This window comes from Lampetra planeri, chromosome 28, assembly GCF_965212315.1.
Source record: "Lampetra planeri chromosome 28, kcLamPlan1.2.h2, whole genome shotgun sequence".
Classification (NCBI taxonomy): Eukaryota; Metazoa; Chordata; class Hyperoartia; order Petromyzontiformes; family Petromyzontidae; genus Lampetra; species Lampetra planeri.
Genome location: NC_136134.1, coordinates 8,678,517 through 8,821,319, shown reverse-complemented (window position 1 = coordinate 8,821,319; position 142,803 = coordinate 8,678,517). Strand labels below are relative to the sequence as shown.

Sequence of the window (142,803 nt, the reverse complement as noted above, 5' to 3'; positions counted from 1 at the left end):
TCAGAGTTATGTTTTTTGTTTGCATTCCGACTGCAGGTATTGTGGTCAATGCAAACATGACTCCTTGTAAAAAAGGTTTCAGTTTTGTTGGCAGATAAAAGTGTAAAAAACAATTATCATATTTTCTACTGGCAAATGAGGTTCCAATGGTGTAAATCTATCCTCTGTCAACAAACATATTCATAATCATCTAAACGGCGCTGCGTGTGTAGTATGATCGTCTGCGCGATGCGCGTGTCGCCGTTTTACGCGGCGTCTTGAGTCGTGGTTGTATTTCGCGGCAGGATATGAAGTCGAATTGTGCTGTGAGCCCATCGAGGGTCCCTTTCGCTCTTCGTTAATGCCAGTGGCAACCCGAAAGAGGTCTCCCCTGCCGAGGCGGTAACGAATGTCAACGGGGGGGGCGGGCTATGATGGTTAAATGCAGGGTCACTCGCTGCTGAGCAGCTTTCCGTGATTCTGTTTGTGGCACAGGCCCAGACGGAGGACAGCGGATTCCAAGAGAAGGCGATTATCACCCCCCTCCACTCTCCCTCGCGTCTTGTAGCCAACAATCCACCCGCTGCTACCACCATCACCACTGCCCGCATCATAATCACCATCACCACTGCCCGCATCATAATCACCATCACCACCGCCCCGTCATAATCACCATCACCACCGCCCCCATCATAATCACCATCACCACCGCCCCCATCATAATCACCATCACCACCGCCCCCATCATAATCACCATCACCACCGCCCCCATCATAATCACCATCACCACCGCCCCCATCATAATCACCATCAACACCGCCCCCATCATAATCATCAACACCGCCCCCATCATAATCACCATCAACACCGCCCCCATCATAATCACCATCAACACCGCCCCATCATAATCACCATCAACACCGCCCCCATCATAATCACCATCAACACCGCCCCCATCATAATCACCATCAACACCGCCCCCATCATAATCACCATCAACACCGCCCCATCATAATCACCATCAACACCGCCCCCGTCATAATCACCATCAACACCGCCCCCGTCATAATCACCATCAACACCGCCCCCATCATAATCACCATCACCACCGCCCCCATCATAATCACCATCAACACCGCCCCATCATAATCACCATCACCACCGCCCCCATCATAATCACCATCAACACCGCCCCCATCATAATCACCATCACCACCGCCCCATCATAATCACCATCACCACCGCCCCCGTCATAATCACCATCAACACCGCCCCCATCATAATCACCATCACCACCGCCCCCATCATAATCACCATCAACACCGCCCCCATCATAATCACCATCAACACCGCCCCATCATAATCACCATCAACACCGCTCCCATCATAATCACCATCACCACCGCCCCATCATAATCACCATCACCACCGCCCCCATCATAATCACCATCACCACCGCCCCCATCATAATCACCATCAACACCGCCCCCATCATAATCACCATCAACACCGCTCCCATCATAATCACCATCAACACCGCCCCATCATAATCACCATCACCACCGCCCCCATCATAATCACCATCACCACCGCCCCCATCATAATCACCATCACCACCGCCCCCGTCATAATCACCATCACCACCGCCCCAGTCATAATCACCATCAACACCGCCCCCATCATAATCACCATCACCACCGCCCCCATCATAATCACCATCACCACCGCCCCCATCATAATCACCATCACCACCGCCCCCATCATAATCACCATCACCACCGCCCCCGTCATAATCACCATCACCACCGCCCCAGTCATAATCACCATCAACACCGCCCCCGTCATAATCACCATCAACACCGCCCCCATCATAATCACCATCACCACCGCCCCCGTCATAATCACCATCAACACCGCCCCCGTCATAATCACCATCAACACCGCCCCCATCATAATCACCATCAACACCGCCCCCATCATAATCACCATCACCACCGCCCCCATCATAATCACCATCAACACCGCCCCCATCATAATCACCATCACCACCGCCCCCGTCATAATCACCATCACCACCGCTCCCGTCATAATCACCATCACCACCGCCCCCATCATAATCACCATCAACACCGCCCCCGTCATAATCACCATCACCACCGCCCCCGTCATAATCACCATCACCACCGCCCCCATCATAATCACCATCAACACCGCCCCCATCATAATCACCATCACCACCGCCCCCGTCATAATCACCATCAACACCGCCCCCGTCATAATCACCATCACCACCGCTCCCGTCATAATCACCATCACCACCGCCCCCATCATAATCACCATCAACACCGCCCCCTGTCAGCACCCGTGGCCATTCGCACTCGAGACCCATCCGTGCGCACCTTGGGCATTGACGAGGTCGTCTTGTCGCGTCGTCGTTCAGGGCAGTAGCGCGCCGTTGACGCCTCGCGGTGTCTCTCCGTGCGTCTCTCTTCATCGGAATCTTCATTTAGACCGCGGGTGGAAATCCGATGAGCCGAGAAGCACTTTTTGCACAGCTGTCCAGCAGAGACATCTGTGAAAAACGACCGCATGTTTCAACTGATTGACTGGAGGCTTTCTGTCTAAATCATGAGTTAGTGTTGGGCTGCCTTTGACTGCTCGTGTTATGACCTGTGAAAGATAGCTGGCTGGCTGGCTGTCTAACTTGATTTCTTTGGAGCCGTGTGTCCATCTGATCGCCTGTCGCACCGGCTGTTCGCTGGCTCTTCGCAATCGAACGCCGGCGATCAATTGCCACTGACGCTATTGGCAGATACCGATGTGCCACCAACATATCTTATCGCAACGTCTGCCAAGTCCATTTACCCATTCACGTTCGCTCCGCCGCTGAAAGCTTTTTTTGTTTTTAGTTTATTTTTGTGAGCGGTTCAAGCGCTTCTTAGATGTCGGAGACGATCTCACCGTAACGAAGAAACGAAGCGACGGACCCGTCTCTTTCCCGACGCCAGACGGAGAGTTTTCTGTAAAGGTAAGTGTTGCTGTTGTTGCTGTTGTTGTTGTTTTACAGGATCTGTGGATATTCGTTGTGTCTGGTGGTATGACGTCCTTCATTTAACCACGCGAAGTCCCCGTTGAAATGCATCATCTCTCTCGTGATTCACGTCATATGTTTAACCACATTAGACCCCCATTGAGATTCAGGGCACCGCAGTGGCTAGGAGATGTTAACTATCTCGCCTCGTATACAGGAGGTCGTGGGTTCGATCCCGACCCTGACGCCTGCTGTTCATTTGGAGTTTGCGTGTCTCTCTCTCTCCCCGTGGTGAGATGTTAACTACTTCGCCTGGTATACAGGAGGTCGTGGGTTCGATCCCGACCCTGACGCCTGCTGTACATTTGGAGTTTGTGTGTGTCTCTCTCTCCCCGTGGTGAGATGTTAACTACTTCGCCTGGTATACAGGAGGTCGTGGGTTCGATCCCGACCCTGTCGCCTGCTGTACATTTGGAGTTTGCGTGTCTCTCTCTCTCCCCGTGGTGAGATGTTAACTACCTCGCCTCGTATACAGGAGGTCGTGGGTTCGATCCCGACCTTGACGCCTGCTGTACAATTTTTAGTTTGCGTGTCTCTCTCTCAACGCGGTCGCGTAGACTTTTCTCCGGGTCCTCCGGGATTTTCCTCTCCACATTTTAGAATCGACATCACGCGTTTAGAGTATTTGGCTGCTATACATTTCCACGTGATATGCCAATTCGTTGGGCTGTTATTTGTGGCCAGGTCGCTTCTGGAAAATATCCATTTCGCTCAGTGGGCCTTACCTGGTAAAATCAATGGTTTAGTTTAAAAAAAAAAAATTATATCTCGTGATGGGCGTCCTTGATTTGACCGCGTGTGATTTCCCAGTCGACGACAAAGATCTTGCACGGGTTGTAATTTGCTGATTGTTGCATGGTCCTCCGTGCCATGAATAAAAGCGGAAGCTCAAAGTAGAAGTTGTAACGGCGACGCCATTGGGGACACGGGATGAGTTTGTCTGCGTCCGTAGTCGTCGCTGTGCGTGGGACAACATTGTCTGTGTACTGTGCACTGCGTGTGTGAACTGTGTACTGCGTGTGTACTGTATTGTGTATGTATTGCGTGTACTGTGTGTGTACTGTATTGTGTGTGCAGTGTGTACTGTGTGTACTGTGTTTGTACTGTGTGTCTACTGTGTATACCGTGTGTGTACTGTCTGCATATACTCTGTGTGTACTGTGTGTTTGTGTACTGTATGTGTACTGTGTGTGTGTGTACTGTGTACACGTACACACAGTTTTTTTTGGAACGCATCTACGTCAGATCTTTCCCCCCTCACCTCCGATTAGAACGGTTGGCTACGTACGGGGAAGAAGTTGAACACACATAGCAGCCAGATGAGCTCACCGAGTTCGAAGGTCGATTGGAGGAGTTCTTTGCCCGCTGTGGGAAGCTACAAGCTGACAACAACAACAACGTTAAGCCACGTGAGAGCTAATGAACGGTTAATTGACTCGAGTGATTGACGGCCTATTTTTAGCCTCGAGTCTCTATCGGCAATGAAGATTATGACCAAGTCGGCCAGTACGCGCCCGATCTCGTTAGGATCTCGGAAGCTAAGCAGGTAGACACTTGGTTAGCATCATCATCAAGTTATCCGCATCTGCCGCTGCCATGGTTTGTGTGCGGATAGCGGCTTAGTGGTTCTTGTGGCCCCATAAATCTCGGGGAAGATCGAAGGCAGGGATCTTCTCCGTCGAGTCTTGCACGAGGAGGTGGCTTCTTGGTGAACCTAGCCTGGCACACGCGCCGTGGTGACGTCTCCGCCACTTAGTGGCGAACGGCGGTTGTTGTTGTTGTTGTGTGAACTCCCATTTGGCTTTCCAAGCATCTTCAACCATCAGGGTGTCGGGGTGACGTCTTGGTCAAAAACATGACCCCTCTCTCAAAATGACCACTGTTTCATTGCTTTTATGGCTTTATTTTTGGTTATTTTCGAAAAAATGTTGGTTTGGCCATGTTTGTTTGTTGTAGTACAGAGCTAGACTGATGGCCTTAATCTAAGTTGTCTTGTGGTTGTTGTTGTTGTTGTTTGACTTGCATCCCACTGGGATATTTGCACAGGGTTGGTGTACGGTGATTTTCCTGCAATATTTTGCTGTCTTTTCTTGGATTTTCTGTTTGCACATAGTCACTTTAAGATGTTTTCTTGTTCATGTTTTTTGTTTGTTGCAGTTGCACCCGATTCAAGAGCCGAATGGCTCACAGGGCTGTGTGGGTGTCTGCACTGTGGGGGTTAGCGCAATGCGCTACGAACCCGGCGACCTGAGTTCGATTCCCGCTCACGGCCAACACCGGTGGCGATTGTCTGAACGGCTCCTGTGCAATACCGGATGAATCTCGTGCGGGGCCTTGTAGCGATATGTTACAAAAACACGTAAATATTAAAATATTATTTTTTTTACTTGCGTAGTAAAGTAATTGTATGTTTCCATTTGCTATACAGCCGGAAAATATGACAAATCGCTAACCTTAAACACCCAGTCGTTCGGAAAAATTGAAGGCGGTATAGTACTATAGTAATGGAGCAAGTGCAGAACCACTGAATCGGAATTGATAGCTTGAAAGCGTTTAGCGCGGGGCCCTTGAAAGTGCGAGGCCCGTAGCTACAACATGTGTAGCTACTACATGTGTAGCTACTACATGTGTAGCTACTACATGTGTAGCTACTACATGTGTAGCTACTACATGTGTAGCTACTACATGTGTAGCTACTACATGTGTAGCTACTACATGTGTAGCTACTACATGTGTAGCTACGATAATCCGGCACTGCTCCTCAGCCTCAAAACGAGTACCCGGTGCGCTGCGTAAAACATCGCCGCTGGGCAGACAAAGGCGGCCGGGCGTGGTGCTGCCCCCCCCCCCCCCATGCACCGTGTGCCGGCCTTCATAGCTTGCTGCTACTCGCGAACCGGCACTGACCCCCAACAATCAGTAAAGGCTACACGGGCCGGTGTGGGTTGGTGTGGGGGGTGTCTTCGTTTTTTCTCGGCAGGCCGCGCTCATGTTTGAGGTGGGGGTCCGCGTGGTGCGTGGCCGTGACTGGCGCTGGGCCGAGCAGGACGGCGGCGAGGGCCACGCGGGCACCGTGGCGCTGGTGGCTCGACGCGGCGAGCGGGCGGCGAGGGAGGCGCGCACCGTGGTGGTGCAGTGGGACACGGGAGAGCGCGCAGACTACCGAGCCGGCTACCAGGGCGCACACGACCTGCTGCTGTTGGACAACGCGCAGATCGGTGGGGGTGGCCCTGCGAGCGGGGGTGTGGGGGGAGGGGGGTGTGTGGGGGTGTGTGGGTGTGTGTGGGGGTTTGTGTGTGGGTGCGTGGGGGTTTGTGTGTGGGTGTGTGTGGGGGTTTGTGTGTGGGTGCGTGGGGGGGTTTGTGTGTGGGTGTGTGTGGGGGTTTGTGTGTGGGTGCCCTGCGCACGTGTGTGTGGGTGCGTGGGGGGTTGTGTGTGGGTGTGTGTGGGTGTGTGGGGAGGGTTGTGTGTGGGTGTGTGTGGGTGCGTGTGGTGTCTGTGCTGTATAGATACTCGTTAGCAGCACTTGCCCCAAGAGTCTGTTAAGGCTACAAGGGTGATGATGAAGACGACGATGACAATAAGATTATGTCAACGATATTTACGACGACGAAGATGATGACAATGATGTCAATGATAACTGGAATGATGATCACGACGACGATGATGATGACAATGCTGATGACAATGATGTCAATGATGATCACGATGATGATGACAATGACCGCGACGATGCTTAACGATAACGATGTCAATGAATGAACCAGTGCCTCCTCCCCTAACGTTGACCCCCCCCCCCCCGCCCCCCCAGGCGTACGGCACCCGAACATCGCGTGTGACGCCTGCGGCACGCGCGGCCTGGCGGGGCTGCGTTGGCGCTGCGTCTCGTGCCGCGACTTCGACCTCTGCACGCGCTGCTACGCGGGCGGCCGACACGAGCTGACGCACGCGTTCCAGCGCTACGAGCACGCTCGCGCCGTGCCGTGCGTGGCGCGCTCTCGTCCACGCGCTCGCTCGCTTGCTCAATCGACCACCCACTCACTCACACACTCGCTCAATCAACCACCCACTCACTCACTCGCTCGCTCAATCAACCACCCGCTCGCTCACTCACTCGTCCACTCACTCGCTCGCTCAATCAACCACCTGCTCGCTCGCTTTCTCACTCACTCGTCCACTCACTCACTCGCTCGCTCAATCAGCCACCCACTCGCTCGCTCACTCGTCCACTCACTCACTCGCTCAATCAACCACCCACTCACTCACACACTCGCTCAATCAACCACCCGCTCGCTCGTCCACTCACTCACTCGCTCGCTCGCTCAATCAACCACCCGCTCGTTTGCTCGCTCACTCGTCCACTCACTCACTCGCTCGCTCAATCAACCACCCGCTCACTCGCTTGCTCGTCCACTCACTCACTTGCTTGCTCAATCAACCACCCACTCACTCACTCGCTCGCTCAATCAACCACCCGCTCGCTCGCTCACTCGTCCACTCACTCACTCAATCAACCACCCGCTCGCTCACTCGCTCACTCACTCACTCGCTCGCTCAATCAACCACCCACTCGCTCACTCGCTCACTCGTCCACTCACTCACTCGCTCGCTCAATCAACCACCCGCTCGCTTGCTCGCTCACTCGTCTACTCACTCGCTCGCTCAATCAACCACCCGCTCGCTCTCTCGTCCACTCACTCACCACACTCGCTCACTCATCCACTCACTCCACCACTCACTCCCTCACTTACTCTCCCACTCATGCACTCACTCACCAAATCAGTCAACCATCCACTCACCCACTCACCCACCCACTCTCCCACTCATCCACTCACTCACCAACTCAGTCAACCATCCACTCACCCACCGATCCACCCCTTCAGCTCCCCAACTCAACTGAAATTCAGTTTTTTCAGGACCCATCTTGAGAGAGCGAGGCTATCCAGCATAACCAAAATTCCAATCATTATAATTACACGACGTCTAATAAACGTTAGCGTGCACGTGGTGGCAACGGAGCTTGCTGTGATCCCTGCGAGGGATGAGCTGAGATTAGCGCGGAGACGCGGGCAAGGGCACTCGGAGGCCGATGCCGCGTGCCCACGCTCCAGTGATCATCGATAATCCAGCTGTGCGGGGAGTGGGGGGTTGGTGGGCCACGGAGTGATGGAGAACATCGAGTGTGGGTTGTGTGTGGGGAGCCTTCGCAGGTGCTCGCTAACAGCGCTTGCCTCTGCAGCCTGTTAAAAGGCTATACCGTGCGGGGGATCTTTTGCCTTTGGGGAGCGGTGGCGCAGTGGTTAGCGCGCTGAGAACCAATGGAAACCATGGTTACAGCAAATAACAAAACGCTTGTGAAGGCCGCGGCAATGGTGAGCGCACTGCGCTAAGAACCCGGCGACCCGAGTTCGATTCCCGCTCACGGCCACCAACACCGGCAACAATCATGTGAACGGGTCCTGAGCCTCCCCTAAGTCCACTCAGCCCGAAATGTGAACCTGGTGCGGCGCGTAAACCATCACCACGAGGGAGACAAAGGCGGCCGGGCGTGGTGCTGGCCACTCACCCACTGGTGTGCCGTACCGGTCTTCATAGGTGCTACTCGCTAACAGCACTTGGCCGCTACAGTCAGTTAAAGACTACATGGGGCAGCTTTGTCTTTGACGGGCGGTAGTGCATCAGGAACCGTCTATTGTGCATATTACACAATCGTATTTGGCTGCTGGAGCATTTGGCTACCGCTATAGATTTCCACACGACGATAAGCCACTTCGTAGAGCTACATAGCTCAGTGGGCCTTACCTGGTAAAATAAAAATGTAGTTTATATTATCTCCCGTGATTGGCGTCCATGATTTGACCGCGTGCGATTTCCCAATCGACGATAAGCATCTTGTACGGGTTGTTATTGCCCTCTTTGCCATGAATAAAAAATAGTTTAGTTTTAGATTTAAAGCTTTCGTGACTGCAGGGATTCATCTTTTTGGTTCTTTCGGTAAAGTCACGTAGAATGGAAATAATAAAATAATAAAAATGAAACATAATACAATAATTATTTTAATTTGTTTTATTTTTATTATTAAAATAAAACATAATAAAATAATTATTTTATTGTATTATGTTTTATTTTTATTATTTTATTATTTCCATTCTACGTGACTTTACCGAAAGAACCAAGAAGATAGTTTTTTTTATTTTGCACGTTCCTCCATTGTGCACATTCCTGCCAACGCTGTCCAACCCACAGACACGGCAATTTCACCACCTCCACACTCTCACTCACGACTGGCGCCGAGTCTAACCGCGTGTCCTGTTGCTCCGTAGGGTGGCCGTGGGCTGCCGCATGGGCCTGCAGAGGGTGCCACTCATGGGGATATTCCCGGGGGCAAAGGTCGTGCGAGGGGTGGACTGGGAGTGGGGCGATCAGGACGGTAAGGCGACACGGACCACTGACAATCCAACATTAACTTGATATATGTTCCACCATTGGAACCTCAGTGCTCCTTTTGGCGTCATCTGGTCCAACCCATGTGAGACTAGGCTCTAAGGAAAGCTGTCCAATCAACTTCAAGGACAGTGCACATTATCAGAGTTATGTTTTTTGTTTGAATTATGACTGCAGGTATTGTGGTCTATGTAAACATAACTCTTTGTAAAAAAAGGTGTCAGTTTTGTTGTCAGATAGAAGGGTAAAAAAACAATTATCATTGATATATGTTCTGCGATGGGACCCCCCCTCCCCCCGACTCTGGCGGAGGAGGCGGTGCCGGTGGCGTGGGCCGCGTGACGGAGCTCCGCGGTTGGGACGGCGACGAGCGGAGCGGCGTGGCCTGCGTGCTCTGGGAGGCGAGCGGCAGCCGCAGCGTGTACCGCGTCGGGCACCAGGGCCGCGTCGACCTGCGCTGCGTCAGCCCGGCCCTGGGTGGCCACTACTTCCGGGAGCACCTGCCCAGCCTGGGTAAGTCCCGACTGGGGCTTCACTGATAAGCCCGTCCCCCCCCCCTCCTCCTCAAACTCCCACCCCCATTTTTTTTTCCACTGCCACATCCGAGCCGAGCCGGCGCGAGGCCCCTCTCGACTCTTTGTGTGTGCGGGGAGCGGTGGTGGAGCGGTTAGCGCGCTGCGCTACGAACCCGGCGACCCGAGTTTGTTTCCCGCTCACGGCGAACACCGGTGACGATTATCTGAATCGGTCCTGGGCCCCCCCCTAAGTCGACTCAACCTCAAATGAGTACCTGGTGTTGTGTGTAAAACATCACCGATGGGGAGACAAAGGCGGCCAGGTGTGGTGTTGGCCACTCACCCCCTCGTGTGCTGTGCCGGCCTTCATAGGTGACAGTCGCTAACCGCACTTGCCCCAACAGTCTGTTACAGGCTATACGGGGGATCTTTGGTATTTGTGACCAGAATCGTGTCAATTAATTGATGAAGCGGCCACAGGTTCGCGTGGTTGCTTCTTACTTTCCCGGAGCGACTCAAACAATCCGGAGAGAAAACTTGAAGCCGTCAACAAAGAGGGGCGACATCTGTGACGGGTCGGTTATGGAACCCTGGCGTCTCTCCCACCACCACCACCACACAGGGCAGGCAGCGGCGCTGTGCGGGTCGGAGCGCGTCTCCTCGGCCTCACCGCTGCCCGCGTCTCCGTTCCGCCCGCGTGACGCGCGGCCCGGCACGCTGCGTGTCCTGCAGCGGGGCCACGGCGGCTGGAACAGCGAGATGACCCAGGTGGAGCGCACAGCGGCGGTACGCGCGGGGGGGGGGGGGGGGTCACGGCGCGAGCACGAGGCTCGAGTGTGGCTGCAACGCAAACCCTGACCTCGTACACAAAATTTGACCCCACCCCCCCAACGCAAACCCTGACCTACACCCCAACTCAAACCCTGACCCCCCCCAATTCAAACCCTGACCCCCTCCCAACTCAAACCCTGACCCCCAACGCAAACCCTGACCTACCCCCCCGAAGCAAACCCTGACCCCCCAACTCAAACCCTGACCTCCCCCAACTCAAACTTTGACCCCCAAAGCAAACCCTGACCCCCCCCCCCCAACTCAAACCCTGACCCCCAACTCAAATCCTGACCTCAAACACAAACAGCACTTGCCCCAACAGTCTGTTCAGGCTTTACGGGGGGTCTTTGTCTCTGGGGAGTGGTAGTGTAGTAGCCAGCGCACAAGCCTGGTCACCCGAGTTCGATTCCCGCTCACAGCCAACGTCGGTAACGGACATTCGGACCAGCCCTGGGCCTCACCCTACGTTGACTCAACCTTGAAAGCGTACCCGGTGCGGTGTGTTAACATCAGCATTGGGGAGACAAAGGCGGCCGGGCGTGGTGCTGGCCACCACCACCACACCCTTGTTCGTGTGCCGTGCCGTCCTTAATAGGCGCTCACTAACAGCACTTGCCCCAACCGTCAATGTCAACGCGGGGCGATCTTCGTCTCTTGTGTGGAGCAGCAGCGGCGGCGGCGGGGCAGCATATCGGTTGTCAAAGCCGCTGCAACAAACCATGAACCCTGACCCCAACTCTGACCCTGACCGCTGACCCCTCCAGTACATGGGGCGTCTCGGACGGGTGAACCGCGTGACGGAGAGCGGGCACGTGCACGTGGCCCACCCCAGCGGCACGCGCTCGACCCACAACCCGCACGCGCTCACCAAGGTGGGCGCGCGAGGGGGTAGCGCTCTGTCCGGTGCAGATGGAATAGATGGAGATTAGTCCGCACTTGCTGTACCGCCTCGACGCGCACGGGGGATGGGAGTTTCGCAGCGTTTGCGCGATCCACGAACCCTCGCTGCCTCTGCTGGATTCGAAACATGCATGGCCAACAGGCGTTGTCTCTGCAGACACGCGCACGCAGTTCAATCGACTTGCGTCTCACTGCCCTCTACACATGACAGATGATGAGGAGGATGATGTGAAGTCTCTGCAAGGAGATGATGTTGATGATGGGGGGGGCGGGGCGGGGGAGGGGGGTTACGATGATGGTGATGTCGATGATGATGATGGTGATGATGTTGATGGTAATGGTGTTGATGATGCTGATGTCGATGATCGTGATGATCGTGATGATGTTGATGATGTTGATGATGATGCCGATGATGATATTGATGGTTATTATGTTGATGTTGGTGATGATGATGATAATGATGTTGATAATATCGATGATGGTGACTTCTATTGATGATGTTGATGACGGTGATGTTGGTGATGACGGTGATGGTGTTGATGATGGTGATCGTGTTGATGATGGTGTTGTTTATGATAATTGCGTTGATGATGTTGATGACAGTTTTTAAAATTGACGGTGATGATGGTGATGGTCTAGACGATGTCAATGATGGTGACGATGATGGTGACGATGGTGATGTTGATGATGAGTAACGATGTTGATGATTAGTTTTCGGTGATGGCGATGACGTTTAATGTCTTGATGTGTTGACGCCGATGGCCCTGCAGGCGGAGGGCTTCACTGCAGGCGACTCGGTGAGGGTCACGTCACTCACTCACCTCGTCACATCACCCAGACACCTCGTCACCCACCTCGCCACTCACTCACCTCGCCACTCACTCACCTCGTAACTCACTCACTCACCCACCTTGTCACTCACTCACGTCGTAACTCACTCACCTCGTCACATCACCCAGACACCTCGTCACCCACCTCGCCACTCACTCACCTCGTCACTCACTCACTCACTCACTCACTCACTCACTCACTCACCTCGTCACATCACCCAGACACCTCGTCACCCACCTCGTCACTCACTCACCTCGTCACTCACTCGCTCACTCACCTCGTCACATCACCCAGACACCTCGTCACCCACCTCGTCACTCACTCACTTCGTCACTCACTCGCTCACTCACCTCGTCACATCACCCAGACACCTCGTCACCCACCTCGTCACTCACTCACCTCGTCACTCACTCGCTCACTCACCTCGTCACATCACCCAGACACCTCGTCACCCACCTCGTCACTCACTCACCTCGTCACTCACTCGCTCACTCACCTCGTCACATCACCCAGACACCTCGTCACCCACCTCGTCACTCACTCACCTCGTCACTCACTCGCTCACTCACCTCGTCACATCACCCAGACACCTCGTCACCCACCTCGTCACTCACTCACCTCGTCACTCACTCACTCACCTCGTCACATCACCCAGACACCTCGTCACCCACCTCGTCACTCACTCACCTCGTCACTCACTCACTCACTCACCTCGTCACATCACCCAGACACCTCGTCACCCACCTCGTCACTCACTCACCTCGTCACTCACTCGCTCACTCACCTCGTCACGTCACCCAGACACCTCGTCACCCACCTCGCCACTCACTCACCTTGTCACTCACTAACTCACTCACCTCGTCACCCAGGAATCTCGCCACTCACCCACCTCGTCACGTCACCCAGGAATCTCGCAACTCACCTCGTAACTCGCTCACCTCTTTACTCAAATATCCCCCGTATATCTTCTTGGTTCTTTCGGTAAAGTCACGTAGAAGGGAAATAATAAAATAATAAAAATAAAACATTATAAAATACAATTCTCACGACGTTTCGGCCACAACGCAAGCAGCCGTCCTCAGGTGAAGAACGGGTTCTGTCGGAAAGACAGCGTCTGAATGACAGACCTGTTCTTCACTTGAGGACATGGCTTAACCATTTGTTTTCGAAATCACCAAAATAAAGCTTTTAAGACAATCCCTTCCCATGTCTCCCAGTATCCTCCCATACCTCGCAGGTTCCTTCTTGTGCACCACGACTCTTTCTCTCCATCACCTCGTGCATTGCATGCCCCCCTCCCTCTCACCTCATCACCCCCCTCCCCCTGGCCACCCCCTCGCACTCACCCCCCCCCCCTCCCCCGTGGCTCACCAGGTCCTGGGAGCGGCGTCACTCGTAGACGACTCCACGTGCGTCTCGGCGGCCGCCCCCGAAGATCCCGCTCGGCCCAAGACTCGCGGGGCAAGTGAGCGGCACGCACGCACAAAGACAAAGGTCCCGCCACAACCACCCCTCCCCGGTGTAGCCTTAACAGACTGTTGGGGCAAGTGGGGGGGTGGTGCGGCCGTCCGCATTTTGTCTCCCGAGCGGCGATGTTTTTACTCTCCGTACCACGTGTGCTCAATTTGAGGCTGGGTCGACCTAGGGGAGGCACGGGACGGGTTCAGAAAAAAATCGTCGCTGGGTTGTTGGCCAGCGAGGAGCGGGAATCGAGCCCCGGGTGGCCGGGTTTGTCGCGCAGTGCACTGCCCGCCGTCATCGGTGGCATGTTTATTTGCTGTCGCCACGTGTCCATTGTGGAGCCAGGTCCCTATCGACAGCTTGCATTATTGTCCGATGGGTTGTTTACCTGTGCCGACAAAATCAAACAGACACACTCACAGCGGCGTCCTAGGCGAGGTTGGCATCGGCCCTGGTGCAAGGAATTAAATGCCACCCTCCTCCCACCCCCTGCTCCTCCAACTCCGTATCCCTCCCCGTGTAGTCATAAGACCCTCCACCACCCGACGGAGCCAAACAAACGATAATCTGCCAACGTGTGCAAGCGTATGACGCGTCAGCGTCGTCGTCGTTATCGTCATCGTCGTCATCATCGTCGTTACCATCATCGTCGTCATCATCGTCGTCACCATCATCGTCGTCATCATCGTCATCATCGTCGTCACCATCATCGTCGTCATCGTCATCATCGTCGTCACCATCATCATCGTCATCATCGTCGTCACTGTCATCGGCATCCTTGTCGTCACCATCATCGTCATTGTCGTCGTCAACGTCGTCATCGTCGTCATTCCGGCCCACTCACCTGGTAAGGTTGAAGAGCAAATCGTCACAGCGTTATCGACGCGCACGCCCGCGCGGTGCGGTGTGACGCGCGCGGTCACGTGTGGCGCGCGCGGTGCGGTGTGGCGCACGCGGTCACGTGTGGCGCGCGCGGTCACGTGTGGTGCGCGCGGTGCGGTGTGGCGCGCGCGGTCACGTGTGGCGCGCGCGGTGCGGTGTGGCGCGCGCGGTCACGTGTGGCGCGCGCGGTGCGGTGTGGCGCGCGCGGTCACGTGTGGCGCGCGCGATGCGGTGTGACGCGCGCGGTCACGTGTGGCGCGCGCGATGCGGTGTGCCGCGCGCAGGCTCGCTGGGCTCTCTGCTCGAGGTGGTGCTGCGTGGGGGACCGCCGCCGTCCTCGCCCCGCCCCTCGAGCGCCCGCGGAGACCCCCCGGGGGTGCTGCTCGTCACGCACGCGGCGCTCGGACACGTGCGGGAGATGCGCGCGCTGCTCGACGCGTTCCCGCACGAGGTGCGGACGTCGCTCGCTCGGTATCCGCTCGCTGTCGTAGAGAGAGAGAGAGGGGAGAGAGGACGACTCAGAGGCACGAGATGTTAACTACCTCGCCTGGTGTGCAGGAGGTCGTGGGTTTCGATCCAGACCCCGACGCCTGCTGTATATGTGGAGTTTGCGTATCTCTCCCCCGTGGCCGCGTGGATCTTTCTCCGGGTCCTCCGGTTTTTCCCTCCACATTTAGAAGCAACGCGCGTGGGTTGCGTGGGTTGCGTGGGTGGGTGAGTGCGTGGATGGGTGAGTGCGTGGATGGGTGAGTGCGTGGGTGGGTGGGTGAGTGCATGGGTGGGTGAGTGCGTGGGTGGGTGAGGGCGTGGGTGGTTGAGGGCGTGGGTGGGTGAGGTCGTGGGTGGGTGAGTGGGTGAGTGCGTGGGTGAGTAAGTGCGTGGGTGAGTAAGTGCGTGGGTAGGTGAGTGCATGCGTGGGTGGGTGAGTGCGTGGGTGGGTGAGTGAGTGAGTGGGTGGGTGGGTGAGTGAGTGGGTGGTTGAGTGCGTGGGTGGGTGAGTGCGTGAGTGGGTGAGTGCGTGGGTGAGTGCGTGGGTGAGTAAGTGCGTGGGTGTGTGAGTGCGTGGGTAGGTGAGTGCATGCGTGGGTGGGTGAGTGCATGCGTGGGTGGGTGAGTGAGTGGGTGAGTGAGTGCGTGGGTGAGTGAATGCGTGCGTGGGTGGGTGGGTGCTTGCGTGCTGGTAGGTGGACGCGCAGGTGGAGGGCAAGACGGCGCTGCAGGTAAGCGCGCACCTGGGCCACGGCGCGGCCGTGTCGTTGCTGCTGGAGCGAGGGGCCGACGCGGCATGCCGGGACCCCGACGGAGACACGGCCCTGCACTACGCGGCCTACGGGTATGCAGAAAGCCCAGGCCTTGGGGGGCCGGCCCCCCACGGGGCCCCCCTCCCCCCTCCCCCACCCACCCAGGCAGTCCGGGCCGATTGAGCCACAAGAACCGTAACTGGGTGATCCATCATGGGACCTCCTTTGCCAGTACCAAAATATACTAATAGGGTTTTTCCCCTTTTTTTCTGGCAACAAAACTGACACCTTTTGCAATTAATCATGCTTACATTAACCACAATACTTGCAGTAAAATGCAAACAAAAAACAATACTCTGATAATTTATGCATTGTCTTTGAAACTGATTGGTCCACACCAGAGACAGCTTTCTTTGGAGCCTAGTCTCATATGGTGTTCGACCAGATGACGCCAAAAGGCGCACAGTTCAAAGACAACGCACTACCAGAGTAACTGGACGATCCATCGTTGATAGGTCATCGCTGCCCTTGGGGGTCAACGTCACCGTGAAGGCATTCTGGAAGCAGCTCTGTGGCCCAAGACGAGCTTTGGTTTTGCGACGTCGCTGCTGCGTTCAGGTCAGGGCTCGGTTTGAGATGACTCGTAAAAACGGCCTCAGACGGAGTCCCTGCGGCCTAGGGCGGTCCATCTCGCGGCCAGCCCCGCGAATCGAGGGAGGCCAGAAACGGAAGAGATTTCGGAAGCGGTTCTACGGCATCTACTTTCCACGGGCCGTCCGCGAGCACACGGCGGTGACGCTGTTGCGCCTGCCAGTTTTTTTTTTTGCTCCACAATTTTAGAATCGCGTTTTCAAAAAATTGCATTTGGCTGCTGCTGCTGCTGTCAATTTGCGTTTCTCGAGTTGTCGGTAGCTTACGACCACCCCCCTCTGTCTCAGGAGCCGCGAGGCGGTGTGCGAGCTGCTGCTGCTGCAGGACGGCGTCGACCCAGACGCCGTGAACTCCTCCGGCTCATCGGCGCTGCACGTGGCGGCCAACCGCGGCTACGCGGAGGTCGCGCGCGTCCTCTGTGAGCACGCCTGTGACGTCAACGTGCAGGTGGGCGGGGCGTCGCCGCATGTGTGAGTGTGTGTGTGAGTGTGTGTGTGGTGAGTGAGTGTGTGTGAAGAGTGTGTGTGTGTGTGAGTGTGTGTGTGTGGTGAGTGAGTGTGTGTCAAGTGTGTGTGTGAGTGTGTGTGTGGTGAGTGTGTGTGTACGTGTGTGTGTGTGAGTGAGTGAGTGTGAGGAGTGAGTGTGAGGAGTGAGTGTGTGTGTACGTGAGTGTGTGTGAGTGTGTGTGAGTGTGTGTGAGTGTGTGTGTGTGAGTGTGTGTGAGTGTGTGTGAGTGAGGAGTGTGTGTGAGGAGTGTGTGTGGCGAGGAGTGTGTGTGGTGAGGAGTGTGTGTGTGTACGTACGTGTGAGGTGTGTGTGAGGAGTGTGTGTGTGAGGAGTGTGTGAGTGTGTACGTGAGTGTGAAGAGTGTGTGTGTGAGTCTGTTAGGAGTGTATGAGTGTGTATGTGTGCGTGAGTGTGTGTGTGAGGAGTATGTGTGTGTGTCATGTGCCGTGCCGGCCTTCGTAGGGTGCTCGCCAGAGGTGTGGACTCGAGTCATGTGACTTGGACTCGAGTCAGACTCGAGTCATGAATTTGATGACTTGCGACTCGACTTGGACTTGCATAACAATGACTTTGTCCTACCTATGAGATGTGGACTCGAGTCATGTGACTTGGACTCGAGTCAGACTCGAGTCATGAATTTGATGACTTGCGACTCGACTTGGACTTGCATAACAATGACTTTGTCCCACCTCTGGTGCTCGCTAACGCCACTTGCCCCAACGATCCGCTGAAGGCTATACGGTGTGGGGGGGGGCTTTATCTTTGTGCGGTCAGGACGCGTGTGGGGACACGGCTCTGCACGACGCGTTGGCGAAGGAGGCCCGCGGGGTCGCTGCGCTGCTACTCGCCGCGCCATCCGCCGACTTCTCGCTCCGAAACCGCCGCGGCTTCAACATCCTGCACCAGGCTGCGCTCAAAGGGAACCAGCTGTGAGCGAGCGACTGCGGTGACCCACGTCTCAACCGAGATGTTAACTGCCTCGCCTGGGCGACAGGAGGTCGTGGGTTCGAAGCCGACCCTGACGATGCCTGCTGCTGTATATTTGGAGTTTGCGTGTCTCTCTCTTTTTCTCCCAGTGGTTAATGTGGATTTAAATGGTAGGAACCTCCTGGTTACACCAGCCCACAGGGGATTATTGTATCCGTCGTGCAGGGAGGGGCTGGGTGGGGAGGGAGCGGCTGGGTGGGGAGGGGAGGGTGGGGAGTGGCTGTGTGGGGAGGGTGGGGAGGGGCAGGGTGGATGGGGAGGGTGAGGCTGGGTGGGGAGGGGAGGGGCTGGGTGGGGAGGGTGGGGAGGGGCTAGGTGGGGGGTGGGAGGGGTGGGGCTGGGTGGGGAGGGGCTGGTCATCCCGTGGTGCCCTTATAAAACTCAACGTTTAACCTACTCACGCCGGCTTGTGCCCGCCCTCACAGTCGGCCATATTTGCGGAATACACCACGCTGCCGTTGACCCTGGACATTGACCGAGCAACCCAACGTTCCTACCAGCTCCCTCGGCAGGAATGTGTTTCTCCGGGTCCTCCGGTTTTTCCCCTCCCACAATTAGAAGCTGATAGTGATACTGCTGCTGATGGCGATGATGCAGCTACTGCTGATGCTTCAGTCGCTGCTGCTGAAGTTGATAATGATGCAGCTGCTTCTGCCAATGATGCTGCTGCTGATGATGATGCAGCAGCTACTGCTGATGCTTCTGCCGCTGCTGCTTCTGCTGCTGCTACACCTGGTGATGATGACAAGATAGAGATAATAATTATGCTGCTGAAGCTGATAATTATGATGCAACTGCTTCTGCCAATTATGCTACTGATGGTGATGATGATGCCCCAGCAGCTACTGCTGATGCTTTTGTCACTGCTGTTGCTGCTTCTGCTGATACTGCTGCTGCTACACCTGGTGACGCTCATCATTATCCCCACTTCACCTTTCAACCACCCGGGCACCCACCCACCCTCTCTCTCTCCCATCCCGTCCCCGTGACCTGACCCCGACTTTGACGCTCCCCATGACCCTGACCCCCGACTCTGACCCCCCCCCCCGGCACAGAGCGACCTCCGTGGTGCTGGAGCGAGCGCGCCAGCTGGTGGACGTGGCCAAGGAGGACGGCTACCGCCCCGTCCACCTCGCCGCCCTCAACAACCACGCGGCCGTGGTGCGCGTGCTCCTCCGCCAGGTGAGCGCACGGCAGCTCGGGCGAGGATTTGCCGGTGGTCGTTGTGGTTGTAGTCGTCGTTGTTGTAGTTGTTGCTGAAGTCGTTGTTGTAGTCGTTGTCGTAGTCTTCGTTGTCGTTGTTGTCATAATCGTCGTCGTTGTTTTTGTAGTCGTCGTCGACATAGTCGTTGTTGTTGTTGTAGTCGCTGTTGTTGTAGTCGTTGTTGTCGCCGTTATTGTTGTTGTTGTCATAGTCGTTGTTGGTGACGTTCTCCTAGTCGTTGTCATCATTGTTGTCGGTGAGAACACGCACAACTCCAGGGTTCGGGATCGAACCCACGACCTCCTGCACACCAGGCGAGGCAATCAACATCTCCTAGCCACCGCGGCGCCCGTCTCTGCGCGGCCCGACGACGCCTCGACTCCCCCCCCCCCCTGCCGTCCATCGAGTCGCTCTCCCCCCCCCTGCCGCAGGGCCGCTGCGACGCGGACGCGGCGACGGGGCGGCTGCAGACGGCGCTGGCTCTGGCGGTGGGGCAGGGTCACGCCGGGGTGGTGCTGGTGCTCGTGCGCGACGGCGCCTGCTCCACCAACGCCCGCGACGCCGAGGGGCGCACCGCGCTGCACGCCGCACTGGGGGCGCGCCGGCTCCACGCCGCGCCCTGGCGGCCCCAGCCGGCGTGCGGGGACGAGGCCGAGATGCTCGCAGAGGTGAGGAGGGGACGGTGATGGGCCCCCCCACCCGGGCCCCCCCACCCCCCACCCCCCCAGGCTTATGAACGCGGTGACGCTCGGGGTCGTCGGCTCTTGACGCTCGCTCTGACCGCTCTCCTGACGCGCAGCTGCGAGCGTCGGGCTTCTTCCCGGAGGCGGCGCCGGTCGGAGTGGCCATCGCGTGCTTCCTCGCTCAGTGCGGGGGGGACCTCTTCGTCCGCGACCACGCCGGCCGCTCGCCGCTCGGCCTGGAGCCCGACCCCGGCGTGCGCCAGCTGCTCGGGCACTTCGCGCAGAGGCACAGGTTCGCTCCGCCCGCCCCTGGACGCTCGCGCGTGTGAGAGCGCGTGTCCGTGATGCGCGTGTGAGAGTGCGTGTGACTAGCGTGGCCACGGCAGTCTGTTGAGGCTATGGGGGGGGGGGGGGGGTGTAGTGTGGAGCGGTGAGCGCGCTGCGCTACGAACCTGGTAACCCGAGTGCGATTCCCACTCACGGCCATCACCGGTGACGATTATCTGAACCGGTCCTGGGCCTCCGCTTGGTCGACTCGGCCTCAAATGAGTACCTGGTGCGGTGTGTAAACATCGCCGCTAGGGAGACAAAGGCGGCCGGGCGTGGTGCTGGACACCCACCTCCTCGTGTGCCGTGCCGCCCTTCATAGGTGCTCGCTAACAGCACTTGCCCCAACAGTCTGCTCAAGCAATACGGGGGATCTTTGTCCCTGTGTGTGCGTGCCAGCGCACTCTCCATCATCAGTGGTGCCACAAAACTAACGGGCACCCTGAAACTCCCACCCCCTCCTCCTCCACCCCCACCCCTCCACTGTGCCCCCCCCCCCGCCGCTCCCCCACGCAGGAGATGGGAGTCCGGCTCCGTGGCGGGTCCCGTCGCCCTGCGCAGGGTGCACACGACGCCGCTCATGACGGTGACCAACCTGGGCGGCGTGGAGCAGCTGGGAGGCAGCGAGTGCTTGGTCTGCTCCGAGCCGTGCTCGCCCTCGCTCCTCCTGCCCTGCCAACACCGCCTCGCCTGCGAGGGTGCGTGCGTGCGAGCGCGTTGGTGCGTGCGTGCGTGTGTTTCTGCGAGGGTGCGTGCATGCGTGGGAGGCGGATCGCTCATTGAAATATCGTTAATCGATGGCAACGTAAACCTCGACCACGTTCAAATGGACAGCCTTAATAGTCGCTCGCTAACAACGCAACCGGCGTCTCTCGCGCGCGTGTCCTGAACGCAGGGTGCAGCCTGCGGATGAAGAGGTGTTTCAAGTGTCAGGTGACCATCACCAAAAAGCTCAGGGAAGGTAAGAAAAGGGGCCTTTGTAAACAACAACAAAAAACCAAGAGGTTTAGTGGGCAGATGGAGTCTGAGCTGGAAACATTGAGGACCTTGGTTCCTGGTTTCCTGGTTTCAGCCACCTGTAGTGAAACCGGGTTTTCGAGTGAGGCCTAGGCCCGATCACCAATGACTGAACACGGAAAATAAATCAAACATCAAATTTAGGTGTGAACTTAATTTGGGCCAGTTCGACGATCACGTGATCAACAATACCCCCAGTGGAAAGAAGGGGACGTGGGACGGGGCTTACCTCGACGAATGTGTGGACCAGACTTGAATTGATCTCAGGAATACCTCTGTGGTGTCCACTTCCGCGGGACATTCTTCCACACGAAGGCTCGCACTGCTCTGCTAAGCGAGGCGAGTGGACACTTCAACTCGTGACGTGACACCGGTAGCGGAGTCGGGGTGGACATTTTTGAGGGGGAAAAGGCAAATCAAAAAGTTGAAAAACGCACGCTCAAAACCAATTATGATTGTGTTATGATGTCAATATTTCCTCAAGAATAACTAAAAAACTAAACTATATTTTTTATTTTACGAGGTAAGGCCCACTCAGCTGCTACGTAGCTCTTTTCCAGAAACGACCTGGCCACATATGATAGCTCAACGAAGTGGCTTATCACGTGGAAATTAATTGCAGCCAAAGACTCGAAATGCATGTTTATAAATGTGGAGGGAACACCGGGAGGACCCGGAGAAAAATCCACGCGATCACAGGGAGAGAGAGAGAGACACGCAAACTCCAAATATACAGCAGGCGTCAGGGTCGGGATCGAACCCACGACCTCCTGTATACCAGGTGAGGTAGTGAACATATCATAGCCACCGTGGCGCCCAGAAAGAAAGAAAGCCTCTTTTGAGTCTCCTGACCGTCTAAAGGATCCCGTTTGAGGTGTTTTGCAATTTGTTTTTACGAACTTCCATTCAGCATGAGAAGAAAGCCCCGTGCACATAGGGGGGAGTGACACATTCTACAGGGTTCACCACATTACATTCTCCCTGTGGCAAAGTCAACAGAAGTTGGTAGTGCTTGTCATCCCGTGAAGATGCGTGGAGGCCGACCACAGAAATCATAACCTCCTCCACAATGATGTTAGGGGCCGTCCATAAATGACGTCACGCACCTAGGAGGGGGGGGGGGGGGTCAGACAGTCAGACATTTGTGACGAGGGGGGGGGGTGAGAAATGTGACGTCACATCAAAATGCGCAACTTTAAATAAATATAGACAACACGTTTTACTTAATTAAATAGACTTTTTAATAAATGTTTTCTCCTACAACATCAGAGTGCAGCGCCACATTAAATACGCACTACAATGACAATAGTTTAAAGCGATTTGAAGCATGTTTAATTTTTTTTGGGGGGGGGGGGGCAGAGCTTTGTGACGTCATTTTTGAGGGGGGGGGTCTGACTTTTTGTGACGCCGTGTGACGAGGGGGGGGGGGGCAAAATTGTCCAAAATCGCGTGACGTCATTTATGGACGGCCCCTTATGTACAATTGTATAATTATTGTAAAGTAGCTTGGATTAAGGTGCAACATAAATCTAAGATTTTGGAAAAGTATTTTTTTTCATGTACATGTCTCCTTGGTCTATTGTATGTAACGGGTATATTTCTATCGCACCGTACGTAGCCAACCGCGCGGATCGGAGGTGCGGGGGAAAGGCAACAAACTAAACACAAAAAGACGTTCTAAAGAAATTAGTTTTCACTCCAGATCACTTAAAAGTGCAGAGCTCCCCGTGGCTTCCTCATATCGGAAGGAAGAGCGTTCCAGACGGCCGCAGAAGCGCCATCTGTAAGCGCGCGATGCGGTGACCCATTTTTGCTCATCCGAGCGCGAAGCTTCGTCCTCGAGTGATCGTCAGGACGACGGGCAAAATCCTTTCAGCGAAATCTATTTGGGTTTAGCCGCTCGCGCCTCGTTCGTATGTTGGAACTTTTTTCGCACCGTACGTAGCCAACCGTGCCAATGTGAGGTGCGGGGGTGGTGGGGGGGGATGGTGAAACTTGCCTCGCTCTCGCTGACGCCCGCCCCCCCCCCGACACCGCAGACGGAAGCGTCATCGAGTGCCCGACGCGCTCGTCGGGCTTCCCGCTGCCGGGCGGCGGCCGCGACGACTGCGCCGGCAACGTCAAGGACCCCTTCCCGGGCACCAGCGGCGGAGACGGCGCCGGAACCTCTGGCAGCAACAGCGGCGGCGACGAAAACGATCCCGGCAGCGACGACGATGACGACGACGCGGCGGCGGCGGTGGCGGAAGAGGAGGCCGAGGGATTGTCCGAGAATGGCCCGGCCCTGCGCGTGCGGTGCCGCAACATGGAGGCGCGGCTGACGTGCGCCGTGTGCATGGAGCGGCCGCTGGGCCTCGTTTTCTCATGCGGCCACGCGGCCTGCAGCCAGTGCGGCCTCATGCTGCGCGCGTGCCCGCTGTGCCGCAGGGACGTGACGGAGCGCACGCACATCTACGTGTGACGTGGCCCCCCCCTTGCATCCGCGTGTCAATGACCGTTGCGATGCCCCCCTACCACACACACCCCACTCCCTCCTGGAATCCATCCGTGCGGCATCTCGGGGTCGCAATCGACGGCGGCGCCCTCAGCTGCACGCTGCCGCCGTGTCTTTCCCCCGCACCTCCGGTGTGCACGGTTGGCTGCGTACGGTGCGGAAAGAGTTCAACCTACAAACATACTTGTAGATTTGAAGCTTTCGTGACTGCAAGGATTCATGCTCTTAGTTCTTTCGGTAAAGTCACGTAGGTAAAAAATGAAATTAAAATTAATAAAAATAAAATAAAAATCGCGACGTTTCGGAGGCAACACGGAGACTTGTGTTGCCTCCGAAACGTCGTGATTTTTATTTTATTTTTTATTAATTTTATTTTCATTTTTTACCTACGTGACTTTACCGAAAGAACTAAGACTACAAACATACATCCCGTGTCTCGGCCTCCTTGCTTCACCCTTATCCCTGTTTTATCCCCCCGGCTGCCACCTCCAACGGCTTTAGCGGCCGTTCAACATTTAGACGCTTTATTAAAATACCATACTTCACCACGCCGCTCAGTGCAGGTTCCGTAGGTGTGGAAGCATAGAAGTACAGTGCAACAGTAGACGCTTTTGCGACGCTGCCCTATGCCACCTGTCTGCGTGTGATGGTCACCCATACGAGCACTATCCAGGCTCAAGCATGCTTAGCTTCCGAGATAAGAGGTGATTGAGCAGATGACGGGGTTCAATTTATTGATCTCTATTGACTCCAGATACAGTGGTATTTTTATATTTTGATGATGATCGTATATGAGGTGCAATTGATGCTTCCGCTGCTACTACTGCGGTTGTGGCTATTGCTGATGACGATTATAGAAAGAGTCAAATCGACTGAAAATTATAATTTTTATTTCAATCAGGTAAGTGCCCACTGAGATGATAATTCTTTTTTTTTTATCAAGGGGCACCCAGTCCATGGAAAATCCGGGGTGGGTGAGATGGGATCTTCGTGAACATAAGGCAGATCTGACACACGGTCGGACCAATAACTCGGCCATGGTTTGATCATTGTTTTAACGCGATGGGCTCACACGAAATTGATTTCTCTAAGACGAAGGTACTTTGCAAACGCATTAGCTATCAACAAAGATTCGTTCATGAAGCCATCCACATATACAGACACAACTTCAATCGAGAAGATGGGTATGAACTGAGCAATCATTGGAAGGACGTTATCAACCAGATTAAGTCGTAACTTGCTGTGATGTTCCCACCCTACCACCTTCCGATGTTGTTATTTTCGGCCCTCTGATTTTACATTAACAGGTTCAATTTCCCACACTAACACAGCCACCGAGCTCGCCGTTGCTGCTCTGCGATCTCACATTAACATGCTCATCTCTCACATTAACACGCTAATCTCTCACAGTAACATCCTAATCTCTCACATTAACATGCTAATCTCTCACATTAACATGCTAATCTCTCACATTAACACGCTAATCTCTCACATTAACACGCTAATCTCTCACATTAACTTGCTAATCTCTCACATTAACATGCTAATTTCTCACATTAACATGCTAATATCTCACATTAACATGCTAATATCTCACATTAACACGCTAATCTCTCACATTAACATGCTAATCTCTCACATTAACACGCTAATCTCTCACATTAACATGCTAATCTCTTACATTAACACGCTAATCTCTTACATTAACATGCTAATCTCTCACATTAACACGCTAATCTCTCACATTAACATCACTAGCCCCGCCAACTTCGCTTATGACCCTTGGGCTACACCCATTTAACCTTTAAAAGAGTCTGCATCAGCAGCTTTCCTCCTGATGACGATTGCTTGTGTTGCGATCGAAACGTCGTAGTTTTTTGTTATTTTTGTTATTTTCGTTGAACCTATCTACGTGACTTTACCGAAAGACCCAAAGAATACTATACACTACACTACTATACACTACTACACTATACACACCACTTTAAACTACACTACTACACTATACACTACACTACTACACCCAGCACTATACACTACACTACTACACTATACACTCCACTACTAAACACAACACTATACACTACACTACTATACTCTACTACACTATACACAACACTTTAAACTACACTATACACTACATTACTACACCCAACACTATACACTTACACTATTATACACTATACACTGCACTAATACACACTACACTATACACTACACTACTATACACTACACTACTATACACTCCAACACTACGATGAATTATACACTACTATACATTATACACTACACTATACACAGACTTTAGCTCTTCCTGGGAACTCCCCAGGCGTTCCCAGGCCAGCCAAGCGACGTCCCACCACCACCGTGGTGCTGTGGTGACAGCGAGGGTCTTCGCCCAGAACGCGCACATCGGTGGAGCGTGAACTCAAATAAACGTAGAGTGCTTTACTTGTATCGCGTTCTGTCACTATAATTTGTCATACATCAACCACCACCACCGCCTGCGCCACGAAGATTTTGACGTTGCAGCCAAATACAAAATATATTCTACTCTATGAGACCTCCTTTACCAGTGGCAAAATACAGTAGGTTTTTACCCTTTAAACTGGTACAAAACTGACACCTTTATACAAGGCATCATGTTTGCAATAACCACAACACAAGCAGTCAAAATGCAAACAAAAAGAAAAGAAAAAACTCTGATAATGATATGCACTGTCCTTGAAGTTGATTGGTCCACACCCGAGTCAGCTTTCCTTAGAGCCTAGTCTCCATTGGTGTTTGACTGCTTGTGTTGTGGTTATTGCAAACATGATGCCTTGTATAAAGGTGTCAGTTTTTGTACCAGTTGAAAGGGTAAAAACCTACTACTACAAAATATATTCTTATTAAACTAAAAGATCCCCCCCCCCCCTCTTTTTATCGGCCTTTATTATGGACCGACTTTTGTGGCAAGGGCAGTTAGCGAGCACCTGTTAAAGTTGGCACGGTGCACGAGTGGGTGGTGTGGTCACCACCACTCCCGGCCGCCTTTGTCTCCCCAGTGCTGGTATTCACGCACCGCACCAGGTACTCATTCAGGCTGAGTCGACCTAGGGGGTGGGGGGTGGCTTAGGAACTGATTTAGATATTACTCTTAGCCGGCGAATGCTTTAGCCGCGGCCAAAAATCGAACTCGGGCCGTCCGGATTATGAGCGCAGTGTGCTAACCACGGCACCACCGCTCTTCACAAAGACAAAGGTCCCACATTTAGCCTAAACAGACTGTAGGGGCAAGTGCTGTTAGCGAGCACCTATGAAGGTCGGCACGGCATACGAGGGGGTGGGTGGCCAACACCAGGCCCGGCCGCCTTTGTCTCCCCAGTGGCAATGTTTACACATCGCACCAGGTACTCATTTGAGGCTGAGTCGACCTAGGGGAGGCCCGGGATCGGTTCAGATAATCGTCACTGTTGGTGTTGGTCGTGAGCGGGAATCGAACCCGGGTGGCCAGGTTCATAGCGCAGCGTAGCGCTAACCACGGTACCACCGCTCCCCATACACACACAAACATCATCATCGTCAGTCATGGTCCACTGCTGGATGAAGGCTTCCCTTAGCCTCCGCCCGTCACTCAACGATCCTGCGATGAAACGAATCCACCTGCATCGCTCCGGCACGGGCTCCGTCTCCCCCGCTGTGCCTCCTCTCGGCAACACACGCGGGAGCTGACGAACACGACGTGTCCGTGGGTCTGCGAGTGGAGAATGTGAGAGGGAGTGAGAGCGGTTTGGGGGGCAAGCGGTGGCTGAGATTGTGCAATCATCAACATCGCTCGCTCGCTGCTGCTGCTTGGCAACGAGTGAACACACGAGGGTGGCCAAACAGACGCTACACAGCACCAGGGAATACGTGATACGTGCAGCAACTACACAACATCAGTGAGTACGTGATACATGCAGCAAATACAACGAACCAGAGGGTACGTGATAAGTGCAGTCACTACACAGCACCAGGGAGTACATGATAAGTGCAACCACTACACATCAACGGGGGGTACGTGATACGCATTAAATGTACACACGCCCGTACAGACACATCATCCATAATAATAAGTGGGGTCATTCTGGAAAGAAATAATGAACTAAATGATTATGGTGGTCACAAAACATCTGGACCGCCCTGTAATTTTTTTTTGTTTTACATCCCATCAGCAGCGTCGAATCAGGATAAGACAATTTAATTCTGGACCGGTCTCGCCACACAAGCGGCTCAAGGCCGGTGAGCTGCTCGATTTGAAGAGGCAAGGACCCCCCCACCTCTTCCTTGACGATATGGGTCACAGTTGGGGCTAATGTAATTATTATTATGGGTTGTGTAAGAAATACTTAATTTTGTTCATGTGGGGAGATATGATATCCGTATAAAGGAAACGTTTGAGTTTAACACTGTAGGCTTTCGTGACCAATGTCATTCATTTTTCGATTTAAAGCTTTCGTGACTGCAGGGATTCATCTTCTTTGTTCTTTCGGTAAAGTCACGTAGAAGGGAACTAATAAAATAATAAAAATAAACATGATAAAATACAATTCTCACGACATTTCGGCCACAACGCAAGCAGCCGTCCTCAGGTGAAGAACAGGTCTGTCAGAAAGACAGCATCTGAATGAACACCCCCAGGCTTGGCAGCGTATATTTAAGCTGGGTTAGAGGGGGAAGAGCGCCTTGACAAAATAATTATTATTTCCCTTCTACGTGACTTCACCGAAAGAACCAAGAAGATGAATCCCTGCAGTCAAGAAAGCTTTAAATCGAAATTTAATGTCCGAGTGTTCACGCGTGGTGTCACACAGGGTTGATAATTATTTTTTTATCCTTCTATCTGGCAACAAAACTGACACCTTTTTTTTAAATGAGTCATGTTTGCATAGACCACAATACCTGCAGTCGTAATGCAAACAAAAAACATAACTCTGATAATGTATACACTGTCCCTGAAGTTGAGTTATGTTTTTTGTTTGCATTATGACTGCAGGTATTGTGATCTATGCAAACATGACTCCTTGTAAAAAAAGGTGTCAGTTTTGCTGCCAGAAGGGTAAAAAAACTATTATCATATTTTTTACTGGCAAATGAGGTTCCAATGGTGTAAATGCTTACCCCGAGCTCTCATACTCTGATGGTGCTTTGTCTTTGAATTGTGCGCCTTTTGGCGTCATCTGGTCCAACCCATGTGAGACTAGGCTCTAAGGAAAGCTGTCTCGGGTGTGGACCAATCAACTTCAAGGACAATGCATACATTATCAGAGTTATGTTTTTGTTTGCATTATGACTGCAGGTATTGTGCTCTATGCAAACATGACTCCTTGTAAAAAAGGTGTCAGTTTTGTTGCCAGATAGAAGGGTAAAAAACAATGATCATATTTTATACTGGCAAATGAGGTTCCAATGGTGTAAATGCTCACACAGGGTTGCCATGTACGAAGCAGGGCTGTGCGAGACCCTGTGTCGCGTCTGCGAAGAATCTGGACTCAGCCCAAACCCCAGAGTTCGGGACTCCCTCCGTTGCCTGGACCGGGACCAGATCACGTGACACACTCTTTCTTATTCTTCTGCATCGCCATCGACGGAATAATCATCAACACTGTCTTTTTTTACGATCGTAGATCGTTAAACACATCATCAATGAGTTTTGAATCGGTATTTTTTTCACCATCAGATCGTCAACCGTAGACCATTCCTGTGTCGCACATTGTTAATCATCATCATCATCATTATCAAATAGTGTGTCGTCAATCGTCCATCAAGTTATTTTTGTGAATTAAATGTTCATTGGTTGGAACCACCACATCCAAAAATTAATCGCTCATTTATCATCCACATCATAATAGCCGCCATCATCTTTTCCATCTCCACGACATCATCACCGTAACCCCCGATCATTGTTACTTCCATTATAATCATAGTTACCATAATTATATCCACATCATCATCATCATCGATACTATAAGCACTATCATCATGACCACCACCATCATCAGCATTATCATAACCACCCATACCACCACCGAATTTACTTAATCTTTTTCATAACCATTATCATAACTGTTACCACCACCCTCACCACCAACACCACTTCACCATCACTACAATCATCATTATCGTAATCACTTAAATGTATTCCATCATCATCATGTGGGTTGCCACCTCTTCCACAGACTAAACGCAGACATATTTCTCAGTCGGTCTAGGTCAAACATAACCTTGCAGAATATAGTTTTTTAGGTTAGATCGCATAAATATGAATGTGTCGCTAACCCCACCACCACCCGACACAGCCAATTAGCAAGGTTTGTCACGTAAACGGAACATGCCAATTCGTGACTAGTACAGCACACCGGTGTGTTGAGAAGAGAATCCACAACATTTACAATGTGAGTACGACGTTTCGCCAGTAATTTACAACTAGCATCATCAGGCAAACAGCCAGATAAACGTGCAAGTTGCACTGCAACAAAGTTCAACACAATAGCAGCACCAGATCCAGGTACAAATAAAATACTGTCACCCCAACATAGATGCCAATTCCCCGACTGGGTGGCAACCCTCATCGTCATCATAATTTCCATGATCATAACCAATATCGTGATCTTTACCAACATAACCATGACTCCATAATAGAGGTTTTCCGGTTAGATCACAAGATCTAACCCAAACACCTCTATTATGTAAATTGGTCGTATTTCTATTTAAAGCTTTCGTGACTGCAGGGATTCATCTTCTTGGTTCTTTCGGTAAAGTCACGTAGAAGGGAAATAATAAAATAATAAAAATAAAACATTATAAAATATGTTTTATTTTTATTATAATGTGTTATTTTTATTATTTTATTATTTCCCTTCTACGTGACTTTTCCGAAAGAACCAAGAAAATAAATTGGTCGTGTTAAAATAACCACGGCTACCACCGCCGCCACCGCCACCATCATCCTAACAACCAACCACCGCGATCATCGCCATCATTACGAAACTCTCCCTCGACTCGAAAACCCGCTCCGTGCCCTCCCCGTAGGGGAAGGAGCTCGCCCTCGGGGCTGCTGGATCTCAGCGGCGGTTTCCGCCCGGACGGGCTGGAGGTGTCTGTGCCGACGCGCGTCTCTGATGGGGACGTCCTCGCCTTGTGCCGCGTGCTCGCTTGCCTGCCGGGTCGCATTGACGGTCAGCGCCTGTTTGTTGCGGTTGCACCCGATTCAAGAGCCGAATGGCTCACAGGGCTATACCTAATAAATGAACTTGAACTTGAACCTCTTCGCGACGACACCGGGCACAGTGCCGGATTATCCTCGTAGCAAAAGTAGCTGCATATGTTACGGGTGCCGCACTTTCAAGGTTCAGTGATTCTGCACTTGCTCTGTTAATATAGTACTATACCACCTTCAACTTTTACGAACGACTGGGTGTTTAAGGTTAGCGATTTGTCGCATTATTTGGCTGTATAGCAATTGAAAAAATACAATAACTTTACTATGCAAGTACAAATTTTGTGTTTTAATATTTTTTATTTTATTTAGGGCCCTTTATAACAATTGTAAATGTTGTGGTTTCACGCTTCAACACACCGGTGGGCTAAAGCAGTGAACTATTTGTCTTTTGTCAACGTGACACTTTTTTTGCTGATTGGCCGTGTCGGGTGGTGGAGGGTTACGACACATTTATAAATAACGCAATCTAAACCCAAAAACGTTGGTTATGAATATGCTACAGGCCCTGCACTAGCTTAATCTGGCACTGACCGGGCAACACAATCGTCACCGCGAATTGTTCTCATTCTTGTTGTTGGCTCAAAACCCCTTTTTCTGGCAAGGACACGGGCAGTCGAGGTGTTCAAAGAAGAAATAGATACCTTCCGATTAGCACGGTTGGCTACGTGCAGTGCGAAAGAAGTTCAACATACTGGTACATACATACAGTATGTAATAACGACTTGACACATCTCTTGAGATGGCACTTTATTGAAGACGCGTTCACTTGACATCGGCGGAGACCCCCATCGCAACAGCCCTGAGTCTCCCGCGCATCTGCCCCTTATATAGCGACCGAGGCCACGCCCCCCTTCTCGATCATTCTCGCTGGCTCTGGACGCTCGCTCCACCGGCAGACTCCACCGTCCTCTTCCGTCTCCTGACCACGCTCCCTTCTCGATCCTTCCCGTAGCCACCGGTCCCTTCGCACTCACAACTGACACCCCTGTCATTACCTCCCGTTAATTCTAGATTACCTCCCGTGGCCACTAGTCCATTCGCACTGCAGGCTGACTCCCCTTTCATTACCTCCCGTGGCCACTAGTCCACCGAGGCGGGCACGAGGAGTGGCGCCCAAAGGTCAATGGCCCAACTGGAAGACCTCGAGCCAGACGGTGCATTATCATTCATCAAAGTTTGTGGCGTGTGCGCGACGATGGTGATGACGACGACGTAGGCTTGAACTTGCGCTGTGATCTCATCGCGGACGATGGAGCCGAGGCGATAGCATCGCTCCTGCAGGTACCGCTGCCTCGTCTCTCCATACCGTCGGTAAATTCTTCCCTTCTCCCTGTCCGCTCGCCGACAACACCGGGCAGAGGCACCGGGGGGGCTGAAACACGGCAAGCTGGCACAGTGGGGTGCACAGGTGTCTCTTGCTCGTCATCTCAGCCAGTTAAAGCTTTGGTGCCTGGGTCTGTCCATGGCTCACATCGGCATCAAGTAGTGTTTGAACCTGTCCTGGGCCCTCCACTAGTTTGAGTGAATAACAAAACTATAACAACAGTGGGGAGACAAAGGCTGCCAGGTGTGGTGCCGGCCACGCCACTCCTTCGAGTGCTGTGCCATCCTGAATAGGTGCTCGCTCAGAGCACCTGCCCCAACGGTTTGTACGGCCACATAAGGGATCTGCGTATGTATACTCTTAGTTTTTTCGGTAAAGTCACGTAGGTAAAAAAAATAAAATTTATAAAAATAAAATAATAATTATTAATTTTAATTTCATTTTTTATCTACGTGACTTCACCGAAAAAACTAAGAGTATGAATCCTTGCAGTCACAAAAGCTTCAAATCTAGAATCTTCGTATGTGTGTGTGGGCTCAGGAGGGATCATGTTGGCTCACATCGCTGGATCTGTCTCTCAATGACATCGGACCACGTGGGGCCAAAGCCCTTGGACAAGTTCTGCAGGTGAGTTCACAGCTCCATCGAGAGTGTCACGTGTCTGCCTGACTGAGTTGACACCTGCCTATCTGTCTGAACATACTTCCGTGCGTTTTTAATGTACAACTGTGTGATCATATACCTGATTGAACACGCACCTGCCTGGAATATACATCTGTATGTCTTTATATATGAACATACACCGTGACGTTTGCCTATTTACTGACTGAACATGCAGCTATGTGTCTGTACACCTGTCCGATTGAACTTATAGCTGTCTCGCTACCAGCCTGTACACGTGCACACGCACCCGTCTGTTTAAACACCTGTTTGTCAATGTATCTCTACACCTGTAGTCCTGTACGTCTGAATATACTGTTGGTTAATGTATCCAAATATACAACTGCTTTGTCCAATTACCCTCTGCCTGGTTGCCACACAAGACAAGACAGATATCCCCCGTATAGCCTTAACAGACTGTTGGGGCAAGTGCTGTTAGCGAACACCTATGAAGGCCGGATCGGCACACGAAGGGATGGGTGGCCAGCACCACGCCCGCCCGACCGCCTTTGTCTCCCCAGTGGCGATGTTTACATCCCGCACCAAGTACTAATTTGAGGCTGAGTTGACCTAGAGGAGGCCCAGGATCGGTTCCCATAATCGTTACCGGCGTTGGCCGTCAGTAGGCAGTCATTCAGACGCTGTCTTTCCGACAGACCTGTTCTTCACCTGAGGACGGCTGCTTGCGTTGTGGCCGAAACGTCGTGAGAATTGTATTTTATAATGTTTTATTTTTATTTTTTATTTCCCTTCTACGTGACTTTACCGAAATAACCAAGAAGAAGAATCCCTGCATGTCACGAAAGCTTTAAATCGAAATTTAGGCAATCAAACTCGGGTCGCCGTGGTCGTAGCGCAGCGCGCTAACCACTGCGCCACCGCTCCCTCCCTCTCTTTCTCACACACGCACACAGACGAACCGTTCACTCAGGAGCCTGAACCTCGCTGGGAACAAGGTGGGGGAGGAGGGCGGCGTGAGCCTGGCCACTGCCCTGCAGACCAACGTGAGCCTGCGGTCACTGGACCTGCATCACTGCGACCTGGTACGGATTTGGCGACGCCGCACGGCCGATATTTTGTGGTTCACCGCATTTGTTTTCGGCGCGTGTTCATTCTGCCCACGTGGATGGTCGCGTTTTGTGTCGTCAGCACCCCCCCTCCACCACCCGACTTACCCACGCGCGTGAACGATTGTCGATGAGCTGCTGAAGGACAATCCTCGCAGCCGCATCGAGTAACGACGGCCCATACCCGTCAACCCCTTATCAGTTGCAGTGCCGGATTATCCCAGGAGCACAAGTAGCTGCACATGCTACGGGCCCCGCGCTTTCAAGGGCCCCGCGCTAAATGCTTTCAAGCTATCAATTCCGGTTGAGTGATTCTGCACTTGCTCTATTACTATAGTACTATACTGCCTTCAACTTTTACGAATGACTGGGTGTTTAAGGTTAGCGATTTGTCGTATTATCTGGCTGTATAGCAAATGAAAAAATACAATGACTTTACTGTGCAAGTAAACATTTTTGTGTTTTAATATTTATGTGTGTTTTTAAAAATGTAGGGCCCCTTTATAATATATGCGACAGGCCCCGCAGTAGCTTAATCCGGCACTGATCAGTTGTCTACCTTATTGCAGACCGTATTGGTCACCACGTGCCCCTCATAAATCTCAACGTTCATCCGACAAAGTCCCATCACAAGGGGAGAAACACAGACAGACAAAATATATTATTTTGCCCGTATTGAAACAGCTGTACGCCGGATGGACCTGAAAACTCAATTGTCCTGTACAAGAATATGGGGTAAACCGTGTAGGTTGCAGCCTATGACAATCCCACGTTTCGCTTGGAACTACGTCAGGCACCGGCAGGAAAATCCAGGGAAGCCAGAATAAACCGAAGGTCAGTGGGTCTTACCTGGTCAAATTAAACAAATAACAGTTTACCATGGTGAATTGAATCATGTCATGTACCAGAGCATACTAGCGCCATCTATTGGCCCAAATAAAAAAAATATTAAGTAAGAATTCAAGCGGATTTTTATTTGACATCAGCCGTAACGAGAATTGTGTGCTTATCAAGTTCTGAGTTGTTCTGAGATCAAAAACAAATCTTCTGCGATACAACCACGGATCACGATCCACGTATTGGCCACCACTAACCCGAACCTCTGTGATACTCTAAAGGGGGCATCTTTGTCTTTGTTGACCTGCTGCTCAGGGTACGGACAGCATCATCGCCTTCTCAACGGCACTCAGCTATAACAGCAGCGTGGAGGAGCTCGATTTAAGCCGGCCGCTACTTTTCAGCTTGCAGGTGAGGGTTTGTACCCCGGTTCTGACCCCGAGCCAACGATTTTTGACCCCACCCCCTCTCGTCACACGGCGTCAGAAAAAGTTTGACCCCCCCTCAAATATGATGTCACAAAGCTCTGCCCCCCCACCGCAAAACCATAAACATGCTTCAAATCGCTTTCAACTATTGTCATTGTAGTGCGTATTTAATGTGGCGCTGCACTCTGATGTTGTAGGAGAAAACATTTATTAAAACGTCTATTTAATTAAGTAGAACGTGTTGTCTATATTTATTTAAAGTTGCGCATTTTGATGTGACGTCACATTTCTCATACCCCCCCTCCCCCTCGTCACACATCGTCACAAATGTCTGACCCCCCCCCCTCCCCCCAGGTGCGTGACGTCATTTATGAACGGCCCCTAATATCATACACGAGTTGCAAAGTGTTCAGTGTTAGTAAAAATGTTTGTGGGTTGCTGTGTACAGCAGAGATTGATTTCTCACCGAATACTTTCTGGGTCACGGGCAGACAGAGGAGGTGGTATTTGACGAGAAGCCATCACCACAGCCAGAGGCATATTGAAGAAATAAATATTTCCCGGGTCACTGACCCAGACATATCCGGCTGATATGAAGCTCTGGAGGGGATGGGAGGAAGGTGGTTGATGCTCACAATGGCTGTGGAGTCAAAGCACATTGAACCCAAAACTGCTGAACGCCTAAGCTCTAATTCCAGTGCTCCCAGCTGAGATTTAATCGGATTATCATCTGTGTCGTGTCAGTGGCATCTGCCCGGTCTCTGATAACTACACCCACCACGGAAGTCGTTGTGGGTTGGTGAAAGGGGGGGGGGGGGGCAGCTGTGGGAGCATAGATATACAGTACAACAACGGATATCACCGCACTGCTGTGTAGTGCCCACCACGTGACAATATAGTGCAGTTGGGATGTGTGAATGACATTCACAGTGTTACAAATTATTATTGCCATTATTATTTGTGCGTGTGCACCATCTAATTTGATAAACGAGCGAGGTCTTGCAATACGAGTAGTACGTGTACACGCTTTGTCTGCCGAACGTCACGTGATCACAACTGATTTCCGAGTGCTTTGATATACGAGTGCTTTGAATTACAAACACGTTTTCGGAACGAATCATGCTCGCAATCCAAAGCTTCCCTGTATTCACTTATTATTTCAGAAGCCACGTGGGCCACACGTGACATCCCAACAAAGTGGCCCATCATTTGGACATTTTCAGCATCAAAACAATCGAAACGAATCTCAATGCATGGTTCACGCGTGCGTTGCGTTGCGTGCGCGTGAACACAGGAGGAGACGACGGTGCACGTGGCACGGATGCTGCGCACGAACCGCGCTCTGCGCTCGCTACGTCTCGCCAAGCACGGCGTGCGGGACTTCGGCGCTCGACAGCTGAGCGAGGCGCTCGCAAACAACAGCTCGCTCACACACCTCGACCTGAGCTGGTAAGGGGGGACCGCGCATAAATGACGTGACGCACCTAGGGGGGGTGGGGGGGGGGGAGTCAGACATTTGTGACGATGTGTGACGAGGGGGGGGGGGGAGAAATGTGAGTCACATCAGAATGCGCAACTTTAAATAAATATAGACAACACGCTCTACTTAACTAAATACAACATCAGAGTGCAGCGCCACATTAAATACGCACTACAATGACAATAGCTTAAAGCGATATGAAGCTTGTTTTATATTTTTTTTGGGGGGGGGGGGGAGCTTTGGGGGTCTGATTTTTTGTGACGCCGTGTGACGACGGGGGGGGGGGTAAAAAAATCGTCCAAAATCGCGTGACGTCATTTATGGACGGCCCCTAAGGTAGCACTGGTGAAGAAGCGCTTGGCTTACAGGAGACAGGCAGACACCCAGCAAAGCCTCACCGAGGCCCGTGACTCTCTGTTCAAAAGGCTTCTGCCGAGTTTTCACGGGAGAGGCACGATAATTGGCTGTGTACATTCAAATTGAGCAATTTGCGGATAATTTTTGGATTTGGAAAAATTGTGACTCCGACGCTGGCACACGATGAGATGCTCTTGCTTATGAATCTTTAACATCCACTACGAAGCAGACGGTATTATTAGGGTTATTACACCCACAGTAATAATTAGGGCGGCCGCAGGATTCTAACCATGAACCTTTGCGATAAATGGTGGATGTCTGACCACGAGGCCACGTCACAGCCCCACCAGGGCTTAATTTCCCACTGACACCCGATTATAAAATGTGTAAATAATGAGAAATCCCATAATCAGAAAAAAGACAAATATATCCATAAGAGGTTTTTTTTCTTGTCCGATCGCGTTAATGTGTCGTTAAACCCGCCACCACCCGACACATCCAATTAATAAGGTTTGTCGCGAAAGCAAAACGTGCCAATTAGCAGAGGTGGGACAAAGTCATTGTTATGCAAGTCCAAGTCGAGTCGCAAGTCATCAAATTCATGACTCGAGTCTGACTCGAGTCCAAGTCACATGACTCGAGTCCACATCTCATAGGTGAGACAAAGTCATTGTTATGCAAGTCCAAGTCGAGTCGCAAGTCATCAAATTCATGACTCGAGTCTGACTCGAGTCCAAGTCACATGACTCGAGTCCACACCTCTGCCAATTAGTTACTAACATCAGCCCACCAGTAATAGGTTTTTACCCTTTCAACTGGTACAAAAACTGACACCTTTATACAAGGCATCATCTTTGCAATAACCACAACACAAGCAGTCAAAATGCAAACAAAAAGAAACAACTCTGATGATGATAATGATATGCACTGTTCTTGAAGTTGATTGGTCCACGCCCGAGACAGATTTTCTTAGAGCCGAGACGCCTTTTGGCGTCATCTGGTCCAACACCAATGGAGACTAGGCTCTAAGAAAAGCTGTCTCGGGTGTGGACCAATCAACTTCAAGGACAGTGCATATTATTATCATCATCAGAGTTGTTTCTTTTTGTTTGCATTTTGACTGCTTGTTTTGTGGTTATTGCAAACATGATGTCTTGTATAAAGGTGTCAGTTTTTGTACCAGTTGAAAGGGTAAAAACCTATTACTATATTTTACCACTGGTAAAGGAGGTCTCATAGTGTATCAGCCCACCAATCTATATTCATCCTAAATCCACCATCTCCTAACCGCCCTTCTCTCCCTTTCCCCCGCCCGTATTTTTGTTTTCACCTCCTCCCCCCCTCCCCACCCGACCCCCAACGCGAACCCCGCGGATCTCCGTGAACGGCGCCCGCGCGCAGCAACTTGATGGCGCGCGACGGAGCGGCGAGCCTCGCGCTCCTGCTGGAGCAAGGCTCCTCCGCCCTCCGCTTCCTCGACCTGGGGTTCAACCGTATCGGGGACGCAGGGGTCACGGCGCTCGCCAGGGCCGTCGGCAGCTCCGGTCGCTGTCCCCTGCACACGTGCGTGGCGGGCCGAGCTGGCTAGGGATTATACGACGATCAATATAACGAGGGAGGAAAAATCATGCGGCATTCTGTCACGCTGTCCAACGCGTGAGCGTCCACAAATGTTTGGACCTCTGAAGTATTTAATTCGCGATAATACCGCTAACCTTCCAAACTGCGTAACAAGATGACGACATCGTGGCGTGTGGCATCACCTCCCTGGCTGAAGAGGCTTATCCATTTTGCGGTGTTTCTGTTATCGCCCAGTTTGGGGCAATGCTTCATCAATTTGTCCGATTCTCTACAGGGTACGTCCCTAATGGCAACACAACTATTAAACTAAAATTTAATTTATGTTGGACCACCTTTACGAGAGTTATTGTGACCAAATGTTACAGACACTCAGACAGGCCCATCGCCTGGCTGCTTCTCTGCATGTTTGTGGTTCCTTTGTGATTTGTAAATGCACATTACATGAACGACACGATATACAAATAAGCATTGTTACTATTATTCTTCTTTCAGGCCCCGTAAAGGGGTCCCTGAGAATTTCAGAAGTCCCATAATTCTGTGATATCATATATTTCGAATGGCTGTTGTACAAAAACAATTACAATTTGAATGTATAAAGAGGCTAAACGTGACTGCATTCCAATATATTGTGCAAATATGGGAGAAGAATGCGCATCCAGAGGTTTTGACATAGTGGTTTTGAGGTAGATTCAAGATTAATCTGTAGTGCCATCTCCTGACCACCACGGAACCCAAATCTACAACACCTGGTTATCCCCAGGAAAGCCTTCCCATCCAAGTCCGAAGCAGGCCCATCCGTGCTCGGCTTCCGAGATCCGACGACACCGGGTGCTTTAAGGGTCACTCGGCCTGGTGGCGGCTCCAAAATTGACGGTGGAGTCATTTGATGACCCCAGCTTGTTCCCTGAAAAATCGTATTTTCTCGAAATTTCCCTTGCTCGTCTATAGTTTTGTTCTGGAGAGGCAAAAAAGCTAATTATAGACACCCCCCCACCCTTCCTTAGAAATTTCGGTCACATGACATGCGTGCACTTTCTAAAACTGTGTGGATGAACCTCAGACCGAGATCCGTGTCTCGTGCGCCTTGCAGACTGGTGCTGGTGAGTAACGGCGCCACGGGAGAGGGCCTCAGGGAGCTCGCCGTGGCCATGACCACCAACCGCACCCTGCGCTCCGTGCACATCTGGGGAAATAAGCTTGACAGGGTGGCGTGCCAGGTGCGTCAAAGTCGACGAAATGTTCCGGCACGGCCGAGATTGTCCCAGGTTCACCGAGTCAACGGCTGTCCCACCGTGTCCCGAAGAATTAGTGACAGGTCACCGTTTTTTTTCGCAGTCAGAATACAGCATACTATTTGAACCCCGAGGTACAAATATAATAGCACTGTGAGAGCAATGCGACTCCCACCATGGGAAAATGACCCTCCCTCCCCGGGGCCAGAATGCTATATATTAATTGGACCTCAGGGTAAAAATACTAGCGTTTAGATGAAGGGTTCGGGTTATGGTTAGGATTAGGGTTAGTCGTTCATAGAATATAGTATTTAAGATACCACGGCCATAATTCTACAACGGTCAAATAGTATCTCACGCTCGTTTAAGAGTTCCTGCTTTTGACTCACACGGCCCAAAGAGTGGGGCTATCTGAGCAGTGAGCAGGGTTGGCAGAGAAATGTGCAGGGCCTATGTGCAGTGGGTGAGTCCAACGTGTGGGCCAGTGATTGGGCACGACATCCGTTAAACTGCAATTGTTGCACCGTGCGAGCCACGGCGACTCTTCCCCACCACGTGCAGGTCTTTGCAGAGCTCCTGAAGAGCGGGCGGCTGAAGGAGAGGCATGCGGACGTGAGCGCGTACGAGGTGGATGGCCGCCCGTACCTGGCTCAGCTCCAGGTGAAGTCGCCCCTGCTGCGGCTCGAGGTTGCGACTTCTTCTCCGACGTCGCCCCCATCGTCGCCCCCATGGTCGCCGTCAGCGTCGCCGCCGCCGTCGCCAGTGGCGTCTTCGCTCGACGGGTGGTGACGCCGTGATGGTGGAGGCTGTTCAAGTTCAAACTAAACGATGTTTTGTTGCGCTACGTGAGCCCCAAAGAGCCATATAGGTATTTTTAACAAGTGACCTGGCCACAAATGTTGTCCTTCCACCGCACCTACGATTAACACGGTTGGCTACGTACGGTGCGAAAGTAGTTCAACATGTGTACAGCTCAACAAATGGCTTATCATGTGGAAATTTATACTCGGAAACACATGCTGATTTTCAATGTGGAGGGAAAAATCCACGCGACCACGGTGAGAACATGCAAACTCCAAAATATACAGGCATCGTCAGGGTGGGATCGATCCCACGACCTCCTGTACACCAGGCGGAGGTCGTTCATATCTCGCCATGGTGGAGGCTTCCAGCTGCCTCTTCACATCCAATGGCTCCTCAGTGTTTGCAGATTGGTCAATTGTTTGTTTGCCATGGAAGCTAACTTCCATCCGAGATGTTCTACTTACTTATAACGTTTCACCTCCATTGCAAAGACAGAACCACCGTCTCTCCACGTTCACCATATCCACAAGACCATCTCACCACCACCATCATTTGACTTTCACAGCCCATTCACCTCCGCATTCACTTGAGGCTCGCATCACCATCTCACCGCCATCTCACCTTCACGCACGACCATGTCAGCTCCACTCTCACGCCAACTCGCCCAGACCATCTCACGACATCAACCATCTCATCACATCAATGTTCAGAATCAGTATTGTTCCTGGAAGAATCCGATGAGCTTTCAAGCTCTTCTTCACAGATGTCCAGTAGGGGACGCAGATGTCCATTGCCAGCATCACGACCTCTCCACCGCTCACTCGGGCTCAACTCTTTTCACCATCACAATTGACCTTTAGTTTCAAACGCACTACCAAAGGCAAGGAATGAGCTTATTTCATAACTTGATTTGTGTTAATCCTCTGACATTGTGTGAGCATTCAAAACATCACGTTTACACATACACACAGCGCGTGGAACACCATATTGTCTTTTCGTCTCTTTGCAAATGTGTTTATGTTTGTTGTTGTAATGCTCTGACCAGGCCCAACTGGAACATCTGTGAGAAAGAGCTTTACAGCTCATCGGATTCTTCCAGTAGAAATAAATATTCGGACAATTAAATGGTTTATTTTGAAGTTTAATTTGGAAGGAAAAAAATACCTGGTTTTGACAATTACACGTAAAAAATATAAAACCTCAACACAAATGGCATTGTATAACTGTACATAGGATGAATGTAATCTTCATGTAAACAACGTGGATTGTGTAAACATATCATTTGATATTACGGGGGGGGGGGGGGGGTCACACACCACCTACTACAACACGGGAGTTTCCCTACGCACCCCCAAGTAGCGTTAACAGACTGTTGGGCAAGTGCTGTTAGCGAGCAACCTATGAAGGCCGGCACGGCACACGAGGGGGTGGGGTGGGCAGGACCACGCCCGGCCACCTTTGTCTCCCCGGTGGCAATGTTTTTTTTTACGCACAGCACCGTATAACTTATTTGAGGCCGAGTCGACCTAGGGGAGGCCCAGGACCAGTTCAGATAATCGTCAGTGGGCATTGTTGGCCGCGAGCGGGAATAGAACTCGGGTCGCCGGGTTCGTACCACCCTCCACCCACCACCCAACACCACCCTTCACCACCACTACCCACCACCACCCACCACCACTAGCTTTCACCACCCACCCACCACCCACCAGCCTCCACCACCCTTCACCACCACCCTCCATCCACCCCCCACCACCACCCCCGCTCCCCCCCCACCACCACCCCCGCTCCCCCCCCACCACCCACCCACCCACCACCGACCCACCACCCACCAGCCCCCCCCCAGCACCACCCCGCCCCCCACCACCCCCCATGCCCCCCCCACCACCACCCACCACCACGTCTACGAACACACAACACGTGTAGAAACCACACCGCGCACAGGGCTCGCTACGATTGGCTGCTGCCGCCGCTCGCCTCGGGCGCCTCGACCAATCAGCGCGACGGCTCCGGAAGGGCCCGCGGGTGCCGAAGCAGTCTACGAAAATCAAACCACAACAACCACCACCACAACCAACACCACAACCACAACAAATGGCGGGCAAGTCGGGCAAGCAGGGAGGCGGGAGGCCCGGGCGCGAGGAGCTGCGGCAGGAGGACGTGCTGCAGGCCGTGCTGCTGGCGGACAGCTTCGACCAGCGCTTCGGGCCCGTGACGAGAGACGCGCCCAGGGTGAGTTGGTGGTGGTGGCGGTGAGGTGGTGTGAGGTGAGTTGGTGGTGGTGAGTTGGTGGTGGTGGCGGTGAGGTGGCGGTGAGGTGGTGGTGAGGTGGTGTGAGGTGGTGGTGAGGTGGTGGTGGTGGTGAGGGTGTGGTGAGGGTGTGGTGAGGTGGTGGTGAGGGAGTGGGGGCGTGAGGGGTTTGTTGGGAAGGCCGCGGTGAGGTGGTGGTGGTGAGTTGGTGGTGGTGAGTTGGTGGTGGTGAGTTGGTGGTGGTGGTGAGGGAGTGGGGACGTGAGGGGTGAGTTGGTGGTGGTGAGTTGGTGGTGGTGAGTTGGTGGTGGTGAGTTGGTGGTGGTGAGTTGGTGGTGGTGAGTTGGTGGTGGTGGTGAGGGAGTGGGGACGTGAGGGGTGAGTTGGTGGTGGTGAGTTGGTGGTGGTGAGTTGGTGGTGGTGGTGAGTTGGTGGTGGTGGTGAGTTGGTGGCGGTGAGTTGGTGGTGAGTTGGTGGTGGTGGTGAGTTGGTGGTGGTGGTGAGTTGGTGGTGACGTGAAGGGGTTTGATGGGAAGGCCGCGGTGTGAGTTGGTGGTGGTGGGGACGGATTGGAATTGCTAGCGCGCTTAGGCGAGTCGCGCCTTCCGATTGGTCGGGGCCCGGCCTGTTGTGCGATGCGATTGGCGAGCGCCAGTCACGTTGGTGTCGCTCGTCCAATAAGCGGGCGTTGCGGGTGTCGATGCAGCCGATGCGGTGTACGAATTGTGTTGGCCGCGTTTGATTGGTTTTCGACACGTGTGTGTGTGTGGTTTTTTGTTGTAAATGTTCCACATGTATGTGGGGTTTCTTTTAACGTTGCAGTTATTTGTTTAAGAACGCTGGCCTCATAAGCGCCTAATTATTCCATTCGACGGCGATTTGTTGCAATTCTGCAATTAACATTTTATTTGTGTTCGTATCGCAATGTCACATTTTAAAGGGCACATTTTTAGTCGCCGCAGTGTCTTATTTGCACATCTGACAACAACAAAAACAACGCAGTCTATCCACGACAATTGTCCTGTGCTGCACAGCCCATTTGTCAATTTCCTCGATGGACGAGGTTCCTCCCCCACGCCTCGCGGATCGTGGGGGGGTATTTGACCATACTTCACCACTCCGGTCGCTTAAGGTGGAGAGCATAGACGCTGGGATCACAGGAGTACAATACAACAACGGGGGTTCCTGCACTGCACATGCTACACGTACAGTATGGACATAACAGGTTTTTAATTTTGATAATTTCTAGTTCAAAGAGTGGCTGTCCTCTAAGTGAAATGACTCGGTTCCGTCATAGTAATGTGGAATGTCCACCACTGACTCGGATGAACATCAGCAGAGTTGGCACTGCCCCATTGGTTGTCAACAGGGAAGAGATAGATTCTCTTACCCCGAATGGACCCCCCCCACTACGATAATCTGGAATTTCCACGACTGATCCACGCTATTAAATGACATGAGATACATTAGCCAGACAATTGAACGTACAATATACTGCACTAGGTTCAGGGTATACCGTCTAAAAGTGCCTGTGACCAAAGCCACCTGGAATAACTGCAGTCTCTTATCTCAGAAGCTAAAGCAGAATCAAGCCTGGGATGAATAGTGCTTGCGTAATTTCCACCCCATTTCCCGTGGCTGTAATCATCCACCAGAGCATGTGCACTCGGATATAGGGGACTCGTCTACTTACGAATGAGTGAGGTTCCAGGCCTGTTCGTACGTCTATTTGTTCGTAAGTCCAACTTTACTCCCGTCGATTCAAATATGTTGTACGGCATGTACACTGAACACGGGGGATGGCTTTAAAAGTTGTATAATCTCCTGTAGATGGAGATGCCACGGGTTTCTACATGTTCTACAGATGCTACTGGTTCTTCATGTTCTGCATATGTAGATGCCACACTTGTTCTTTATGTTCTGCATATGTAGATGTCAATTCCCTTTAGTGCTCGTGTTTTCTCTCTTCTCTCTTGAAACACTTGCTAAGAGATGTCTGCAAGTTGCTCTTCATAAAATACATTCCTGCATATTTGCGGAATACACCACGCCGCCGTTGACCCTGGTCATTGACCGAGCAACCCAACGTTCCTACCAGCTCCCTCCGCAGGAATGTGTTTAGCCTACAAGCAAACTCTTGTAACCCAAGATTTGCCTCGATGCATGGTTTGGCTGCAAGGGTGTCCCAAACGGTGGCAGTACAGCAATGGATTGTTGAACCTATCTGTGGAGCTTTGAGTTTTACCTCCTAGTACCTCACTTAAATGTTTTAAATAGTTTTTATTTACATTGTTCTCACTATTATTTTGTAGATCGTGTCGGTCATCCGTGTGCAGTACAGTGTTACGATCCAGCCCTTGCCTGGTGTTCAATCAGAGGTTGGGAAACTGCATCCTGCAAATTAATCTCATGTGACCCATGGCCACATAAGGCCATTCACTTAACAACCACCCACAAACTATATCTATCCATGACAGCAAACATCTTAGCCACACTAGACGGGCACGAGGGGGGAATATTTTTGACCTGGAAACAACACTGCGCTCAGTCACTTGCCATGGCCAAGGGTCTCTTGCAGTGACAGAATTGACTCAGGTGTTTGTGTTAATGCATAGCTTAACCAAAGTTATTCGGATGTTCGATTTGGCCTTCATTAAGGGATAGGTTCCCCACGCCTGCTTTAAATAGTTGTCTGTCTGGCATTGCGTGCAGGCACTCTTACCTCTGGTCAACGTGCCCATGATCGACTATGCTCTGGAGATGCTCGCGGCTGCCGGTGTCCAGCAGACATTCATCTTCTGCTGCTGGAAAGCGGAGGAAGTCCGAGCGTACATCAGGTCCATGTCGTCAGACTCGCCGCCTCACCATTTTATTCTACGAGCTGTATCACCAAATGAATGCCTACTATTCTTTTCCCCAATATGATTCATGCATTCCCTGTGCGTTCATCGTGTGTTTCTTGGGTGTCCCTGTTTGTCCCTGGGCATTCCCGTGTATCCGATGCATCCATAACCATACCCGTGTATTCGTGGGTGTCCTCATGCATCCCTGGGTATCCTTATTTGCCTCTGAATTACCCGTCCATACCTTTGCATCCGTGTGTGTTCGTCTGTCCCTTTTTGTCCCTGGGCACCCACGTGCATTCCTGCGCATCCCCGTCCTTACCTGCGCATTCACGCGTGCGTGTACCCATGTCTGCGTGCCACCGCATGTTGCCGTGCACGTGGCGGGCACAGCAAGTCGCGGTGGAGTGCGCCGGGGTCGCGCAACGTGGTGCGCGTGCTGAGCTCGGAGACGTTCCGCTCGCTGGGCGACGTGCTGCGCGACGTGGACGCCAAGACGCTGGTGCGCTCCGACTTCCTGCTGGTGCACGCCGACCTTGTGTGCAACGCGAGCCTCAAGAGCGCCCTGCAGCAGCACAAGTGCGCCATCCTCCCCCACCTACCGCTCCCCCTACCGCCGCCACCATTCAACACTGTGGACAGGCCGACCCCCGCCACTGGAATATGGAGTTGCTCACGCAGGCTTGGGGACGAACAACGGCAGTCTTCTGAGCGGGGGAGATACTTTAGCTTTGATCCCAGAGTTACAGTGGTGACTCCAGAGTTTAATGTTACAGTTTAACACGTAGGCTTTTGCGACCAATATTATTAATAATCAAGGACATTCTAGTAAATTGTAAATGTTGTGGGTTTACTCTCCAACACACCGGTGTGCTGAAGTATGAACTAATTACACGTTTACATGACAAACTTTACTATTTGGCTTTGTCGGGTGGTGGTGGGTTACACGACGCACATATATACTTACGCGATCTAACCCAAAAAAAAATGTAACGTTATAATACGCAGGAATATCCATGCGTGTATTTTGAGTGTACGAATCGACGATTCCGACGTGCGGTGACATACCTGAGGATGACGATGACGTTGCTGATGCTGGTGTGGCGTTGGTTGGCAGGCAGCGGCGTGAGCGAGAGCGGAACGTGTCGGTGATGACCATGGTGTTCCGCGAGTGTCGACCGGGCCACCGCGCCCGCACGCGCCACGACGACGTCGTGGTGGCGGCGGACGCGTGCACGGGGCGCGTGCTGCACTACCAGCATGCCGCGCCGGGGAAAATCCGCCTGCCGCTGGTGAGCGGACAATGGTCTTGATTGTCTTCGTGCTTATTGTCTTGGTGCCATTTCTTCATTTGTTTGTTCATTTTCGATTTTGCTTGGTAGTAGGGTTTTCATTTGCTTGGTAGTGGCTGTGTATGGGATTTGGTCCTCATTTAATTAACGTACAGCGTTGTGGGATGCTATTAGCATGAATGACGCAATATAAAATGAAAGTATTTTTATCATCATCGGGCAGTGTCCCCGTTGTCCAAATCATTCTTATAATTACGTAGACACTCATTGCTTGGCTTATAACATCTTGATATCTAGAGGACCGCAGAGCTTGGCATTGGCTCGCTGCGTGGCGTCCTTTCCCGTTTGGTTCCCCCTCGTGCCTCGGAGTCGCTCTCTTGGAGAGTGAGTAAAGAATGTGTTCTTCCCTTGCCTTCCCTCATGTCTGATGGAGCAGCACATCTTCCAGGGCGGCAGTGGCGAGGTGGAGGTCAGGCACGATCTCCTCGACTGCCACATCAGCATCTGCTCGCCGCAGGTGACCACCGCGACCCAGACACCCCCCCCCCCCGAACCCCCCCCCACCATCCATCAACCTCCCGACCCCTAACTCCTGACACCTGGCAAAGAAGCGCAAAGCCTTTGATAAAAAGACAAACAAATTTAATTCAACACGCCGTTTATTTTTAAATTTTACCATCCAGATTTACTGTTTGATTGACAGTTTTTTATCATTTGAAAATCTCGTAGCGCGGATCATATTGTAATTATTATACTTTGGAAGTGCTATAAGTCACTGGTCAAACCGTTGACGCCTGTCGACACGAACGCCCAATCGTCGGTTTCTTTCTGCCTGCTCTCCCCCTGCCCGACAGGTGGCCGAACTCTTCACAGATAATTTCGACTACCAGACGAGGGATGATTTCGTCCGCGGGATCCTTGTCAACGAAGAGGTGTGTGCTCCCTGGCTTTGTCCGACGCGATGCGGAGCGGAGCTTTGGCCCAACGAGCTATGGTTGACCCAAAAGGACTTGCGCTTGCAGTCCATCAGAGCTGCATGGTTGGAATGAAATCGCTGGAATGAAACAGCTTGGCAATTAATTTTTTTGCCGAGCTAAAATTCCAGTAACCGGTGCAGGACTCCTGTCCGCCCGCACCAACATTGGCGCTTGGTGACTGACGTGCGGTCAACAGAACTTGTGACGTCCCTCGCAGTGGCGGTGTGGTCAGAAAACACCGACAGTCGAGAGATGAATTGAACTCGGTTTACATTAGAAATGTAACCGTTGGGCTCTCCCCGTGGTTCGACAAATTGTCGTAATTTTTTATCGCGATTTGATTCGAAAGGCGGTAGTAGTACTTTTTTTCTGTTGCGATAAACTAAGCGTCTCGGTTGGCTGTAGGGTTTGTGCAAACCAATTACAGCAAATTCGAATTGTAGATAACTCATCCTCGCACACACGGTTCGATGCTTGTATCGTGAGCCTAACAGTCGATGCCAATCGACGCATCGGCTACACGGTGTCAAACACACCCACGGAAGCTCCCCCGTGCAGGCCTTACTAGCTGCTCGCCGACATCATTCACCTTGACGCCTGAAACAGAGATGTGGTGACATTGCAGATCATCGTCCTGGGTGGTATCCGGTGGGAAATAATCATTTGTTTTCGATGCAGTGCCCTCTGCGCCGGGGCATCCCTTGACCGCTTGACATGACACCTCGTCTTGCGTCCGCGTCAGATTCTCGGGAACCAGATCCACATGGTGTGCCTGCGCGACTCGTACGCGGCGCGTGCGTCCAGCCTCTACGCCTACCACGCCGTGAGCTGCGACATCGTGCGCCGCTGGCCCTGCCCCTTCACGCCCGAAGTGATGGTGCCGTCGGCGGGATGCGGGTAGGTGTCGCCCCCCCCGTAATGAGAACATGGGATTTCCACAACGTGTGCGAGTCCCGGCCCACCGACAGGGATGAGTGCTATCCCCATTTCTTAAATGCTTTCATCCTTGCCGATCTCATCAAGGAGCGTAAACCATCACGCAAACTCCAGTCATCCTCGCAGCGGCTTTTGGCTGGCCATCGAACAAAGACGTTCACCGTGTCGCGACGCTTTCGGATGTGCTTCTGCGACCGTCTGGAACACTCTTCCTTCCGATATTAAGAAGCCACTGGAGCCATGCACTTTTTAATTTAGATTAAAAACTAATTACTTTAGAACCTTTTTTGTGTTTAGTTTGTTGTCCTTCCCCCAACACCTCCAATTCACGCAGTTGGCTACGTACGGAGCATGTTAGCATTAACACACAATTTGTGATGTTCGGCCCTCATTAAGGAAAAAATCCCCCCAGCTCGTACTTAAATGCCCTACGCTGTGAATCGCAATCATCGTTGACGTTGATTTTTTCTTCCGGCCGCCCCGCGTAGGGACGGCTACGCACTGGCGCGCCACAATGTGTACCGTGCACCCGGCGTGTCGCTGGGGCCCGGCAGCCTCGTGGAGGGTGACTCGGTGATGGGACAGGACACGACGATCGGCGCTGGCTGCCACATCACACGCACCGTCATCGGCCGCAGATGCAGCATCGGTAACGACGCGCTATCGTCTTCTCGCAGTTGTAGTTAACATCACTGTGACGACAAATTAAGGTGTTTTGACGACAGGAACGGGATCGTAGTCTTCATCTGCCGTCCTTGCCCGGGTCTTTTTGTGTGTGCCTGTTTATTTGCACGTGTGTGTGTGTGTCAATGTGTCCGTGTGTCCCCCATGTGCCTGTAGACCCATAACCATGTACACACCTCTGCTGTGTGTTTTACACGTTTTCTTGTCCACGTGCACATGTGCCCGTGCGCTCAGGTCCGTATGTTGCCGTGTGCCCGTGTTTGTGCCCGTGTTTGTGCCCATGTGAAATGCGCTCCTGACCCGTACGTGTGTATGACCAACAGCTGGCGTGATTGTGTCTCGTTTGTTTACCCGTGTCTGTGTGTTCGCTCGTGTGTGTGTGTGCTCGAGTGTGTGCGCGTGTGTAGTACTTGCGCCATCAGTATCAGCCTGCATAGCTTTCCGACGCGTTTTCGGGTCGCGCCTTGCGTTGCCCGGCACAACGTCCCGGACGTTTCGCCTCGCGTGCTCGGAGCTTCTTCAGGAATCGAAGTCCTGTGCAGCAGCGCAATCGCGACAGGACCTTACGCAGCTAACGCGGGGTAACCTCTGTCTCTGCGGCAGGCAGCAACGTGCGCCTGGAAGACGCGGTCTTGTGGGACGACGTGACGATCGCCGACGGCGTCGTGGTGTGCGGCTCCCTCGTGTGTAGCGGCGCCTCCATCCGGCAAAACGTGCGCGTGCTTCCACGCTGCGTCATCTCCTATGGGGTGAGCAGCAACCCGGGGGGGGGGGGAGGGGGGCATACAAACACTCGGAGGAACCGAGTAGGAAGGAAAAGTACGACGATGCCATTCTCTAGGAAGGGGCTGATCTCTGTCTCTGTGGTCCGTCTGCCGGTCCGCGTAGACGGTGGTGGGCCCTGATGTCTCCCTGCCCGAGGGGACGGCCGTCTCCTTGCATGTCCCACGCGATGCCGACGACGACGATGACTACGACGAGTTCAGCGAGGAGGAATCGTCTGACCAGGTCAAGGCACCATCCAAGGACAAAGGTCACCGTGACATACACAGCGATGTGTGCGGCTCTACGATGTGGCACGCTCGTGTGAATACAACATGACATTCCTTGCTCAATGTAATGTAAGATTACACGCAAACTTGACTTGTGTTTTTTTAACAATTCTTTATTTCGGTTGGACTAATGGTCTCTTGTCATCAGACGAAGAATGAATTTGGATCCCTCGCAGAGCAGTGCATCTGTTCTTCTTAGGGAGCGGCCCAAAGAAGGGGATATCGCAGAGCTCCCTCTCGGATCCCTTCAAGCGATATCTGGCCCACACAGTAGGGGTATAGCACTTTCCCCACGCACACCGTGACCGCCGTTGTGTGCTACTAAACATGTGTGTGTGAGCACACACGTGATGAACATAACTCTCAGTGGGATGTGTGCGAGTCCGACCAATGCATCGCCACGCAGCGTCGGTCACGGGAGTTGTTTGATCAGACTCACCACACTGGTCAGTGGCAGCTTGGTGAGGGGAGTACCCATTACTGGTTCGGATATCCCTCGTCAATGATGTTAGCCGCTGCCGGCAATCGCAGTGTTCATAGCACAGCATCCTAACCACTGCGGCACTGACTGCTTCAACACTCCTTGACAATATCCAGGTACGATTCGTTAACCGTGAAGTTTCAGATGAATATTTCAGTGTGTCCTATGTGACAGCACTCCATGAATCTTGTCTGCTCTGTCCTGCTCTCCTGCCCTCTCCCCACCCAGGCTACAACCCAGCGGAGGTGGGGTCGGAGGGCAAAGGCTACGTCTGGAACCTGATTAGCCGGGGCGAAGCCAAGGAGGATGATGCGGACCCGCTCGCGGACGACATGTGGGGTCCGTGACGTCCGTCGGTAGTTGTTCACTCGACGTTAAAATGGGACGGGCGCTTCGCTCGGCACGCAAGGCTCGGTTCAGCGCCTCATTTGCAATGGTCACCTGGGGTATTAGTCGGCTATTAGGTGATGATTGCCATGCATAATCCAAAGTGAAAAGATTTGCGGGTAATTTTCAAATTTGGATGGTGATCCTCTTGCGAATGATATTAACATCCCGTGTGAAGCAGACGGCGTATATGATTTTGGTCATAACACCCGCAGTAAAAATTGGTTATAATCCAGTGCATGCTCGTGTGTGTGTGCTTCTTAATGTGCGTGTGTGTGCACGCTCATTCAGGCCTGTCCCTGGAGGAGGTGCCAGAGGAGGAGAGTGAGGAGGAGAGTGAAGATGAGTCTGGAGGTGACGTGTGTGATGGGAAAATGTCTCCACCGCCAGACGACACAAAGAGTAACTTCACGCACGATCTCGCAAACACACCCACACACACTCCCACGCGAAAGCGTGCTCGCACACGGCCTATCAAACACGTGCTCACACACACCATACATGCGCGTTCAAGAACACATTAACCCAAGTTCGCACACACTTACGTATACGCACAATACACAAAGACAACAATCCCCCGTATAGTCTTAACAGAATGTTGGGGCATGTGCTGTTAGCGAGCACCTGTTAAGGCTAGACCGGCACACGAGGTGTTGGTTGTCCAGCATCATGCCCGGCTGCCTTTGTCTCCCCAATGCTGATGTTTACAAACCACACTAGGTACTCATTTAAGGTTGAGTCGACCTAGGAGAGTCCGAGGACCAGTTCAGATATTCATTACCGTTAATGTTAGATGTGAGCTCGAATCGACTTCAGGTCGCTGGGTTCCTCGCGCAGTGCGCAAACCACTGCACTACCACTCCACAGATGCGTGCACGCGCACACATACCCCCACACATACCCCCATGCACTCTCACACAGGCACAAAGACATGTTAACACGCACACATATGCCGCACACACACGAAACATAGTTTTGAGACTCGATGGGGCTTGCATTGATAAGCGACATCACTATCATTAACATAAATATCACAAACAGAACGTCGTCGATTCCAATGAAAAAAAAGCCAACGCCGCTATACCATGAAACCAATGCAGTGAGTGAGCAGCGTTGTGATTCGCTGTGTTTGCAGTGTTCTACAACGAGGTGCTTGACAGCCTGCAGCGGGGGGCCGAGGAGAACGTGTCATGTGACAACCTCGTATTGGAAATCAACTCGTCCAAGTGAGTCTCGTTGATCGTGTGTCAGTCGCCGGGAATCGCCCCCACGCCGCACCCCAATATCAACACGTCTCGGAAGCTAATCGTATCGTTGTATCTATTCTATTTTTATTTCACCAGGTAAGGCCCACTGAGCTATACAGCTGTTTTTTCAGAAGCGACCTGCCCACAAATGATAGCTCAACGAAGCGGCTTTTCACGTGGAAATTTATAGCCGCCAAATATTCTAAAACGCGTGATTCTGAACGTAGAGGGAAAAACCGTAGGACCCGGAGAAAATTCCACACGACCAATATAGAGTTGAGCCCGGATAGTGCTTAGATGGGTGACCATGCACGCGGCTGCAGGGCTGTGCTACGTCGTGGGCAAGCAAGAGGTCAATGCAGCAAAATGTATATGTCCGGAACGCAGCACTCTGTTGACCCAGTGAAAGAGGCACCGTCAAAGCCACACGGCCGTAAGGAAAATCTCATGTATTCTCTTTTGTACTACAACCTCACAGTGAATTCAGTGTTTTTTAAAATGTTTTTTTAACCATCACGGTTGATGAGCAAAAGGCCCAAATAAAACAGCATACCTCCAGCAACAAATTTCACTATTGAGAGTGAAATAGATTCGAGTTAATACTGGTAGGAACCCACTGGTTTCACCAGCCTACAGGAGATTATTGTGTCCATCCGTCGTGCAGGGAGGGGCTGGGTGGGGAGGGGCTGGGCTGGGTGGGGAGGGGCTGGGTGGGGAGGTGGGGAGGGGCTGGGTGGGGAGGTGGGGAGGGGCTGGTTGGGGAGGTGGGGAGGGGCTGGGTGGGGAGGTGGGGAGGGGCTTTATAAAACTCAACGTTTAACCTACTCACGCCGGCTTGTGCCCGCCATCACAGTCGGCCATATTTGCGGAATACACCACGCCGCCGTTGACCCTGGCCATTGACCAAGCAACCCAACGTTCCTACCAGCTCCCTCCGCAGGAATGTGTTACGGTTCTTGGATCGAGCAAGGTAATTGTAAGGAATTGGAGAAACAAGACGATGGGAGGGGAATTCCAGAGTTGAGCAGTGCACGGAAAGAAGCAGAACGAAAAGCGTTTTGACCTGCAGTGTAGTAGCACCCTGCAGTTGCCTATTCAACCTGGCTTGCATGCTGGTCACCCATCCAAGCACTATCCAGGCTCAAACCTGCTTTGCTCCCGAGATCCGACGGATGACATCGGACCCATTCCGGGTAATTTTGGTCGTGGGCAAACTGCATCAACATCTCTAGATTGTCGACCCCAGTTTTCCCAGGGGCACATTGCACGTGTGGTGTAATAGCACCGGCTGTTTGACACCGGCGGCAGCCGTGGTGGACAGACAGTGCACACGTCGGTGAGCGTGAGCACGGTGAGTTGGCAGGGCGGAGGAACTGGGGCAAGGGTCACGGAGGACCCCGTCTGGAGGCCCCTGGAACCTGCTAGCGGGTTTGAGAAGGGAGGCGCGGTCAGGGTGGAGCCAGGCCGCGCTGGGAGCATGAAAGGAGGCGAGAGTGGGGGGCTCGGGGCTGCCGGTTCTGGGAGTGGCCTCGTCTCGTCGTCGCCGTCTCGTCGCCGTCGTCGTCGCTGAACGTCTCCGCTAGATTTGCGCTACGAATGAGAGTAGTTGGCTATCTCGGTCAGCGCCGTCAGTGTTAGACGGGCTAGTGTTGTGTACAGGCTAGGCTGAGCTACTGTGGAGAGTGTGCGGACGAGACCCGTGAAAGTTGTTAATAAAGAAGGTGCCTCCTAGAAACTCTGTCTCTGAATCGTTGACAATACACGTGTAACTGACCTATTGCGCACGCACCTTTACCCTCAGGTACGCGTACAATGTGAGCCTCAGGGACGTGATGCAGGCGCTGACCCGCGGAGCGGTGGATGTGGTGCTGGGGCGCACGAACAAGATGGTGCAAGCGTCGGAGTTCATGAAAGCCCTCAAGCCTGTATGTTCACTGCCGCCCTCCTGACGTTGCCATCTTGACATTTGTGAATTTACCCTGTGCACTGTGTGCATGTATGTTGTGGGGAGCTGACCTACGAACCCAACGATCCTTGTTCGATTCCCGCGCAAGGCCAACACCATTGGCGATTAACTGAACCGGTCCTTGGCCATGCCGGCCTTCATAGATGCTTGCTAACGGCACTTGCCCCAACAGTCTGTTAAAGGCTATACAGGGGATCTTTGGTGTGTCTGTGTGTGTGTGTTCGTGGCCGTACACCCATGCGTCTACATATGTTTGTTATATTGAATGTGTGTATATATTTACGTGTGTAATGAGTGTGTATACCAACGTGTGTGCGAATCTGTTCGCCGCTGCCGCCACTGCCTCCCCCCCCCCCCCCCCCCCAGCTGCTGGTGCAGTGGACGCCGCTGTTCCGTAACTACGTGAAGCGTCTGAGCGACCACATGGATGTGCTGGCCGTGCTGGAGGAAGCGGCGTTCGCTCTGCCGCAGGTGCACGCCGCCCTCGCCACGGTGAGTCCCGGGGACGGGATGCAGGCGCCAGCCCACGGAGCGTCCCGCCGTGGCGCTGGGGCTCGCGGGGAACGAATACATTACAAGGCCACACTCGTTACGCACAAAATACTTGCCACAAATGAACCGCACAACTTGCTGATCTCAAGGAACCTAAAACATCACGCGAACTCCGGTCATCCACGCGGCAGCGGCTTTTGGCTAGCCCATGGAACGAAGAGACGGACACTGCATCACGCTCGCTTTCGGATGCGCTTCTGCGTCCGTCTGGAATACTCTTCCGATATCAGGAAGCCACTGGTAGCTATGCACTTTCAAATCTAGATTAAAAACTAATTTCTTGAAAACTGCTTTTTGTGTTAAAAGTTTTTGGTGTCCTTCGCCCGTGCTTCCGATCAGCATGTTTGGCTACTTACGGTGCGAAAGAAGTCCAACCTCCATGCATATAGTGCTCACACCGGAGATTTCCGTGGGGCTGTTCTGGTGTCGTAGGCTTGGGCTGCGAGGCAGTCAAGAAAAATACGGTTCAGAAATGGGTTGTTGAGGCTTCTCTGCACAAAGCTCTGAGTGCTCTTTCCTGGAACTGCTGATTCCAAGCACATTTCAAAGATGTTTGGAATTGGCCAAATATACGAACAATGCAGGACTCTCCCAAATAACAGTATTGAGGCTCTTTAAGGCTTCCCTGGGTAATTGAAATATGGCACCGCTGCGTCGCTTGCAAAAAGAGGACCTTATTCTCAACGTGCTCTCGCCTGGCTTTAACGCGAAGACGCGAAGTCGCATTGCAAGCGCGGGTTACGGCACGCGACGCGTTGAAACAACGCAGCCCTTGGCAGTGTTCAGAACACCCCCTAAGCTCGCTTTACTCTCGCACCCGCAACATCCCTTCCCTCCCGCCCACCTCCTCGCTCACAGATCCTGATGACGATGTATGAGGAGGAGGTGCTGGAGGAGGAAGCCATCATGAGGTGGTTCACCCAGACTGATTGCTCGGAGAAGGCCCGGCAGTTGCGGCAGTTGCCTTCGGTGAGTGTGGTGCCCGTGGGATATGCCAGCCCCAACTCTGCCTGCCCATCAGCCTGCCAACCTGCCCGCCTACCCATTTGTTCCTTCATTTAATTTGGGCTTATGAGGCAAATGGCATCTCATGTTGAGTGGAAAAACAAGGCCTTTGTCGTGACCTGAGAGGGCTCCCTCCGTAAGGGCATATATTTACATCATAACATGACTGATAGTAATAATGCAAGTAAAATATTAACTATAGGTAGTTTAAGAAAATGAATCCCTGCAGTCACGAAAGCTTTAAATAAAAATTCATAGATAGTTTTGTAAATGTATTTCAAACTCCAGTCCTTGTAACCGACGATGTTACTTACACCTTTCAAATTTCATCAGTCTTCCCCATTCGAATCCTAAATTTTAAGTCCATACAAGCTGCATAGGGCTGATGATTGCTAAAAAAAAGTCCCACGTGACATAGAGACACCTGATTCGAATGAAGATTGAGAATTTTGTGATTAAGACGGAGGTTGAATCTGTAGTTACTACATCACATGGTGTGTGTTAACCAATCATCAGGCATGTGCTACGTGTAATGACAAGTTGTGTTTAAATGGGGACAGTTGATGAAATGCTGAGAGAGGTGTCATTGTGGATCATGAGGAATTGAGTCTGGGGAAACCCTGATTTAAGCGATGATGATGCATAGGATGAAACGGTAAGATATGGAGGCCTGCGTTGTAATTGATGGCAATGTAAATCTTTCCTGTGCAGATCCAGAAGTTTGTCCAGTGGCTACGAGAAGCTGACGAGGAGTCGAGCGACGAGAACTAATTATCAATCGGTAGCACGTCAAAGTGTCAAGGGACAATGGAACTCATCTTCTCCAGGCCCTCCAACTCTGCACGCCATGGGCCAACCCATGCAACACGCGTGGATTGGAGCGGCCAAGCCTGCCCTCTTAATTTTGACACATTTTTTAAAAAACAAATGCGCTTCATCCCTTTGGCAGATGTTTTATGATTCGCGATGTTGCTGCCTGTAGCGATGGTTAATATAGAAATAAAGAACTTTTGGAGAGTTGTGGCCAAACACTTAAAAGTCAGTGTTGTGTACTGATTTATACTAAGTGGTGAGATCTTTCTGGCTTTGCATGGTGCAATCTTACGGTGCGGTATTGTTCTGCAAATCCAGGCTCGAAATATGCTCCAATTTTGTGGCTTCAGAAACAAGGATTTCGGGCTCCCAACCCTTATAAATCCAGGTTCTGTCATCCAATCCCCGGATTACTTACTCCAGGAATCTAAACCAGTTGTTGCCAAACTTCCTGACTCGACAAACCACGTACAAAACGTGGAATGCAGCCAAGAGCTACAAGACACGTGGTCAACGGATCGGTTTGCGCGTGCTGGTTGGCTCTGGAGTTTTGAATAAAAAAATTATCTTCTGGAGCAGTTGTGTCTGGCTCTGCTGTCCAGGAGAAAAGTACGCTTGGCTGCTCTGGCCTCGGAAGATTTTTCCTGCTTCAAATCAAATTCCGTTATCTCTTTCGAGCGGCACTTTGAACGGCCCGCGATGCACATGCGTCCTTGGGAACCGTGTTTTGGCAACGCCTGATAACGATCGTAATCCAGGCTGGAAACAAACTGGCTCCAGTTACCGCTCACACCCAGGGCATTGCGCCTACAATATCTTGCCATCCATTCGCAATCTCCCTCCGCCGGTTGAAAATAAATAAATTCTAATGCCCATAGTGGATCACCGTGTTTACCATTCAGTGCCACGGGTGGAGACAATTATCCCAGAAGCGTCCTGTCACTAGAGTGGTGGATTCTTAAAGGGACGCGTTTCCTCCATCTCTTATTTACAACTAGAACCACAACGATGATGGGCGTGAGCTGTTCCCCACGGTGCCATCAAGTTTCAGTATCGTAATGTGTTATCGGTGGGGGTTTCTGCGTGCATTGTTCCTCTTCCCACAATAACAAAGTGTGGTAGTCTAAAAATAAATTTGGCTTCACATTCCGAGTACGACCCCTCCTTTTGGACATTATATTTGACAAACGAGGCAATCCTGGAATAACATTTCAACGTAAGGGTTTTAAGCGATGACGTGCGGCCGTGTAGCGCAGAGGTTTTCTGTTTGGATTGCACTTTGTCAATGTGTCGAGCGGATCAATGTCGCACTGCCTACACAGCGAATAAACAAACGTACAGAGCAAAAGCTGTTGTGTTCTCAATGTGACGGAAGTGGTGGCGCAGTGGTTAGAACAGCGCAACATACGAACGGCTAAATGAGTAAGTCCCTGTAATTTTTGTTTTATTACACATTCAACTAAAGCAGGGGTGGGGAACGTCCGGCCCGCGGGTCGTATAAGGCCCCGCGAAATCATTTGGTGTGGCCCTGCCAAGGCAACCGCAGGCGTGAGTCGAAATTCAATAATTCTAGGAGCAAACCTGGAAAAGCAGTTGCGAGTAGCAACATCATCAATAGCCAGCTAACTTCACACGCCTCGCTAAAGAGAAGCAGTTCCAGCCATCGCATTAGGGGGTAAGTTAATTAAATGTTTGACCAAATATAACAGGCAAATTTTTAAGTTGATAATGTTGTATGGCCCGCGAATGATGTTATAAATATCCAAATGGCCCTTGTCAGAAAAAAGTTTCCCCACCCCTGAACTAAATGATTCCATTTTGTTCGTCCATTGCTCCCCTAGTTCAATCAACAACAACGAGGCACAAGAGGGCTACAGCTGGAAATATGAAGGATAAAAATGTAAGGGAAGAGAGGATGAAGATTTAAATAAAATCCGTTAGTGGCACAATGTGAGCGAGCACTTGGGGCAGTAGTCGCTACAATAGGTGATGATGTGGCACAGGTGATTTTTTCTCGTTGCAGAGGATAACGGTTCGGATCCAGCGGCAGCCCTCATCAATTCTGCGGGTGTAAACAACTCAAATAATAAGCGCGTCGGTGGACGGTAAAGATCCCGTGATGCAAGAGTTGGCTATTGTCGGCATCATGGAAGATTACACTGCAAGCTACTCCAACTAGATTCGAAGCTTTCGTGACTGCAGGAATAACTCTTTGGTTTAGAGGCCGACCGAAATTCGGGTTCGGCGCCGAAAGTTGGCAAATGGCCACTTTCGGCATGCTTTTGGTTTTGGCCGAAAGTCAACGAAAGTCAATTTTTTACTTTCGGTCTGGTTTCGGTTTTGACCGAAACTGATATTGACTTTCGCTCGTCAACCGAAGATCTATTTTTAGAATATAACGCTAGTGCTAAGTCTATCAGCCGGTCAGTCGGCGCTAGGCAATCCTATGCGATAGGCTGCATACACACACGTCAGCAGCTTGCCAGCGAGGTTACAGCCGCAACCACGGTCTGGGACCGTCCATAAATGACGTCACGCACCTAGGGGGGGGCAGCGACTGCGTAGCGATTCGCACGCTGCATTACGAACCTTGCGACCCGAGTTCGATTCCCGATCACGGCCGGTGACGATTATTTGAACCGGTCCTGGGCCTCCCCTAGGTCGACTCAGCCTCAAACGAGTAAGCGGTGTGGTGTGTCAACATCGCCACTGGGGAGACAAAGGCGGCCGGCCGTGGTGAATCCAAGTCCCGGGCAAAGCCGGGTAGTAAAGCTAGTACAGTATTTCATAAATCTTGTGTTCGGTAACTTCGGTTATATGCCTTTCTGTTTCGGTCTCGGTCGAAAGTGAAGTTGAACTTTCGGTTTCGGCTTCGATTTCGGTCGAAAGTACATTTTTTACTTTCGGTCTGGTTTCGGTTTCGGCTGAAATTAAGCCACGTAGAAAATAAAATAAAAATAGAATACGACGTTTCGATTGCAACACAAGCAACCATCATCAGGTACGAATGAATGAGAAAACAAACACAGTAAACTTGGAAATATAACGCAATACAACACAGAGAGTCGGCTAACATAACAGTCAACACCCCACCTGGTTGATTACCTTCTTCCAAAGATTGCTAAATTTGAGAGAGAGACAAAACACAGACAACTTAGACAGACACACTTTCTCAAATTTAGCAATCTTTGGAAGAACGTAATCAACCAGGTGGGTGTTGACTGTTGTGTTAGTCTGTGTTGTATTGCGTTATATTTCCAAGTTTACTATGTTTTCTCATTCATTCTTATTATTATTTTATTTTCTACGTGGCTTTACCGAAAGAACCAAAGTGCAAGCTGATCGTTTGGACTATACAGCACCGAAACAGAACAGTCTTCTTTTTTTTCGATTTAAAGCTTTCGTGACTGCAGCGATTCATCTTCTTGGTTCTTTCGGTAAAGTCACGTAGAAGGGAAATAATAAAATAATAAAAATAAAACATAATAAAATAATTCTCACGACGTTTCGGCCACAACGCAAGCAGCCGTCCTCAGGTGAAGAACAGGTCTGTCGGAAAGACAGCGTCTGAATGAACACCACCGGGCTTGGCAGCGTATATTTAAGCTGGGTTGGAGGGGGAAGAGCGTCTTGACAAAGGAATTTGCATATGAAGAGGACAGCAGCAGAGGTTAGTGTAAATGCGATTGGTATTACCTTAGAGTCGCGGCATCTCTTCAGAAAGATGAGAGACTCGATTATCCCGGAGTTTGTTGAAAGATCTTAAAGTTTTGTGGAATCACACCCCGTAGTGGCGGTTAAATTTCGATTTAAAACAGTCTTCGCCACATGTTGCAAAAGCTTTGCAGGAATCCTCCTCGACAATGTGTCATGAGACTCGGTAGGACTTTGTCAGCACGCAGAATGAGAGACCATGAACATCTCAAAAGGTGAGCGACAGCTTCTGTCATGGACATCCACCCCGAGTGATGAGGATGGCACGAGAAGCCACTTTGTTGAGCTATCATTTGTGGCCAGGTAGCTTCTGAAAAATAAGTTAAAAAAAACCAAGTAGATCTAGAAAGATTTCGACTTAAAACTTTCGTGACTGCACGAATTCATATTCTCTTTTGGTTCTTTTGGTAAAGTCACGTAGATATTTTTAATTTTTATTTTCTACCGAAATAACCAAATAATATAAATCTATGTAGCTCAGTTGCCTCGTATGATGGGGATGGTTGAGTTGTATTTGTGTTTGGGTGATTTGTTTACTTTCCCTTGTACTTTACACTGCCATCACGTGCTTGTACTGTTTGTTGTTGTAACATGTTTTACCCGCCCCTTACTGGACATCTGTGAAAAAAAAGCTTCATAGCTCATCGGATTCCTCCGGTATAAATGAATATGCTGATTCTGATATAGAATCAGCATTGGTGTCGTCACCTTTCCCCCCACCCCCCGCGAAATGGCTCGTGTGGATGTACAAGTGGACCATTGTGGAATGTTGACAAATGCCTTTTGTTTAAAGTCACATCATAAGCCAGCCACATACATGCCCCAGTTGAACAAAACCTGTGCGTGGGTCATCAGCTATTATTTTGATTCATCAGCAGAACAGGGGCTGGTGAAGGGGCAATGCTAACACGATCATTTACGCGAAACTGTCGTAATTATTTTGTTCACCAGCATTACACAGTACACTGCATATTGTAATGCACATAACATCCACTGCTGGATAAGGGCCTCCTTAGGTCGTGTGCTGTTGTTAATGTGACCATAATTCGCCATGCTCTTGGCTCGGTGTGGGTTGATGAATCGAGTCATTGAGGGTGGAGGGAGTGGTGGGTCAACCCATTGTCTTTATCCTGGGGGGGTGAGTTGTAGGGGGGAGTGGGGGGTAGGGTGGGTGGGGGTGAGTTGTGGGGGGGGGGGTAGGGTGGGTGGGGGTGAGTTGTGGGGGGGGAGTGGGGGGTAGGGTGGGTGGGGGTGAGTTTTGGGGTAGGAGGGGTGGGGGTAGGGTGGGTAGGGGTGAGTTGTGGGGGGGGATTGGGTGGGTGGGGGTGAGTTGTGGGGAGGTAGGGTGGGTGGGGGTGAGTTGTGGGGGGGAGTAGGAGGGGTGGGGGTAGGGTGGGTGGGGGTGAGTGGTGGGGGGGTGTAGGGTGGGTGGGGGTGAGTTGTTGGGGGGGAGTTAGGGGTGGGGGGTAGAGTGGGTGGGGATGAGTTGTGGGGGGGTAGGGTGGGTGGGGTGAGTTGTGGGGGGGGGGAGCGTAGGTGGGGGGTAGGGTGGGTGGGGCGAGTTGTGGGAGTGGGGTGGGACATTGTAAACACGTGGGCGTGCTTTCGGGCTGTACCATTGCGCATCTCTGCCCGAGGGGGGGGGTGCACGCTGGTGGTGGGTGTGTTATGATGACGATGATGATGTTATGATGATCTCGGGACACGTGGGGGCACATTCCTGGAAGGCTTCCGGCAAGCAGAGGCAGGCGGAGGCAAGTCCCCTCCTCCCCCCGGACTTTAACTTCTAACTCATTCGTTGTAGATGGCGGTGCTCCGAGCAAAGCCGTCCTCCACCTCGAGACGTGGTGGCGTTTAAAGCGACGCTGATAATGATTCGAAGCTGCTGCTGCTGCTGTTGCTGCTGCTGACTCTTGCCACGTGTGTGCCACGGCATTGAAAGGTACCGACAGCTGATCGCGTTTTGGCGACGTCGCAAGTTGTTTGTGTTTGGACGTGCAGTGTTTATTGACTAAGTGTGGGCGGGGAGCGGTGGCGCAGTCGTTAGCGCACTGCGCTACGAACACGAGTTCTACTACCGCTCGATATATCTAATAAGCACAGTAATTGACCAGCGCGGTGAAGTATGGTCAATCGGACATGTCCTCCCACACCCCCACACCCTTGACTGACACGGCAGAGCGCGGTGGGATTTCGTATTAAAGGGTTGTACAGTACATTGTTATCATCAACGATCTGTAAGGATGTATGGGGGATCTCTGTCTCTCTATGCAAGTTTATTTCGAAGCGTCTGAGGTTTACTCGGCGTTCAAGTGAGCACCTTGGCAGTGGGGAGACAAAGGCGGCCGGGCGTGGTGCTGACCACACAAACACCACCACTACCACCTTTGCTTATCATTAATAGGCAGAGGTGTGGACTCGAGTCATGTGACTTGGACTCGAGTCAGACTCGAGTCATGAATTTGATGACTTGCGACTCGACTTGGACTTGCATAACAATGACTTTGTCCCACCTATGAGATGTGGACTCGAGTCATGTGACTTGGACTCGAGTCAGACTCGAGTCATGAATTTGATGACTTGCGACTCGACTTGGACTTGCATAACAATGACTTTGTCCCACCTCTGTTAATAGGTGCTCGCAAACAACAGTCTATGAAGTCTGTACAGGGAGGGGGTTAGGGGCCGTCCATAAATGACGTCACGCACCTAGGGGGGGGTCAGACATTTGTGACGATGTGTGACGAGGGGGGGGGGGAGAAATGTGACGTCACATCAAAATGCGCAACTTTAACTAAATATAGACAACACGTTCTACTTAATTAAATAGACTTTTTAATAAATGTTTTCTCCTACAACATCAGAGTGCAGCGCCACATTAAATACGCACTACAATGACAATAGTTCAACGCGATTTGAAGCATGTTTTCTATTTTTTTTTGGGGGGGGGGCAGAGCTTTGTGACGTCATATTTGAGGGGGGGGGGGTCAAAAATCGTCCAAAATCGCGTGACGTCATTTATTGACGTCCCCTTATGTGTAAACACAGCAGTGCGGAGTCCCACAAAACGTTTGGCTTCTTACACCGAGGGGTGATCGTGTGACTTTGACCACAGCAGAGACAGCTGTTGTGGTAAAGTCAAAAATAGTACTGGTAGTAACCACCTGGTTCCACCAGCCCACAGGGGATTATTGTGTCCGCCCATCGTGCATCAAAAAATGGGAGGGGTGGGGCTGGGTGGAGAGGGGAGGGTGGGGAGGGGCTGGGTGGGGAGGGGAGGGTGGGGCTGAGTGGGGGTTGGGAGGGCTGGGGCTGGGTGGGGTGGGGCTGGGTGGGGAGAGGCTGGTCACCCCGTGGTGCCCTTATAAAACTCAACGTTTAACCTACTCACGCCGGCTTGTGCCCGCCCTCACAGTCGGCCATATTTGCGGAATACACCACGCCGCCGTTGACCCTGGCCATTGACCGAGCAACCCAACGTGTTCCTACCAGAGGAATGTGTTTAAGTTTAAACTCGATATTGGTAACCACAGCTATAGCTCACAATACTGGGCTGGGCACGTAGCTACACGAGTCAACATTCAAGTGACAGATAGCAGTGACCTTTCGTTGTCTCGAGACTCAAGGCCATCATTATCATCAGCCATGTTCGAGCCACTGGTGGATGGATGCTCTCCCAAGCTACCACCACCTGCTACGATCACGCGACAATTATAACTCCACCTTAGGGGCCGTCCATAAATGACGTCACGCACCTGGGGGCGGGGGGGGTCAGACATTTGTGACGATGTGTGATGAGGGGGAGGGGGTGTTGAGAAATGTAACGTCACATAAAAATGCGAAACTTCAAATAAATATAGACAACACGTTCTACTTAATTAAATAGACTTTTTAATAAATGTTTTCTCCTACAACATCAGAGTGCAGCGCCACATTAAATACGCACTACAATGACAATAGTTTCAAGCGATTTGAAGCATGTTTTATTTTTTTTGGGGGGGGGGCAGAGCTTTGTGACGTCATATTTGAGGGGGGGGGGGGTCTGACTCTTTGTGACGTCGTGTTACGAAGTGGGGGGGGGGGGGTCAAAAATCGTCAAAAATCGCGTGACGTCATTTATGGACGACCCCCTAGCACCTGCAACATGATTTCATCGCTCTATTCTCCCGGGTGGATCTACCTCTCGGACGCGTTCCGATCCTTGGCTTCGACTCCATCGTGAGAACACTTCTGCGGGCCCAGTGCCCCTCACTAATTGTCAGACGGGGGGCCACTTTCGCCGATAAGATGTCGCCGGTGTGAGGGCCACCACACCGCCTGCAAGCAGGTGTTTTCACTATTTGTGTAAAAGCACTAAAGGCCGCCAGCCGCCAGTGCTTTTATAAATCCATTGCCGGATGAAGGCCTCCCCACACCATGCGGATCGTGGGGGTTATTTGACCCTAATTCACCACACTGGTCAGTGCAGGTTGGTGGCGGTGGGGTGGGGCGAGTCTACAACCAGTACAGTTATTTGTCACCAACGATGACGGCCGTGGCGTGCAATCCGACTTGCGTCGCCGAGTTCCTATAGTGACCGATGTCATTGTGCGAGAGTCTAATTTAAGTGAGTTCCCGTTTTATGAAACGAAATTGTTTTTCATTGACATGCCGTTGGTGTAGGGGCACTCTGGAAAGCCGATAAGCCGAGAGACTACAACGTATTCTTTTGAGATGTGGAGCAGAAGGTGATTCGTTATTTAATTACCCAGAATGCTCTATTATCGTCCGGTGATGTTGTATAACACATTGCTCTTGTGCTGTTTGTCCAAGGTGTAGAGAGAGATCATTTGCCAAGAACATTTGATTTTGTGACTTTAGGGACTAACATATCTCATGCTAACGACTCTATGAATCACAACATCCCTCCTTCCCACAAGCTGATACTTTCCGACTATATCCCGCGGATGCTCAATGCATCATTCCTGCTCAATGCATCATTCCTGCTCAATGCATCATTCCTGCTCAAACAATAAACAGATTAAGCGTTGCTTTGTGAGTAACAATTCTTGTCTTTCCAATCGTGCGTTTTTTGCGCAGGAGCGGCGCATCATCATGTTCGGCAGCAGCAAGGCCGGGGCCAAGAGAGGCTCAAAATCTCAAGCCGGGGACGTGGGGAGGCCACCCGGAGGAGCAGCGAAGGCTTCATCGGTGAAGAAGGCCCAGCCTTCTGAAACGAAGGCCGTGAGAGAGCGACCAGCCAAGCCCGTCAGCGAGCGAAGGCCCGCCAAGGCGAAGGGCGAACCCTTAAAGCCGCCGACGGCCGTTGAGTGGCCCGTTCCGTCGGCAGGGCCCAGGAGAGGGCAGGCGACCGGCGCCACGTCCTCGCGGCCCAGGCGTGCGGCAGGAAGCGCGAGAACGAGCGTTCGAGGCGGCGCTTGTGCCGAGACGGGTGGCGGTGGCGGTGGCGGCGGCGGCGGCGGCGCGTGGTGGTTGTTGCAGGCCGGCTTGAAGATGGGGAGGGACGTGTTGGGCAGCCTCACGGGTTTGGGCGGAGACGGAGCGGCGATTCCGAGCGCGGGAGGCAGAGCGAGGGGGCGTCCGGCGCGTGGGGCGGCCGCGAGAGGGAGCGACGCCACACGGAGCGGAGCGACTGGCCGTGGCGCCGGTGCCGGCGGAGTCTCGCTCGTCGCCAGGGCGATGGGCCTCGGGGCGGAAGGAGCCACGGGTGGGGAAGGTGGCCGGGCGGCCAGGGCGGCCGACAGAGGACGAGCGGCAAAGCCCAGGGGTGCGGGAGTCTGGACCTCGGCGGTGAGAGGGAGCAGCACTGGGAAGGGCAGCACTAGAGGGGGCAGTACGAGCGCGGGTAGTACTAGAGGGGGCAGACCTAGAGGGGGGAGCACGAGAGGGGGCATTACAAGCGTGGGCAGTACGAGCGCGGGCAGCATTAGTGCAGGCAGCACTGGAAGGGGCAGCACTAGTGGGGGCAACACGAGAGGACGCAGCACTGGAAGGGGCAACACGAGAGCGGGCAGCACGAGAGCGGGTAGCACGAGAGCAGGAAGCACGAGAGCGGGCACCACGAGAGCGGGCAGCACGAGAGCGGGCAGCACGAGAGCGGGCAGCACGAGAGCGGGCAGCACGAGAGCGGGCAGCACGAGAGCGGGCAGCACGAGAGCGGGCAGCACGAGAGCGGGCAGCACGAGAGCGGGCAACACGAGAGCGGGCAGCACGAGAGCGGGCAGCACGAGAGCGGGCAGCACGAGAGCGGGCAGCACGAGAGCGGGCAGCACGAGAGCGGGCAGCACGAGAGCGGGCAACACGAGAGCGGGCTGTACTAACAGGGGCAACACTAGCAGGGGGGGTGCTACTTGGGGGGCTGGCACTTGGGGGGGCAGAACTTGGGGGGCTGGCAGCAGGGCGGGTGCTACTTGGGGGGTTGGCACCATGAAGTTTGGCACCTGGAGGGTTGGCACCATGAGGTTTGGCACCTGGGGGGTTGGCACCAGGGGACGCTGTTGGGGCAGAGGTTGGACCGGGGCTGGACGCGGAGATCCTTCAGCCGTGCGCTACATCAACAATGACAACGGTGATTATAACGATGATGACAATGAAGATGATGATTGTGACGATGATGATGATAATGGTCAATATCATGATGACGAAGCTGTTCATGATGAACATGAATGTTATGATGTTGACGATTATACGGAAGATCATGGGGATGAGGATGATGACAATGACGACGAAGATCGTGAGGACGATTCCGCTGAAGATCACGATCACGGGTGCAAAGATGAACACCGCGATGAAGAACGTGGCCATGAATGTGATGATGATGATGACGATGATAACTACGAAGATATTGACGATGACGACGACGACGATGAAAACTATGAAGACGATGTCGATGACGATGACGACGATGACGACGACGGCTTGGCGAGCGCCAGCAAAGAGGATTTCGTGGCGACCGTCCCGACGCACCCTCTGCGCAAGCTGACGCTGGACCAGGTGGAGCAGGTGGAGAGGGCGACGCGGGGCCAGAGCGACAACGAGGCGTGGTTCGCGTGGCGCCAGGGCCGCATCACGGCGTCCGTCGCTCACTCGATCGCGCACTGCCGGTAAGGGCACCGTCGGGGTACGCGAGACATCACGGCAACGACTAGGAAAATGGCAAGCGTCCCGGGGCAGGTTGTTACGCCGTTAAATCAAGGCTGTGCTATCGACTTGTCCCGGTTTGGCCGGTACGGGTCCCGGTAGGTTTCTGCAAGGCTGTCCCGGTGTCCTGAACATTTAGTGAGATTCGGGATTTTGTCCATGGCTTAAATATTGATTTACTTCCTGTTTCATCCGACATGTGTGGACGGATGGCGGGGCTACACCTTAGCGATGGGCGCAGGTACCTGAGCAGTGGGCGGAGCTACATGAGCAGTGGGCGGAGCTATATGAGTAGTGGGCGGAGATACTTTGGCAGTGGGTTGGGCTATCTGGGCTGGGCAGAGCCACCTGAGCAGTGGGCGGGGTTACCTGAGCAGTGGGCGGGGTTACCTGAGCAGTGGGCGGGGTTACTGAGCAGTGGGCGGGGTTACTGAGCAGTGGGCAGGACGACCTGAGCAGTGATGATAATATGATTGTCGTACAGTACTCATCTTGACGAAGACCACAATGATGACAATCATAGCGATGATCGTGTTCATTATGATGACGCTGACGACAACAGCTATGATTGTAATGGTGCCGATGATGATGATGACTATCTCCACGATAATGACGACAGTGATGACGATCATCTTGACGAAGATGACAATGGCCTTCGGTGATTTATTTTAGTTTTTCCCGATGAAGATTCGTGCACAGTATTTCGTTTCTTTCACCCAAGCAAACTGAGGTCACACACTTCTTGACTTACCGCCTTAACTGCAAACAATTCCATATATATATTTAAGAATGCACAATGTTAACGATAAATACCAACTACCCAGTATTCAATTAAGTAGAATGAGAAGAAAAATTGATATCACATTGTTTTAAAAACAAACAAAAAACTTGCCCCCTACATGAGTTAGTAGGGCAGCGAGCCCAACCACCTGCGGGCACCAGCTGCCCCGTGGGCACCAGGCCTCGGGCTTCTCGTACGCGGCGCATCGGTGCATCTGTGCCGCCCCTCTTGCCGTCGCTCGTTCCGCCTTCGCACAGCTACGTGTCTGGGCATTCGGACCGGGTGCCCGAGTCCTACCTGCGGTCCTTGCTGCCCCCGCCGGGCGGGGCCGCCACCGCGAGGACCCTCCGCACGGCGGCCTTGCTGTGGGGCCGGAACATGGAGGCCACTGCCGTGGAGCTCTACCGGCAGAAGAAGCAGAGGCAGATGAAAGGTGGGGGAGCCACGCGCCTCGCCGTGACCATCACGACGATGATGATGGTGGCGGTGGTGGTTATGATAATGATGTATGTATGTTCAACGTATTTCGCACCGTACTAATCGGAGGTGCGGATGATGATGATGACGACGATGACGCCGCTCTGTGCCGTGTCCTGTATTTGTGATGACGCTATCAGATGTCTAATGGTGTTTGATGGTGGTGCGTGGTTTGTGTGATGGTGATGCTGTGTGGTGCAGGATGGGTTGCGATGACGGTGCGTGCCCATGTGGTGTAAATGTATATTTTTTCGTGCGCTTCTCGAGAGTTTTGGGTCATGGATTAAATGTCCCTTGTGCTGCGTCCTGTCCCCATGTCTCTCCCCCCCACCCCCACACCCCCACTGCTAAATCCATCCCGGTGTGCCGTGTCCCGGTTTGCCACACCGCTTGCTCGCATGCGATGATCCCCCCCCTCCCGTCCCATCTCTCCCTCATTCCGTGCCCCAGGCCGTTACGTCGTCCGCGTCAGCCCCTGCGGCCTCTACGTGGACGCCGAGCGACCCTGGCTGGCCGCTAGCCCCGACGGCCTCGTCACGCTGGAGCCCGTGGCACCGTCAGCAGGGGACCTCGACTCTTCCTCGCTGTCCCCGCGATCCCCACCATCGCCACCGCCGGCGGTGGATGCGACGCAGCGACTGCTGCTGGAGGTCAAGTGTCCGTATAAGCACCGTGCGGGGTCGGTCAGGGAGGCGTGGGCGAGCGATCGGAAATTCTGCCTTGACGTGGTCGAGCAGGGTGGACGCACGAACTACGAGCTCAAGAGGGAGCACAGCTACTACACACAGGTGAGAGATGTTATTATGTCAGGTAGTGAACATCTCGCCACCGTGGGCGCCACGGTGGCGAGATGTTCACTACCTCGCCTAGGTCGTGGGATTGATCCCGACCCTGACGCCTGTCTTTGAAATTCGCATGTGTTCTCCCTGGGGTCACGTGGATTTTTCTCCGGGTCCTCCGGTTTTCCCCTCTACGTTTAGAATCAACATCAGGCATTCAAGAGTATTTGGCTGCTATAAACGTCCAAGTGATAAACCACTTCGGTGAACTATAATTTGTGGCCAGGTCGCTTCCGAAAAAGACCCAGATAGCTCGGTGGGCCATACCACACAGCATTTGAACAGTCCGTTAAATACCACACAGGGGAACACTTTGTCTGTGTGTGTGCACTTTGCGCGCGTGCGTACAGGTGCAGTGTCAGCTGGCGGTGAGCCGCCTCCTCTTGGCAGACTTTGTCGTTTACACGGAAGAGGACCTGGCCATCGCGCCCGTGCCCTTTGATGCCGACTTCTGGAACCAAACCCTGGGGCGTCTCTCCACATTCTACGACAAGGCCGTCCGCCCCCTCCTACGGCCCACGAGGCCGCCGGTGGAGGAGTGAGCTTGCGGGGAATTCGCAACGGAAGCCGTTTTTGTCTCGTCACTTGTCCAAGTCGCCTCAAGCCTCCCGTACATCACGTGACTCATGCATGGCTGCCACCCCCCACTTTGAATCCCTGCCCTCTGCCCGCCGCCCCCTGTGGAAACAGACGCTGCTCCGTGCAGCTCCGTTTGCGTCTCCTTTCCCATCTTTCCACCCCTCTCATCATCATCAATTCCCTCTCATCAGCGATATCTTGGTCATTCCTTTTCCCGCTCCTCCCCTTCTTGCCGGCAGCTCCTTCGTCCTTCCTGCTGCCCTCATCTTGAGCCGTGCCCTTCTCTTTGTCCGTCTTGGCGTCTACCGTCTCAGTGTCCCTTTCCCTCTCCTGGTCATCTTGCCCCCTCCGTCTGTTGCCCTTTAGTGCAATTGGCTCCAACTCCCCTTCCCGTCGTGTGGTGGTGCCGTGGGCAAAACGGTTCATAATGGCAAAACGCAAATGCATTACACTGTAGGGGCATATGTTTTATTTTAAAATTTAAACTAAATATAGGGTGCCTTGAATGTAACTTTTGGAGGGAGAGTGCGTTTGCCGAACATGTCATAGTACAAACGAGTTAAATATTCATATTCTTTGGGTCTTTCGTAAAGCCACGTAGGTAGAAAATAAAAAATCTATCTACGTGGAATTACCGAAAGACCCAAAGAATATTAATTCCTGCAGTCACGAAAGCTTTAAGTCAAGATTTAAATATTCATACTTTATTTATGAACTTGGGAAATCCTCACCGAGTCTCAAAACTCATTTAGGTGAGGGTCTTGCATGGGATTTTTGTTGAGAATTTTAAAAATATATACTTTAACGTGTGGGGTTCCACTCCAAAGTGTCCGGAGCGTACGAAGAGATGACACTAGAAAAAAATTATAATATATACAGAGAGACCACCATGCTATTTGCTCTGCTACCTACTATATACACACCACTCTGGTGACCCAGCGGTCAGAAGTCTAGTGCCCATGGTGTCCGTACGTATGTAGAACTTCTTTCGTACCATACGTAGGCATCTGTGCTAATCGGAGGTGCGGATGATACAGGTAGGAACAACAGTTCCACCCACACTGCCCACCAGGGATTATTTGTCTGTCTGTCGTGCATAGCCACGCCCTCGATTTGTATTTCATAGGGCGCTTCGGGCGGGCTCAGCACCACGTGACGCGCCGCGTGATACGGATCGCACGAATGCGCTGTCCAACAAAGTTCCTACCTGCCCACTCCGAAGGAATGTGTTAATGGGCCGGTGACATGTCGTGAGCGTTACCGCGCTTGCCGGGATTTGCTGTTCGAGCCCAAGCGGCCTCCCTGGTAAATACCGCGAGTGCTTTAACCAAATATGAGCTTTTTTACTTTGCGGCTCTATGCCACGGGATCCTGTGACGTAATTCCACGGAGAATCGAGGTGCGCTTCAGTGAGCCCCAGAGGGCTCTTGCGTGGCGCTACGTGGGCTTGACGTTCGCTCCTGTTGAACGGTAGCGTTAGGGCAGGGAAGGAACGGCGCCTCCGATTGGCTGGATTCTGACACGCTCGCCACCTAACGCCCCTGCAAGGGAGCTCCTCAGTCTGTTCGCTCCTGATACGATGCGCCCTGTGGGCTGCGAACGGGTCGTTGGGTAGAAACGCACTCGGGCACGTGTCCCGGATGTAATCGATGGAAATTCGTCAAATTCGATAACCGTTTGAAATTTGTTTAAACGAGGTGGGTTTCTCATTGGGTTCGCACTGACGGGTTCATGAACCCACTTGCTCGACTGCCTGCACGTGCGGGAGTTAATGACTGCGCGACTGCTGCAGATGATGCTTTTGAGAAGCCATATGTCGGGTTATGTTTGCACCACATGTTTACAGCAATGGGGTTGGGTTCAGAGAGATATATACTGCATTTCACAGGTCATGGGATTATTCAATGTGTATTCTTTACGAATGTTTAATAGGGAAAACAATATGCTTACTATTAAACATTGAAGACGTGGAATGTGGATTGTCAATTTTGAGGCATTCATAATTTTATTGTTTAAATCTAAGTGGAACATGCCCAGCCGGGGTTATTGTCAACATCACCGAGGCGGTACCCCTTTTCCACCAACCCACGGCCATTTAAATCAGTGACTTAAACACTTGTAATTCATATTGGTCATTATAATAACGATCATGCAAACTCGTAACGCGCCACCGCACAGCAATCACTCGCTCTCCGAGAGAGAGAATAACTTGGATGTTCAAGGAAAGCAGACAAGTGGAGAAGACATCCACGTGATGAGCTGGTGCCCACAGTTTCCCAAGTTCTGCGGTTCTCCTACACATTGAGGTCTAATTAACGAGTGGTTAACACGTGAGAGGAAACTGGAGCACCCTGGGAAAAAAACCCACGCCTGCGAGGGGGGAACACTCTATCCCGCACTCATTGCACACACAGTGCTCACCACAAATTAACCACAGTTATTCGCCGATCTCGTCAAGATGCATAACCCGTTGAGAGAATTCTGTAAACTCTGGTTATCCTCGCAGTGGCTTTTGGCTAGCCATCGAACAAAAACGATCACCGTGTCGCGCGCTTTCAGATGCGCTTCTGCGGCCGTCTGGAACGTTCTTCCGATATTAGGAATCCACTGGAGCTGCGCACTTTTCAATCTGGATTGAAAACTCATTTCTGTAGAACCGCTTTGTGTTTAGTTTGTCATCCTTCCCCCGCACCTCCGATTATCACGGTTGGCTACATACGGCGTGAAGGAAGGTCAGCATATGTAGTATACTAATTCACAGACAGTGGGAGGTAGTCTTTCTTTTATTCCGGCCGTCACAGCCTTTAGGGGATAACCACCCACCGGGGGGGGGGTCGGGACAGCCAACACGCTGCCAGACCCACAGCATGAAGAGGGCGAAGATCACAACGACGACGGCACCACGACGACTTCCACTCCACATCGCAGCAGCCCCGACACAGCGTTGGTGTACGGTGTTTTTTTCTGCAATATTTTGCTGTCTTTAATTGGATTTTCTGTTTGCACTCAGTCACATAGTCACTTTAGGATGTTTTTTGTTCATGTTTTTTCTTTTTTGTTTGTTGCGGTTGCACCCGATTCAAGAGCCGAATGGCTCACAGGGCTATACCAAATAAATGAACTTGAACTATCCTGCCCAGCGTTGCCAGGCTCCGCCCTCGGCCTCCGCACCCCTCTGGACCCCCCAGATTGCCCCGTGCCTTGCCCACAGGTGCAACTGGTCGAGCGCGCTGCTACCCCTGATTCTATTGTCTACCAATCTCCCAGCGGCACGCGCTCCAGTGACTCATTCCACGTCACGACATCTACATATATCCCATAGAGACGGGAGTTCAACGTTTTGCTCTATATTTGAAGCTTTCGTGACTGCAAGGATTCATATTCTTAGTTCTTTCGGTAAAGTCAAAATTAATAAAAATAAAAAAGTGATTTTTATTTTATTTTTATTAATTTCATTTTTTACCTACGTGACTTTACCGAAAGAACTAAGAATATGTTATTCTTAGGTTTTTTCGGTAAAGTCACGTAGGTTCATTAATTTTGATGTTTTACCTACGTGACTTTACTGAAAAAACCTAAGAATATGATTCCTTGCAGTCACGAAAGCTTCAAATCTAGAACTAAGAATATGTTGTGCTCTGCTGCCTTCTCCTGGCGAGCCAGGAGAAGGCACATCAACGCTCACGGGAGGGGAATTTCACTTGAACTAACAGTGCTGGATTGCAGGCGTGCGTAACCACCACCAGTGCACCACCAATGTATGCTTTGGCCCCGTGGGCTATTAAGTTATGATGAAAAGGTAACACATTCCTGCGGAGGGCGCTGGTAGGAACGTTGGGTTGCTCAGTCAATGGCCAGGGTCAACGGCGGCGTGGTGTATTCCGCAAATATGCCCGACTGTGAGGGCGGGCACAAGCCGGCGTGAGTAGGTGAAACGTTGAGTTTTATAAGGGCACCACGGGGTGACCAGCCCCTCCCCACCCAGCCCCACCCCCCACCCAGCCCCACCCCCCACCCAGCCCCACCCTCCCCATCCAGCCCCTCTCCACCCTCCCCACCCAGCCCCTCCCCACCCTCCCCACCCAGCCCCACCCTCCCCACCCAGCCCCTCCCTGCACGACGGACGGACACCATAATCCCCTGTGGGCTGGTGTAACCAGGACGTTCATACCAGTATTAGATGTGTGTGTGTCTGTGTGTGACTGTGTGCGACTGTGTGTGTGTGTGGCTGTGTGTGTGTGTCTGTGTGTGTGTGTATGTGTGTGTGACTGTGTGTGACTGTGTGTGTGTGACTGTGTGTGTGTGTCTGTGTGTGTGACTGTGTGCGACTGTGTGTGTGTGTCTGTGTGTGTGTGACTGTGTGTGTGTGTCTGTGTGTGTGTGACTGTGTGTGTGTGTCTGTGTGTGTGTGACTGTGTGTGTGTGACTGTGTGTGTGTGTCTGTGTGTGTGTGACTGTGTGTGTGTGACTGTGTGTGTGTGTCTGTGTGTGTGACTGTGTGCGACTGTGTGTGTGTGTCTGTGTGTGTGTGACTGTGTGTGTGTCTGTGTGTGTGACTGTGTGTGTGTCTGTGTGTGTGAATGTGTGTGACTGTGTGTGTGTGTCTGTGTGTGACTGTGTGCGACTGTGTGTGTGTCTGTGTGTGTGACTGTGTGTGTGTCTGTGTGTGTCTGTGTGTGTGTCTGTGTGTGTGTCTGTGTGTGTGTGTCTGTGTGTGTGACTGTGTGTGTGTCTGTGTGTGTGACTGTGTGTGTGTCTGTGTGTGTGTCTGTGTGTGTGACTGTGTGTGTGTGACTGTGTGTGACTGTGTGTGTGTGTCTGTGTGTGTGACTGTGTGCGACTGTGTGTGTGTGACTGTGTGTGTGTGTGTCTGTGTGTGTGTGTCTGTGTGTGTGTGTCTGTGTGTGTGTGTCTGTGACTCCGGGGAGCGGTAGTGTAGTGGGTAGCACGCCGCGCTACGAACCCGGCGACCCGGGTTCCGAGTCCCGATTCACGGCCACCACCACCACCGTCAGTGACGATTATCTGAAACCGGTCCTGGGTCTCCCCTAGGTCGACTCAGCCATAAATGTGTGTTAAACATCGGCGTTGGGGGTTCAGACAAAGGCGGCCGGGCGTGGGTGATCACCCACCCACCCTCTTGTGTGTCGTGTCGTCCTTCATAATAGGTGCTCGCTAACCAACACTTGCCCTCCCCCACACCGCCTTGTTAAAGTAGGGGGTGGGGGGGCATCTTTGTCATTCTTTGTGTGGATGACGGCGAGCTGCGTGTGACGTCACTCGCTTGCGTGCTGATTGCGTGTGACGTCACCCCGCACAGGTGAACTCGACGCTTGCCAGGTGCCCTGGGGCTGGGGGGGGGGTTGCAGGTAAAGAGTCCCCACCGCTCACCCCCGTCAGGCGAGACGAGGCAACACGCCGTGCCGTGTGAAGCCGTATCCTGCTATACTTGCGGTGTGCACGTGTCTATGATTAATTAAGAAACACATCACCCCGGACCATTACATTACACGCGAGGTGGAGGAGGTGGAGGAGGAGGGGGACATCCTTGCACGGCGCACAATGGAAGTGACTGCGACCGCGATGCTGTCCGTGGCAGGTCGGTTTCAGATCGTACGTCGACTTTTACTTGCTGCCTCGCTCATTCGCTTGCCGATGCTGCTGCTGCTTCTCTGTTGTTCTTCTCGCGCGTGGTGTTCATGAGCTGAACGCCAACGTCGGTGTCTGCTGCTGGCGATGGGATGGCGAGAGGCTGAGTTTGTGAAGTGTTGTTCTGATTCCTCCACCGTTGGAGGTTTACTATATACCGTCCATGACCTAACATTGCCCATAGACTAACATTGGCTGTACACTAACATTGGCTGTACACTAACGTTGTCCATAGACTAACATTGCCCATAAACAAACCACGGCTGTATACTAACGTTGCACATATACCAGGAGTGGTTCTTAACCTTTACTGCAGCCTTGCACCCCTTGGGTTCTCAATTGTTTAAATGTATAATGTTAATAAATGCATAGGTTTGATTAAACAAAGTAGTTCGTGTTAACTTCGAAAGCAATCTGGCCATGGCTCCGCACCCCATGGGGTGCGTGCAACCCAGGTGAAGAAGAACCACTGACATCGACTTACATCGCCCATAGACTAACTTTGTCACATAGACTAATTTTGTCCCATCGACTAACATCGCCCATCGACTAACTTTGTCCCATCGACTAATATTGCCCAGAGACTAACTTTGTCCCATAGACTAACTTTGTCCCATAGACTAACTTTGTCCCATAGACTAACTTTGTCCCATAGACTAACTTTGTCCCATAGACTAACTTTGTCCCATCGACTAACATCGCCCATCGACTAACTTTGTCCCATCGACTAATATTGCCCAGAGACTAACTTTGTCCCATAGACTAACTTTGTCCAGAGGCTATTCTAATCTTGTGTATGATGATGGCAGTACGTTCATGGCCTAAACGTCGCCACGATGAGAGAGTTCGTGTCGTTTTCCTGTTCCTCCTCCGCTGATGGAGAGTAGACGACAGTGGTTCTGTGTTGTGACGACCACTGCCCTGAATATGACATAAAACACAATAGGGCGACGTTTCGGGTAATGGCCCTTCTTCATAGGAGAATATCCATCTGTGATGTAAAGAAGTGCTTTGAAGGGCCGTTGCCCGAAACGTTGGCTATTACATATTTATTTACGTTTAAGGCCGTGGTGTTATTCGCGAATTCTGCGGCCACGTGGCGAGCCACGTGGCGAGATGTGAACTACCTCGCCTGGTATACAGGAGGTCGTGGGTACGATCCCGACTCTGACCCCTCTAGATGTGGAGTTTGTGTGTCTCTCTCCCGATGGTGGCGTGGCTTTGTCTCAGTCCTCCGGGGTTTCCCTCCACATTTAGAAACAACAACACCACGCGTTTAGAGTAATGTTGCTGCTATAAACTTCCACGTGATGATGCGCCACTTGTTTGAGCTATCATTTGTGGCCAGGTCGCTTCTGAGAAAAAGGAAGAGCTGTACAGCTCAGTGGGCCTTACCTGGTAAAATACATTTTGTTGTGAGGTTTTGTTGCTTGTGCACAATTGCTGAGTAGCAACATACACGGTGCAGTTGAACACGTAGGCTTTCGCGACCAGTATCATCCATAATACAGGTTTTTTTGGGGTGAGATCGCATAAATATATAAACGACACATTTATATATTTACGCGATCTAACAAAAAACATAACCCCTGTATTACACACGGTGCATTCTAACAGGTAAAAGTGCTTTGCCTGGGCTTTAGCGTCGCACTCCGCGTGAGGCAAATTGATGGGGATATGTAATCGCTTCTACTGATAGGAACCACCTGGTTCCACCAGCCCACAGGGGATTATTGTGTCCGTCCGTCCGTCGTGAATCCAAAAATGGGAGTGGTGGGGAGAGGAGGGTGGGGAGGGGCTGGGTGGGGAGGAGAGGGCGGGGCTGGGTGGGGAGGGGAGGGTGGGGAGGGGCTGGGTGGGGAGGGTGTGGAGGGGCTGGGTGGGGAGGGTGTGGAGGGGCTGGGTGGGGAGGGTGGGGAGGGGCTGGGTGGGGCTGGGTGGGGGTGGGAGGGGGTGGGAGGGGTGGGGCTGGGTGGGGAGGGCTGGTCACCCCGTGGTGCCCTTATAAAACTCAACGTTTAACCTACTCACGCCGGCTTGTGCCCGCCCTCACAGTCGGCCATATTTGCGGAATACACCACGCCGCCGTTGACCCTGGCCATTGACCGAGCAACCCAACGTTCCTACCAGCTCCCTCCGCAGGAATGTGTTTAACGAGGCTAAATGCAGTGCCATAACTTCAGGCCGCTCCTGCCACTGTGATGAAACGCATCAAACCTTTTTATTATTACACGCTTTCATTTAGCTCACTCTGTCTGTTGTTGTTGTATCCTCAAATCTTGTAACTAAATTTTAACCCAATTCCCCAATGTGGTATCGACTGCAAACTTGGTATACTTATGTCATACTGATGACAATACTATATTCTATCATAAAAATATATTCTAAAACATTCTTATTTATATGTTATGTTTTGGCTTGGGTCTAGTTGTCCACGGTAAACTGACGTTGACTGTAATTGACCACGGTTCCTTACGCTATGGGACGTTTCAGGGCCACTTCCTGGAGTCGTGGAGTTCTTCCATTACTAGTACATTTCATTAAAGCGTGTTTAAAAAAAAGTTTTGAAAAAACATTACTTATTTGTCTTCGAATCTTTAACTATACAATGAGGTCGTACCGCTAAATTGAAACATCAACAGCAACGCAACGCAACTGCCCAGCACTCACTGGGACGCTCCGATTTTGCAATGGCAATGCAGGGGGGGGGGGCAGCAGCAGCCCCCCACTGCTCCACCAACGTGGGGCCCCCTCCCCCACCACCCCCCCCCCCTCGCAGCCCTTGGTTGACCCCGAGTGATGACCTGTGGGCAGCCGTGTGCACTTGCGTGTGCCCACCCGCCCTGGCCGTCGGGACTCCGCGCCCGGGCACGCCTCGCATCGTGGGGGGCTACGAGGTGCCCCCCTACTCCATCAAGTACCAGGCGTCGCTGCAGCGGCCCCGTGGCTCCCACTTCTGCGGGGGCTCCTTGGTGGGACGGCAGTGGGTGGTGACCGCGGCGCATTGCAACCTGCGGTACGTGCTGCCTCGCTCACTCGCTCGCCCCCCACAACTCTCACTTACTCACCCCCCCCCCTCCACAACTATCCCTCACTCACTCACGCGCACCCCCCTCCACAACTCTCACTCGCCCCCCCCCCTCCACAACTCTCACTCACTCACTCGCCCCCCCCCTCCACAACTCTCATTCCCCCCCTCCACAACTCTCATTCCCCCCCTCCACAACTCTCACTCGCCCGCCCCCTCCACAACTCTCTCTCACTCCTCGCCCCCCCCCACCCCGCCACAACCATCCCTCACTCACTCGCCCCCTCCACAATTCTCGCTCTCCTCCACCTAACCGACTCCCTTCTCACTCACTTGCCCCCCCGTCCACAACTCTCACTCAATCGCCCCCCCACCACAACTCTCACTCCCCCCCCCCCCTCCACAACTCTCGCTCTCCTCCACCTAACCCGACTCCCTTCTCACTCACTCACCCCACCCTCTCCATCTTTCATTCTCTACCAGAGTCGTTGCCTTTCATCTGTAATTAAGGCCCCGTCGCTCGGGTCTTCGATTGGAGACCTTGTAGCCCTCCCAGGCCCACTCGTGCTCCATGGACCCATTGTGCGCCAGCTACATTGATCGCAGGGACTCTTTCAATGCAAGCGCTCCTGCCTCTCTCAATGCTCCACCCGCGATGCTGAACAAAGGCAAAAAATATGCCCCCGTATAGCCTTTAAAAGACGGTAGGGGCAAATGTTGTTTGCGTGCTGCGCAGTGCCGGATTAAGCTAGTGCAGGGTAGCATATTTTATAAAGGGCCCTAAATAAAAAAAATTGAAACGCAATTTTTAACTTGCATCGTAAAGTAATTGTATTTTTTTCATTTGCTATACAGCCAGATAATACGACAAATCGCTAACCTTAAACACCCAGTTGTTCATAAAAGTTTGAAGGCGGTATAGTACTATAGTAATAGGGCAAGTGCAGAATCTCTGAACCGGAATTGATAGCTTGAAAGCATTTAGTGCGGGGCTCTTGAAAGTGCGGGGCTCTTGAAAGTGCGGGGCCCGTAGCTACGACATATGTAGTAGCTACTAAATGTGTAGCTACTTTTGCTACTAGGATAATCCGGCACTGGAGCTGCGCCTGTGAAGCCCGGCACGGCGCACGATGGGGCGGGTCGCCAGCACCACGCCCGGCCACCTTTGTCTCCCTAGTGGCGAAGTTTACACACCGCACTAGGTACTCATTTGAGGCTGAGTCGATCTAGGGGAGGCCCTGGATCGGTTCAGATAATCGTGACTGGTGTTGGCCGTGCCATGAGCGGGAGTCGAACTCGTGCCGCCGGGTTCGTAGCGCAGAGCGCTAACGGCTGACCACCCCCCCCCGCATCCATCTCAATTCGTGCGATGGTACAGGCTGCCCATCATACGTGTGGTGCTTGGGGAAAATTCCATTTCAAAATTGGAGGGGCGCGAGCAGTTCTTCCGCGCGGTGCGGACCATCCCGCACCCCTTCTACAACTCGCGCACAGAGGACAACGACATCATGCTCCTCAAGGTGGGCTCCTCCACATCGTCAACCATGTCAGCTTCAACATCATTGGAACCTCATTTGCCAGTAAAAATATGATAATTGTTTTTTTTACCCTTCTATCTGGCAACAAAACTGACACCTTTTTACAATGCTTACCCCGAGCTCTCATACTCTGATGGTGCATTGTCTTTGAGTTGTGCGCCTTTTGGCGTCATCTGGTCCAATCCATGTGAGACTAGGCTCTAAGGAAAGCTGTCTTGGGTGTGGACCAATCAACTTCAAGGACAGTGCACATTATCAGAGTTGTGTTTTTTGTTTGCATTATGACTGCAGGTATTGTGGTCTATGCAAACATGACTCCTTGTAAAAAGGTGTCAGTTTTGTTGCCAGATAGAAGGGTAAAAAAACAATTATCACGGCTTCAACATCGTTAACCTCATCGTCATCGGCTTCATCTTTAACACCGGCGTCTGTTTCACCGCTCACTTAACCACTGCACATCTCACTCGCCCCCACACCTCACCCCACCTGTCATTCCACTTTTCACCCCGGGTCTCACCCCACGTCTCGCCCCACGTCTCGCCCCACGTCTCGCCCCACGTCTCGCCCCACGTCTCGCCCCACGTCTCGCCCCACGTCTCGCCCCACGTCTCGCCCCACGTCTCGCCCCACGTCTCGCCCCACGTCTCGCCCCACGTCTCGCCCCACGTCTCGCCCCACGTCTCGCCCCACGTCTCGCCCCACGTCTCGCCCCACGTCTCGCCCCACGTCTCGCCCCACGTCTCGCCCCACGTCTCGCCCCACGTCTCGCCCCACGTCTCGCCCCACGTCTCGCCCCACGTCTCGCCCCACGTCTCGCCCCACGTCTCGCCCCACGTCTCGCCCCACGTCTCGCCCCACGTCTCGCCCCACGTCTCGCCCCACGTCTCGCCCCACGTCTCGCCCCACGTCTCGCCCCACGTCTCGCCCCACGTCTCGCCCCACGTCTCGCCCCACGTCTCGCCCCACGTCTCGCCCCACGTCTCGCCCCACGTCTCGCCCCACGTCTCGCCCCACGTCTCGCCCCACGTCTCGCCCCACGTCTCGCCCCACGTCTCGCCCCACGTCTCGCCCCACGTCTCGCCCCACGTCTCGCCCCACGTCTCGCCCCACGTCTCGCCCCACGTCTCGCCCCACGTCTCGCCCCACGTCTCGCCCCACGTCTCGCCCCACGTCTCGCCCCACGTCTCGCCCCACGTCTCGCCCCACGTCTCGCCCCACGTCTCGCCCCACGTCTCGCCCCACGTCTCGCCCCACGTCTCGCCCCACGTCTCGCCCCACGTCTCACCCCACGTCTCACCCCGACCCGCCACCTCTGCCCCCCCCCCCACTCAATCCCTCTCCCCCCCACCCACCCCTCCAAAGCTCAACCGCCCGGCCACCCTCAACGCCTTCGTGGGCACCGTAGGGCTCGCGGAGCCGGGCTCGTGGCCCGGCCCCGGCACGCTGTGCCGCGTCTCCGGCTGGGGCCTCACGTCCAGCCTGGGCCGAGCCACCGCCGATCGTCTCCGCGCCGTGCGTGTCCCGCTCGTGCCCAGCGCTCAGTGCAACTCCACGCTCGCCTACAACGGCCTCATCACCCACAGCATGGTGTGCGCCGGCTACAGGTCCGGCGGCAAGGACTCGTGCCAGGTGCGGTTGCACCGACGGGCACCGCCACGGTTGTTGCTGCTGCTGCTGTGCCCCGCGATCCCCCCCCCACCCCTCACCACCCCCCCCCCATCCCCTTCCGGCAGGGAGATTCCGGGGGTCCTCTGGTGTGCGGGGGCCGCCTGTTTGGGGTCGTGTCGTGGGGGAACAGCTGCGCAGATTCGCGCTACCCCGGCGTCTACAGCAGCATCGCCCGCTTCCGCTACTGGATCGAGATGACCATCGTACGCGACGCACGCCGCCGCTCCCGCTGGTGACGCTGGAGACGGTGGCAGAGAGTTCGGCGGGGGCGTGGAGGTAGTCGGGGTCGGGGGGGGAAGAAACAAAAGGATGGGATCTGGTCTGGGCTTCCTCTCTTCCTTCCTCTTTCCTCCTACTCCACCCCCCTGCTCATTTCCTTCTCCGACTCGTACTCCTTGCACCGCCTACTCCAGATTCTACTCCTCATCCTTCTTGCGCCACCATATTTCCTCCTCTTGTTACACATCTTCCTCCCCCTTCCTCTTTCTACTCATCCTCCTCTCTCCTCTGCGCCTCATCCTCCATACCGCCCTCCCCCCCCCCGCCCCAATCCACCTCCTATTCCTTATTCTATTCCTCAATCTCCCGCTTCCCTCTTTCCTCCTCGCTCCTTCTCCCTACTCTACTCCTCGTTCGTATCACATTGGTTCAATAGCAATTTGATTTGTGACCATCACAAATGTCTTCCGACCGATGTTCGATCTGCTCTGACCCATCTCGTTGCTTCTACAACTCCGGGAGACCGTTGCTCATTGCAGTAAACCTAGACGGTTTAGCCGTATCCGTTTCAATAAGGGTAAAAACATTGTTTTTGTCTATTTGTTTGTGTTTCTGCTGAAGGCAACGCATTTATTGAACAACTCTTAACACTCTAATAATAGGGGTTTTCCCCTTTTTTCTGGCAACAAAACTGAAACCTTTTTACAAGGATTCATGTCTGCATTAGCCACAATACTTGCAGTCAAAATGCAAACAAAAAACACACTATGATAATATATGCATTGTCCTTGAAACTGATTGGTCCACACTAAGGGATGGCTTTCTTTTGAGCCTCGACCCCATTGGTGCTCGACCAGAGGTCGCCAAAAGGCGTCCACAGCTCAAAGACAATGCACTATCAAAGTAATGAGGGCTTGGGGTGAGCATCTACATCATTAGACCACCTTTGCCAGTACCAAAATATAATAGAGTTTTTCCCCTTTTTTCTGGCAATGAAACTGAAACCTTTTTACGAGGATTCATGTCTGCATTAGCCACAATACTTGCAGTCAAAATGCAAACAAAAAACACACTGATAATATATGCATTGTCCTTGAAAGTGATTGGTCCACACCAAGGGACGGCTTTCTTTTGAGCCTCGACCCAATTAGTGCTCGACCAGAGGACGCCAAAAGGCGTCCACAGCTCAAGGACAATGCACTATCAAAGTAATGAGGGCTCGGGACGAGCATCTACATCATTAGACCTCCTTTGCCAGTACCAAAATATAATAATAAGGTTTCAGTTTTGTTGCCAGAAAAAAAAGGGAAAAACCCTATTATTATATTTTGGTACTGGCAAAGGAGGTCTCAAGTTCAAGTTCATTTATTAGGTATAGCCCTGTGAGCCATTCGGCTCTTGAATCGGGTGCAACCGCAACAAACAAAAAACAAAAACATTCTGTTAACGCTACTCTGTTAACCACTACAATATTAACACGGAGAGGTATGACCCCTTCCACTCGATATTCTAAGGGAGAGACAGCCTCCCTTCTAGCGTCCTCTACCCACTCCAGGCTACACTACACGCCGCTCCCTTGCGACGGCGGCTAGGGGAAGGCTAGACCGACCGACCCACCCAGGGTACGGGACTCGCCCTGGACCGCTTCAACCCCGGCTTGGCGACAGCCTCGGGGAGGGTCCCAGGGGGTCCGAGCAACCTCGGCTCCGCTACAACCGGCTTACGAGAGCCACGGTTGAGGGTCCCCGGGTCGCTGGTCCAGTCTTCAGATCTTCAGATGTCTTCGAGCTTGAGTTGGTGAGTACTGCCCCGACCGTTCCGAGGGCCGGCCTTTTATCCCCAGGTCGGGGTCACCCCTCCCCTCATGACCCCCTCTCCAGAACCTTCTGGAAGGTCTTAGAGGGTCTTAATTCTTAAGGGGTCTTAGGAAATGGAGGGGGGCCATCATCCCCCTCAGCCCCCAGCCCCTGGGGGGGTCTGGGGTGTCAACCTCCGGCCACGGAGGGGCGGGGGTTTGACCTTTGGTCAACCCCTACCCACCTCGCTCTCTCTCGGCTGCCCCCTGTCGGCTCGTGAGCGTGGCAGCAGATCAGCTGCCTACAGCGCCTTATTATGGCGCAACAGTAGGATTAACTTAGAGATTTTTAAGGGCACGGGGTGACCAATAAGGTCTGAATTCGTCCATGATAAGGTAGGGCACTGATGAAGGGATGACCAGTATGGTTGCTCTTCTCACGTTCTTCCTCTGGCGAACTGCTGGGCACCCTCTCTCGTCATCTCTCCCCCCCCCCCGCACGACGACATCATTCGTGAACCTTTTCGTCACGCTTCCAGATTAGGTGTTTAGGTGTGAAGGCAGTCATCCCGTTGTCTCACACGTTCGCTCGGCGTTTTACGGAATCCGTCGCCAATCGCGTTCCTCTTGTCTCTTTGCCTGGTGATGCCGAGCCATTTGCCAAAAACACCGTGACTCGAACACCGCAGGCTGCTCTGACTTAGATGCACACATCTGGTTGTAGTGTCCAGTAAACGTGGAACGTTGGGCCAATGTTAGGCCAACGGTTCCAAAGGCGTGGTGGTTAGTGTTTTTTTGTTGTTTCTGGAGGAGCCACGAGGGGAAGGATTCGGTCTCCTGGCTCCGCCAAATGGGATTTGGCAGGAGACGTCATAGACACCTGTCCCCCCGGGGCCTCCGGCACAAGCTTATGAAATAAATGTTTCATTCGTGGTTTAGTGGTAATTAATTGAAGGTGAAGGGGTTACCAGCCCCACGCACCCATCCAGATCCCCCATTTGGCCGCTGTGGTGGTTACAAATGCCATGAGGGTAAAGGCCAATTTAAATTGGTCCTCCCCCCACAGCACTGCCCACCACAGCGTTGCCGTCCTTGAGGTCGAGATGCACGATGCTCTAGCGATGCAGGAAGGCGACGCTGTCCAGGATCTGGGTCATGAGGCGCACTACGTCGCGCTCCGTGAATGCCTCCTCTCTCTCCGCCACGCACTGGTTGAAGATCTCCACTCCCGCCGCAATTCCCAGTTCGTTGCTCCCCGCCAGAGTGTACTCGGAGCGGAAAGGCTCCGTGTGGATGCGAGATCGAGCCTCCGCCACCAGCCCCGAGGCGGACCGGCCCCTGCCCGGTCCGCATCCCGCTCTGCACCTCCTCTGTGCTGCCGCTGCTGTCGCCATCACATTTGCTATTTGCTGCGCTGTGGACACTTTTATAGCCGCCGCCGCTGCTGCTGCAACTACAGGTGGTGGTGCCGCCGCTAGCGGAATTCCGTACTCGACCTCCTCTTCCCTCTTCTTGGGTGCACGAAGCAGGCACTCGCTCCGTCCTCGGCCCCGCCCGCCTTCACGAGCATTCTCATTCCCTCTCGATCCTTCTCAAGAGCTCTCCTCGGACAGGTGATCACCCACTAGCCCCCCCACCTGGGGCCCCTTGTGTGGACACTCCGGATCACGTGTCTACGGCGTCAACTAGAGTGCCATGGCCCGGGGTAACCCTGTCCCTGGGCTGACGCTCACCCACTACCCCACGTGGGAGCCCCCACCACACAGTCCGTGGTGCCCGCACTATCCCAGTGCTCGCCAAACCCGTTAGGGCTGGTATTACACACAGCCACCCACACGGTGCTGTCCACGATGTAGGAACATCGAACGGCACGGCCCTTCAAGTTCAAGTTAATTTATTAGGTATAGCCCTGTGAGCCATTCGGCTCTTGAATCGGGTGCAACCGCAACAAACATGCACTGTACCGGGCCGGCACCATACAGTGACATCCCCGATGTTATTACAGTAATGGTAGTGTATACTCTTTGGTTCTTTCCGTAAAGTCACGTAGGTGGAAGAAAAAAAACAGATCACGACGTTTCGATCGCAACACAAGCGATCGTCATCAGGTGAGACAATAACTGCAGGGAAACTGCTGAAACAGGCGAGAGAGCTGCCGTGACAAGTGGCTATATAGATGTAACGGGTTCGAATTTAGGTGCACACAACTTCTTGGGAGGCAACCCTATTTATTACTGAACACGACAGTTAACTCTTACATTATGCATAGGGTGGTGACCACCGACCTACTCTAGCTAACACACACACTTCTCTAGCACTGACTCTCGGATACTCTCTCGTGACCCAGCCGGGTGGGCTACTGGTGGGTCCACTGACTGGAGGCTTGACTCTTCTTGGCTATTTAAATGTTTTATTTCATTTCAATCAAGAGCAGGCCTCTGCCTTGTACAGCCAAAAAGAACAGAAAAAAAGACAGGAGAACACATGACCGTAACCGGAACCGGGGATCCTTTTGTAACAATCAGTGCCCTTACAGCAGATGCAGAGTACGACGCGGTAGAATTTCCCTCTTACACACCCTTTAGGCAGAAAGGCAAGAAATCACCGTCGCAAAGGAGGGTACATTCATCCACCCATTCTCGACGGCGGGGGGGCATTCACAATTCAACCTATCCCACACGGGGGTGGCGGCCATCGCCATTTCGCGTTTGTGGCGCTCCTGCCCATCGTCTCCCGCTACACCTCCACCACCCTGTCCAACAGCCCCTTGGCTAGGCGGTATACCCCGAGGGGCAACATATTGGTGCCTTTGATCATCTTCTGGCGGGCCGTCCACAGGGCCTCTTTTATGGCGCCTATGACGGCCCACGCCTGAGCCCCCAAACCTCGCCCGCCCTCTGTCTGACTTGACTCTTCTTGGCGTCTTCACGATGCATCTTCATTCTTGATACGGGCAGCCACGAACCTCGTGAGTAGGCCTCGGCAAGGTAAGGTAATTTACCCTTTCTACCGGGTGAAAGGGTAAAGGTAAAGATGTCGGCATGCCAAGGGGTAAGGTAAAGGGTAGGGTAAAGGTAGCTCGGAAGAATTACCCGGTAGGGTAAAGGTAACGCGAAGTATTACCCGGTAAATACGGTACCTTGTTTACTGCTAAAAGCTCCGTGGCGCAGTCCGTGGCCTCCATTTAATAAGTAATATTAAAACAAACTTTCTTAAAAAAAACACGCTATAATGAAATGTACTAGTAATGGCAGAACTCCACGACTCCAGGTAGTGGCCCTGAAGCTTGCCATAACGTAAGGTGGCCATGGTGATTTACAGCCAACGTCAGCTGAGCGTGGACAATTAGACCCAAGCTGAAACATAACATATAAAAAAAGATTTTATGATAGAATATAGTGTTGTCATCAGTGACCAAGTTTGCAGTCGATACCACATTAGGAAGTGGGTAAAAATGTAGTTACATGATTTGAGGATACGACGACGACGACAACAAGCGTATAAAATTGGAATCATCGAGAGTATTCTATATGAATAAAGCGCTCTACCTAGCATTTACCTGTTATAAACCTTGTTCATGTGTAGTTCCCTAGTAATTACCCTGTAATTGGGTAATTTATATGGGGGTAGGGTAAAAGGTAGGCTCGTTGCTTTTTACCTTTTAACTTTTACCTTACCTTGCCGAGGCCTACTCGTGAGGAGGCTGCTTATATGGGCGTGTCCTGGCCCCACCCCGGCCACGCCTTTCTTCGAGAACCCTCTTGAAGCCCCCCCCCCCCTGCTGTCCACGTGCCCCCCCGAGGTGCCCCCCCCCCGGGTCCCCGGCCCCCACTGGGATCCGGTCACGTGTCCAGCCGGGGTCACAGAGTGCCACGACCTCACACCACCCCCGTGGCCTCCCTAGTCCAGAACCGGCCCTGACGTCATTCCCGCCTCCAGCCGGGATGACGTCATGTGTGTGTGTGTGTAGACCCGCGGGGTAGTGACGTTCCCCCGCATAGTGACGTCACACGTGTGCGTGTATACACAGTAGTGACGCTACAAGTCACTACATCAGGTAGGGTTTGTGGGCGGGGCTAGAGATGGGGGTGGGGCAGAGCAAGATCTGCGGCGGGGACGGGGGAGTTGGTCGTGGTTTATGTCGTGGTTTTGGTGTTGGGAGGGGTGGCAGAGCGGTTAGCGCACTGCACAACGAACTCGGCCACCCGAGTTCGAATCACGCTCACGGCCAACACCAGCGACGATTATTGAAAGCGGTCCTGGGCATCTCCTAGGTTGACTCGGCCTCAAATAAGTCGTTTCTGACTTACAGTATCCTGGAGTCTACAAATTGAGTTGCAGTTGTGGTGATTGCTACATTGGAGAAACGAAACGTCATGTTTCTGATCGTGTCCGCGAGCACAAGTCAGATCTGAAACACGGCAGAACTGATTCTTCGGCCGTTGCCGATCATTGCTACAACTCGGTGGGCTCTCATTAAATTGTCTTTTCCGAGACCAAGGTGCTCTGCAAACCTCCTGGCTACCATCAAAGGTTTGTACACGAAGCCATACAAATATACAAACACAGACATAATTTCAACCGTGATGATGGTTACAAACTGAGTAAATCATTGGAAAGATGTGATTAACCATGCAAAAAAAAAGATTTAACTACACTTATTTGGACCATCTTATTTGACAGACAACTATTAGAGGTTATTGATAGACAGCCAGGCTTGTTTTACCATGTTTAGTTTGTTTCTTTTTTCACACTATTGTTATGTAGGCCAGGCTTAGTCACAAACCGTACCTCTCCATAACAAAGGCTCAGCCTCTTAAGCCTCACCTTACCATATTAATAAAAAGTGTGCCGTACTTGGCCCTTCCCCCTCTCCAACCATTATATATACGGAGTGGTAGCTCTTGCAATCTCTCATTTACTTGATACAGCTGTCGTGGCTGTGACGGTTCCACCTGAAGACGGAAGCTTGTGTTGCCTCCGAAACGTCGTGATTTTTATTTTATTTTACTTTTATTAATTTTAATGTTTTACCTACGTGACTTTACCGAAAAAACCTAAGAATATGAATCCTTGCAGTCACGAAAGCTTCAAATCTAGAACTCAAATAAGTAATTGGTACAGTGCATAACATTGCCACTGGGGAGACAAAGGCGGCTGGACGTGGTGCTGGCCATCCCAACCCACTCGTGTGCCATGCCGGCCATCATAGGTGCTATTCGCGAACAGCACTTGCCCCAACAGTCTGTTAAGGCTATACGGGGATCTTTGTCTTTGGTGGTTTTGGTGAATTGGAGACCGGGATTGGTGGATCACACAGCGATGGAGCCATTGGGGGTACGTGATGCTCTCCCACATCACAACTTGATGGTGCTATTACAATGGCTGTACAGCAAGTGGGTTGCCGATGTGGGGATTTTTTTATATATTTTTTATAAAGTGTTACACCATCGTATGAGTGGTGGGTTTTGATTTTGCATTACTCTGTTTTTTTGCCTGCATGCAGAAATACTCATTAAATCGGCATTTTCAAAACATCCCAATGCAGGACCCTGCTGACACAGCCTCGAGACTCGGTGAAGTTTTTTTTTCTCTCGGTAAATGTATGAACGAAAGGGATATGTGCACAATTAGCATAAGCAAAAGCAATGCCACGATAAGAAGTACTACCATCATCATCATCATGAAACTGATGATGTTAAAATATATACCTGTATTGATTATGTTCAATATTGTTGTTGTTTGTTTTCACAAAATTTGTTGCGAGTTATTTAGATTTAGTTTTGTTGAACTGAAATGTTTCCGTTGCTACAGAATTGAGCAATGTTAATAAATTCGCCTGATTTTCAATCGCGTATCTTATTATTAATTCACCACTCCTCATTCCATTCCCAGGTATACAGGAGCCCACGGGAGCTTTGTCATAATGCACACACAACTGCTGCCATTTTAAAGGTGTAAAAACACAACTTTTTCGACCAACAACATACAGCTGGACTAGATTTGAAGCTTTCGTGACTGCAAGGATTCATACTCTTAGGTAAAAATAAATAATAGAAATAAAATAATAAATCACGACGTTTCGGAGGCAACACAAGTCTCCGTCATCAGGTGGGACCGTCACAGCTGAATTTACTGTGTCAAGTGAGGCAAAATTCCAAGAGACAAGCCCTTAAATACAAGTTGAGGGGGAGGGGGGGAGGGGCTTATCTGAATGTGGTAGCCAATGAATGGAACTTAACCCCAAGTGCACCTATTCTCTTTTAGCTACTGCATGTGTTTTGCTACGAGGATAATCCGGCACTGGTTAGCGCACAGCGATATTCGTACCGGTCGTGCACGCCCCCCCCCCTAGGTCGACTCAGCAATAAGTGAGTACTGGGTGCGGCGTGCAACGCATCAGCGCTGGAGAGACAAAGGTGGCTGAATGAGCGCAGTTCCGGCCACACCATCACCCCGTTGTGCGCTGTAGCGGCCTTCCTAACAGCGCTTGCTGCGGCAGTCTGTACAAAGGCTATACGGGGGAATGTGTGGTGGTGGTGGTGTGTGTGTACGTGCGGGAGGGGGGCGAGTTGAATGGGCATTCGTTGATGAGTGTCACCTTACTCGGCTCACAAAGACGGTGATTGCATTGGGCACAATGACATCCTTTCACGTTCCTCTGCGACCCATTCAAGTCCCGACTCATTAAAGAAAACCAAGTCGGGTTTTCATGGGCAGATCCCCCATCCGTCCCTTCTTATAGCCGGACCCCAACCCCCTCCCATCCCTCTCTGCTCCAGCGGCCTCGGGGGAGGAGGGGGAGGTGGGGGAGGTTGGGGGAGGTGAGGTGGGGGAGGTGGGGGAGGTGAGGTGGGGGAGGTGAGGTGGGGGAGGTGAGGTGGGGGAGGTGAGGTGGGGGAGGTGAGGTGGGGGAGGTGAGGTGGGGGAGGTGAGGTGGGGGAGGTGAGGTGGGGGAGGTGAGGTGGGGGAGGTGAGGTAGGTGAGGTGGGGGAGGTGGGGGTGGGGGAGGTGGGGAGGTAAGGTGGGGGTGGGGGAGGTGAGGTGGGGGAGGTGAGGTGGGGGAGGTGAGGTGGGGGAGGTGGGGGTGGGGGAGGTGAGGTGGGGAAGGTGAGGTGGGGGTGGGGGAGGTGAGGTGGGGGGAGGTGAGGTGGGGGTGGGGGAGGTTGGGGAGGTGGGGTAGGTGAGGTGGGGGAGGTGAGGTGGGGGAGGTAGGGGAGGTAGTGGAGATAGGGGAGGTGGGGGAGGTGAGGTGGGGGTGGGGGAGGTGAGGTAGGTGAGGTGGGGGAGGTGGGGGTGGGGGAGGTGGGGAGGTAAGGTGGGGGTGGGGGAGGTGAGGTGGGGGAGGTGAGGTGGGGGAGGTGAGGTGGGGGAGGTGGGGGTGGGGGAGGTGAGGTGGGGAAGGTGAGGTGGGGGGTGGGGGAGGTGAGGTGGGGGAGGTGAGGTGGGGGTGGGGGAGGTTGGGGAGGTGGGGTAGGTGAGGTGGGGGAGGTGAGGTGGGGGAGGTAGGGGAGGTAGTGGAGATAGGGGAGGTGGGGGAGGTGAGGTGGGGGTGGGGGAGGTGAGGTGGGGGAGGTGAGGTGGGGGTGGGGGAGGTGAGGTGGGGGAGGTGAGGTGGGGGTGGGGGAGGTGAGGTGGGGGGTGGGGGAGGTGAGGTGGGGGTGGGGGAGGTGAGGTGGGGGTGGGGGGGGTGAGGTGGGGGAGGTGAGGTGGGGGTGGGGGAGGTTGGGGAGGTGGGGTAGGTGAGGTGGGGTAGGTGAGGTGGGGGAGGTAGGGGAGGTAGTGGAGGTAGGGGAGGCGGGGGGTGGGGGAGATAGGGGAGGTGGGGGAGGTGAGGTGGGGGTGGGGGAGGTGAGGTGGGGGAGGTGAGGTGGGGGAGGGGGGGGGTGAGGTGGGGGAGGTGAGGTGGGGGGTGGGGGAGGTGAGGTGGGGGTGGGGGAGGTGAGGTGGGGGTGGGGGAGGTGAGGTGGGGGGTGGGGGGGGGGGTGAGGTGGGGGAGGTGAGGTGGGGGTGGGGGAGGTTGGGGAGGTGGGGTAGGTGAGGTGGGGGAGGTAGGGGAGGTAGTGGAGGTAGGGGAGGCGGGGGTGGGGGAGATAGGGGAGGTGGGGGAGGTGAGGTGGGGGTGGGGGAGGTGAGGTGGGGGAGGTGAGGTGGGGGAGGTGAGGTGGGGGAGGGGGGGGTGAGGTGGGGGAGGTGAGGTGGGGGTGGGGGAGGTGAGGTGGGGGTGGGGGAGGTGAGGTGGGGGAGGGGGGTCTCAGTAACAAAACCGCCGAGCGAGTAATTAGTTCGTCAGCAAAGCTGGCTCTTCACGAGCCGAGGATTCTCAAACGTGGCATTTCCGCAGTCGTGTGATTTATAATAATGACAATGTATGTATATATATATTAAATTATGGTAGAAAAGAAATCACGCAAAAACGTCAAGCGGCCAGCCATATACAGCACCTTTGCAGGCAGCGCTGAATTTCGGCCTGAAAAATCCGGAACGCCGTTGTGGAAATTATCATGAGTCTCACACGTGTCCATGAGTCTCACACGTGTCCATGAGTCTCACACGTGACCATGAGTCTCACACGTGACCATGAGTCTCACACGTGTCCATGAGTCTCACACGTGTCCATGAGTCTCACACGTGACCATGAGTCTCACACGTGACCATGAGTCTTACACGTGACCATGAGTCTCACACGTGACAATGAGTCTCTTATCACGTGTACAAGAACACGGAGTAAACCGTATTGGTTGACAGCGATGGCACTTTAAATCAATGCCGCCTGCTTGTGATTGGACGGAACGGCGTTCAGAAATCCCCCCCAACCACCACCACCACTCCTTACCCCACCCCCACCAGATAAATAGGTGGCGACAGGAGGCGTCTGAGCGTCACGTGTCCACAGGTGTGCACGTGATACTCACTTAGCTCCAGGTGTGCCATGGAGCTGCTGATGTGTGTGATCATGGCGCTGGTGTCTGCAGGTAAGGTTATTGTTGTTTGCGGGACTTTGCGATCCATGTGTTGTCAATCGTGTGTACAGTGCCTCTAATGGCGCCTGCCATATCAATGTGTAATTAAATTGAAGTTGAGCATTTTAAAAAAAACATGTTACCAGGTAGGGTCCACCGAGCTTCATAACTCTTTTTTGAGAAGCGACGTGGCTACAGATGATCGCTCAACGAAGTGGCTTATCACGTGGACATTTATTGCAGCCTAAATACTCTTAAACGCGTGATGTTGATTCGAAACGTGGAGGGGAAAAACCGGAGGACCCGGAGAAAAATCCACGCGACCACGGGGAGAGAGACGCACGCAAACTCCAAATATACAGCAGGCATCAGGATCGGGATAAAACCGACGATCATCCTGCATACCAGGCGAGGGAGTTAACATCTCGCCACCGCGGCACCCCAATTGTTTTGCCACCTCTGTTGGACACTGGAAATAAAAACAGATTCACACGCAGGTTGATTACACTGTTCAACCCACTTGCTGTACTGCCGTTGTTGGCCTCCTCGCAGCGCGGCGGGGTTGGTACTCGGGTTTCACTGAACTCGATGCTCTCATGATGGTCCACCAACCCCTCATTTCACGAGGCGAGCCCGGGTATTACAATCTCTGCAATTATCAAATCCATCAATGGATGAAGTTCTTTCCACCCCGTGTCGGTTATGGGTTTTTGCTGTTTTGACCATACTTCACCACACCGCTGATCAGTGCGGGTTGATGAACGGGTTTTGATTTTGCTCGCCATCCAATGTTCGAGCCGTGGCTGGGGAACGGGTTTGGGTGGTCCAGGTTCTTAGGCGCAGCGTGGTGAACACTACCACCACCGCTACCACCCCCATCGTGCTCCGTAATCCCATACACCCTTTAAAGCTAAGGGCGCAATTAGTGAATACAAAATTAAGTTTAAAACGATGGCCTGATCTCACGAGCTATGGGGGCAGTTTTGAGCCAGCGTTGGGAATTCCAGATTTTCCCTGGTGGCAGCAGTCCGTCTATAGGAAGACCACTGCTCGCAAATAATTCCCACCATTATTCTCATCATCATCACCACCACCATCTTACATAGCCACGATCTATCCACTGCACATGCCGTGAATTAAATATTGCAGGTAGGAACAATGTTCCACACTGCCCACCAGGGATTTTTTGTCTGTCTGTCGTGCATAAATATATATATAAAATAAACAGCTCTTTGATTCAACTTTCTTCTTGGTTCTTTCTGTAAAGTCACGTAGAAGGGAAGTAATAAAATAATAAAAATAAAACATAATAAAATAATTCTCACGACGTTTCGGCCACAACGCAAGCAGCCGTCCTCAGGTGGAGAACAGGTCCGTCAAGTAGACACGTAGGCTTTTGCAACCAATATTATTCATAATATAGGTTTTTGGGTCAGTTCGCGTTATTTATAAATGTGTCGTAACCCTCCACCACCCGACACGGCCAAACAGAAAAAAATGTGTCACGTTTTCAAAGGACAAAATAATTGACTTCTTTAGCCCACCGCTGTGCTGAAGAGAGAATCAACAGCCTCCCGCTCGTCCTGCACCCGGCGCCGCCACCGCCGGCCGTTGAGCGTGAACCGGAACTCGCGCCGCCCCCGCCCCCCCCCCGCGGCGCGTCTCTCCCACGTGCGCGATGGCGCCGTCCGCGCCGTCCGAGGGCGGCGCGGCCACAGCCGCCGCCTGCGCCCGGAGCCGCTCGGTGTCGTCGTCTAGCCGGGGTTCCGAGGCGCGCCGCCGCTCCCCCTCCTCCACGTGGAGGCGCCGCAAGTGCTCCACCGCAGCTCCGGCCGGTTCATGGTCAGACACCGACAACGACGCTGCGCGATGGCGCTGTCTGGCCGCCTGCGCCCGGAGCCGCTCCCCGTTGTCCTGGAGCCGGACTTCCGGGGAGCCGCCGCTCCTCCACGTGCTGGCGGCAACACGACGCGGCGCTCCACCGCCAGACACCGACGACGAAGACGACGATGGGTCGAGAGCCCCAGGTGGTGGCCCTGTAGATGAGGCGCTGGGTAGCGGGCTCCCACGGTGGTATCCTGAAGCTGCACGACGGGGTGGTTTGCATCCCCCTCGCCGAGCCCGTCCGCCATGGCCTCGTCTGCGGCCTCCTGCCAACTCCTCTTCTTCGTCGTGTCGTCGAGCTCCTCATCGCGGTCTCTTTTTTTCCTCCACACTCCGGCCTTGATCCTCTCCTCTACACTGGTGTGTATGTCGATGATTTGGCTGTACATTTCCACGTGATAAGCCGCTTCGTTTGGCTATCCGTTTGTGGCCAGGTCGCTTCTGAAAATGAAGCGAATAGCCCAGTGGGGCCTTACCTTATTACACAAAGAGTTTTGTTTTAAATTTGTATTGTTTTAATAATTCTCTTACCTCTCCTATATTTTGCATTCTGGACATCTGTCAAAAAGAGCTTCATGGCTCCATCGGCTTCCTCCTCCAGCACAAATGAATATTCTGATTCAGATTTTTTACTTCCTTCGCGCACCCGCACGTAGCCCCAACCGTGCTGATCGGAAATCTCCCTCTCCCCCCCCCCCCTCTTGTTCACCCCCCCCCTCCCTCAGCTGGCTGCTCAGCAAGAAGACACGCGGTGCACCCCCTGAGCCGCATCGTGGGGGGCTTTGAGGTGGTCCCGCACTCGCTGCCCTTCCAGGTGTCGCTCCTCTACCGGGGGTCCCACATTTGCGGAGGAGCACTCATCGCGCCCTCCTGGGTCCTGACCGCCGCACACTGCTACAAGGAGTACACGGCCCCCCCTCCCCACCACCCCCCCTCTCTCTCTCTCTGTCTCTCTAAATCGTCTCAAGCCCTCTTGTAAATCCGCGTGACTTTTGTGTGTCTAGGGGGAGCGGCGGTGCAAGGGTTTTAGCACGCCGCGCCAAGAAGCCCAGCGACACGGGCTCGATTCTCGCTGGCGGCCAACACCGGCGACGATTATCTGAACTGGTCCTGGTACTCCGCGAGGTCGACTCGGCCTCAAAGGCTAACCTGGTGGCGATGTGCATTCGACTGTTATTGCTTGGGCTGTCGTCTCTGCAAACGGTTGCTTGCAAAGAGACACGGGCATTCTAGCGACCTGCTCAGCGATTTGTAATGACATGGTTTGTGAACTATGATTTGCTCGTTTCAATCCTCGTGTGGGTGGGTTTGGTGGACCTAACCAGTTATATATATATTATATATTATAATTGCGTGTCGAACTAGGGCCTGTATGGTCAAGGGGAGTGAAGTCCTTGCCTGCTAACATCTGGGGGCTCGCCAGCATTTATTCCAGCAAGCCCCGACTCTGTTGCTGATCCAGACCCTGCAAGTCGAAACCGGTCCGTGGCTTTCTTGCACTGAATTAAAATGCTGCTGATGAGACACTGCATGTCGAAACCGGCCTGGGGCTTTCATGCACTGAAAACGCTGCAGATAAGACCCTGCAAGTCGAAACCGGCCCGGGGCTTTCTTGCACTGAAAACGCTGCTGATGAGACCCTGCAAGTCGAAACCGGCCCGGGGCTTTCTTGCACTGAAAACGCTGCTGATGAGACCCTGCATGTCGAAACCGGCCCGGGACTTTCTTGCACCGAAAACGCTGCTGAGATTGCACACTTCCAGAAGGCCGTACAGCCCAATGTTTTGAGTCAGAAATACTTTAATATTTTAATGTGGCGAGACGTATGGGGGGACCCTTTTCCCGCTTGCCTATTGTTGTCCGGAACAAAGAAAAAACCGCTGGGCGTTGTTTCTACACAACTACTCGCTCAGATGTGGACAAAGCTGTCGCCAGGCGATTTTCAACAGCGATGTGATTTGGCGCAGCATTGGATGAGCCAAGGCACTAAATTGGTTCCCTTTGCTCCTCCCCCCCCCTGCCCTCTCGTCTTCTGCCAATCAGCGTGACCCTGCTGAAGGTGGCGCTGGGCGTGCACAGGCGCTCTGAGCACAAGGGCACGGAGCAGGTGCGGCTCGTGAGCCTGGCGGTGAAGCACCAGGCCTACAACGAGGTCACCATGGACAACGACCTCCTGCTGCTCAAGGTGCCTCGTGTGTGCGGAGGCTTCGGTGGAGGACGCTTGCACGCGGGCGCTGCCCTTCTTTGTGGTACTCGGTAAACGTGCCGACCGTTGGGCCAACGTTGGTATGTGGTTTGGTGCCGTTGTTGGACCAAAGTTGGAGCAACGTGTTGGGTAACCCCGCAGCACCTGTGCCGTCGCCGCCCCGGTTCCACGATGCCATAATCCATCTCACTCCCGCGAAGTGTCCGGTGTTTCCTCGTTCCATCTCTGTGATGGGCGCTCCTTCCGGACACACGCTCTCCCTCCCTTTGGCTGCCATTCCGTCCTGAACCAGCCACACGTTCTAGCGCTCTCCCCTTCAACGGAGGCCCTTGCTCCAGCAGTGGCGTGAGCTTGCAATTGCAGGGCTCCACCTTTTACCTCTTTATATATATTAAATCCTGAACGAGACACTTGTTCTCCCGCCCCGCCCCGCCACCAACCCCCATCACTCTCTGTCCACCTTCCCTCCCCTCGCAGCTCAAAAGCCCGGCACAGGTGACGAGGGGCGTGGTGGGGCTGGTGGCCCTCTCGGAGAGGGCCGTGGCCCCGGGCACGCTGTGCTTCGTGTCCGGCTGGGGCATCACGGCCGAGGGCAACTACATCCTGTCCGACCAGCTCATGGCCGTCGCCGTGCCTGTTGTGGCGCAGGGGCTGTGCAGTTCCTACTACAGCGGGCAGGTCACCGACGGCATGCTGTGCGCCGGCATCGAAGAGGGTGGCAAGGACTCGTGCCAGGTGCGCCCGACCGCCCGCGTGTCTGCGTTAGCGGGGTACTGGCAGAGTAGCATGGTTGGCTACGTACGGTGCGAAAGAGGTTCAACGTACATACGCACATGCTCTACAAGCCTGGCGAACCACCCCCACCACCTCCCCCCTTATGAGTTCGATTCCCGCTTGCGCTCAAAACCGGTAATGAATATCTGCATTGGTCCTGAGCCTCTCTCCTAGGTCAACTCTGCCTCAGATCAATACCCACTGTGATGTGTAAACATTGCCACGAGGGAGACGAAGGCGGCCGGCCTTCATAGGTACTTGCAGCACTTTCCCCAGAAGCCTATTAAGGTTACACGATGGATCTTTGTGTGAGTTTGCCTGACGCAGGTGCATATTCTACCCGTAGCATTTGCACGAATGAGATAAAAAAAAAATATTCTTCCGCGACCCAATGTACGCATCTTGAGCATAATAATCGATGCGTGTGGACGCATCGTTACACCCCACCCCCCCCGCCACCCCGTGTCGACCACTCCGCCCCTTGCCATCCCTCATCCGTCGTTCCCCTGTGTGTGTGTGTGTGCACGTGTGTCCCCTCTTACCCTGCGTTCACCCCTCTTCGAACTCAGGGTGATTCGGGGGGCCCGTTGATATGCAACGACAAGCTCGCGGGGGTGGTGTCGTGGGGGGAGGGCTGCGCACGTCCACACTTCTTCGGGGTCTACGCCAACGTGTCGCGGTACATCTTGTGGATCCGCAAGACGATGGCGACTGCCCGCGACTCCCGGCCTTGTGACAACCGCCGCCCGTGACTAAGCGGCCGCGTGACGGCCGCCGCCCGGACACGTTGATATCGTCTCGGCCGTCATGCTTCGGTCATTCGTGGGCAGTTGGCCAGTCACGCTGTCCATGGTCATTGTTGAATAAAAAAATAAGAATATTTTGCTCACTAATTTTTACGTGACTGGATGAACAAAATTAACACCGTCCCCCGCACCGTATCAACTTAGGGACCACGTGGGCCCGTGTGTCCCGTCTGTGCACGGTACTTTGGCCGTGCAACTTTTCTGTTGCACCATATCCAGCCAAGGCGTTAGAATTTCGATTTAAAGCTTTCGTGACTGCAGGGATTCATCTTCTTGGTTCTTTCGGTAAAGTCACGTAGAAGGGAAGTAATAAAATAATAAAAATAAAACATAATAAAACAATTCTCACGACGTTTCGGCCACAACGCAAGCAGCCATCCTCAGGCGAAGAATGAAACACCCCAAGCTTGGAGCGTATATTTAAGCTGGGTTAGAGGGGGGGGAGGTGGGAAGAAGAGCGCCTAAACAAAATAATTTGCATATCAAGAGGAATTCAGCATATGGAAAATGCGTAGGAGGTGGGCGGGGGGGGTTCCAAATCAATACTATGCCCGTGCATTATGCAGGATTAGCAGCATCAAAGGGGGGGGGGGGGAAGGGGGGGAGCATTAACAAAGGAAAGGAATGTTAATAGTATGTAGCTGTAGTTACTAAACAACCACGTAAAAAACTACAGTATAAACTGCATGACAAACTAAAGTATAAACTACATAGCATCATCAGTAAACTTACTATACTCTACAATAAGCTGAGTTACTAACAGTAAGTAATACATGAAAAATTCTACGTTGTAAAAAATTATATAATATGCTTCCATCTAAACTTTATTCTCTTACATCACACGCGTCTATACCGTACTATATACTTCCATAGGCAAAACCAACATTAAATTACATACTGTATTGCTATAAACCACCCTATACCTTATACATTTTTAATATAACACTATGTATTATTCTACCCACCCTAATGTGTATCAAAATGGTTTATTACGTCCTTCCAGTGATTGCTAAGCCAGAATCCATCTTCTCGGTTAAAATTGTCTCTGTGTTTGTAAATGTGGATCGCCTCATGTACGAATCTCTCATGATAGCCAGATGGCTTGCAGAGAACCTCTGTCTTGGAGAAGTCAATGTCATGTGAGCCCACTGAGTTGTAACAGTGATCTGCCACGGCTGAGGTGTTTGTCCTACAGTGTTTCAGGTCAGCTTTATGTTCACGGATGCGGTCCGAGACATGTCGTTTTTTACATTGGGGAAACCAAACGACATGTCTCGGACCGCATCCGTGAACATAAAGCTGACCTGAAACACTGTAGGACAAACACCTCAGCCGTGGCAGATCACTGTTACAACTCAGTGGGCTCACATGACATTGACTTCTCCAAGACAGAGGTTCTCTGCAAGCCATCTGGCTATCATGAGAGATTCGTACATGAGGCGATCCACATTTACAAACACAGAGACAATTTTAACCGAGAAGATGGATTCTGGCTTAGCAATCACTGGAAGGACGTAATAAACCATTTTGATACACATTAGGGTGGGTAGAATAATACATAGTGTTATATTAAAAATGTATAAGGTATAGGGTGGTTTATAGCAATACAGTATGTAATTTAATGTTGGTTTTGCCTATGGAAGTATATAGTACGGTATAGACGCGTGTGATGTAAGAGAATAAAGTTTAGATGGAAGCATATTATATAACTTTTTACAACGTAGAATTTTTCATGTATTACTTACTGTTAGTAACTCAGCTTATTGTAGAGTATAGTAAGTTTACTGATGATGCTATGTAGTTTATACTTTAGTTTGTCATGCAGTTTATACTGTAGTTTTTTACGTGGTTGTTTAGTAACTACAGCTACATACTATTAACATTCCTTTCCTTTGTTAATGCTCCCCCCCTTCCCCCCCCCCCCTTTGATGCTGCTAATCCTGCATAATGCACGGGCATAGTATTGATTTGGAACCCCCCCCGCCCACCTCCTACGCATTTTCCATATGCTGAATTCCTCTTGATATGCAAATTATTTTGTTTAGGCGCTCTTCTTCCCACCTCCCCCCCCTCTAACCCAGCTTAAATATACGCTCCAAGCTTGGGGTGTTTCATTCTTCGCCTGAGGATGGCTGCTTGCGTTGTGGCCGAAACGTCGTGAGAATTGTTTTATTATGTTTTATTTTTATTATTTTATTACTTCCCTTCTACGTGACTTTACCGAAAGAACCAAGAAGAAGGCGTTAGAACTTCTGTGGTGATGCTCGCTTAAACTTGCACCGTGCCACGGTATTTGGCCCCCTCGAAAAGCAAGAACAACTCCGGGAGGCTCGAGGAACCACAGACAAGCGGGGAAAGGCAGCCACTTTGTGAGCTAGCGCCAAATAACCCCACCCCAAGCTCTGCGGTCCTCTACATATAAAGATGCTTTGAGCCAATTAGTGGGTGTTTACATGTGGGAGGAAATAAACGTGTGTGGGAGGGAGCGACGCTATCCGATGCAGATGGAAGAAGTGGAGGCCACACTTGCTCCTGGCGAGGTGAGGGTATTTCACCACCTCCACGCCCACGATCTACAAACCCTCGCTGCCTCCACACACGTGTGTGAGCCACACAGCGTGCACACAACTACAATTTGCAGCATGGGACGTAACACAAGCACAGGACTTATATATTTTTTTCATTTTAAATCTAATTTATTGCAGTGTTTAGCCCTCAAGTGGTATAATAAATGTAAAAAAAACTGTTTCTATTAATTGCGCACGTGTTTTATTTAATTGTTGTGTGGATTAGACTTGTAGACGTCGTTATTTAACGTAGATTTTTCGTTGCATTCACAGCTGGGTTGGACCTTTAGGTTTTCCGCGGTCCCAGGAGGCCCTCATCAATCAGCCTGGCTCGCTCGCTGGAGTCTCACTCCACAGTATTCCCTCGTTATTCACGACCTTGCTATCTGCGATTTTGGCTATCCGCGAATCACCCCTGGAACTCAACACGACTGCTGCATCGAGAGAGAGAAAGTGATGAGAGAGAATGTGGTGAGAGAAGGCGATGAGATGAAATGAGAGAGCCTATTTACGTATTTATTTAAGGTAACGCATTAAAAAGTTAGGCTTTCGTAAGCCATTGTCGTCATCTGCAAGATATCCCTCGCGAATAACGAGGGAATGGTGCATTTCAGTGGCGTTATTGACTGGGCCTGACTAGTAATCTTACGAACTCTAACCAACCCCAGACATCTGATATCCTACAAATGCACGTTGCATATTAACGTTTTAGAAGCAGAGTAATGCGGGACATCTCAACGCGAACAATTAACATTTAAACAAATCTCAAACGTCACCAAATTTTAGATCGGGAATTTGTCTCTTCACCCACGGCATCATCTTTGCCACGTTCGTGTAAAAGCTGCTCTTGATGTTCTTCCCACATTGCTGTGCCACTCCCCCAGCCACGATGCCAACCTGTTGTGGAACGAACACATCCTCGGTTTTAACACGCTTTCGCGAACAATATGATCCGTCTTCTTGGTTCTTTCGGTAAAGTCACGTAGAATGGAAATAATAAAATAATAAAAAGAAAACATTTCTTCACCTGAAGACGGCTGCTTGCGTTGTGGCCGAAACGTCGTGAGAATTATATTATTTTATTACGTTTTGTTTTTATTATTTTATTACTTCCCTTCTACGTGACTTTACCGAAAGAACCAAGAAGATGAATCCCTGCAGTCACGAAAGCTTTAAATCGAAAAATAATAAAATTATTCTCACGACGTTTCGGCCACAACGCAAGCAGCCGTCCTCAGGTGAAGAACAGGTCTGTCGAGTCATTCAAACTATCTTCTCGACAGACCTGTTCTCCACCTGAGGACCGCTGCTTGCGTTGTGGCCGAAACGTCGTGAGAATTATTTTATTATGTTTTATTTTAATTATTTTATTATTTCCATTCTACGTGACTTTACCAAAAGAACCAAGAAGATGAATCCCTGCAGTCACGAAAGCTTTAAATCGGAATATCCGGTAGAGGTTTATTTTTAGGTTTGATCCCGTAAATATAAATGTGTCGTTAAACCTGCCACCACCCCGACATTGCCAATTTAGAAAGATTTGTGGCTATCAAATTTGAGCCAAATGTGGCTGTCACCTGATGATGATTACTGGTGAAATGTTGTGTGTTTACTCTCCAACACACCGGTGTGCTGTAGTGGTAATGAATTGGCATGTTCTGTTTATGTGACAAACTTTACTAATTGGCTGTGTCGGGTGGTGGCGGGTTTAATGACACATTTTATATTTATGCGATCTAACCCAAAAGTATAATGTAAACACAACCTCAAAGACATATTTCGCGGACACCCCATAACGCTCTATGACGGTGGAGTGCGTTTGCTCCTCGACTTTGTGAAAAAAGAATACCAAAGTAATCATTAATCTCCCACCCCATTCCAATAGGCCTCCTGAATTAACTACTGTAACAGTACAAATGTGGTCTTCAGTTTTGTGTCCTTAAAAAAAACATTTTGAAATATTTCCAGCAGTTCGCCTTGATAGCAAATCGAGGTGATGTCATTGCAATAAAAAAAACTGAAACTTCTCTTTTCCAAATGCATATTGAATTGCACCGTAACACCCAGGCTAAATACTAAAGAACAGGGCTAATATATTAGTACTTGAATTTCTATTGCACCCATAACTCAACATCTTTAAGGGATAATTTTTACAATGGGATTCCGCTCCCCCTGCCGTTCTGCTGCCAGCTGCCCCCACGTGGCAAGAGGCGACCACAACACTGGCCTGCAAGTGGGAATTGAGTCTGCCACGAGCGGAGGTCATGTTGTGATGAAGCTATTGGTTAATCCAATTAAGTAACTTGCAAGTAATTGTTTTCTAATTGGGCAAATTTGGATCATGACGCAGGCACCACGTGACCTGTTTTTTTTCTTTGTCACCGGATCTCTTAATTATCCATTGTAAAGCAGAGGGCGCCCCTTAAGACAATCCGGCAATGCCCAGCTGTGTTTTAAAATCACCTGAATCCATCTTCTGTTTTTTTGCAAAACAAGAGGTCCTCCGGAATCACCTGCACACAACGGAGTGGAGGGGGGGGATGGAGGGATTTATATTTCATGCTGTTGTCTTTTTCCTCCCCCATTTCATAGCAACTGTGCTGTTGGTGTCATGCTGCTAGACGCACGTCCGCTGAGACCTCGCGTAGAGTGATGCATCGTGCTTTTGGGGAATGATCTGTGGTAGGAGATGTCGCAACAACGAATTCGGAGATTTATTTCAGTGACATTTTTTTGCCTCCGATGCTGGGGTATGTATGTTGAACTTCTTTCGCAGTGTACGTAGCCAATCGTGCTAAGCGGAGGTGCGGGGAAAGGACCACAAACTAAACACAAAGCAGTTCTATAGATGATTTAAAAGTACATAGCTCCAGTAGCTTCCTAATATCGGAAGGAAGCATGTTTCAGATGTCCGCACAAGAGCATCTCAAAGCGTTCGATACGGCGACTGCATTTGTTCAATGGTTAGCCCAAAGCCACTGCGAGGATGACGGGAGTTCGCGTGATGGTTTCTGCTCCTTGGTGAGATCGGAAAGGTATTGTGGTTCATTTGTGGCAAGCACTTTGTGTGTAAAGAGTGCGACCTTTGGGATGATGAAGAGGAATGTTCTTTGCATGGCGGTCAAAACGAATATTTTAGCGCGGACTTCAGAGGACCTAAAACGTAGCTCTATGTGAAGACTAAATATAATGAATCTTAGGCTTTGCTTGCCTAAACAAATGCTGCTGAATAATATTGCTCTGGTAAGCCACATGGGCTGATGGACTTACAACAAAAATCTAGTTCAAGTAATGTCGAGAAAAAATTGAGTAAAATGTATGAAAGTTTATTATTTTTTTTACGAAAGCTCTGATGGCTTTAACGCAGTCAAATACATACCTCGGCACGTGTCTGCTGTTGCGTTCCATGCACACAGCATGTTCTCTGTGATATGTTTCTCTGCTTTCTCTTCGGTGACGTTAAATCTGGCCATTATGTCTTTCAGACACACTTCCTTTTTCTGGAAAATAAAGTACACGTGACACTCAGTAGGAATGCAACAATTTGCACTCCATTATAATTACAGGGACTCCTCTACTTATGAACATTCGACTTACGAACATGTAGAGATTCGAACAAACCTGCCCATATGTCCAGTTGCCTGTTCGGACCGAGAGTCGTAAGTTCAATTGCCACGCAATAGATGGTGGTGGCGGCATCTACAACTGCAGTAGATGATACAACGTTGAAACCCATTCCCCGTGTTTGGAATCGACAGGGGTAAATTTGACTTACGAACAATTCGACTTACGAACAGACCTCTGGAACCTAACTCGTTCGTAAGTAGAGGAGTTCCTGTGAACGATTTCTCACATTTCGACTAGGGAATGTGGCTTTGCTCTTCCACGCCGGTCAGACATCTCGGAAGAGGGAGGACTACCAGAGTTCGCAAACGGGTTTTGATTCCTTACCCATACCCGGCCGCACCAGGGTCGCGAATGGGTACCCGTACGGGTACCCGTTCCCTACCCGTACCCGTACCCTACCCGAAATGAGTGACAAACGGTTACTCACCAGTGACTCACGGCCTACCCGTACCCGGCCGGGTATGGGTAGCCGGGTATCGGGTAGGGTACGGGTATCGGGTACCCGGTTGCGACCTCTGAGGACTACCCACATTTGACCCCGACACACGCCACCTGCCGATTGACCGCTTGGCTGCCACTCACCGCATATTGCACAGTAGCTTGCTGAAGCTGCTGGGCGTGCTTTTTATCACCCTCCAGAAGGCCAAATCCTGTGACTGTAAGTGATGTATTTTTTTTGACATCGATGAGGTTTTTTCCTGAAATGAAAAATATGTCAACATCTAGGAGAAGCAAGTAAAACAGCTACAAGACCAAACTGAACATTCACATTCGTGTTCAGTACAGCTTTGTATGCCTGTGAGACTTGGACGTTAAAAATATACTGACAGAGATAAGATATTGGCACTCGAAATCTATTGCTACAGAAGGATGCTGCATCTCAGATGGACCCAAAAGAGTGATCAACGTCGAAGAAAAATGTTGCACATCGAAGCCGTGCCGGATTAAGCGAATGCGCTAACCTTAAACACCCAGTCGTTCATAAAAGTTGAAGGTGGTATAGTACTATAGTAATAGAGCAAGTGCAGAATCACTGAATCGGAATTGATAGCTTGAAAGCATTTAGTGCGGGGCCCTGCAAAGTGCGGGGCTCGTAGCTACACGTGTCGCTACTTTTGCTACTACGATAATCCGGCACTATAGAAGTCGACCTGATGCAGGCAGCGGTGAGACGGAAACTGGCATTATTTGAACACGTAGAATGAACAGGAAAATAACAAAAATTGCTTGCAAAAATGGAAGGAACCGGAAAGAGAGGAATACCTAACAAAGGATGGCTTGACGACATCACCAGAGATTGGTGTCAGAAAGATGTGGCCACTACTTGAGAATATTGGCACGAGACGAGAGGAAAGTTGAAACGGATAACGAAATGTGCAGTGGACACCAACGGGCGATCTGCGCATGGAACTAATGATGATGTAAGATAAACGCGGAGGTGAAAAAACAAGACGACGCGGAGATAAATCGACATGACCACGGGGAGAATGTGAAAATGCCAAATATACAGGTGTCGGGATCGAACCCACGACCTCCTGCATACCAGATGAAGGAGATTGCATCTCGCCACTGTGGTTCGCCTCGAAACTAAAAGCGGCTCTCATTCTATCTCGATTCTAAAAAGTTGCTAGCCGTCTGCTGTTTAATGCAGGCCAAGCGTCTGCTGTTCGACGAAGCTAATATCATCGGCTGACACTACGACAAACACCTCCAGCACCTTTAGACAGCTTTAGACAATCGAGGTACAATGGGAGCTGCTCCATTCAGCTCCTAAAAAAACCTCCCTAGCGCGTGCAGTGAAACGTTCCGTGACGTTGTGTCGAACAGCGCTCGGCGCAAACCAGGAACACGTCTGTCACAGTTCCTATGACCACTGTTTCATTGCTTTCATGGCTTTATTTTGGTGATTTCGAAAAGTGTATTGGTTTAGCCATGTTTGTTTGTTGTAGTACAGAGTTAGACTGATGGCCTTAATATAAGTTGTCTTGTGGTTGTTGTTGTTGTTGTTTGACTTGCATCCCACTGGGATTTTTGCACACAGCGTTGGTGTACGGTGATTTTTTTCTGCAATATTTTGCTGTCTTTTCTTGGATTTTCTGTTTGCACTTAGTCACATATTCACTTTAAGATGTTTTTTGTTCATGTTTTTGTTTTTTGTTTGTTGCGGTTGCACCCGATTCAAGAGCCGAATGGCTCACAGGGCTATACCTAATAAATGAACTTAAATGAACTTAAAAAATGAATGTCGGAGTGTTAATGGGTAATCATTGTTCATGGCAAGACGTACCATGTATGTTGCAGAGCGTTGTCCAATCCTTGTTTGCCGAATTGAGATCCAGGATCGCATTCGTTTCCTTTGTACATGGCAAGCAAATTGGCCTGTGTGAGAATGAAAGCGCGTTTAGAAGAACAGAAGTCCGTTGCGACACACGAAAAAACCTCCGAATGCCGTTGTCGGGGCACACGATGGGATTAGCCGTTGTTTTGGGCTCTTCGTACATCACAGGGGTGCCGGTCACCACCTTGACCAACACTGATGATGACGGGGCAGCCCGCGACGTAGGAGGCCCAAACGCCGGTGCTCCATCGTACGCTACGAGCTGACGAACACGCATCACTGTGTGTAACTGATGAGGTGGTATTAGAGAGGGGAGGAGGGGAGGGGGATATATACAGGGTGCTTCAAAAAAATGTTGTTGTAGCAATATATTGGGGGGACATTTTGAGCATATTTGAATATTGGTGGGGATAATTACGGCCTTGGTACAGATAGTGGATAACAGTTAGATACTGCACTGTTTCTCGTGCGGTCTGATGAGAATTAACATGTACAAACATTGTGACAAATAGTTTTGAATTGGAATGTGATTAGTTACCTATTCGTAGAGAGAGAGTAGCAGATAAACCCTTCAATGGTCACACATGTGTTACAACAAACAACAAACTCATTTGTATTAAAAGTAAAACATTCAAAAATGTTGCCGACACATTGCATTCTGGGTAACCCTGTTGCAGTGTGGTCTCTTTATCTAGTTAACACAACATTATAATTTGCATGATCCGCAAGTAAAACGTTATTACACACTTCACACGCCTGCTGAACACGTTCCATGTGTCTTCTTGGTTCTTTCGGTAAAGTCACGTAGAATGGAAATAATAAAATAATAAAAATAAAACATAATAAAATAATTCTCACGACGTTTCGGCCACAACGCAAGCAGCCGTCCTCAGGTGGAGAGCAGGTCTGTCGAGTAGACATTCTACGTGACTTTACCGAAAGAACCAAGAAGATGAATCCCTGCAATCACGAAAGCTTTAAATCGAAACGTTCCATGTGATGGAGAGAACGCTGATTCAAATGACAATACATACAATACATACCTTCGTATGTGTGGACATGTGTGACCCATGTAACGTAGAAAATGTTCATTCAAATGAATGTCCTCGCATTTAACTTTGATACGAAAAAAACGATGTATCATGGAGTATAGTGAGAATTAAACATTGGAACACGCAACGTTAGCAAATGTATACGATACATTTGTACAGGCAACGAGCTGAACCACGTGGGAAATTGAATATCTGAGCAGCCGACCCTATGCAAGAATGAGATTTCTGGCTTCGAAGAAGACAAACAATATCTGTTTTTAATGACGAACTGCTTACCGATATGTATATCCAAATGTTAGACGCTTGCTAAGTTTAATAAGGGCGATGTCATTATCCAGATTTTCGATTTGTACATGGGCGTCTGGGTTCCTGTTGTAGCCTTCGTGGATTATAATTTGTTTTGGAGACATTTTATCTCCTCCAAGTTTGTTACTTGATCCTACAAGCAAGAAACATGTATGCGTTAATTCATGTGCACATCAACTTACGACAATTAGGATAAGGAGTTAAACTTATAGTGCTTACATGGCTCAGCAACACAATGTCTTGCGACATCGTATCAACGACGCCAATCCCTGCTGAACCTTCCAAGTTGGGCCCGCATTGCACCGTATCTTTAACGTCCACTTTGGAGCAGATGGCGTGTGTCTATGTTCAACACGTCTGCAGTATCCTACGTATACACTATGAGACCTCCTTTACCAGTGGCAAAATATAGTAATAGGTTTTTGCCCTTTCAAGTGGTACAAAACTGACACCTTTATACAAGGAATCACGTTTGCAATAACCACAACACAAGCAGTCAAAATGCAAACAAAAAGAAACAACTCTGATAATGATATGCACTGTCCTTGAAGTTGATTGGTCCACACCCGAGACAGCTTTTCTTTAGAGCCTAGTCTCCATTGGTGTTGGACCAGATGACGCTAAAAGGCGTACAACTCAAAAACAGTGCACTATCAGAGTATTGAGAGCTCGGGGTAAGCATTTACACTATGAGACCTCCTTTACCAGTGCCAAAATATAGTAATAGGTTTTTACCCTTACAACTGGTACAAAAACTGACACCTTTATACAAGGGATCACATTTGCAAGGACAGTGCATATCATCATTATCAGAGTTGTTTCTTTTTGTTTGCATTTTGACTGCTTGTGTTGTGGTTATTGCAAACATGATGCCTTGTATAAAGGTGTAAGTTTTGCACCAGTTGAAAGGGTAAACACCTATTACTATATCCTACGTATGTTTAACTTCTTTGGCACCGTGCGTAGCCAACCGTGCTAAAAAGCGGAGGTGCAGGTGGAAGGACAACAAACTAAACATTACAAAAACATTTACAAGGGTGACCGCTAGGCTAGAACTGCAATGCCCCTGCAACAATAGGCCGTGTTGCCACCCGAAAGCCACGGAAATCCTGTGATGAAGGCTTTGCTTTGGCAGTACCTATCACAACGTCAATCGATCCCTTCCACCATTCGTCGTCAGTGATGGCGAATTCGTCGAAGCAATGGGCAGCAGTGAGGATCCACTGCTCGGCAATGATGGAGCCTCCACAAAATGCTGGTTTTACGTGATCATTTGAGATGTGCACCTGAAAAGAAAATTAAAGTAAAATTCGTTGGTTCTTTCGGTAAAGTCATGTAGATAGAAAATAATAAAATAAAAATGATAAAAATGATAAAATAAAAAAGAATGAATAAATAACAAAAACTCACGACGTTTCCATCGCAACACAAGCAGACGTCATCAGGCGCCTAAATTAATTAATTAATTTTATGTCTACGTGACTTTACCGAAAGAACCAAAGAGTATTTAATGCATTCAATACACTTTATACACCACCTACGTTCACCATAATTTTCACTCGTAAGGTGCCTTTAACGATGCCTAAAGGTGCCGTGGACGAAAGCAGAAAGGTCAAATAAGAAATAACCGTGTTGCAGCAGGATTAAAAATAATTTGGAGGAAAAGCTTTTAAGAAAAAGAAGTATCTAAAAAAAAATAGCTTTTCAGTCGGGAATTTTAAAAACAACAACACCGACAGACGTGCACCTCCACATAGAGGTCCCTCCACAGAGAGACAGTCCACGAACACGTTTGGAAAGGTGCACACGTACCCTCATACTAATCTGCGCTTGCCATGGCCAGAGCTCGATTTTAGTGGGATCGCCTCCTGCGATCCGAGCACGCGGTATCCTGAAGGTGCCTGATGTACCGCACTGTGTAAACAGCTTCTCGTCTGCAGCGCAGGCAATAAGGAACACCACACGCTTTCATTTCACTCACTCTGTCAGTTGCTGTCGTCGTCGTTGTTGTTGTATCCTCAAATCTTGTAACTCAATTTTAACCCACTTCCCAATGAGAGCTCGTGGTAAGCATTTACACCATTGGAACCTCATTTGCCAGTAGCAAAATAGCAAAAAATGTGTTGCCAGATAAAAGGGTAAAAAAAACAATTATCATATTTTGCTACTGGCAAATGAGGTTCCAATAGAGCCTCACCCCTGTCGGAGTTGTCAGGAGCCACCTGCAGCAAGTCTTATCCCCGATTGGCCAAATCTTTGGAATAATTCCATAACACTTATCCCCCCTCCCCCTTCTTGAATGAAAGACTCCACAAGCCCAAACTGATTCCCTCACCCAGTTACCAAACTCAACACGGATCCCTCTCCGGTAAGGATCTCTCTCCACATGGAGAAACATTTCGAACAACGCAGGGGTTGCTTCAAAAAAATGTTAACACTTCCGAGAAGTTGCAACAATAATGCAAGAAGTGCTCCTCCCGGCTCTGGAGACCACCTGGGGAAGATTGCAGGCACGCGCTGACAATGACGGCGAACAAGTGGAGACTCTTTGAAGCTATTAACATACTTTTGTTATCATGTTACCATTAAAAACGATAGTCCCATGTAAGTGTTAACATGTTTTTGAGACAGCTTGTATTTCAATGTTTCTCACAGCCCACGCACTTTGATATCCCCGTTACAATGAAACTCGGTCCGATTGCAACGATTTAGGAAATATTAACCCGTGCGTCGATTCGACTGCGCGATATTGAAACAAAGTAAACATCACCTGCTTGCAGCATTTTTTCAAAAACATCGTTCAGATCATCGTAATCCCTGAGAATGAAGGAATGTTGCTCGTTGGGTTTCTGCGACGCAATAGTTTCGATCTCGTCCTTGTAGACGTCTCCCATGCCAAAGACATAAACGTCTGGACAAACGCAAAAAAAGATACACACATGCAGAAGAGTCACTCGTGAAAGGCGACCTGATCGAATGAATCGAATGGGCGGGTTGAAGTTCTGCAAGAACACATTCCTGCGGAGGGAGCTGGTAGAAACGTTGGGTTGCTCGGTCAATGGCCAGGGTCAACGGCGGCGTGGTGTATTCCGCAAATATGGCCGACTGTGAGGGCGGGCACAAGCCGGCGTGAGAAGGTTAAACGTTGAGTTTTATAAGGGCACCACGGGGTGACCAGCCCCTTCCCACCCAGCCCCACCCCCCACCCAGCCCCACCCAGCCCCACCCTCCCCACCCAGCCCCTCCCCACCCTCCCAACCCAGCCCTTCCCCACCCTCCCCTTCCCTTCCCACCCAGCCCCTCTCCACCCTCCCATTCGCCACCCAGTCCCTCCCTCCGCACCCAGCCCCTCCCTGCACGACGGACGGACACAATAATCCCCTGTGGGCTGGTGTAACCAGGAGGTTCCTACCAGTATAACGTATGCGTTGTTTCTCCCGAGGTGATGGGGGTGTTTTTATTATTGCACGCTTTTATTTAACTCACACTCTGTCTGTTGCATCCTCAACTCTGTCTGTTGTCGTATCCTCAAATCTTGTAACTCAATTTCAACCCACTTCCCAATGTCGTATCGACTGCAAACTTGGTATACGTATGTCATACTGATGGCAATACTATATTCCAGAGGTGGGACAAAGTCATTGTTATGCAAGTCCAAGTCGAGTCGCAAGTCATCAAATTCATGACTCGAGTCTGACTCGAGTCCAAGTCACATGACTCGAGTCCACATCTCATAGGTGGGACAAAGTCATTGTTATGCAAGTCCAAGTCGAGTCGCAAGTCATCAAATTCATGACTCGAGTCTGACTCGCGTCCAAGTCACATGACTCGAGTCCACACCTCTGCTATATTCTATCATTAAATATAATATATATTTTTAAGCAATCTTTTGTATATGTTATGTTTCGGCTTGGGTCTGATTGTCCACGCTCAAATGACGTTGGCTGTAAATCACCACGGCCCCTTACCTTATGGCAAGCCTCGGGGCCACTTCCATTACTCGTACGGTACATTTCATTAAAGCGTGTTTAAAAAAAGTATTTTAAAATATTACTTAATTTGTGTGTTTTGGGGGGTAGGTGTTTGTCTACGTTTGGGCCCTGTACTGTGTTCCAGTGCCACCTGATTGTTCGCTTAGAGGTACGTATCCACATTTTGTTTAGCATTATAGGATTGGTTGGTATTGAGTCTTGTTGGATTAATTTGATCAGTATTCATTTGAAATGGCCAAAGGAAATGCAAGGTTTAAATACGCAATTTAGCCTTTTTTTCAACTTTGTTATGATTTGTACTAAATATTACTCTGACAAGATCAGACTTACATTCGAGAAACCAGGGCCACACCCTAATGGGTGTGTAACTCTTACTGAAATCGAAATTGACAATAGGTTACAGAATTATTAAACGTCTCTTTAATGACGGAAATGCCATCCTATGTTGTTCAGTAATAATAATGAAAACACAGGAGTATAATAATTGTTCTGCTTTTTGCAGGTTGTGCTCCAACTACCCATGTGTTCTTTAGGGATGTCCAGGTCAATGTTGTCCATCAGGAATTTGCCCGGTGGAGGTCCAACATTGGATCTTCCTTCAAGCACGAAATAAATGAGAAGGGGAGGGGAAAGGTGGGGGGAGGGGGGTGGGGAGACACAATCAGAAAGCACTTATTTCATATTTAGCATTATGGTACTTATATACCCAGGAGAGCTTTGCTGAATCTCAAAGCTATTTCTTCAGGAGGGTCCTCGACACGTTTTTACATGGGGGGGGGGGGGGGGTGCAAGTTAGTTTTCAACATTGGAATGTCCAGTACCAGTTACATAGCGGTTATTTCAATCTGTGCGAGGAAAACAGAGAAGCTGTAGGAGATCAATGCAGAACAGGGGAAGAACAATGGAATACTCTGCTAAGAGCACAGACAAAAACAATCAGACCAAGGACCTGTTTTGCTACGAGGCGTGAGTGTTACCACTGTGCCACCCGCCACCCCGTAATGACTCTGCATGTTCACAATAGTTTGAAACTACAAACACGAAACGGATGCGGAGTAAACTGCACGCCACGTGGCAGTTACACATTCCTGCGGAGGGAGCTGGTGTAGGAACCTTGGGTTGCTCGGTCAATGGGCAGGGTCAACGGCGGCGTGGTGTATTCCGCAAATATGGCCAACTGTGAGGGCGGGCACAAGCCGGCGTGAGTAGGTTAAACGTTGAGTTGTATAAGGGCACCACGGGGTGACCAGCCCCTCCCCACCCAGCCCCACCCTCCACCCAGCCCCACCCTCCCCACCCAGCCCCTCCCCACCCACCCCTCTCCACCCGGCCCCACTCCTCAAATTTTTGGATGCACGACGGACGGACGAACACAATAATCCCCTGTGGGCTGGTGTAACCAGGAGGTTCCTACCAGTACTAGTTTAAAAGTGTACAGAGTTGATTGTGTCGGTTCAGTCATCATTGCACGCACATTACATTTTGTTTTGCACTTAATTTCCTAAACGGCAGCTCTGAGAATGAAAATATCAGTTTGACTGTCATGCAACGAACAATATTCTCATCACATGCAGAGCGAGTGGAAAAGTGCTTCCTCCTGCTATGTTATCCGCTTTGGTGGGATGGTTTATAACACAACGGGCTACGCTAGCTCTTCAGAGATATGATTGGATGCTCTGTCCCATTCATAATCAACATTTTTGGGTTTAGATCGCGTTATTTATAAATGTGTCGTAACCCTCCACCACCCGACACGGCCAACCAGTAAAAATGTGTCACGTTGACAAAAGACCAATAGATCACTGCTTTAGCCCACCGGTGTGTTGAAGCCACAACATTTACAATTTGAGTACGACGTTTCGCTGGTAATTGCATCCAGCATCATCGGGCAATTCGTCAGAATGGTGAGGCTCTGCTGTGTCTCCCGTTCTTATATATATAAGAACGGGAGACACAGCAGAGCCTCACGGGAGACACAGCAGAGCCTCACCATTCTGGCGAATTGCCCGATGATGCTGGATGCAATTACCAGCGAAACGTCGTACTCAAATTGTAAATGTTGTGGCTTCAACACACCGGTGGGCTAAAGCAGTGAACTATTTGTCTTTTGTCAAAGTGACACATTTTTACTGATTGGCCGTGTCGGGTGGTGGAGGGTTACGACACATTTATAAATAACGCGATCTAAACCCAAAAACGTTGATTATGAATAACATTGGTCGCGAAAGCCTACGTGTTGCTCTGTCCCATGATGACATGATGTCAAAAAAGCACAATCAGGATAAAACTGGGACGAACAACAAAAGTTTGAACTTCTGCATCGGGAGAATTGCAACGTGGGCACGACTTTGTTTGCGAGATGTTCGGTTCAGTGATTTGGAGCCTTGCGCATGAAAAGTTGCTGTTGCTTCTGAGCCAAAGATGTGCACGTGTGAACGGCGGCTCACCATCTGTGAGAAGTATAATGGCTTGTCTGATATCCTTAAATGTCCTCTGATTAGCCACTTTATATAAAGCCATTGTATCCAGCACCATCTTCAAAGCCATGGCTGTATTTGTACCCGGAGTATCGTCGAATTCTGTATAATTGTACACCGGAGATGAAAAAAAACACAAAGGAAAACATAATTGGAACCTCATTTGCCAGTAAAAAACATGATAATCGGTTTTTTACCCTTCTATCTGGCAACAAAACTGACACCTTTTTTTTATTTTGATGACGCCTTTTGGCGTCATCTGGTCCAACACCATGTGAGACTAGGCTCTAAGGAAAGCTGTCTCGGGTGTGGACCAATCAACTTCAAGGACAGTGCATACATTATCAGAGTTATGTTTTTTGTTTGCATTACGACTGCAGGTATTGTGGTCTATGCAAACATGACTCCTTGTAAAAAAAGGTGTCAGTTTTGTTGCCAGATAGAAGGGTAAAAAAACAATTATCAAAGGAAAACATTTTAAGAAATCAGTTTTTTCCTCTCTCAAAATGTGTGTCCGTTCATTCGTTTCTCAGTCCGCTTGTCCTGTTGAGGGTCACGTGGGCAGCGTGTTGACTCCAGCACAACATTACTACACCATAAGACAAAGATTCCCCGTATAGCCTTAACAGACTCTCTGGTTCTTTCGGCAAAGTCACGTTGGTATAAAATAAAATAAAAATATAAATCACAACGTTTCGATTGCAACACAAGCAATCATCATCATCAGGTGGGAAAACCACAGCAAGAAAACATTTTGCTGGAGCAACAGGAGAGCTTCACCATTCTTGCCCGATGAAGCTGATTGTAATTATCAGCGAAACGTCGTACTCAAATTTTAAAATGCTGTTGATTCTCTCTTCAGCACACCGGTGGGCTAAATAAGTCAATTAATTTGTCCTTTAAAAAACGTGACACATTTTTTACTGTTTGGCCGTGTCGGGTGGTGGAGGGTTACGACACATTTATAAATAACGCGATCTGACCCAAAAACCTTTATTATGAACCACCAGTATTTGTTGACAAAGCGGGACTTTCTTGATTAGAAGCAGGAGGTTACAGCTGGTTGAGAGAGAGCCAGAAAGTGATGGCTTCAGTCGAGTTCGCACTCGACCTCACGGCACAAGGTGACAAGGTTGACAGAGGCAGAGGAGATTCAGGAAACGCGTCCCCGTTCTTTTAACTGCCTCGACGGCCGATTGAACGGGTGACCTCCGGATGTTCCGACCACAATCATGAATGTGACGCAGTGCTTGCCAAAATGTACACTTACCGTAATAATCCAGATCATCCAAAATCTTGATCACAGCGTTGGGGTCATTGGACCAACTGTCACGCACCGAAAGCTTTAAGGATGGATTCGTGGCATACATCACGATGCTGTACCTTATATTCCTGACGTACATTCCAATCTAAGGAATTTTAACGGAGACATTCACGAGTCAGGATTAAACAGTTCGCCACCAATGAAACCCGCGCCACGCACGCACGCACGGCGTGAAGACGCACATCTTCTACGTATTGCGATGATCAATTGGGTAAAATCGATTCTTACACTCGTGATAGACGCTTCAAATCTGTGTGCGCGGAGAATCGACGATGCTAAATAACACGTGTGTGAAATGAGAAACAATTCTAGATGTGAAGCTTTCGTGACTGCAAGGATTCATACTCTTAGGTCTTTTCGGTAAAGTCACGTGGGTAAAAAAAATAATAATATTATAATATAAGAAATAAGAAGAAATATTATTTCTTATATTATTTCTTACATTATTTATATAAGAAGAAATATTACTTGTTATTTTATTTCTTATATTATGTATTATTATTTATTTTTATTATTTATTTTTTACCTACGTGACTTTACCGAAAAGACCTAAGAAAATGAGAAGCAAGTCTGAAAAGTGTGCAACAAGCCTTGGCCAGTTGTACAACTCTCCAAAATTACACCTTCAATCAAAACATATTTCCTGCAGGGATGCAAAAACGCAGAAAGATGTTCCTCGCTAAGGGAGATAAATCAGAGCTATAGAGGAAGGAGGCGAAGGAGGGAGATAGAAAGAGGTGGAGAGCGGAGAGGGGGGGTGAGTGCAAGGGCATGGAACGGAGAGGTAAGAGATAGAGCAAAACGGAAAGAGGACAGTGAGGGAAAGCAACTAGCAGTGGTTGAGAGGATTAGGGAAATCTAGATGAGAAAGGGAGAGCTGGGAGGAGAAGAGTGAGGGTGAGAGGTGAGAGAGAGAAACAGAGAGAGAGATGGAGGGGGGGCGATACAGTGGAGGGGGGAGAGGAATAGAGAAACAGATAGAAACAGAGACAAAGTGAGGAATTGGGATAAATTAGGATACTCGGTACAGAGAAGGCACGAGAAAGGTGGAGATGAGATAGGGCTTTGTATAAGATTCATTGTTTTACTGGCTGGCTGGCTGGGGGGGACCGAGGGATTTCAAGGGATTTCACATCCAAAGGACGTGTGGGTTGCTAGCTATTGAAACATATAAAATAAATGAAGGTCAAATGATTGCGTTACTGATTGAACTTTATGGTTAAAAATAAATTTGGATTAAATAATTTCAATGAACAATTATATTTAGTGCAATACACAATGAATGTTGTTTCAATGTAACACATTTAAATCTGAAAATAGAATAAATACAATACTAAATTGGCCCTAGAAATTTAAAAGTCTGGTATCCTAAGAAATGAAAACCGCAACTCATCCTTAAAGTATATGAAAGGTAAAGGCGTGGACCTGCAACTGCTGGCTCATGCCACCGCCGTCAAAAAGGCCTCCACTCGAGCGAGTATTTGGTCTACTCTTCCACACTGACCAGATGCGTTGGCAAGAGATGGACATAAGCACACTTTACCCCTGCCGATTGACGAACACGTGACACTCCGATCAATTAACTGTGTCGTACCCATGTATTCTGCTGGGCGGACAGAGGCAGGGGAATTTAAGAAACTTGTCCTTATTGTTTGAACTGCCGCCCGTGGCGATCGCATTGAGCTGGCCGCCTCTGTCGTCCAAATCTGGTGTGTTGACCGCTAGAACACCGTCGCAGCTCGTCTAATACAAATATTGTGCCTAAGTGGTTCATGAGAGCCCTAATGCAACTTGCAAATCTACACGCACCACGTCGGCAAGCAAGGAATGTTGGGCCGACGCTGGTTCCAACGGTTCCACACCACGCTTACTGGGATCAGCGGAAAACGACAATCAACGTACTGCATTGAATCACGATCCGCAATCGTGACAGATAATATAATCAAATCGCTGGGGTGCGAATCAAAATATGCAGACCCATCGTGTCCATGCACCGTGATTGGGGGTGAGTTGTGTGCGGTGCCTTACCCTGTTGATGAGATCTTTGACAAAATTCAAGCCCGTGTCAAAGTCTTCCTTGCCAACGCTGTAGGAGGCATCAATGACCAGGTAGATGTGCGTGTCGTACAAGCTCGTCAAATTGATGGATCGTGCCATTGATTCTTAAACACACACACACACGTACAAATCCCAACATATTAAACGGCACAATTTGTCAATGTAAATGCAGGATACGTAATACACTGGTCAACACACTTTTTCTGGCATAAGGTATTCCAACGGTTTTGTAAATGTAAATTTGGGGTGCTGATTCCAAATCTGGCATCAGTTTTTGTCTATCACATCAGGTTTTTGAGATATCAAATATTGCATTTTCAATAAAAACTGCAGAAGAAAAATATTAAATGTGGATATCTACATAAAATGATATTATAAACACACTATCCTAAAAATACAGCGCCATATTTTAACACTAAAGCAGTCACTGACTCGCAACGACTTGCAATCATAAGTGACAGAGTCAATTTCGGGTAAAATCAATGAAATGGGGTATGCCGAAAGCATAAAATGAGATGTGATAGAGCAAATCAGAGATCAGATTTGGAATCAGCACCGTGAAATTAGTCTAAGACAGCTGCAAAAGTCCAGGCCAGAAAAAAAAGTTTTTTTTTGTTGACCAGTGATATTAAGGGCAATTAGGCTACGTATTGCTAAACTCAGGGTTTAATTTGTATTATTTCCCCTCTCTTGGGGACGCCCAGGACCAGTTCAGATATTCGCCGCTGATGTTGGTGGCCATGAGCGGGAATCGAACTCAGGTGGTCGTGACCGACTTCATGGCACCTGTGCTTGACACCTGGACTGCCACTCCCCACGCTGTAAGGCAAAGACAACCCTGATAGTCGTCACACACGTTTGGGACAAAGGCTGTTAGTGAGGACTTATGAAGGCCGGAACGGTACACGAGGGGGGTGGGTGGCCAGCACCACGCCCGACCGCCTTTTATCTCCCGAGTGGCGATGTTTACACCAGGTACTCATTTGATGCCGAGTCAACTAAAGAGAGGACCAGAACCGGTTCATATAATCGTCACTGGTGGTGGCCGTGAGTGGGAATCGAACTCGGGTCACCGGGTTCGTAGTGCAGAGCGCTAACCACTGCACCACCGCTCCCCATACTCTTAGACAAACACGCACACACAAATCTATAAACGTACACTTAAAACACGAAGCAAGAGTAATATTTCGTGTGTTGCTTGCAACACAGTACCTGATTGCTCAACACCCATTGACAAAGTGACTTTGCTGAGTGCAAAGGACACATCTTCTGGATTGTCATAGCTGTAAATATCTGTGAGGATACAAAGATGATAAAATAATTAGTGGCGTAAGATATAATAATAATAATAACACAGCAATTTGTAATGTGCACAACATTTGACAAACATGAATGACCATGACCACGAGGTATGTCTGCTCAGTGTCATGCCAGGCGCGAGAGGTGGGGCCTTTAGGTGTTTCTTAAAAGGTGTAGACTGAATATTTGGAATGTCCAGTGTTGATATGTAAACTTCTTTGTCAAGGCGCTCTCCTCCTCCTCCCACCCAGCTTAAAAAGACGCTGCCAAGCTTAGCAGTGTTCATTAGGAGGCTGTCTTTCCGACAGACCTGTTCTTCACCTGAGGACGGCTGCTTGCGTTGTGGCCGAAACGTCGTGAGAATTGTATCTTATTGTGTTAAATTCTTACTATTTAATTATTTCCCCTTCTACGTGACTTTACCGAAAGAACCAAGAATATGAATCCATGCAGTCACGAAAGCTTTAAATCGAAAAATGTCCAGTGGTATTCCAGACGGCCGGGGCTGCTGCCGAGAATCAGCGCCCAGCAGTGATGGTCTTAGTCCTTCGTGTAGAGTGAAGGAGGTTGACAGTTGTGCTGTATGATACTGCGACCATTAAAGCATCGGAGACATGCGTAAGATATTCCCTCATACTGGTAGGAACCTCCTGGTTACACCAGCCCACAGGGGATTATTGTGTCCGTCGTGCAGAGGGAGGGGCTGGGTGGGGAGGGAGGGGCTGGGTGGGGAGGGGAGGGTGGGGAGGGGCTGGGTGGGGAGGGTGGGGCTCGGTGGGGAGGGGAGGGGCTGGGTGGGGGGTGGAGGGGTGGGGCTGGGTGGGGAGGGGAGGGTGGGGAGGGGCTGGGTGGGGAGGGTGGGGCTGGGTGGGGAGGGGAGGGTGGGGAGGGGCTGGGTGGGGAGGGTGGGGAGAGGCTGGGTGGGGAGGGGAGGGTGGGGAGGGGCTGGGTGGGGAGGGTGGGGCTGGGTGGGGAGGGGAGGGGCTGAGTGGGGGGTGGAGGGGTGAGGCTGGGTGGGGAGGGGCTGGGTGGGGAGGGTGGGGCTGGGTGGAATTGCACTGGCTAGACGGGCAGAGGGAACGCGTGGATTGGCTTCATTATTTCACGCTGCTGGTCGCGATGTAGGCCCACATCGACTGCCTGCTTTCCTAGATTGTTTAGCGGCCGACTTCAGTCTCCTGCCTCCCCGACTCCTAAATATAGATTGACGGTTACTAAATCCTCGATTATAGTGTCGAAGACTGTCGTTCGGTTTAAGTTTAACGTAAGTTTAATCGGGTTTTCAGTCCTCTGTATGGCATGACAACTGTAATTGCCAAGAACATGGAGCACCCAAGGGAGGCATTGTGTATCTATAATGTAAAGTTTCAACAATAACCGAGAGGAACCAGCCACGGAATAAAAAAACCCCCCTAACTTCCAAAGAAGGTGCAACACGGGGGATCCACAACAACAGTGAGGTCACACTCTACCAAAGACACATTCTGATTTGTAATTGAGTACTGGTGTAACACCGGGGAGGCCCACAACAACCCACCTTCACAATCCGATTCCTTCCCCGTCCATTCTCCGGTCGACAGGCAGGTGCGCCGGGTGTCCCCGGACATCACCAGCCCCGGGCTGCAGGTGAAGGAGACGACTCCTTCAATGTCGAAGTCGACTCCCATCTTGCGACCTCCGAACGGAACGCCGGGGTTTCGGCAAAATGAACCTGTGTATGACCCCCCAACCACCCACCCCAAAAAAAACAAATAAACGAAAACGTTGGATGGCTCAGAAAGGTCCGCAATGCACCACCGATTAGTAATGGTTGGCCATGCGTGCAGTGCGAAAGAAGTTCAACGTACCGTGCATACGCATACCTGTCAACCCATACTGTTTACCTGTGTTGTACAGGGAAATTTAGTTTTCAAGTCCATATGGCATAACAGCCGTTTCAATACGGGCACAATTTAGTTTTGTCTTTGTGTTTCTTCCTTGTGATGGGATTTTGTAGGATGAACGTTGAAATGTATAAGGGGCACGGGGTGACCAATAAGATCTGAATTGGTCTGTAGCAAGGTAGACACTGATAAGGGGTTGACAGGTATGTGTCTGCAACAGGTCAGATAGCCGAGTTGGCATCACCCGAGATCCTGTGACCATGAGCTCAGGACTTAAGCAATGCTATACGTGGCCTAAGCCAAGACCTGTCTTGGCTCCAATTCCATAAGGAAGTTAAGACTGTTAAGCATCGTAAAGTTAGTTGAAAACTTAGGTGTAGCGAGGAGGCGTAAATAATAATCAAACGCTCCAAAGCGCTTCACTGTGAATGTTCGTCGCGGTTGCCATGCCCAGGCTAAGTGAGCGGGCGAAGCTGGTCGACAATTCTGATGCATTTTACAGACGTGGGTGGGCACGTACTCTCATCATCGCAGGCGGGAACAGTGCCGCTCCACTTTCCATTGGCTTGGCACGTGCGGTTACTAGACCCGTAGAATAAGAAGCCGCTGTAGCACGAGAAGGTGACGGTGTCGCCCACATTGTAGGGGTGCTTGCGCGGGTAATACTCCCCGTTCTCAAACTCCAGCGGCCCCACGCATGTCATCGCTGTCGGTGGGGGAGGGAAGCGAAAAAGGAAATAACATTGGTGGGTTAGGAACGTGGCTGGCATGAGTGGCCGATTGGTTGGGCCGTGTGTAAGTTAGGCATGCAACTTGAGCCGAGAAAAATCAGTCGATTAATTGTATCAAACTAAAGTAAATAATCAACTAGATTGTTTGAAATAATAGGGGGGTTTCCCCTTTTTTCTGGCGACAAAACGGAAACCTTTTGCAAGGAATCATGTTTACGTTCACCACAATACTTGCAGTCAGAATGCAAACAAAAAACAACACTCTGATAATGTATGCATTGTCCTTGAAACTGATTGGTCCACAGCAGAGACAGCTGGTCGAACACCGTATGAGACTAGGCTCTAAGGAAAGCTGTCTCTGGTGTGGACCAATTAGTTTCAAGGACAATGCATAAATGATCAGTGTTGTTTTTTGTTTGCATTCTGACTGTCCGTCCACGTTGGTTAGTTCGAATATTTATACGTGAAGACAGAATAAGGAGGGAGAGCGGGGGAAGGGGGGGGGGAGAAGGAGGGGGGGGTAAAAATGTTTATAAGGAGCAGATAGAAGATCAAATTTAGACTTAAAACTTTCGTGACTGCAGGAATTCATATTCTTTGGTTATTTCGGTAGTCACGGAGATAGAAAACAAAATATTAATAAAAAATAAAAACCACGACGTTTCGATCGCAACACAAGTGGTCGTCATCAGGAAAAGGGGGGGGGGGGGGGTGGTGGGTGGGTGTTGCGATCTAAACGTCGTGTTTTTTATTTATTGTTATTTTGTATTCTATCTACGTGACTTTACCGAAAGAACGAAAGAATAGGTAGAAAATTGTTAAGGTCTTTTTTTTCAACTAAAATTTTTTCTCACTCGTGGGAACTGACCCCACGTGCTCCCTCGTGATGAGCAGCTGCTGCTTATGGATGTCCTCCGAACTTTGAAGAAAACCCGCCGCAACACATTTTTTAAAAAGATTGTAGCAAATAGTCTTTACTTGTTATGAATTACAAGGTGGGGGGGGGAGGGGGGCTCAGCCTTCTACAAGACCCCCCCCACCCTCCATCCACCCCCTTCGGGGCACTAAAGGGGGGTGGGGTGCATTTGTGCGCGTGCGAATTTACGGCGGCACGATGCCCTCTTCGCCTTCTGGTTGTAGGCGTTGACGAGCGGCGACCAGTCCCCGTTTTTCTGGCAGACGCGCGCGTGGACAGGAAACGGCCGCATGGCGTACGGGCACCTGTACTTGAGCACGCTGCCCACCGCCGGCTCGTCGGGCATGCTGGTGTTGCCCCCCAGGATCGACACCCCTTGCTTGGTGCACTGCAACTGAGCTGTGGGTGGCAGAACGCGCGCGGTCAGTCGTCGTCATCGGGACCATCACGGCCGCCGTCATTGTCAGCGTCACCTTTGTCAACGATTGCCGTCAGTGTCACCGCCGTCAAGAGCGCATCGCGACCCGTGCCATCGATGCCAGCACGCCCTCGTCATCCGTTTGATTCCTTCTGCTGAGGCACGTAGTTATTGCAAAGTCAACGCCCGACATTATATCTTAGTATCTCACCACCGCCACCTTCTTGGGTTAGGGTCTTCCCATTGGTCACCAACATCGAGGTACCACTCCAATGGCTGTCTCAGTAATTTTACTCCTACACGTGTCCCACCCATTGCAAACTCGTCTTTCCAATCGCATCTAGAGCAATCGCTTGTTATGTTGAACTACAAAATCCTCCCAACAAAGCCCTGGCATCCTCTGCAAGTGGCAGTTTAGTTGTTTTTTTTTCGCCAGCCAAGACAGCCTTTTGAGATTTGCGTCTCATCTCCAAGGGGCTTCTGGCTAGATGGCAGCTGCACTTTGGTGACACTTAAACGTTACAGAGAACAAAACAAATAAAATTGCAAGCTCACGCCACTGCCGTCGGAAGGGCTTCCGCTAGAGGGACATCTAGAGAGCCCCCTCCAGAGTGTATTTGGCCTTTTCTTCCACGCTGACCCAGACATCTTGGAGGATGTGTGATTACTCATAATTGGTTCCACCACAACTAACGCTGCCGATCATAGAAAAATCGTGGTTTACCCATTTATGCCGCTGGGTGAACACACTCCTACTAAATCATGTTTTATTTTACCAGGTAAGGTCCGCTGAGCTATATAGCTATTTTTAGAAGCGAACTGGCCACGAATGATAGCTCAAGGAAGTGGCTTATCAGCCAAATAATCTAAACGTATGTTTTTAAATGTGGAGGGAAAGACCGGAGGACCCGAAGAATAATCCACGCCACCACGGGCAGAGAGACATGAAAACTCCAAATATACAGCAGGCGTCAGGGTCGGGATCGAACCCACGACCTCCTGTATGCCAGGCGAGGTAGTTAACATCTCATAGCCACCGTGATGATGATTAGAGAGAGACGCAGACTCCAAATATACAGCAGGCGTCAGGGTCGGGATCGAACCCACGACCTCCTGTACACCAGGCGAGGTAGTTAACATCTCATAGCCACCGTGATGATGATGAGAGAGACACGCAGACTCCAAATACACAGCAGGCGTCAGGATCGGGATCGAACCCACGACCTCCTGTATGCCAGGCGAGGTAGTTAACATCTCATAGCCACCGTGATGATGATTAGAGAGAGACTCAGACTCCAAATATACAGCAGGCGTCAGGGTCGGGATCGAACCCACGACCTCCTGTACACCAGGCGAGGTAGTTAACATCTCATAGCCACCGTGATGATGATGAGAGAGACACGCAGACTCCAAATACACAGCAGGCGTCAGGGTCGGGATCGAACCCACGACCTCCAGTATACCAGGCGAGGTAGTTAACATCTCGCCACCATGGCACCCCACAGACAGGAGAGGGAGATTTCACAAAACTCGCCCCTCTGTTTCAACTGCCGCGCCGGCAACCTCTCGATTGCCGTGGCAACCAATTCACACCGCGGTAGCATCCTAAAAACAAAGCCAACCCCCCCCCAAAAACAATTGTACACGCGTGAAAAGGAATTCGACTTACCGTCGCAGAGCTGCTGATGCGAAGCCCACACAACAATGCTCAGAACCACGACGGTCAACCTCGCGCGGGACATCTCTGCACCGAGACGAGGCCGCGCGGGAGAGAGCGTGAAGCCAAGCGGCATCGGCGGGGCGTGCGTGTTGTGGATGGCACGGCGGTGTCTGCTCAGTGTCGCCCGAAACCCAAGCCAGAATGCTTGCCCTCGTGAAGCAGCGAGGAGGCTGGAATTTGTGCAGATCGTGCCAACCCTGGCACTTATCAAAGTCCAAACTGGAACCAAGGACTTGGGGGGGTGGGGGGATGTGGGGAGGAAAAATTGTTTGTTATTCTGGAACGGTACTGGCAGATAAAAAATCCCACTGGCAAAGTTACATTTTTCTTCTGTTAATCATTCTTTAAAATTTGTTTTCGCAGAATATTTCCCGTCAGATGCGTGTGTCATTTATTAATTGATGTGCTATGAAGAAGAGGCCCCACACCTCCGATTAGCACGGTTGGCTACGTACGGTGCGAAAGAAGTTCAACATACGTACGTACACTCACCCACTCACTGACACGCTCACACACGGTTGGCTACATATGGTGCAAAGGAAGTTCAATGTACATACATGGGTCAATGCCCTAAAATACACCCGTCATACTATATTATTTTTAAGTCTACAGTGTCATTGATTAATGTTTTGAGTTTTTACGAATTTATTTGCAGACGTGAAAGGAGATTTTAATAGAAAACACGTCCATAGTCTCTGCATGTACCCGTTTGTCTGAAAAGCGAATGAGCACATATTAATCATTGCCAACGTTGTCCGTCAAAAAGTGGAACTGATGCATAATGCAATGGCACTAAATGTAAATAATTATGTAATTGGAATAAATATTAAGTGGAAAATAATCACCGTTCTCCAGGAAAAAGAATATCACTTTAAATAGGCAGCAATATACAGTGTGCATATCTCGGACAATTATTTCAGAGATATCGGGATCAAAATGATGAACTAAAGAGTGAAGGGAGAGTAGGATAGATAGCTCTTAGAAATGTAAATGACACGAATAGCTACAGTTGAAGCGCACTGTGATGTCGACGTGGACAGGACTAACATCAGTGGCGAGCGATATCTGCAGCAGTGCAGGACCACAACTCCTTCACCAACACACACTGACCCGTGTGGTGAAGTATGGTGAAACAACCCCCCATGAGCGACACGGCGTGAAATGACAAAGGGCTGTAAAAAAAACATGTCAATAATCACAATCAGTCATGGTCAATCCACACACAAGCTGCTGTGACCTCTCACAATCCCAAACACAAACCGAATCGGTGACACAAGTAAACTCATTTAAAGGTAACTCATTTGAAATAACAAATGTAAGAGCGTAGAAACACACGACACACGGCTGCCCATCGTAAGAAATGATAATAACAACTCATTTAGGCCTAAAACAACATTTCAAACGGAATTGTACGATTCCTGTAAACGTTTGCTGGAGCCATGAATTTTTTCAAACAAAAGTGAAGTGTTCACGGAGGTCACTCACTGGAGGCAAACATTTGTGCTTGACAATCAGCCACATTCCAGGGAGCGGTGGAGATAAAACCGCTTTCCCGTAAACCACGTGTTTCGTCACCCGGGAGTTCACAGCCCGCAGCATGCGCAATGTCAATGCGCGGCCCTGCAATTGCCTCGCTCGTGATTTGAAGCTTTCATGACTGCAATGATTCATACTCGTATGTTTTTTCGGTAAAGTCACGTAGGTAAAAAAAAAAATTAAAATTAATAAAAGTAAAATAGAAAAAAATTCACGACGTTTCGGAGGCAACACAAGCTTCCGTCTTCAGGTGGAACCACCACAGCACGATTGCTGTATCAAGTAAAGAGTTTTTTTAAATTCGAGATTTGAAGCTTTCGTGACTGCAAGGATTCATATTCTTAGGTTTTTTCGGTAAAGTCACGAAGGTAAAAAATGTAAATTAATAAAAGTAAAATAAAAAAGTAATTAAAAATCACGACGTTTCGGAGGCAACACAAGCTTCCGTCTTCAGGTGGAACCGTCACAGCACGATAGCTGTATCAAGTAAAGAGTTTTTTTTTAAATCAAGTGATACAGCTATCGTGCTGTGACGGTTCCACATGACGACGGAAGCTTGTGTTGCCTCCGAAACGTCGTGAATTTTTATTTATTTTACTTTTATTAATTTTAATTTTATTTTTTACCTACGTGACTTTACCGAAATAACCTAAGAGTATGCCTCGCTCGTGCCAATGCCGGCATCAGGCCCTCCGCTCGAGAGAGTCCTCCCCGGGGGGCGGGGGGGGATGTTAGGCCTACTCTTCCAAGCTGGCCAGACGTGTTGCTGTTGTAGGATGTAGGAGCAACCGACACTTTGCCCCGCCGCAAACGACCTGCCGATCGGACGAGCTCATGCCGTCCCCACACGATTATTCCTCGTGGTCTCTCGTCGCTCTTTCAGGCGAGAGACTGCGTTTGTTAGGATCAGGAAGTGTCTGGGCACACTTGGTCAAGAGGAGGATGCCGTAGGGCGTCGACTTTTTCCCTTGCCGACGACGGCGACTCACGTACGATGCCAGATGGATAGAGGAGGTTCGAGGATTAATCAACTTGATATGCACATTCCTTTGTCAAGGCGCCCTTCTTCCCCTAACCCAGCTTAAATATACGCTGCCAAGCTTGGTGGTGTTCATTCAGACGCTGTCTTTCCGACAGACCTGTTCTTCACCTGAGGACGGCTGCTTGCGTTGTGGCCGAAACGTGGTGAGAATTGTATTTTGTTATGGTTTATTTTTATTATTTTATTGTTTCCCTTCTACGTGACTTTACCGAAAGAACCAAGACGATTGCACCGTTCTGTTAACGATTCGCACGGTTGGCTGTGCGCGGTTAGAAATAAGTTCAACGTACGTGCGTGCGTGCGTACGTGTCTGCAGATCGAATCGAGGAGGCGACCTTTCGTCCAGTGTGCTAAACCAATACACAGCAGCTCGGCACCATATTTTTAGGGAGACCAAAACATGATCTGTTTCTGCTTGTATCTCCTTTCGTCCACGTCTCTATCCATGTCTGTCTTCTCGCCATATTTTTCCATCTCTGTCCTGTGTGTGGCTCTCTCTCTCTCCACTTCTGTGTGTGTGCGCGTCTCTGTATTTGTCTCTCTCAATCTTTTTCTCCGTGTCTCTTCGTCTCTGTTCTCTGTGCCCGTCTCTCTCCAGCTCTGTCCGTCTGTGCCTCTCTTCATCTCTCTATGACTGGGGTCTCTGCGTCTGTGTGGAAGCTACCTGGTCTGTCGCTCCACACGAAGCTTCGGGTCTTCTCGGTCACAGTCACGGTCCTCCCTTCCCTATGCTTGAGAAAATGTGAACCCCCTCTAATAGAACATCTTACCAGGTTAGAAACGTTCAGGCTGCCCTTTCTGCAATCCATCCTGGGTTTAACCATCGGTGAGCTGCGTTGGCTGAGGCATGTAGCCTGAATGCCTAGTCACCGCATACCCAAACAGCTTTTGTTTGGCCAGATAGAGGAGATGAAATGGGTGCGGCACGGGCTCGAGAAGGGATGGACTGATGTGGTACAGGAGGATGCATCTGGCCAGCTGGAGGCAATCGCCCTCCAACAACAGCATCGGGCAGAGGATCAATGTCCACAATAACGAGCAGAGCGCCGGGTGGCCAAAACACAGCAGGATCATCTCAGTCAGTCAACCCATGGCACCTGGGTCGAGGCACGCACTGCTGGGCCAAGTGCTGTGAGCGAGCACCTACGTCACACGTGGGAGCGGAGGAGGGGTGGCCAGCACACGCATGTTTTATCTGGGTCGTCCACTTTCCGCCTAACTGTTTCAACACCCATTCATTGCCTGAAAACATTTTCATATATAGAGGACCCTTAGAGCTTGGGTAATCGTTGGCACCGGCTCACTGTCGCCTAGCTCCTTCTGCCTTCCGGCTCGTCTCTGGTTCCTCGTTGCGTCTTTCAGTTGTTCTCTCTCTCTCTCGTTGGGAGCAAAGCGAAACCTCGTCGTCTGAATTGTTTCCGTGATTGTTAGAATTAGATTGAGAAAAATCAAAGTAATTCACCCGTTCAACACGAGACACGCGGCGCCTCTTATGCTCATCGTCGTCATCATTATTAGTTGAAGTTTGGGGGCCGGAATTTTTGACGTGCCTCTATTTTCTTCACAAATCTGCTGGGGGGGTGGGGTGTGTGTGTGTGGTGGGGGGCTTGGGCTATTTAGGGCACTAGACCTTTGGCTTGCTTTGCTGAAGCCTATGTATGTATGTACAATATGTTGAACTTCTTTCGCACACCCTATACGCAGCCGCTAACCGTGCTGATCGTGGGTGCGGGGCGAAGCGCGGATGCCTCCCCGGGCCGTCACGGCGAGAGCTCTTGGGGTGACGAATGCGGTTCAAGTTTAAGATGAAAACGGACACTGTGAGATAAGGGCACGATATAAATCAACGAACATCAACGATGGCGGGTTCATCGTAATTTGCGAGATGATCGCCGTGTCGATTCATCGCCAATATTGTGACCACGGCCTCACCACCCCCCCCCTCTCCGGCTTCATTTGATCGGCTAAAATATCATCGGCGAGATCGGTGATTCCTGAGCAGTCCGCTCTGATCGTGACCTCGGGAGCGCGATCATGAGAGACTTGACTTTTAAACAACTTTTATTGCCACCAGCAGCAAAAAGCACCGGAGGCGACTCCAATACGAAAACCAGTCACCAGCAACCGAAAAGAAAACAAACGTTAGATAATGGTTACAAATCTACGTGCTGTGGTGCTGTAAGCACCGCACACAACACAAAAGAAAAAGTCACGTGGTTGTGGTGTCATCGCGCACGTCACGGTGACGAGCGAGCGAGAGAGTGAGCGAGAAGTGGGGGTTTACATAAAGCAAAGTAAAAAAAATTACGAAATGATGAACGAAGCAAAATGCCGACTACACCGAGCATCTTCTTGTTTCCACTGATCGTAAAAAAAGAGAGAGCGAGCGGCGTTTCTCAACTTCGCCCAGCAGGCGGAGTTGAGAAACCGTAACCCGAAAACGCGTTCGAATTTCCTCGGTCAATCGTTGCTCATGCATATCACTGCCGAAGCGACACACGTGCTGTCATCTCAATTACGACCGCAGTCACTTGAGGTGTTACAATCGATTTAAAGCTTTCGTGACTGCAGGGATTCATATTCTTGGATCTTTCGGTAAAGTCACGTAGAAGGGAAATAATAAAATAAGAAAAATAAAACAATACAATTCTCACGACGTTTCGGCCACAACGCAAGCATCCGTCCTCACCTGAGTCCTCACCTGAGGACGGCTGCTTGTGTTTTGGCCGAAACGTCGTTCTCTCAGATGTCCCACGTACCACCACCACTACCCCTCCTCCCCGCCACCGCCCCCCCTCCACAGATACACAAATAAATAAGGAATGTGCGGTGTTCAGTTTGGCCAATGGGTCGACAGGGAACTGGCACCGTAATTTAAAAGCACGTGGCTGGGAGAAACCGTCGAATTGGTGTCCGGTTGGAGCAAGAGCGGAGAGTCCAAATGTGATTCAACGCAATACGGAGCGGACGGCATAGGGCAGGTGTGGGGAAATTTTTTTTCTGCCAAGGGCCATTTTGATACTTATAACATCATTCGGGGCCATACAAAATTATCAACTTAAAAATTAGCCCGTTATATTTGGTCAAACATTTAATTAACTCACCCACAATGTGATGGCTGGAACTGCTTCTCTTTTGGCGAGGCGTGTGATGTTAGCCGGTATTGATGATGTTGCTACTCGCAACCGCTTTTTCAGGTTTGCTCCGAGATTTATTGAATTTCGAGTCCCGCCTGCGGTTGCCTTGGCAGGGCCACACCACATGATTTCGCGGGCCTTATATGGCCCGCGGGCCGGACGTTCCCACCCCTGGCATAGGGCATCTAAATGCAAACCTGAATCTCGAGAGTAGGGGCACGGGCTCAGAACGTTACAACAAACAATACAAAGACACGATGAGAGTGAAGAGTTTAGTAATGGTAAACACATCACTTAAAAAATATATTCAAGTAAAACTAAACCATTTTTTAAAAATCTTCCCAAGTAAAAACCACTGAGCAATTAGCTTATTTTGATAAGTGACCTGGCCGCAAATGACAGCTCAACGAAGTGGCTCATCATCGTGTGGAAATGTAGAGCAGCAAATGTGTACACCATCGTGAGTCTATCGACAGGTCGTGTGTGGTGGGGTGTGGTGTGGTGTGTGTCATCTTGGTCATCTCGGTCAGTCGACCCGTGGCACCTGGGTCTGCCCCGTGACCTCCTGCCAGCGGGCGTTCGACACTTCACGTGGCCTCAAGGTGCACTTGGCCTGGCACAAGCGTCGTGGGACGTCACCGCCACTTAGTGGCGAATGGCGGTTGTTGTTATGGATACTCCCACCTCTTCGAAGACGTTTGACCGGCGTGGAAGACTCGGCTCATCGTGCAAGAGGCCCTTCTGCCAGCAGTGGGCATCACGGCATAAGGGTATCACGATGGCGAGATGTTAACTCCCTCGCCTGGTTTACAGGAGGTCGTGGGTTCTGATCCCAACCCTGACGCCTGCTGTATATTTGGAATTCGCACGTTCTCCCCGTGGTCACCGTGGATTTTTCTAAAGGGTCCTCCGGTTTTACCTTCCACATTTAGAAACACGCGTTTTAGAATATTATACATGTCCAAACGATACGCCACTTCCGTAGAGCTATGATTTGTGACCACGTCGCTTCTGAAAAAGAGCTATATAGTTCAGTGGGCCTTACCTGCTGAAATGAAAAATATATTTTAAAATAGTAATAGCAGTGGGGGATCTGGGAGCATCCAAACTTCACAAAGACGTAGACGTTAAAACCAATCTCAATTACGACCGCAATCACTTGAGGTGTTACAATCGATTTAAAGCTTTCGTGACTGCAGCGATTCATCTTCTTGGATCTTTCGGTAAAGTCACGTAGAAGGGAAAGAATCAAATAATACAAATAAAACATAATAAAATTCTCACGACGTTTCGGTCACAATGCAAGCAGCCTTCCTCACCTGAGTCCTCACCTGAGGACGGCTGCTTGTGTTGTGGCCGAAACGTCGTGAGAATTTTATAACGTTTTATTTTTATTATTTTATTATTTCCCTTCTACGTGACTTTACCGAAAGATCCCAAAATATGTTACAGTCGGCCTGGTGTCTCGTCCGAAGAGCGAGTGGCTCACAATCGGAAGTTTGTGAGTTGAGGTGACTCAGCCTATCATCCCTCGGAGGGTCGTTAAATGAGAACCACGTTGTGGGGAAGCCACGTCTGGTAGGATGGGGATGGATTAATTGTATCAGTATGTGGGTGATGTGTTTACATCTGTTGTACTTAGTACTCCCATCATAATTGGTTTTTTACCCTTCTATCTGGCAACAAAACTGACACCTTGTTGCCAGATAGAAGGGTAAAAAAACAATTAACATATTTTTACTGGAAAATGAGGTTCCAATGGTACTCCCATCATCTTTTGTGTATTGTTTTGTCGCTGTAACGTTCCTACAGGCCCCGACTGGACATCTGTGAAAAATAGCTTCATATATCATCGGATTCCTCCCCTTTAAACAATTCTGATTCCGATTCTGATCGTCCTCAAGTTTGCCACACACCCATAGAGATGAAGGGAATGTGGAATCTCTGCAACTCGCTCAGAGCTGTGAACAGGCGATGAACACCAATGCCGCGATGCTCATTCGAGCACGAAATCGCTTGAGCTCATTTGTAAACGTCAGATGTCACGATGATGACCTTTCGATTTAAAGCTTTCGTGACTGCAGGGATTCATCTTCTTGGTTCTTTCGGTAAAGTCACGTAGAATGGAAATAATAAAAGAAAAAATTATATAATATTATTTTATTATATTATAATGTTTTATTTTTATTATTTTATTATTTCCATTTTACGTGACTTTACCAAAAGAACCAAGAAGATGAGGACCTTGCTCGCATGCCCCTTTAAAGGCTCTGAGTCGCTTCAGGTGTGGCCCTGTGCACACACAGTACGGCGATTCCGTTGGCGTCATGCAAATTTCGACCGCAATTTGCTGACTTGCCCATCCCTTTAAATGTTGTTTTGTCGCTGCGGCGGAGGTCGTTCCAGGCACATCGTGAAACCGCAGGGAGCTTAAAGCGTAATGACCGCATGACATCACACAGGGACAAAATACGGGTGGTGGCAATTTTTTTTTTTCATAATCGGCAGACTCCTGCTTCCGAGCAGGATCATTCCGGTGTCGGCAGCCAGTGTGGAGACCGGTGTAACAGTCCGAGTCAGTGACCTCGGGCCAGAACCACGAGCGCTCCTTTAAAAAATTACGCGGCAAAAATGCTCCGTAAGCAAGAATCCACCAACTCCACCGCGATCCGCGGGCAGATTCAGCCCGAGCCCTCGTCGCGCCAGGAGGAGGATGCCTCGCGGGAGCTTCCCAAGCCGCCGAGCGGCGCGTCGCTGGCCGAGGGGCGGAATCTTCACTTCGACGCGGGCAGCCCGCGGCTTCGGCACATCCTGGACAAGGCCGGAGAGCTCAATGAGCTCGTCGAAGCCTTCTTTCGCGAGAACGGCGGAGCGGAGATCCTCCGGGCGGAGCGTGGAAGCGGCGGGCGCAACGCGAGCAGCGAGACTCATCCCGCGACTCGCGCGGCGGCGGCGGCGGCCGTGAAAAGCAACGGAGCTGGAAGCGTGGCTGACAGGAGTTTGTTCAACATCGTTGAGCTCAACGAGGCCGAAGGGGATCTGAAGGGGTCCGAGCGAGGCGACGGCGGGGACAGCGGCGCGTCGTCGGTGGACTTGGCTGCGCAGATGCTGAGGTTGAGAGATGCCCTCGGTGGCTACCAGCCAAAGGGATTTAGAACGGAGGTGTTCCGGCTCGCCGGAAACATGACGGTACGTTTTTTGTTGGTGCCGACGGCAACAAGTTGGAGTCTCCTGATGCGTTGTTTTCGGGTTGTAGCCGCGCGTTTGTTCGAGGTGATGTCCGACGTCTCGTGCCACGTGCTGGGAGCTTTCTCGGGAACTGGACATGGTGTCCCGGAAGCTCCCCATCGTGGCGAACGACACGCGGTACAACCACCGAAATCACATCGGAGAGCTACACAGCACCACCACGAGAACCTACGCAGTACATGCGGGCAGTCGATGGAAATTATTCTCAACCCACGTATATAACAACAAATGCCGTTTCTTAATCTGGGAGAGGCCCGTTGAGTCTCTAGACCCCTGCACTGGGATATTTGACCAAACTCCTTTTCAAGGAGCGTTTTGAATGTGGCACCAACCCTGATTAAAACCTATGGATCGAGAAGGGATGACACTCAAGGGTCTACACATGAGGCCAGGGATCCACTTGCTGCACTGCCTTGCGGCCGGGAGATGGCAGCTTCACAAATCTGCACGATCCACCTACTCTTGGCTCCGGTGTGCTTGTTCGTGGGCGTGCGCCACCACATTTGGCTTGTGGTGGCCGTGAGGGAGGCAACTTGGTGGAATGAGGGGTTCTCGTTTCACAAATGCTCTGTCTTAATAATAAAAAAAGAGTGTGTATAAAACATGGAGAGATGTATGCGTGGGACTACAATGAGAGTTGGAGAGAGGCAGATATGGGTAACAGAACATAGGCAGATTAAAGATAACACTTTGACGGTTACGAATGTTGAGTGGGCTTTAAAGCAGGACACGTCACTGGAATGGATGGGGACCAGTGGAAGAGATTAACAACGGAGTGGCAGCCAAAGCAGGGAGAGTGTCTGAGGGGCAACGGCCGATGAGACGGAGCAATGAAATCAACTCAGGGGCATGTGCTAGATCAGGAGTGGGGAACCTTTTTTCTGCCAAGGGCCATTTGTATATTTCTAACATCATTCGCGGGCCATACAAAATTATCAACTTAAAAAAATTAACCTGTTATATTTGGTCAAACATTGATTTAACTCACCCCTAATGTGATGGCTGGAACTGCTTCTCTTTAGCGAGGCGTGTGATGTTAGCTGGCTATTGATGATGTTGCTACTCGCAACTGCTTTTCCAGGTTTTCTCCTATATTTATTGAATTTCGAGTCCCGCCTGCGGTTGCCTTGGCAGGGCCGCACCAAATGATTTCGCGGGCCTCATACGGCCCGCGGGCCTCATACGGCCCGCGGGCCTCATACGGCCCGCGGGCCTCATACGGCCCGCGGGCCGGACATTCCCCACCCTTGTGCTAGATGGATTGTTGCATCACGGGATCGTGAGAGTTGCCGTTGGTTTGGAGAGGCGTTCATCCAGCAGTGGATTGATCATGGGCGATTATGATGAACAATTCGACTTTACTGTTCCACTTTAATGAAACACTTCAGAGACAAATTTAAATGAATTAACAAAAAAATATAACTTGTGAAACGTTAAACGTGAACTTGGATAAGTTAACCTAAATTTAATATACTTCATTAAGAGACTCATTTTTAATTGCTATATTATTCAACATGGTTTTTTTTCATCACTTATACTCAGAAACGCTCTTCTGCAATCACTTCTAATTATTATGAAGGATGTGAAACGTGAACGTATCATTCTGATAAATATAATTGCTTCGGTAGTTAAGAGCTCCCTCTTGTGGAGTCATATCAGCCAGCAGGCGTAGCGAGAAAAAATCATCGCAAGGCGACCCCGTTGTAGTCTTTGGTTTAGAACGCCATCGCAGTGGTACGCGCAGTGTATAACGAACCCTTCGATCCCCAGGCGTGGCTACCATCAGTGGCGAGTAATATCTGAACCAGTCTTAGAAGTCCTGCCCTTCAGTACCCTACACTGACCAGCGGCGCGGTGAAGTTATGGTCAAGCAACTCTTCCACCCCATCTCCCCCACGCCCCCAATGACTGCCACAGCACCGGGTAAAATTTCACGCGGAATTTGATTGACAACGGGGCGTACGTGATCGTCAATTACAATCACAACAGATATTACATTTCGATTTAAAGCTTTCGTGACTGCAGGGATTCATCTTCTTGGTTCTTTCGGCAATGTCACGTAGAAGGGAAGTAATACATTAATACAAATAAACCATAATAAAATAATTCTCACGACGTTTCGGCCACAACGCAAGCAGCCGTCCTCAGGTGACTTTACCGAAAGAACCAAGAAACCAAATATTAAGGCACGATATTTGACGACGGTGCAAAAACAACTTGCACTGAGGATATGTGCAAGGGCTCTCTGCCTTGCGAGCGGTACAGCATTCGTCGAGATCTGACATCAGTGTGAGACGTTTGCTGGACGCTGGGTAGGGATTATGGGCAGAGACACCCCACCCTCATCCTGACATTAAACACGCGCCACAACGCCACTTGCTCACATCCCTAAATTGTCAGACAGCGCCCCGTTTTGGTGAAGCAAAACACCAAAGGTCCTGCTACTGAGTCAAACGCGCCGTCTAACAATGATGATGATGATAATGCCCCTTTAATTCTAGATTTGAAGCTTTCGTGACTGCAAGGATTCACACTCTTAGGGTTTTTCGGTAAAGTCACGTAGGTTAAATTTAATTCATTTGTTTTCTTTTTTAACCTACGTGACTTTACCGAAAAAAATCAAAGAAAATGCCCCTTTAGTTTCACATGTAGGCTTTCACGACCAACAGTACCCATAATAGAGTTTTTTTTTGGTTTATACTGCAGAAATATAAATGTGTCGTTAAACCCTCCACCACCAATTCGCAAGGTCCGTGCTGTCCCAGCGGCACCGTCCCAGCCCATGCGACTTTAGCGACGTACAAAAACGCGCGCCTGGATTATTTGGAGTATTTTTTGCCGCTATAAATGGTACACGCCAAGACAATGCGCCATGATCAGCTCGCCCCTAAACAAGAAGCTCATGGGTCGATGGGCCTTACCTGGTACGATAATAATAGTTTAGTTTTCTTTGTATAAAAACTATATTTTAAAATGATTTGCTTACCTTCACCACACTTTGCACTCCCATCGTGTTTTTTGTAGTTTTGTTGTTGTTGTTGTTACCCGCCCCCGCTGTACATGTTGATAAAGAGCTTGATAGCTCATCGGATTCCTCCGGTATGAAGGAAGATTCTGAATCTGATGCTCACGCATCCACGCCCATCCTCCCCACCCATACAGGAACTCCCCAAGTTCGTCCATGCTTGGCTTATTAAGATCAGACGTGATTGGGCGCATTCGGGGTTATGAAGTCCAAAGGCAATACAGTCTTCGTGGAGAACGCGCAGAAGTTCCAGGCTCTAGTGGGTACTGGTGACTTCACAAACGTGCGATGTTTACTCCACAGACGTACCGGTCCATCGCTTTCATCAAGACTTGCAAGTGTCCTGGATCTGCCGTTCCGACGTTTTCTGTTGCCAAGAAGGTAAGTCGCTTGCATCGTAGAGCCTTCCCAGGTTTCGTAAGTGTCAAGCAAGCGTTGTGGATTCTGATAATTGTTTTTTTACCCTTTCATCTGGCAACAAAACTAACACCTTTTTTACAAGGAGCAATGGCAAGGTGTGGTGGCATCAATGGCATTGATAACCTCTTGACCTTGATGAAATAGTGAGCGCCTAGGTCAAAGGGTCACCACGGCCAATGCCATTGGAATCCACCACCCGGTCATTGTCGTGGGAGATGGGCAATGTGACGAGCAGGAGGAGTTGGCTGAAGGCGGCGGCTGAAGGGGCTCTGGACTTGGGCTGTGGGACCCCCCCCCCACCTAGTTCAGTACAACTACGGAGGCCAAATGTGCGCAACAACAGGGCAGTGGGCACCCTGGGTCGTGACGAGCTGCAGTAACGAGCCGTAGTAACGAGATGAAGTAACGAGTCGTAGTAACGAGCCGTAATAACGAGCCATACTAACGAGATAAAGTAACGAGCCGTAGTAACGAGCCGTAGTAACGAGATGAAGTAACGAGATAAAGTAACGAGCTAAAGTTACGAGAAAAAGTAACGAGATGAAGTAACGAGCCGTAGTAACGAGATGAAGTAACGAGCCGTAGTAACGAGCTGTAGTAACGAGCCGTAGTAACGAGATGAAGTAACGAGATGAAGTAACGAGCTGGAGTAACGAGTTGTAGTAACGAGATTAAGTAACGAGATAGAGTAACGAGATAGAGTAACGAGATAAAGTAACGAGCTGTAGTAACGAGATAGAGTAACGAGCTGTAGTAACGAGCCGTAGTAACGAGCTGTAGTAACGATGGCACCTCAGACACTGGAGGTTACAGGGGCGCCACGACGTGAGCTCCGATCATGGTGGTGTCAAAAACAAACTGTGAGCTCATGAAGATCACTACGCCATCGGTGTTACATTGACGGTCGCTCACGACTCGATGCGGTAACGTCTTAACTCGACATTCAGCGGTTCACTGTTTTCGGGGGGACTTCATAACTCTTATCCCAAAGCAAAAAAAAAGTAAAGAGTAAAAACGCAAACCGCAAAAGCGGCCATTTTCCTGCAACTCTTTAGCTGCCCGTAAATAAAACGGCGAAGCGTGGTTGTCGGGTGTGAGTGTGTGTCAGGACATGTTTTAGAACTCCCTTTAATTTCGCCCCCCTCCCTTCCCCCCGCCGCGACCGTAACGGCCGCCGATGGCCCGAAATGGCCCCGTCACCTCGCGGGGGAGAGTTGCGTCGCCACATTTTCAGAAGAGAGCCGATCTGTTCGGTCGCCGGCCGTTGCACTATGTCATGTCATATCTCGTGAATGCCGCCACTGTGGGTGGACACCTGCAACACGACACGGTGGTGGTGGTGGTGGGGGGGGGACCGCCAAGCTCCCAAAGAAACGAGGGCCTCTGCACAGACGCGCGGTGTCGCATCTCGCTTGCCTCGACTGTTGTGAAACGGTCCGACGCAAACACGACGGGGGGTGAATGGATGATTGAGCGGAACGGGCGCCACAATCTTCACGCGATTTCTGCTACCCGCCAAATAGAGTCGGAGGTTTCCGCACAGGTTACCAGGTAAGGCCCACTGAGCTATGTAGCTCATTTTCAGATGTGACCTGGCCACAAACGATAGCTCAACGAAGTGGCTCATCACGTGGATATTTATAGCAGCCGAATCATCTAAACGCACGTTTCCAAATGGGGAGGGAAAAACCGGAGAAAAACCCACGCGATCACAGGGAGAACATGAAAACTCTAAATACACCGGGTCGGGATTGAACCCACAACCTCCTGTATACCAGGCGAGGTAGTTGACATCTCGCCATCCGTGGCGCCCATTATTGGCACACGGAGACGGAGAAAGTGACAGCTGCTTATCGTCGTCGTCGTCATATCATCCCTGGATGCGTTGAGGCTGCAGTTACTCGTCACGTGTCACCTACACCAGCACAGCAGTGATCAGGACAATATATTCAGTGAGAAATGAAGCACTGCGCGAGGCAGTGGGTCTCTATGCAACACCGGGGCTCATCTTAAGCTGATTCTGTCCGGGTCAGTAGTCCTGAAAATATTTACACCCTCGGCACGCCACATTCTGAGTATGCCTCTCGCGATGGCTGTGTCTGCCACGATTAACGTGTGACCTACTGCATACCAGTTGCCCGGGAAATAATAATAACAAAGTTAACAATAATCCTGAAGGCGCAGCCCTGAAATTGCTTGCTCAGACCACTGCTGGCGGAAGGGCCTCCACGCAAGGGAGATCTCGATCTCCCTCTTTCTCGCTGGTCAGACGTCTCTAAAGATGTGTAAGTACCCGCACTTTAGCCCACCACACTCGGACCTGCCCATCAACTAACCGTGGTGGCACCCAGTAGATTTAAGAAAATTCGTCCGATTTGTTTCAACTGCCACTCCGCGGGAGGGAGACAGAGAGAGAGAGAGACGCGGAAAATATCCGTCGAGATCTCGAGGCCGCGGCCGCGTCGTCCCCCACCCGGTCCCCTCCTTCCGTGCAGGAGAACGGGCTCATGGGGCTGGTGATGGGGCTGGTGCGGCTGCTGGAGGCCGTCTCGTCCCAGCGCTGCGGCTGCCAGGGGTTCCGGTCGGCGCTGGCGCGGAACGGCGACGCGCTGGTGCAGACGGCGGCCGAGGTGTGCCGCATCGCCGAGGACAGCGAGCCGGTGCTGCGCAAGCTCTCCCACGGGGACCTCATCTCCCGCGTGCAGACGGTGAAGGGGCGGGAGACCTGTGTGGGGGGCACGGGGGAAATTGAGGTGGTGACGTGGGGGTCACGGGGTCACGCACCCCAATAATAGGGTTGTCACCTCTGAGCACAGTGACGGCTCGAGGGGGCTTCATCCAGCAGTGGACATATCGCGGCTGATGATTATGAATCGGATCGCAGGTGTTGCCGCTGATCACTTTGGCGCGTATTGTCATTGTTGTTATTGCGCACGATTACCCACTGGGAAGCCTCACCGAGTCGTCGGGACTTTTCCCGGAACAATTGGCAACGCAACAACGGTGACAACCAGGAGCACGGGCAGCTCGGCGTTGGGGTGGGGGGGGGGGTAGGGTTGGGGTGGGGGTTGGGGTTGGGGTGGGGGGGTTAGTGTTTGGGGTTAGGGTTGGGGTGGGGGGTTAGGGTTGGGGTGGGGGGGGGTGATGGTTGCGGTGGGGAGGTTACGGTTGGGGGGTGGGGTTAGGGTCGGGGTGGGGGGTGAGGGTTGGGGTAGGAGGTTAGGGTTGGGGGTTTTGGTTGGGGTAGGAGGTTAGGGTTGGGGGTTAGGGTTGATGTTGGGGGCTAGGGTTGGGGTGGGGGGGTTGAGGTAGGAGGTTAGGGTTGGGGGTTTTGGTTGGGGTAGGAGGTTAGGGTTGGGGTGGGGGGGGGGGTTGGGGTTGGGGTGGGGGGCCACAGCGTGCCAAGCTGCTCGTGGTGTTCCCCAATCCGACGAGTGCACAGAGCACGATGGGTTTTGACACCGACGCACCGCACGGCTTGCGCGGACACGGCAGACGTTTTTTAAAACTTGCGAGGCACAACATTTGCGAAGCGGTGAAATAAACTGGCACGTTTTGCTCACGTGACGACTTTACGAATTTTACTTACTACGAGATCTGACAAAAATCTAATTGTAAATGTTGTGGGTTCACTCTCCAACACACCGGTGTGCTGAACTCGTCACGAATTGGCACGTTTGCTCTACGTGACAAACCTCGCTAATAGGCTGTGTCGGGTGATAGCGGGTTTAACGACGCATTTATATTTAGGCTATCTAACCCACAAAACCTCGGATTATGGATAATATTGGTCGCAACAGCCTACGTGTTCAACTTTACGAATTGGCTGTGTCGGGCCGAAGGAGAGTTTACGACACACATTTTAATAACGCGATCTGACCAAAATAAAATTAGGAACCGTCATAGTGGTCGCGAAAGCCAACGCGTTACCATTTACAAAGCGTGCCACTGAGCAGATGTGACGGGCGATAAACACCGCCAACAGTGGGTGCAGACTTTTATTTTAAACACAGGGCTCAAGGGGAGGAATTATGCTTAAGCTAATTGGAGACACTGTCTCATCTTCGGTTATTACGAGCAGAGGGC

General features: G+C 51.0%; 6 protein-coding genes and 1 pseudogene across 10 annotated transcripts; 6 read left to right on the top strand and 1 right to left on the bottom strand.

The window, feature by feature from the left end:
* The first annotated feature begins 6,059 nt into the window (after window positions 1-6,059).
* Window positions 6,060-24,012, top strand: LOC144728284 (E3 ubiquitin-protein ligase MIB2-like; annotated as a pseudogene).
* Window positions 24,013-27,905: 3,893 nt separating this feature from the next.
* On the top strand, window positions 27,906-42,183 carry LRRC34 (leucine rich repeat containing 34). 4 transcript variants are annotated; one of them, XM_078607796.1, is made up of 12 exons: window positions 27,906-27,972; window positions 28,242-28,330; window positions 29,497-29,616; window positions 31,099-31,244; window positions 32,505-32,569; window positions 33,153-33,239; window positions 34,187-34,315; window positions 35,492-35,587; window positions 36,899-37,053; window positions 38,843-39,004; window positions 40,113-40,239; window positions 40,816-42,183. In XM_078607796.1, the coding sequence occupies exons 3-12, from the start codon at window positions 29,504-29,506 to the stop codon at window positions 41,041-41,043; spliced, it is 1,308 nt and encodes a 435-aa protein (XP_078463922.1). In that variant the 5' UTR covers window positions 27,906-27,972; window positions 28,242-28,330; window positions 29,497-29,503; the 3' UTR covers window positions 41,044-42,183. The 4 variants fall into 4 exon arrangements, with proteins under 4 accessions (XP_078463922.1, XP_078463919.1, XP_078463923.1 ...); XM_078607797.1 differs by having other exon boundaries at window positions 27,922-28,009; window positions 28,245-28,330; XM_078607795.1 differs by having other exon boundaries at window positions 27,922-28,009.
* Window positions 42,184-43,035: 852 nt separating this feature from the next.
* Window positions 43,036-58,888, top strand: EIF2B5 (eukaryotic translation initiation factor 2B subunit epsilon). 2 transcript variants are annotated; one of them, XM_078607791.1, is made up of 17 exons: window positions 43,036-43,287; window positions 46,018-46,142; window positions 46,542-46,727; window positions 47,266-47,440; window positions 47,877-47,957; window positions 48,295-48,372; window positions 49,160-49,314; window positions 49,842-50,002; window positions 50,641-50,786; window positions 50,926-51,070; window positions 51,799-51,909; window positions 52,249-52,359; window positions 53,093-53,183; window positions 55,006-55,129; window positions 55,537-55,662; window positions 56,581-56,691; window positions 57,439-58,888. In XM_078607791.1, the coding sequence occupies exons 1-17, from the start codon at window positions 43,150-43,152 to the stop codon at window positions 57,496-57,498; spliced, it is 2,124 nt and encodes a 707-aa protein (XP_078463917.1). In that variant the 5' UTR covers window positions 43,036-43,149; the 3' UTR covers window positions 57,499-58,888. The 2 variants fall into 2 exon arrangements, with proteins under 2 accessions (XP_078463917.1, XP_078463918.1); XM_078607792.1 differs by lacking the exon at window positions 43,036-43,287 and adding an exon at window positions 44,345-44,437.
* Window positions 58,889-62,916: 4,028 nt separating this feature from the next.
* Window positions 62,917-73,044, top strand: LOC144728391 (uncharacterized). Its single transcript, XM_078607790.1, has 5 exons — window positions 62,917-63,196; window positions 66,334-68,357; window positions 69,433-69,608; window positions 70,103-70,440; window positions 70,842-73,044. Exons 2-5 carry the CDS (start codon window positions 66,349-66,351, stop codon window positions 71,031-71,033), a joined length of 2,715 nt encoding a protein of 904 aa, XP_078463916.1. The 5' UTR covers window positions 62,917-63,196; window positions 66,334-66,348; the 3' UTR covers window positions 71,034-73,044.
* A 3,588-nt stretch (window positions 73,045-76,632) lies between these two features.
* Window positions 76,633-83,189, top strand: LOC144728283 (trypsin-3-like). The gene is made up of 5 exons (XM_078607593.1): window positions 76,633-76,669; window positions 79,534-79,735; window positions 81,126-81,267; window positions 82,648-82,914; window positions 83,019-83,189. The coding sequence occupies exons 1-5, from the start codon at window positions 76,633-76,635 to the stop codon at window positions 83,187-83,189; spliced, it is 819 nt and encodes a 272-aa protein (XP_078463719.1).
* Window positions 83,190-93,795: 10,606 nt separating this feature from the next.
* Window positions 93,796-99,674, top strand: LOC144728389 (trypsin-like). The gene is made up of 5 exons (XM_078607789.1): window positions 93,796-93,942; window positions 96,540-96,717; window positions 97,858-97,999; window positions 98,498-98,755; window positions 99,364-99,674. Exons 1-5 carry the CDS (start codon window positions 93,900-93,902, stop codon window positions 99,544-99,546), a joined length of 804 nt encoding a protein of 267 aa, XP_078463915.1. The 5' UTR covers window positions 93,796-93,899; the 3' UTR covers window positions 99,547-99,674.
* A 2,600-nt stretch (window positions 99,675-102,274) lies between these two features.
* On the bottom strand, window positions 102,275-126,496 carry LOC144728388 (complement factor B-like). The gene is made up of 18 exons (XM_078607788.1): window positions 126,258-126,496; window positions 124,360-124,569; window positions 123,044-123,229; window positions 122,178-122,351; window positions 120,554-120,634; window positions 119,312-119,445; window positions 117,230-117,368; window positions 115,930-116,061; window positions 114,001-114,078; window positions 112,261-112,401; window positions 111,303-111,424; window positions 110,629-110,776; window positions 109,461-109,623; window positions 108,082-108,173; window positions 106,377-106,492; window positions 105,547-105,667; window positions 104,631-104,680; window positions 102,275-103,064 (listed from the first exon to the last, which is right to left on the bottom strand). Exons 1-18 carry the CDS (start codon window positions 126,379-126,381, stop codon window positions 102,933-102,935), a joined length of 2,343 nt encoding a protein of 780 aa, XP_078463914.1. The 5' UTR covers window positions 126,382-126,496; the 3' UTR covers window positions 102,275-102,932.
* Window positions 126,497-142,803: the final 16,307 nt, after the last annotated feature.

Coding starts and splice junctions, on each gene's coding strand:
- LRRC34 (XM_078607793.1), top strand. CDS start 27,984: ATGCAGCAAATACAACGAACCAGAGG. Junction 29,617..31,098: donor CTGGACCGGGACCAGATCAC/GTGACACACTCT, acceptor CCCTCCCCGTAG/GGGAAGGAGCTCGCCCTCGG. Junction 34,316..35,491: donor ACCTGCATCACTGCGACCTG/GTACGGATTTGG, acceptor CCTGCTGCTCAG/GGTACGGACAGCATCATCGC.
- EIF2B5 (XM_078607791.1), top strand. CDS start 43,150: ATGGCGGGCAAGTCGGGCAAGCAGGGAGGCGGGAGGCCCGGGCGCGAG. Junction 48,373..49,159: donor GGATCCTTGTCAACGAAGAG/GTGTGTGCTCCC, acceptor CGTCCGCGTCAG/ATTCTCGGGAACCAGATCCA. Junction 55,663..56,580: donor TGCACGCCGCCCTCGCCACG/GTGAGTCCCGGG, acceptor CCTCGCTCACAG/ATCCTGATGACGATGTATGA.
- LOC144728391 (XM_078607790.1), top strand. CDS start 66,349: ATGTTCGGCAGCAGCAAGGCCGGGGCCAAGAGAGGCTCAAAATCTCAA. Junction 68,358..69,432: donor CACTCGATCGCGCACTGCCG/GTAAGGGCACCG, acceptor GCCTTCGCACAG/CTACGTGTCTGGGCATTCGG. Junction 69,609..70,102: donor GAAGCAGAGGCAGATGAAAG/GTGGGGGAGCCA, acceptor TCCGTGCCCCAG/GCCGTTACGTCGTCCGCGTC.
- LOC144728283 (XM_078607593.1), top strand. CDS start 76,633: ATGGAAGTGACTGCGACCGCGATGCTGTCCGTGGCAG. Junction 76,670..79,533: donor CGCGATGCTGTCCGTGGCAG/GTCGGTTTCAGA, acceptor ACCTGTGGGCAG/CCGTGTGCACTTGCGTGTGC. Junction 81,268..82,647: donor ACGACATCATGCTCCTCAAG/GTGGGCTCCTCC, acceptor ACCCCTCCAAAG/CTCAACCGCCCGGCCACCCT.
- LOC144728389 (XM_078607789.1), top strand. CDS start 93,900: ATGGAGCTGCTGATGTGTGTGATCATGGCGCTGGTGTCTGCAG. Junction 96,718..97,857: donor GCCGCACACTGCTACAAGGA/GTACACGGCCCC, acceptor TCTGCCAATCAG/CGTGACCCTGCTGAAGGTGG. Junction 98,756..99,363: donor GTGGCAAGGACTCGTGCCAG/GTGCGCCCGACC, acceptor CTTCGAACTCAG/GGTGATTCGGGGGGCCCGTT.
- LOC144728388 (XM_078607788.1), bottom strand. CDS start 126,381: ATGCCGCTTGGCTTCACGCTCTCTCCCGCGCGGCCTCGTCTCGGTGCA. Junction 108,174..109,460: donor ACATTTGGATATACATATCG/GTAAGCAGTTCG, acceptor ATTCTCACACAG/GCCAATTTGCTTGCCATGTA. Junction 106,493..108,081: donor AACGCTCTGCAACATACATG/GTACGTCTTGCC, acceptor TTTTCATTTCAG/GAAAAAACCTCATCGATGTC.